This window comes from Eleutherodactylus coqui, chromosome 1 (genome assembly GCF_035609145.1).
Source record: "Eleutherodactylus coqui strain aEleCoq1 chromosome 1, aEleCoq1.hap1, whole genome shotgun sequence".
NCBI classification, from domain to species: Eukaryota; Metazoa; Chordata; class Amphibia; order Anura; family Eleutherodactylidae; genus Eleutherodactylus; species Eleutherodactylus coqui.
In genome coordinates this window covers 387,881,986-387,986,634 of record NC_089837.1, presented here as the reverse complement: position 1 = coordinate 387,986,634, position 104,649 = coordinate 387,881,986, and the positions used below count along the sequence as shown (strand labels likewise).

Below are 104,649 nucleotides of genomic sequence, written 5' to 3'. Positions count from 1 at the left end.
ATAATTGACACTGGATGCTAGGACAGCAGAGCTCATTGAACTGTATGCAAAGAGCAGAAGGGTGGGAGATGGAGAGACTCGTACACACTAACGCAGATCTCCTGTTTCATGTTCACTGCTAAATCTCCCTGTACACTCTTGGAGCCTGTGCTTGTTACACACACAACCTCAAAGAAAGCAAGATCTCTAGTTCTGTGTACAGGCTATAGAGCACTGCACTGCAGCAGGCTCTTCCCATCAATCTTGAGAGTATAGACAATCAAATGTACACTGTGCATTGGGGAAATACAGATGGCAATTTGTTCTGAAAACCCAGGTGTACTTTAAGCAATATTTTTTTTTTTCCCCAGTCGTCTCCACGACAGCACCACTTGAGACGGCCTCCTCCTGGTTGGACAGGAACACACCGAACGTTTAAAAGCTTCCCACCTTCCTCCAGTGTCTTCCTATCCTGCAAGGAGGGAGGATCCCTGAGAAGTGCTGGTGCGGACACCAGCATGAAGAACTCGCCAGGCGTATCTGAGGCAGTGGGTCAGCCTGTTCTCCCTTCCCGACTAGTGGCTCCTGGGATGCCACATGGGGTGGTTCTCCCCGGGCCAGGTTCCTCCTGTGGTGGACATTTGGGGTACAAAGCGGGGGCCTCAGCTCTCCTCCTCCGTTTGCGCAAGACCTCTTCTCTAGCTGCTGGCATAGGACAGGGCGTGGTGCTTGGAGTCCCTTTGCTGGAGGGGGGGCAGTGAGACGTGTCACGTGACCGATGTGATGATGTCATGGCGTTGCTGGCTGTGTGCAGGGGGCGGGGCTTGGTGTGGAGGTGCCAAATTTAAAGAATAAAGGAACCTGAGAGAAGATCTACAGGAACAGGTAAGCCATTGCTATAAGGCTGGCTTGTATTGCTCCAAAGTGACTGCAGCACTGTTACGTGAGTGCTCAAGCACTGGACATCGCTGAATTGCGGGGCCATAAGTAGCCTGTGGGGCAAAAAGTTCATGCAAAATGCATTGTATCGTGTTGGAATATTGCATCCTTATCCACATAAACTTTGTCTGGCGGGGTGATTAAAAAAGACGCTTCTCCCAGAACAAAACTCAAAAAATGCGCGGAACAATGCTGCCAGCCACTTGTGAGAGGCCTCTATGCAAGGCATGCGTAGCCAGGCTGGTTAAAGAGGAATCAGTGGGGTTCCTAGATGTCAGAAAGCTGGTAAGGAGGAGGTGCGGTCAGCTCTGACCTCGCAAATAGTGCCGCCAGCAGGGGCATCCAGGGCTAAGTGCCAGAAAAGGGCAGATGGCCCAGAAGGATATTCAGACTCCGAAAGAAGCTTGATTGGGACAGAGGTGGAAGAACCACCGCTCGAAGAGTCCTCAGATGAAGAGGATTACAAAAAATATCTATTTCATCAGGAGGATTTAGCAGCATTCATTAAATCAGTGAGGGCCACCCTCAAAATGGAGAAACCCAGAGAGCCACATACAATCCAGGATGAGATTTTCAGGGGATTAGGGGAAAGGTGCAGACACACCTCCCCAGTCCATAGTAACATTTCCAAGCTAATCCACAAGGTCACTACTCCAGACTCTTCCTGATAAGAAAACCATGCAGAAAGTCACGCATGATAATCAACTTAAAACCCCTGAACGCCTTTATCAGATATTGGAAGTTCAAGATGGAGTCAATCTCCTTAACAGTGAAGCTGATACCAAAGGGAGCCTATATGGAGTCTAAAGATCTAAAGGATGTGTACTTTCATGTGCCAATTCTCAGAAGTACCTGAGATTCGCACTAGATATGGGCAGAAGAACAAGTCCTTTTCAATTCAGCTGCCTTCCCTTTGGGATTTCCTCAGTGCCCCGAATTTTTACAAAGATCATGGCAGAGGTAGCAGCCTCCCTAAAGCAAAGATCACTTCTAATAATACCTTACCTGGACGGCATTCTGATCGTAGCAGGGTCCAGAGAGCTCTTGAACACCTGGCGACGGTCCTCGATCTCCAATGTGGGAGACCAACTTCTACAAGGTCCCTGGCCGTAGGAGATAAGAAATCAGTCATCAAACTACAGAGAACTCCAGGTGGTTTGGAAGGCCCTCCAACAGCTGGGGGACTCAGTAAGCAATCAACATATAAAAATCCTGTCTGACAATACCACAGCAGTTGCCCACATCCAGCGCCAAGGGGAAACCAGGTCACCAGCCCTACAGGGCATCTCGCAAAAAATCTGCTGGGCAGGGGGCCGAGTCCTCTAAATCTAGGCAGCACATCTAAAAGGATCCCTGAACCAGAGGGCAGATTTCCTCAGCAGAAGGTGTATAGACCCAGGAGAGTGTTCTCTATCTCAGGAGGCGTTCACAACTAGATCTGTTTGCAATCAAAGAGAACGCCAAGGTGAAGAACTCCCTCAGACCAGGGGACCAACCAACAGCGGTAGATGCTCTGAGTCAGAATTGGGGCAGAAAGCTTGTTTATGCCTTTCCTCCAATACCATTGATTCCAAGATTGTTGCAATACTTCAGGTCCCAGAGATGCACGCTGATTCTAGTGGCTCTCTTCTGGCCGAGGAGGAGCTTGTTCGGTCTTCTAAGAGCATTAAGCATCCAGGACCCAGTCATCTTCCCTGCCCAGGCAGATCTACTCACGCAGGAACCTCTGAGCTACCCGAATATAGGCAAACTCCATCTAACTGGATGGATCTTGAAGAATCCACACTGAGAGGAAGAGGGTTCTCTGAGAGAGTAATCCGGACCCTAATGTTGAGTAGGAAGAGCACAACCAACATTATCTACCAAAAAGTCTGGAGGAAGTTTATCGTGTGGAGGCAAGGAAGAGAATCCGGGTTCTTTTCCGGACATCCCCTTAATCCTGGAGTGCTTGCAGAAGGGCTTGAATACGGGCCTCTCCCCAAGCACCTTAAGAGTTCAGGTCGCAGTCCTTAGTGCTCTATTCGACACCAAGTTATCAGAGAGCAGGTGGATTAGCAGATTCCTGACAGCAGCAGATAGGTTACGACCCGGGCCCTTAAATATATTTCCAGACTGGAATCTAAATTGGGTCCTGAAAGCTATATCAGCAGAACCCTTTGAACCGATCGAATTGCTTTCAATAAAAATGCTCACGATCACTATCCCGTCTTGCTGAGGTAATGGCCACCAGCAAGACTGTTTTGAACTACAGGCCCTATCTATCCGGCACCCGGTCCTTAAAGGAGATGTCCCGAGGCAGCAAGTGGGGTTATACACTTCTGTATGGCCATAATAATGCACTTTGTAATATACATTGTGCATTAATTATGAGCCATACAGAAGTTATAAAAAGTTTTTTACTTACCTGCTCCGTTGCTAGCGTCCTGGTCTCCATGGTGCCGACTAATTTTTGGCCTCCGATGGCCAAATTAGCCGCGCTTGCGCAGTCCGGGTCTTCTGCTGTTCTCTATGGGGCTCCGTGTAGCTCCGTGTAGCTCCGCCCCGTCACGTGCCGATTCCAGCCAATCAGGAGGCTGGAATCGGCAGTGGACCGCACAGAAGAGCTGCGGTCCACGGAGGAAGAGGCCATCTTCAGCGGTGAGTAGAGAAGTCACCGGAGCGCCGGGATTCAGGTAAGCGCTGTGCGGGTGGTTTTTTTAACCCCTGCATCGGGGTTGTCTCGCGCCGAACGGGGGGGGGGTTTAAAAAAAAAAAAACCCGTTTCGGCGCGGGACATCTCCTTTAAAATCACAGACACAAAGTTAGTGTTCAAATCAGACCCAGGCTTAATGCCGAAGGTGGTGTCACCGTTCCATAGAGCTCAGAATGTAGTGAGCCCCTCGTTCTTTAATAAACCTAAGGACGAGGGGGAAAAAAAGCCCTAAATTGTCTGGATGACAGGAGAGCGGTCCTGAGTTATATTAACGCCACAAGTCATTGGAGACGAGACAATTCGTTCGTCCAGTTCTTTGGCCCAAATAAAGGGAACAAAGCGGCAAAAAGCTACATAGCCATCTGGATCTGCCTGGCCATTGCAGAATCCTATAGGGCCCTAGGAAAAGAAGTCCCCTCTGTTCTTAAAGCCCACTCCACAAGGGCAGTAGCGTCTTCATGGGCCGAGCATAGTTCAGCGTCTGTTGAACAAATATGCAAGGCTACAGTTTGGAAGAAGCTGCACACTTTTGTTAAACATTTATAGGGTAAAGGTGCAGCTGGAAGAGGCCATGGCCTTTTGGACGTAAGGTCCTCGTGGCAGCAATCCCACCCTAAGAAAATTAATTGGAACGTTCCAAGTGGTGCTGTCGTGGAGACAACTGGGAAAAAGGGGATTGTACCTACCCGATAATCGAGTTTTCAGGAGTCTCCACAATAGCACCTGTACACCCCCCCCCCCCAAAAAAAAGGGATATATATTTAAAGAAGTATTAGGAGAAATTTACAAAATATTAAGCTCCTACCCCCGGCAATTCTTTAGAAATCACTGAGGTAGATGGGAGAGGGGGGAGCTTTTAACCTCTTGGTGTGTTCCTGTCCAACGAGGAGGAAGCTATCTCAAGTGGTGCTGTCCTGGAGACTCCTAAAAAACCCGATTATCGGGTAGGTATAATCCCTCCTTTTTTTTTTTTTAAGTTACTTTACTAATGGGGTATTTTTTTTTATTTTTATTTTTTAAACCTATAAGGACCTGTTGGATTTATAACTAAATCCCCTGTGTGCTCTATACACATTCTTACTCGTTCTTCATTTTGAGCTGCTGCTCCTGTATCCAGCACAGAAGTCAACACTGATACTAGAAAAGTGCTGTCTTTCCTGTCGCATCTGTGTCTAGGTGACAAAGCTCCTTTCCTCTAGAAATGGCCCTATGCTCTTGAGTAGCCCCCTCTACCAGGTGCCCAGTAATGTCAGTGCATGAAGAGCTCTGAGCTTGTGTCAAGCAATGGAGCCAGCACTTTTAGGCTGGTTTCAGATGAAGTGGAATTTCCGTTCGGACCCTCCGCACGGAAAGACCACTGCGTTTGCAGTAGCAGCAAAGAAGACGAGATTTTGAAAATCTCATCCATATGTTGCGGAAATAACCCCCACCAAACCTGTGCGGAAATTTCCTTTGCGGCACAGAATTAAAATCTGTGACATGTCAATTATGTCGCTGTCTCTGCAGAGGGGGTGAATTCCGCACAGGAATTCGTGATTTAAAAGCCCGCACCAATTGGTGTGGGTTCGGAGGAAGGCATTCTGCAGCGAGATGTCTGCTGGAAATTAACCTCATGGGACACCCCCCACCCCACCCCCAGCCTTATGGTGTTAACTACTGTGATGAAGTGAACAGGGACAAGGCATCCTGAACGTAACAGGTGTATGGATCTGTTACCCACTGCTGCCATTCAATCACATCATGAAGGTTTATTACATATTAAGTAGAAAAAGGGGAAAAAAATGTTGCTCACTGTCTCGTTCCTCATAGCAATCCGTTTTGACTCCGGCAAGAATATCCTCACATGTGCAGCTACTCCGCCCAGTCTTTAGCAGCCATTCATAAACAGTATAATCCAAAAAAGAGGAGGAAGCGCATCGTAGTGAAAAAAAAGAGATATTCTTGCCTTTATTCAAATAGTGCCTTTACATATTACAGTAAAAATTTAGATGTGTTTCGGTCCTGGTAAGGACCGAAACACGTCCAAATTTTTACCTTGATGTGTAAAGGCACTATCTGAATAAAGACAATAATATATATTTTTTTTCACTATGATCAGCTTCCTCCTCTTTTTTGGATTATACTGTTTATTACATATAATGCTATGGCCATTTCGGGAAGAGAGTTTGGTTTCTCAGCCGCCTACATCCATCATGGGAGCCAGCACTTTTATAGTTAGTGGAAACTGTTCTGTACTTGGTGAACTGTGCTGCTCCAGGGTCATCTTGGCTCAATAGAGTGGCAGTGCAGAGACCAGGCTGCCAACTACTGTGCAGGAGAAGAGTGGAGGATACAGCTGGGTTTATGGTGAAGGACGCATGCATCTGTGCAAGGGTGGAAATAACTGTAGGACTATAAAGGTCAGTAACCCTACAGCATAGACCGTGTAGACAACTAAAAAGACCTGCGCTAGACAGCCAGGAATATGGAAACCATAGTAGGCCAGGAGGGAATTATCTGGGGCTGTTTGAGATCTAATCAATAATACCCCTCTAAAGGGGTTGTAGAGATTATAAAAAGTCAGATGCAAATCTATGTCCACTTTGACATGGCAGATCACCTAATGTTCTAAAAATGACACTATGAAGGAAGCACTCGGAACCAGCACGAGCTACCGTTCTCGCCTATCCCTCCCGCGTTGGAATATGAAATATCTAGGCTCTTTCACACATTCCCTATTTCTGCACTAGGCACTGTAAAACGAAACTTAACCTGCCCCTGGTGAGTTCTGCTTCAAGACCAGCATATCTACATGTAGAGCAGAATTAAGCAATTTTCATTTCCACATCAAAATTCATACAAAGAGTGAAGAACTTATTATGTCTTGCGGTGCGTAATGTAGAAATATTTCACTTGTGTGAAAGCGCCCCTAGATGACTATGGGGAGAAGGGTTGGTCAGTTTTTGCCCCAGTAACTTAACTACAAGGAGAGGCGATGTATAGACCACACTTAGGTTTCCCTCACACAGGCAGTTTTGTACAGCGTTTAGCGCTGTACAACGCTCCTATTCATTTCAATGGGGCTGCTGTGTATCATATATAATATATATATATATATATATATATATATATATATATATATATATATATATATATATAAATATGTTATAAAGGGTTGATTCATACGGGTGTATAAGAGTTGCGCCCAAGATTCTTAGGCACAACTTGCATCAGTACATTGACATGGTTGTATGTGGTGTAACCCCAGCAGGCAGTGTACAGTGCATGACCAATTCTCATCCATGATCCAGACAAAATTAGGACATGCTGTGACCTCACCCACCCCCCACATGGACCGTTTGTGTGTATAGCCTAATTGGCTATAATGAGGCATGTGTTGAAATACACAGCATACTGGCAAAAAAACAACTGTGTGGATAAGCCCTAAGAGCGAGTTCATTCCTCATGAATTGTGGCATAATTTCAGCTCTTGAATGCACACAGAAATTCTGCAACAAAGTATAGTACAGTGACAGCAACACAAATCCACAGCACAATCTCGTCATGCTACGGATTTTCAAATCCATAGCATGCTCTAGCAACTGTAGATTCTCACTGTGTATTTCATTGATTGCAATGACTGAAAACCACTGTGAAAATGCACACCAACATCTGCAATAAAAGTCATGTGCAGATTTACCTGGAGAAAAGTTCCATAATGTGTGTACATAGCTGAAGAGTACAGGCCTATTTAGATGGGACGATTGTCGGACAAACAATTCCCGACACTCATCCCAGCAATACTAGCTCCCGTGCACCTGTTTGGGAGCTAGTATCGTTAGCTCTCAGCGGGAGGCTGCAGGAGATTTCTCACCCTGATCTCCCCCACCCCTCTCCATTGACTTAACATAGCCGCTGTTCAATACTGAACGGCTGCTATTTACACTGAGCGATCAGCAGTCAGCTCATCGTCCATTGTTTATGTTGCATAAACGGACGATGAGATGATCACTCATTGTTCAGTGTACATAGCAGCTGTTCAGTATTGAACGGCCGCTATGTTATGTCAATGGAGAGTGGTGGGGGAGAGCGAGGAGAGAAATCTCCTGCAGCCACCCTGTCCCCCTGCTGGCCGCTCTGTGAGTGAGCCAGCACTGCTAGTTCCTGTACAGCAGCACAGGAGCGAGACCACTCAGGGACAAGTGTTGGGCATCGTTTGCCCAACATTCGTCCCATGTAAACCCAGTTTAAGGTTCCTGATACTGCACATTTGAGATGCAGCCAAAAGCTCCAGCTCTGTGTTGCGCTTATGAAATGATTCAAGAGCCCTCTTCGAGCTGCCTGATCATTGTTCAGATTTTTTTCCTTGATCATGGGAATCTGAACAAATATCGTTCAGTGTAAATTTGTTTGTCGTCCAGTTTCTGCAGGCATAAAAAAAAAACAAAAAACATTTGGCCTGTTTACTGTGAGGAGCGGCAGATGGGCAGAAGATCGTGCAATCACACTATCACACTTACCTCTATTCAGTGAGTGATTATTGCTGGGACAACTCCCAGAAAGGTGCTGGGAGCTCACTGAGTTTTTGACATGAAGTTACTTATCGATGGATTTCTTTCTCCTCTAGGTTGATCAGAGGCAGCAAGGACTGTTCTCCATTCCTGAGGATTGTCTCCTGGGACGCTGCAGGGGTAGTTATCTCTGACCAAATTCCTCTCCGCCTTAGTCATAGGTGGAGGCCATGCTCACGCTCAGTTTCTCTCCTCTGTCGGTGGCTGATTATTGGGTGCATGTAGGCTCCGCTGTAGGGGTGGGTGCGAACCCTCTGACACATCGTTATGCGCTGCCACCGTTAGGGTTTACTGGCCCACATGGGGCTCGGTGGCACTCAGAAGGAATCTGAGAGAAGACTGAAGAAAGTGCCAGTAACTTCCTGTTACAAGTTCCAGTACTGCACCTTAAGGCTTAAACAGATATGCTTCATTTTGTGCCATTATGTGGCTGTGATCATCACGGCTACATAATGGGATGAAACAAAACCATGGCAATGTTCAATGGTTTCGTTTTCTCTAGCGGTATTCTTACCCTTTAATGGTACAAGCAAGAAAAGATAGTACTTCCCCTAGCTTTCTCAGACATAGTTAATACTACATGCAAGAAAGATGGGGCAGGACCTATCTTCCTGTTTTTTGTTTTTTTCAAACTAGTACAGAGTTCGAAAAGTCCAAAATAACATCAAAACCTCGGTTCATGCGAAACTGCGTTCCGTAGCGTAAAGCGTAGTTGCGCTCACACCCATCTGTTTAACCCCTCAGACTATGTGACTGCGGTGCTACCAAGGTATGAGCATTCCAGTGTTGGACATCCCAGATCTTGCTGTTGGAAGTAATCTTTTGGGTGCCTCATACAAATGATCCCTGTGTGTATATGCATTCATTTTTTTCCTGTTTATTTGCTAGAAAAATGAGAATGCAGACGAGTCTACAAAAAATGTGCAGAATGTATGAAAAAAATTGTTGTGCAATATGTGTATAGCCCAAGATATCAAAAAAGATTCTAGTGCCTTTAACAACGATATTAAAATGCTGGTTAGAGATGGTATGATCGGCTTTGGCATCTTACAACACCACGTCTTTTGTTCCGATATCAGTCAAGGGAACAAGTAGGGTTGGTAACTTCTCAGATTCCAAAAAAAAGCATAACATTTTCTGAAGTTAAGGAAGTGGAAAATCCGAAACGCATCCGCGGATGATAGTGAGGACTACAAATAATTCCTCTTCAATGCAGAGGATATAGGAGAGCCAATAAAAGCAGTTAGGGCTACTCTTACCATGGAGGATCCAAAAATACCTATAACCAACCAAGATAAGGTCTTTGGCAGTCTGGGAGAGATGTAAACATACATTCCCAGTCCATGAGAATATTCAAAAGCTTATTAGGAAGGAATAGAATAGACCTGAAATATGTTCCTTTACAAGAGGTATTAAGAGACATTATCCCTTCTCAGAGGATAAGTGTGCAGAGTGGGAGGCTGTACCAAAAATAGAGGCCCCAGCTGCTAAAAGTACTTCCTTACTCTTTGAGGATACTATGCAGTTAAAGGATTCCATGGATTGAAAATCAGAAAGCCTTCTAAAGAAGACTTGGGAGACTGCTTCAGGATTGCTTAGACCAGGAGTGGCAGCTACACACATGGCTAGAACGGTGAACAGGTGGCTAAACCACTTAGAATTACATATTCAGAACAGTAGGGTATTGTTTCACCATGAACTAGACGGTGGAAGCAAAGATGAAAGTGATAGGGACAGCACATGGTCCAACCAGAATGCAGGGAAGAAATCAGTGAGGAATATATAGATCCTAGAGAAAGACTTATCTAGGGGAGTAGTAGGAGTATTCCTTCGCGTTAGCATTTAAACAGCGAAATGTAGCATTGAGTTCCTTTTTGTATATTTACGAGAAGAAGGAACGGAGACCCTGCCCTTGTTGCTCATATCAATAGAGGGGTCTGATACAATATTGATGTCCCCACCTATCACTAATTGACCTTTTCTGATTTTCTTAGTAATTCTTACGATCTCATTGAGGAACCTAATTTGGGAGGTATTGGGCACGTATGCATTGACTAATGTTAGCTTGTAAAATTAATGGAATGCTACTAATACAATATATCTTCCTCCATCATCAACTAACAACTCAATCAGGATAAAGTCCAGAGCATCTCTGATTGCCACCAAGACTCCAGGCTTTTTCTTTTAAGAGTTAGTCAGAAATATTTTGGGAAATTTGGGGTGGGAAATCTTATGGCTTCCATTATCTACCAAGTGGGTTTCCTGATTGAAAAGATTGCCTGCTTTTGATAAAATAGCTTCTTTCCTTAGGTTATGTCACTTCAAAGGCTAATTGAAGCCTCTCAAATGTAATGATAGGAAGTTTACCGCCATTTTAGTTTTCCTTGGATGCTTGGGGAGGTCATCAACGTTAATTTGGAGGTTTCCTGTACGAATTTTGACTTTGGGTTTGATCTTGCAGCTAAGGGATAGCTATAGAGGGGAGTCTATTTTCCGCTTGTAGAATACACACAATTATTATCTGTCGAGTGTTTCGGAATATTCCAGTGGAACTCTGGAAGGAAAAAACAAGAACGTTTGTAATGTGATGCTCTTGTTGGGCGGGCATCTGAGGTGAACACCACATGGGTGTACTCTATTGGGGCAGGGGATACTCAGCCATTTTAAATCTAAATTTTAGACTCGGGGACTTAAGTATTTTAAGTGTTAGATTGAGACGGATTTGAGGAGTGGAACCCATTGTTGCTAGGTGAGCTGCTTGAGCAGGGTGAGGATCTGGAGAACCACTCTTTGGGGGGGAGCAGAGCTGGCGGGACCACTCCGGCCACCTGTAGGCCCCAGTGTTGCAGACGTTCTGATTTCTGTACGATATGTTTGGAGCCCTTTCTGGTTATTATAAATTTCGCCAGGTACCCGCATTGTATACAATTTTTCTTTTCTCTTATGTTTGCAGGGACAGGGAAAATTTTTCTCCTGGTTTGCAATTTTGCTTGGGAGAGATCAGAGAAGAGATTGACTTTGTCGAATAGATGCAGCAAAGTTTGTATCTTTTTTGCGGCATACAGTAGGGCATCTTTCACATGACAAAAGTGAATTCTTACTATAAACGTTTCTCGGCAGTATGTCAGATATTCATTTTGAGCATGGGAGTCTGTGCACCGTCTAGAATTCTTTCCTCTTGGGAAATGTTTGGGAGGGGATTGGATATTAGGTTTTTCCAGGAACAACGGCAGTTCCGCCTGCAACACAGATATGCCACCACTCCTATATTAATGTTATTGCAGCAGTTTCTGTCCTTCAAATCCACAAGTTTGATTTTGGTTCTCATAAATTTTATTGAATTTTGAATAGTCGCAAGCTTGATTTTGATAGATTCTAGGTCTTCTGCTAATGCATAGTGGGCATCTACTAAATTATTGTGCGATCCCATAACTTCCTTCACTATATTTTCTAGGTGATAAACTCCCTCTGCCAGTTCTGAAATAGAGGAGTTTACTGAGGAATTTTGCTAAATCATTTTGTATTGATCCACAGAGTGCAACTATAATTTCTTTAATGCAGTGCTCACACCCTGCTTGATCTCTGCTTGTTATACTTAGAATGGGGTCTTCTTGAGACTGCAGGTGTGAATTCGAGAGCGGGGGCCACTGGGTGCAGCCGTGTCCTGCTCTGTTAGAGACAAGTAAGAGTGCTGCACCTGCCCATGGTTTGTATTATTTTCAATCCTAGGCCTCCTTTTTATTGGGCTCTCCCTGCACTATTTGCAGGGCAGCTCTTGAGTTCATTATTATGGCTGCATGGGGTTCCTCTTCACTCGAGGGGGTTTGTTAACATAGGTGCCTGGTCTTTATTGTAAGAAGCAGAGAAAGAGGGTAAGAGGGTGAGAGACAGAATCGGAAATCCTCCATCTCCCACCACAGGACTTGCATCTCCTCTGTCCGCTGCCCCCCAGCCATCTCTAAAGTAGCCTCAGAGTACTCCATACTTGCTGTCAGATATGCTTCCCCTCCTTTATGCCTATTTGACTAGTTGTTTCCTGTGGCTGCAAATTCTGAGGACAAGGGACCCACAAAAAACCGAGCAAAGGAGAAAGGTAGCGCGAAAAATAACTTTACCCACAAAGAACTGTGTAGTAAGCACATAGAGTCCTCTTAAATGGAGAAAAAGAAGTACTGTTGTGAAGAAGAAAAGGAGAGTGGTGGTTGTGGGGAATTCCCTATTGAGAGAAACAGAGGCCACTGTCTACAGACCTGACACCTCATGAGAGGTGTGCTGTCTTCCAGGTGCACAAAGCAAGATGTGTGATGTTCTGTAGGACTGAAGAGTCTTGACAGCCTAGCACCCTTTCCTACTAATACATGCAAGTACAATTGAGACTGCAAAAAAGGACCTTGCAACTATCTGCAGAGACTTTGAAGACCTCAGAAAAAGGTGAAGGAACTAGGAGCACAGGTGGTCTTCTTATCCATCCTCCCAGTGGATGGCCATGGAATAAGAAGATGGAACAGGATTCTAGATGTGAACAACTGGCTATACCGACGGTGCTGTCAGCAAAGATTTGGCTTTCTAGACCATGGAGTGAATTGCCTATATGATTGACTGCTTGCTAGAGACGAGTTACACCTTACAAAAACAGGGAAGCATATGGTTGGTGGGGGCTCTGCTTCACTCATTAGGAGAGCTTTAAACTAGAACAATATAGGAAGAGAAGTGAAAGGCTAGGTTTAAAAAAAAAATAAATTGATATATATATATATATATCCATCCAATTAATACATTTGAGAACCTCGCTATTAGAAGTGGAAAGAAAGAACAGAGGCAAAAAATTCAGAAGGAGAGGAGCAAGAAACACCGATCAAACACTAAAATGTTTGTACACAAATGCAGAGCATGGGAAACAAACAAGGAGAATTGGAGCTCCTAAACACAGGAAGAGAAATGATGCCACAGGCATCACGGAAACTTGATGGAGGGATACACATTATTGGAATACAAGGCAATTTATAAGAAACAGACAAAAAAAAAAGGAGGAGGTGTTGCATTGTATGTTAGGAAAACATTCATCTCCACAGAGATTCAAGCTTAAAGGGGTTGTCTCGAGGAAGCAGTGAAATTTTTTTTTTGCCCAGTCCCCCTTATTAAGCATACATTACTAAGCCCCCCTGTAAATGACTTTTCTAGCTGGTTTGTACTTACAGTTCCAGCAACTTATAAAAATTTTCCCAAGATGGCCGCCGGCTTTTTTCCCGTCACTTGCTGTAGCCCGACGTGCACGCTCCCGAGACGCTACCAGCTGTGTTTCCCTGACAACCAGACGCCACGCAGCCGCCGACCGGACCCCTGGATTGAACGCGGCCGACCACGGCACACAGTCACCCACCGCCAGGCAGCAGGTAACCGGCGCTAGACCCCTGACAACAGACGAAGGCCCCCCCGGCCCAGCGGCAGACCCCCCCGGCCCAGCGGCAGACCCCCCGGCCCATCACTTACCTGGGCGGCAGGACGGCGGGACAGCTGGGCGGCTTCTCGGGACAGCTGGGCGGCTCAAGTTTCTGCACCTTCCTCTAAGAGAGGATGGTACAGAATGGCCGCTCCAGCGCGCTCCCGAGAAGTGACAGCTTGTCTGCGCATGCGCAGAAGAGCTGTAGCGGCTAGCAGGCTGAAGCGGCTCGTGCTGAGAGCAGAAGACCGGACTGCGCAAGCGCGTCTAAAAAAGCAAGCTGCCAGCGAATTTAGACGGAACCATGGAGACGAGGACGCTAGCAACGGAGCAGGTAAGTGAATAACTTCTGTATGGCTCATATTTAATGCACGATGTATATTACAAAGTGCATTAATATGGCCATACAGAAGTGTATAACCCCACTTGATTTCGCGAGACAACCCCTTTCAGTGCATGGTAGTTCTGTAGAAACTGTTTAGGTAAGAGTACAAGGAGAGAACAACAGAAAGGACACGGTTGTAAGCATTTACTATAGCCCACCTGGACAAGCAGAAGATATGGATGAACTGTTTCTACATCAGATGGCCAAGCTCTCAAAAACGTACAACATAGTGATCATGGGAGATTTTAACTATCCGGACATTTGTTGGGGATCTCTCTCAGGTAAAAGTAATGGATCCAACAAATTCTTATCTGCTCTTGCTGACAACTTTATCTTCCAAAAAAGTCAAAGAGAAAACAAGGGGATCTGCTATCTTGGATCTAATTCTTACCAACAGGGAGGAAATGGTTGAGGAAGTAAGGGTGGCTGGGACCTTAGGAGGCAGTGATCATGCTATCCTTGAATTTTGGATAAAAAGAGGAGGAAGACCTGAGAAAACTCAGACCTCAAGGTTGGATTTCAGAAAGGCAGATTTTAATGAACGCAGAAAGAAGGTAGGAAGAATCCAATGGCTGGATGTTCTTAAGGACAAAAATATCCAAGAAGGTTGAGAAATATTGTGAAATGAGATTCTCAAAGCACAATCGTTAAAAATCCCTAAAAGGAAGAATGGGAAGCATTTAAAGAGACCAGGATGGATGAACACAGAACTTACACACACGTTAAAAAGGAAGAAAAATTTGGTTATCAAATGGAAAGAGGGGGGAATACCTAAAGAATAATATAATGCGGTCTGCAGAAACTGTAGGGCAAGTGTCAGAAAAGCTAAAGCTAATAATGAATTGAGGCTTGCAACACAGGCCAAAAGCAATAAAAAAGGATTTGGGGGGGGGGGGGGGGGATGTCAAAAGCAAAAGAAAAGTCAAAGATGCTATCGGATGCTTACAAGGTGAAAATGGTGAATTGGTTAAGAATGATGTTGAGAAGGCCAAACTTTTAAATTCCTATTTTGTATCAGTTTTCTCTCAAAAAGTAGAGGGATTATTAACTGATTTTCCCTGTGCTATCGGGTAATAAAAGAATGCAGGCTATCTATAAGCTGAGGGATGGTGAGGGAACACTTAGCTAACAAATGAATTCAAGTTTCAAGGTCCAGATGAATAACATCCTAGGATACTAATGGAAGCAGCAGTGGTAATTGCTGAGCCACTCGCTATAATCTTTGAAAATTCCTGGAGAACAGAAGTCCCAGAAGATAGGGACAACATTTGCCCTTTTCCAATCTTCAAAAAAGGGAAGAAGGTGGATGCGGGAAACTACCGGCCTGTGAGCCTGACTTCTATGCCGGGAAAGATCTTTGAACAAATTATTAAACAGTATGTATGCAAGTACTTAGATGAGTATGGTGTAATTAACCAGAGCCAGCATGGGTTTGTAACAAACAAGTCATGCCAGACGAATCTAATTTCCTTCTATGATAGACTCACCGACTGGGTTGATCAGGGAAATGTGGTAGATATAGTATATATTGACTTTAGTAAAGCATTTGACAAAGTATCTCATACCATACTTATTGGAAAAAAATGACCAAATATGGGATAGACAAAGAAACGGTTAGGTGAATTAACAACTGGTTGAGTGACCGTACTCAAAGAGTGGTCATAAATGGCTGCACATCCAAGTGGAAGAATGTATCAAGTGGGAAACTACAAGGCTCTAAGGCCCAGTGTTGTTCAACATTTTTCTAAATGATCGGGAGGAGGGAATTGATGGGAAACTAAGCAAACCTGCTGACAACACAAAGCTAGGAGGGATAGCCAACACTAGAGAAGAGAGAGTAGAGAACAGAGTGTTCAAAGAGATCTAGAAAAGCTTGCACAGTGGGCAGTGACGAACAGAATGGTATTTAACAAGGAGAAATGCAAAGTCCTATATCTGGGCAAGAAAAATGAAAAAAAGGACATATACACAATGGGAACAGTTGGACTAAGTTGAGTCTAGATCACGTGAGGCAATTATCTCCCTTCTACTCTTCCTTAGTCAGACCTCATCTGGAATACTGCGTCCAGTTCTGGGCACCCCATTTTAAAAAAGATAGACAAATTGGAGCAAGTTCAGAGAAGAGTTACCAAGATGGTGAGCAGTCTGCAAATCATGTCCTATGGGGAACAGTTAAAGAACCTGAAAAATGTTTAGCTTGCAAAAAAGAAGGCTGAGAAGAGACTTAATAGCTGTCTACAAATATATGAAGGGCTGTCACAGTGCAGAGGGATCAGTCCTATTCCCATTTGGACAAGGAACGACTAGGAGCAATGGGATGAAACTGAAAAGGGAGGAGACACAAGTTAGACATTAGGAAAAACTTTGACAGTGAGGGTGATAAATTAGTGGAACAGGTTACCATGGGAGGTGGAGAGTTCGAAGGAAGTGTTCAAACAAAGGCTGGACAAATATCTATCTGGGATGATTTTATTGAATCCTGCACTGAGCAGGGGGGTTGGATCAAATGACCCTGGAGGTTCCTTTCAACTCTACCATGTTATAATTCTAGAAGGCCTCCCATTTATTCCTAGGGAGATCTACATTGCTCCGGTCAGTTGCCCCCTCCAGGTCTGTCATGCTGTTGCCCAGGCTGTAGCGATGGCAGCGCAGGAGGGGACAACTTTTACAGCCTCCTACACTAGCTCTGGAGGCAACTGAGGCAGCTGCTGGGGAGGGGGTGCAGGAAGACATTTTTTTAACTGGTCTGCGCTGCAGGGACCATCCATGTTCTGCAGTCTCCTGTGTTGCTTCCTTCATGCTGCTGGGTAGGTCTGCTCCTTCTTGCGCCAGGTAGAAGTCAGTCAGCCATTTGGGTGCCGACTGCACTTCTCTTCTCCTGGTCATCTTAGAGGTAAGCGGTGGGCCATTTCTTTCTCACAGATGTCCTCTGGTTGTTCAGTTTTTCTGGTCACTTTTGTTTTTGCGGCGCTCATGGGCGAGTGCCCGCTTTCACTGCCATCCAGACCACGCCCCCAATACTCTCCTTTTGTGACAACCCAAAGAATGATCAAGAGCATACGTGTCATTGCCTAGATGTTAGAAGGGCAGTTTTCCAGTACACTGAATCCAAAAGGCATTGAAGACGGGACAAAAATTTATTTATTCAATTTTTGGGTTAAAACAATGGAAAAAAGGCAGCCAAGAGCTCTATTTCCAGATGGATTCCTTTGGCTATCATTGAGACTTATAAAAGCACTCAAACCAATCCTGGTAGGGTTTAAAGCCCATTCTACCAGGGCCATTTCCACTTTGTGGGCAGAACAGGCCTCTGCTACTGTTGATAAGATAAGTAAAGCAGTAGTATGGAAAAGATTACATACCTTCACTAAACAACATTATAGACTAGGTGCTCAGGTAAATGAAGAGCTAGCCTTCGGCCATAGAGTCCTTTCTGCAGTAGTCCCACACTAGTTTTGTTTCGCTGGTACGGTACTTCTCAGATGGTGCTGTCGTGGAGATGAGGGGGAAAAGAAAAATTAGTCTTACCGGAAATCCGGTTTTCAGGAAATCTCCACGACAGCAACGTGGATAACGATAATCACGTGACCGGGGACGGCTCTCTTTTGGTACCCGGGAGCATGGAGATTTTAAATTTCCCAGGCCCTCCCAAGCTTCTGTGCATGCTTCTGACATTTTGTTGGCAGGCGCATGTACAGAAGCCGGGGAAGGTCTGTGGAGGATGATCACATCCGGGGACAAACCTGGAAGCTTCCACTGACAAATCCAGAGGCTTCCGGGAAGAAGTTTCATCTCCCCTCACTGATCAAATTATATTGTATCACGCCCACGGATAAACTCCAATATATGGAGATGGGAGGAAGAGCTGGGAGAGGAATTGACTATCTCGGACTGGCATAAAATAGCCATTTCAACTGCAAAGCTTTCTATTAATGTAGCAATAACAGTGGGCTATAAAACTTTAATGTGATGGTATATGCTTCTGAGACAACTGGCCAGTATGTTCCCTGGGATGTCAGGCTTACGCTTCAGAGGATGTGGAGGTGAGGGTTCCTTCCTACACATTTGGTGGAATTGCCCTAGGCTTCGCAGGTTCTGGATCCAGGTATATATTTTAAGATTTTCCATTACAAAGCTATCACTACAAAAATCACCCTAGGAAGCTCTACTGGGTAAACGAATTCCTAACATCCCCAAACACACCCACAAATGGATATCCTATTGTTTCCGAGCTGCACGGATCGCAAGAGCCCACTCCTGGAGGAAAATCTCAGCTATTATTGACTTTGTGAAGACTAAATTATTTTGGATTATGGTCAATGAGAAGCTGGCAGCTATTCTTATGGATCGGCAGGATTGTATGAAAAACCGTGGTTGTCCTGGTACCATTATTTGCAGACTATGTGGCTATGGAACCCAACAGTCAGAGCTTTGACTCGTCCAGGGCAGTCTAGTTCACCTTCAAGCATTTCATCTACTCCAATAGATTTATGAGGAGCATGGTTAATATGAGCGAGCACCAAAATGCTCGGGTGCTCGTTACTCGAGACGAAATTTTTGCGATGCTCGAGGGTTCGTTTCGAGTAACGAACCCCATTGAAGTCAATGGGCGACCCGAGCATTTTTGTATTTCGCCGATGCTCGCTAAGGTTTCCTTGTGTGAAAATCTGGGTAATTCAAGAAAGTGATGGGAACGACACAGCAACGGATAGGGCAGGCGAGGGGCTACATGTTGGGCTGCATCTCAAGTTCACAGGTCCCACTATTAAGCCACAATAGCGGCAAGAGTGGGGACCCCCCTCCCAAAAACTTTTACTTCTGAAAAGCCCTCATTAGCATGGCATACCTTAGCTAAGCACCACACTACCTCCAACAAAGCACAATCACTGCCTGCATGACACTCCACTGCCACTTCTCCTGGGTTACATGCTGCCCAACCCCTCCCTCCCCCCCACAGCGCACACCAAAGTGTCCCTGCGCAGCCTTCAGCTGCCCTCATGCCACACCACCCTCATGTCTATTTAGAAGTGCGTCTGCCATGACGAGGAACCGCAGGCACACACTGCAGAGGGTTGGCACGGCTAGGCAGCGACCCTCTTTAAAAGGGGCGGGGCGATAGCCCACAATGCTGTACAGAAGCAATGAGAAATAGAATCCTGTGCCACCGCCATCAGGAGCTGCACACGTGGGCATAGCAATGGGGAACCTATGTGCCACACACTATTCATTCTGTCAAGGTGTCTGCATGCCCCAGTCAGACCGCGGTTTTTAATTCATAGACACAGGCAGGTACAACTCCCTATTGTGAAGTCCCTGTGGACCCACAGCATGGGTGGCTCCCTGGAACCCACCGGCGGTACATAAAAATATCCCATTGCATTGCCCAACACAGCTGAGGTAGTAATGTCGTGCTTAATGCAGGTGGGCTTCGGCCCACACTGCATGCCCCAGTCAGACTGGGGTTCTTTACAAGTGGAAACAGATGCATTTATAATTCCCTGTGGACCCACAGCATGGGTGGGTGCCAGGAAGCCACCGGCGGTACATAGAAATATCCCATTGCATTGCCCAACACAGCTGAGGTAGTAATGTCGTGCTTAATACAGGTGGGCTTCGGCCCACACTGCATGCCCCAGTCAGACTGGGGTTCTTTACAAGTGGAAACAGATGCATTTATAATTCCCTGTGGACCCACAGCATGGGTGGGTGCCAGGAAGCCACCGGCGGTACATAGAAATATCCCATTTCATTGCCCAACACAGCTGAGGTAGTAATGTCGTGCTTAATACAGGTGGGCTTCGGCCCACACTGCATGCCCCAGTCAGACTGGGGTTCTTTACAAGTGGAAACAGATGCATTTATAATTCCCTGTGGACCCACAGCATGGGTGGGTGCCAGGAAGCCACCGGCGGTACATAGAAATATCCCATTGCATTGCCCAACACAGCTGAGGTAGTAATGTCGTGCTTAATACAGGTGGGCTTCGGCCCACACTGCATGCCCCAGTCAGACTGGGGTTCTTTACAAGTGGAAACAGATGCATTTATAATTCCCTGTGGACCCACAGCATGGGTGGGTGCCAGGAAGCCACCGGCGGTACATAGAAATATCCCATTGCATTGCCCAACACAGCTGAGGTAGTAATGTCGTGCTTAATACAGGTGGGCTTCGGCCCACACTGCATGCCCCAGTCAGACTGGGGTTCTTTACAAGTGGACAGATGTAGGTTAAACTCCGTGTGCACCTACAGCATGGGTGGCTCCCTGGAACCCACCGGCGATACACAAAAATATCCCATTGCATTGCCCAACACAGCGGATGTAACGTCAGCTGTAATGCAGGTGGGCTAAAAATTCATTTGATTACACTGTAGGCGAGGGCCCACAAAAATTGCTGTATCAACAGTACTAATGTACATCCAAAAAATTGGCCATGCCCAACCAAGATGGCAGGTGAAACCCATTAATCGCTTTGGTTAATGTGGCTTAAGTGGTAACTAGGCCTGGAGGCAGCCCAGTTTAACGAAAAATTGGTTCAAGTTAAAGTTTCAACGCTTTTAAGAGCATTGAAACATAAAAATTGTTTAGAAAAATTATGAGTGAGCCTTGTGGCCCTAAGAAAAATTGCCCGTTCAGCGTGATTACGTGAGGTTTCAGGAGGAGGAGCAGGAGGAGGAGGAGGAATATTAGACACAGATTGATGAAGCAGAAATGTCCCCGTTTTGGATGGTGAGAGAGAACGTAGCTTCCATCCGCGGGTGCAGCCTACGTATTGCTTACGTATCGCTGCTGTCCGCTGGTGAAGAAGAGAAGTCTGGGGAAATCCAGGCTTTGTTCATCTTGATGAGTGTAAGCCTGTCGGCACTGTCGTTTGACAGGTGGGTACGCTTATCCGTGATGATTCCCCCAGCCACACTAAACACACTCTCTGACAAGACGCTAGCCGCAGGACAAGCAAGCACCCAGTCAAGGGCATACAGCGCGAGTTCAGGCCACGTGTCCAGCTTCGACACCCAGTAGTTGTAGGGGGCAGAGGCGTCACGGAGGACGGTCGTGCGATCGGCTACGTACTCCCTCACCATCCTTTTACAGTGCTCCCGCCGACTCAGCCTTGACTGGGGAGCCATAAAGCTGGCAAAGGCCTTGGAGAATGTTCCCCTGCCTGCGCTGTACATGCTGCCTGATCTCAGCGCCTACCCTGCTACCTGGCCCTCGGAACTGCGCCTTCTGCCACTAGCGCTGTCGGATGGGAAGTTTACCATCAGTTTGTCCACCAGCGCCCTGTGGTATAGCAACACTCTCGAACCCCTTTCCTCTTCGGGAATGAGAGTGGGAAGGTTCTCCTTATAGCGTGGGTCGAGCAGTGTGTACACCCAGTAATCCGTAGTGGCCAGAATGCGTGTAACGCGAGGGTCACGAGAAAGGCATCCTAACATGAAGTCAGCCATGTGTGCCAGGGTACCTGTACGCAACACATGGCTGTCTTCACTAGGAAGATCACTTTCAGGATCCTCCTCCTCCTCCTCCTCTTCCTCCTCCTCAGGCCATACACGCTGAAAGGATGACAGCCCAGCAGCATGTGTACCCTCACCAGTGGGCCAAGCTGTCTCTTCCCCCTCCTCCTCATGCTCCTCCTCCTCCTCCTCAACGCGCTGAGATATAGACAGGCGGGTGCTCTGACTATCCAGCGACATACTGTCTTCCCCCGGCTCTGTTTCCGAGCGCAAAGCGTCTGCCTTTATGCTTTGCAGGGAACTTCTCAAGATGCATAGCAGAGGAATGGTGACGCTAATGATTGCAGCATCACCGCTCACCACCTGGGTAGACTCCTCAAATTTTCCAAGGACCTGGCAGATGGCTGCCAACCAGGGCCACTCTTCTGTAAATAATTGAGGAGGCTGACTCCCACTGCGCCGCGCAAGTTGGAGTTGGTATTCCACTATAGCTCTACGCTGCTCATAGAGTCTGGCCAACATGTGGAGCGTAGAGTTCCACTGTGTGGGCACGTCGCACAGCAGTCGGTGCACTGGCAGATTAAACCTATGTTGCAGTGTCCGCAGGGTAGCAGCGTGCGTGTGGGATTTGCGGAAATGTGCGCAGAGCTGGCGCACCTTTCCGAGCAGGTATGACAAGTGGGGGTAGCTTTTCAGAAAGCGCTGAACCACCAAATTAAACACATGGGCCAGGCATGGCACGTGTGTGAGGCTGCCGAGCTGCAGAGCCGCCACCAGCTTACGGCCGTTGTCACACACGACCATGCCTGGTTGGAGGCTCAGCGGCGCAAGCCAGTGGTCGGTCTGCTCTGTCAGACCCTGCAGCAGTTCGTGGGCCGTGTGCCTCTTCTCTCCTAAGCTGAGTAGTTTCAGCACGGCCTGCTGACGCTTGCCCACCGCTGTGCTGCCACGCCGTGTGACACCGACTGCTGGCGACGTGCTACTGACATCTTGATTGCGAGACAGAGGTTGCGTTGGAGGAGGAGGAGGAGGAAGCTGCTTTAGTGGAGGAAGCATACACCGCCGCAGATACCACCACCGAGCTGTGGCCCGCAATTCTGGGGGTGGGTAGGACGTGAGCGGTCCCAGGCTCTGACTCTGTCCCAGCCTCCACTAAATTCACCCAATGTGCCGTCAGGGAGATATAGTGGCCCTGCCCGCCTGTGCTTGTCCACGTGTCCGTTGTTAAGTGGACCTTGGCAGTAACCACGTTGGTGAGGGCGCGTACAATGTTGCGGGAGACGTGGTCGTGCAGGGCTGGGACGGCACATCGGGAAAAGTAGTGGCGACTGGGAACCGAGTAGCGCGGGGCAGCCGCCGCCATCATGCTTTTGAAAGCCTCAGTTTCCACAAGCCTATACGGCAGCATCTCTAGGCTGATCAATTTTGCAATGTGCATGTTTAACGCTTGAGCGTGCGGGTGCGTGGCGTCGTAGTTGCGCTTGCGCTCAAACTGTGGCACTAGCGACGTCTGGACGCTGCGCTGAGAGACATTGCTGGATGGGGCCGAGGACAGCGGAGGTGAGGGTGTGGGTGCAGGCCAGGAGACGGTAGTGCCTGTGTCCTCAGAGGGGGGTTGGATCTCAGTGGCAGGTTGGGGCACAGGGGGAGAGGCAGTGGTGCAAACCGGAGGCGGTGAACGGGCATCGTCCCACCTTGTGGGGTGCTTGGCCATCATATGCCTACGCATGCTGTTGGTGGTGCCTCCCCAGCTGATCTTGGCGCGACAAAGGTTGCACACCACTGTTCGTCGGTCGTCAGGCGTCTCTGTGAAAAACTGCCACACCGTAGACCACCTTGACCTCTGCAGGGTGGCATGGCGCGAGGGGGCGCTTTGGGAAACAGTTGGTGGATTATTCGGTCTGGCCCTGCCTCTACCCCTGGCCACCGCACTGGCTCGGCCTGTGCCCACACCCTCACTTGGGCCTCCGCGTCCTCGGCCGCGTCCACATCCTCTAGCCCTACCCCTCAGCATGCTGTATTACCAGTGATTTGATTTCCCAGGCAGGAAAGAAATTGGCGCAAGGCTGCACTCAACCGTAGCTGGTTGCGTCTGATTTTTGTACGTTGTCCACGCAGCACACACGTACACGGAGACCTTAGGACTGACACAGGCTGGCCAAATATAATTTTTTGTCCTTTTTAGCAAAGGGAAGCACCCACTGCGTATACTCAATGAACAAGAAGTTTAATATCCGTGGTGTGGCCCTCAAAAAGTGTCACACAACTATAGTGTAGCAGAGTTATTAACTCTAGCAGAGCAGGTATTTGCCAGTCAGGAAAGACAATGGCGCAAGCCTGCAGTAAACCGTAGCTGGTTGCGTCTGATTTTTGTACGTTGTCCACGCAGCACACACGTACACGGAGACCTTAGGACTGACACAGGCTGGCCAAATATAATTTTTTTGTCCTTTTTAGCAAAGGGAAGGACCCACTGCGTATATTCAATGAACAATAACTGTGTTGTGGCCCTGCCTACACAATTCTATCCCTGTAGTATTAATGCCGGGTGCAATGCTCTGCACAGACGATTTTTAGAAGAAAAAAAAAATATGCAGCACAGCTAGCAGCAGCCAGCACAGTACTGCACACGCTTCAATTTGGCCCTAGAAAGGACCGTTGAGGTTCTTGAAGGCTACACTCACTCCTAACACTCTCCCTGCCTATACACCACTTCTGTCCCTAATACTGGGTGCAATGCTCTGCACTGCCGATTTTGAGAAAAAAAACAAACCAAAAAAACACTGCTAGCAGCAGCCTGCACACAGGTAGATGTGGCCCTGAGAAGGACCGTTGGGGTTCTTGAAGCCTACACTGACTCCTAACGCTCTCCCTACAGCAGCACCAGCACTTTCCCTCACTAACTCACAAGGCATGTGTGGCGAGCCGCGGGAGGGGCCGACTTTTATACTCGGGTGACATCAGATCTCCCCAGCCACTCACAGCAGGGGGGTGGTATAGGGCTTGAACGTCACAGGGGGAAGTTGTAATGCCTTCCCTGTCTTTCAATTGGCCAGAAAAGCGCGCTAACGTCTCAGAGAGGAAACTGAAAGTAACCAGAACATCGCGTGGTACTCGTTAAGAGTAACGAGCATCCCGAACACCCTAATATTCGCACGAATATCAAGCTCGGACGAGTACGTTCGCTCATCTCTATTAATAGAATAAATTCATTTTTATTTTTCCTTTTCAGGTTCACCCACATAATAAACCATATTACAGCCTCATCCCGTTTTTACCTTATGTGTTCCCCCACTCATTACTCTCATTTATGGTTCTCTAATGTTTATATGGATTAATGTGATTAGGAGTTGCAGTAATTGAAGAAGTAAAAATTGGCACTTTATTTTGTATGTATATTAGAAATGATATCTGGCAATGTAACTCCTGATGTATCTGTTCAATCTACTTGCCGCTGGACTTTCCACATGACTGTAATGTTGCAATTCTTGATTGATATATTTTGGAACCATAAAACCAATAAATATTTTGTTAAATAAAGTACATTGTATCACATCTAGTATCCAACCCAGAGGCGGTACAACAGGGTACTAGAGCCTCACTTCAAGGGGTCAGTTTTCGGCAGGAAATTACCCTTTTGCTCTGATATCATAATCACTTATTTACATCCACGTTACACATAGAAAGTTTGATTCCAACTAGGTGCTTTTTTGACATATTCATGGGCCACTGACTGTTCCCACCCTTACATCCCTCGTGTCCAACCCCGGGTGTGACTCCCCCATGGCGTTCAAAGTGTCTGGTGGGCCAGCTATATGTTTGTTTGCCTTGGCCCCAACCTTGAATTTCATCTTGGATGAATGAGAACTAATGTGAGAAGGAAACACACGAAGAAATTCTACAGGATAATTGAGAGAGACCTGGATATTCCAGACCAATAGGGGGAAGATCAAAAAGATATAGCCCACCTCAGTACAGAGAGATTTCTCAACTGTGTTCAGTGGGAGAGTGGTAAATTAAGGCTTTCCCCTGAGAAGCGAAACCTGAAGATGGAGGGCTCCTGTCATGTGGGAAGGAGTTAAAATGGTGAATTACTGGACTATAGAGGCTGCTCCAGGAGATGTTCTTGATGTTCCACTCATACATTGCCATTGAACCCAAAGTACTGATTATAGTCCACGACTACCTTCCTTCCTCCCCCCGCTCCCTCCTTACGCCTCCCTGTTAACCCCTTTTCATTTTGCTAATGTATATCTGTTTATTAAAAATGCTCAATAAAATATCTTTGAACCAACTAGGTGCTTTTTTCACATTATGTAGCTATTCCTCCAGTACATTCATTGAAGTTGCCCTTTAAATGTGTTGTAAAACTCGTTCACTTTACATAAAACAAAAACAAGTAGTAATAAATATTTTATTAAAAATACAGCTGATTTGACTGGTAGTGTATACTATACAGGTTTATTTTGGTTGCATCTGTAGTTCTTAAAAAAAAAAAAAAAAATTGGTCAGTTTACCAGTTACAGTACAAAAAGGAGCATTTAAAGGCTACGGACACCTCTGGGAGCAATGTATTTTTACCTGAATGTATTTTGTGCTAAAATCATTTTTTGCACTGGGGTTTAATTAAAACTATTGCACATTTTGGCTTCTGCAGCTTGTACATATCACTATATAATAGTTTCAGACTGACTTTGCCTTTAGATTAGGCATCTGATTTATGACCAAAATAAAATCTAAGAATGCTCAGGAGAGAGAAGGGCTGAAAACACGGATACTTTGTTGGGGTCAGATATAACTTCAGGAGAGGAGTGAGAAATTAAACAGTCAAGTATTTTTATTAGCCATTAAAAAGGGTATCATATCTACAAGATTACATGGTTTCTCTTACCGAGAACAATCCCAACAAACAGTCAGGCACACTAACTGATCTGAAAGGATATGCTTTCTGCAGGCTGTTATATACAGGGATATGTAGAAGCTGCAGAAACCAGAAAGGGTGCAAAATCTTTTAATAAAACGAAAAAAAGGTTTGGTGTTAGCCAGTAGCGCAAAATGTGATTTGTAAGAGAAACCAAGTAATCTTGTAGATATGATAGCTTTTAATGGCAAACAAAAATACATGGCGTTATAGCGAGCTTTCGGGTTCTCTCAGAATCCTTCAGGCATAAAAAAAAAAACAAAAAACAAAAAACACCCACGATTTAGATGGGGCATACATAAATACAAATATTGACACATGAAAGGGCACAGAAAATCGAAGACAGATTTGTATTTAAAACAATACCAGACAAGATGAGCAGAGAGGTAAATACTTAAGTCAGTTCACTACTAAGCAATGTGACAGTTTTATGATCTGTACATTGGTGCCAAGATGTGACAGGCCTCGGTGTTCTCTCACTCTCCTTCAGACCTGCAGTATATCCTGAAAATGTTGAGGAGCATTGGAATAAACTGAAGATCACCATTAATACAGTCTATAAAGGAATCATTAGGTACCAAACTAGGAAACATCAAGACTGGTTTGATGAACAAGATAACGAGATCCAACAACTAAAATCGATAAGAAAAGAAAGCCTTCCAAATATGGCAAAGAGACACCAACTGTGTTGCAAAGAAAAAGATCTACACTAGTACAAAAGCTGAGGTCCAAAAAAAAGACCAGAGAACTGAAGAAAATCTGGTAGATTAAAAAAGGCTCAAGAAATCCAACATTTTGCAGATATCCATGACGCACTCCAATATGCTGATGAGAACGTAGTCTGTGCTCATTCAGAAGATCTACAAGCTACTTTAAACATCTTTGCAGAAGCATACGAAAAGCTTGGCCTCTCACTAAACATCGAGAAAACCAAAGTACTCTATCAGTCAACAACATTCTTCTGCAATGCCAAAAATGCAGCTTAATGGTGTAACGTTGGAAAATGTTGACCATTTTCGCTACCTTGGCAGCCACCTCTCCACAAAAGCTAACCTTGATACTGAAATAAAACAACTGCGCTGGACTGGCCACATTGTGCGAATGCCCAACTACAGTCTCCCAAAGCAATTACTATACTCTCAACTCAAAAATAGAAAATGGGATGTTGGTGGACAGCAAGAGAGTTTGAAAGATGGACTTAAAGCTAACTGTAAAAACTGTGGCATAGACATTGAGAACTGGAAAGCCCTGACCCTTGAGCGCTCAATTTTCGGGGGCAGCCGTTACCAACAGCACTGTCAATTTCAAAGAGGCACAAATGGATGGTGAAAGTGAGAAAACGTATTACGAGGAAAGATCATCAAGCCAACCCTTGTTGGGACAGTCTTCCACTTGAAAACCGTTGACTCTTGATCCGCAGGTTCTTTTGCAGTAGGACATCTACGGACACACCGCTAAGCCCACTTGGAAGGCAATCATGTTCGGCCATGACTGATAGCCGATAAGGATTATGATGAACCTCTCTGCTCATCTTGTCTGGCTGGTAGGGTTTTAAGTACAATTCAGTCTCCAATTTCTGTGCCCTTTTATGTGTGAACATTTGTATTTATGTATGCCCCATCCAAATCGGTTTTATTATGCCTGAAGGATTCCAAGTGGATCCAAAAGCTTGCTATATCATGTATTTGTTAGCTATTAAAAATATATCATATTTACAGGAGTACTTGGTTTCTCTTACTGAGAATAATCACATTCAAGTCTTTTAATCAAAACACCATTGCAAAGATTTGCAGCCCAACATACCTTCATTTAAATACATATAAAACGGTCCAAAAAAAGCATCCATAACCTTTAAAGCACTAAAGGGCTGTCTTAGACAACCCTTTCAGAATGCAGCACTCTGGGCAAACAGCTGATAGCCCCAGTACCTTCTCCCTGCAAACAGCTGCTACTACTGTGGCTTTCCATGGTAGAAAGACAGGATAGTCATGTAGAAGAATGGGCATCTTGTAATACAAGGACAGCATAGAGTTCAGGGTCATAAAAGGGGGTCCCGAGCAGAGCAATGTCCTTCAAATGCCCTAAAAAAAACATATGAACAGGAGTTGTAATCTTGGCACAACTCCTTTAAAAAGGCAAGCCAGTGGCCTGTGAGAACAGTTAGCGTCCTCTGTTTAAAAGATGATTTCCATTAAAAGTTTTAAAAAAAAAATTGACCATATTTTAGCAAATGTAAAGTTAGAGCAACAGCCAAGGTTTGCACATTAGATTTACTGTAAAGATATTCACATATTTGTTTCACTGTTTAGTACAAACAAAAGACAGAACAATGGAGATTTTGTCATTGGTTTCTGGGCAGCATATGTAAAAGTGACAACTAATATGGCTGCACTTCCTGTGATCACTTTTGCAAAAGACAACAAAGTAAACTGCATACAAGAATGTCAACATGCAAGCTAGAAAATAATAACTATCTGATAAAAATAACAGAATAATTTTAAACTTAAAGGCCCATTTACACGCAAAGATGATCACTCCAAATTCGTTCAAAAGTTAGGGAGATTGACAGTTTTAGTGATCGTTTTGCATAAGCTGCTAATGGGCACTAATGCCCATTAGCAGCTTATTACCTTCATTTGCATATAAATGAGCCTCCCATAGCTGTTTGCAGAGAACAGCAGGTGGTCTGTTCTCTGCATTCAGATCCTTTGTTCTGCCAGGGGGCTGGGAGCTGAACACAATGTAATCCGTGCTCCCCGTGGAGAAGACTGTGTGCGGTCCCTGCTATCAGTTCTCCGGCCGAATGATGGATTTTATGCTCCCCTAAAAGTCATTGTACCAACGAAAAGTAAAGGAGGTTAGCATTACACGCAACGATTATCACTCAAGACATCGTTTGAGCGAATTTTGAGCGATAATCATTGCGCGTGAATGGGCCTTTAGGTGCCATTCTAGCTTTTGATTCACTAATATATGGTCATTTTTACATTTCAGTGCAATTATTATATTGAAGGAATGTGTCAGTTGTTACTGCCTGATGTCCATTATTCCTGAGTCAGTAACTGTGCGTGATGTTCTCTTAATTTAAAGATTGTATTTCTTGACAAACTTCCAGGTTCGGTGAAAATTTTCTGAAAGAGAAACAAATTTTCTTCATCACTATAGCTCTTCAATTAGAAACAAACTGAGCAAAATTCTTAGTGGTTAATCTGAACTTTTTGATTTGTTTAAGCCTTCACTATCTGGCTCCCATGCAATTATACCTAAGTGCATTACCTAAATTAGAGAGGAACCTAAATGGGATGGAGCCTGTGCACAGAACATTAAAAACCTAAGAGAGAAGCAAGTCTGTGGTAAAGAGTGCCACCTGACTCCAAGGATACACTCCATTATTCTTTCTCCACTTATCAGGCTCCTTGTCTCACCTCCCTCCTAAACTGTTCACGTACTCCTTGCTGGCAGACAAGATGGACTAACAGCTTACTGACAGGTCAAACTACATGCTGCCCATAGACATCTATGAAGAGGAGAAGGAGAGGAGAAGCTAAGAGAATCAGACGCACACACCTGCAACTAGTAGTGTTTTACTGCCTCACACCCATTTGAATCACATCTATACTGCTCAATAAGTCTCTGTAAGGGCTCACACTTACAGGCGTTTTTTATTTCTTGTGCTGCGAGAGCGAGTGAAAACACTTGCCCCGCAGCGCAAGAAAAAAGCTGCGATTTCGCTCAGTCTCTTCTATAAGGCTAGCGGCAGCAGCGCTAGCCCCATTGAAAACAGGGAGAATATTGCGGACTTCTGCCAGAGCTGTGACAGGAGTTTCCTTCATCCCCACGGGGACCACAGGGATGAAGGAATCCTCTGCCACAGCTGTGACAGCTGTGGCAGAAGCCTAGGATGCTATCCCATTGCTTTCAATGGGGTCGGCGCTGCTGCCGGCCCCATTGAAAGCAATGGTTTTGTGGCAACCCCCGCAGCATGATTTTCAAGGAAGGGTTTAAAATATAAGTCCTTCCCTGAAAATCATCCCTAGCTATTCATTGATGCATATGGGATCTCGCAGCGTACCTCTCTGCCGTCTCCCCTTCTCTGTTGAAGATGTGCCAGCCGGAGCACAAGCGCAGTAGAGATGACGCCGGCCATCGCTAGAGAGGTTCCAATGACCATTCTGCAATGATTATTGCAAAATGGCCACGAGACGGATAGCTTCCATTGACTTCAATGGAAGATGTTCATTCATAGCCCACTCAAAATCGCGGTATGCCACAATTTCTTCACCTTGAGTGGAACATCGCAATCAGTTTCTGCTCATGGACAGGAAATCGAGTCTCGTCATAGAATGCTATGGGCTGGAATTGCTGCAAAATCCGGAGGCGGGTGGACGCCCGCTCCGGATTTCACAATGCAAATCTGCCCGTGTACATGCGGCCTAAGACCTGGGGAGTGTGTGGCAGCAAAATTGGATTGGAAAGGGTCAATTCCTCAGAAAATGTACTAAAAAGGTTATTTAGAGGGGAAGGATAAAAGCTCTTTGAAAGAAGGGGATTTTGAAAATGTAACTGGTGACTAGTATTACATAACAAAAAAAAAAACCCATCAACCTTCTTCCCATACCTGCATGAAGAGATGACATTCTGTAACCAGCGGTCCTTTTGTTATGTCTTTAAACTTGTCACACACATCGGGAAAATTTTTGGCTTCCAAAATGTAAGATTGGTAGTGCTTTATAAGTGTTAAGGCCACACGAAACAAGACCTTTGATCCTTCATAGAATAAACAGTCCCAGATGCGCAATACGGTCTGTGGAGTATAAAGCCAATCATTTACAGAACATACCGGTTATACTGCGAACTGGAGAGTCTAAGAGAATTGAAGAAAGGTCACTAGTCACTTTTCAGTCTTATGACTTTGGTTTAGTGAGGTGCTCAATTTTTTTTTTCTAATTTATGCGCTTCCCCCAGAGAACATTTCAGGCATGTACTTACCATAGTGCAAGTAGCGTGACCCGTAACATAACCAGGTCATCTACTGGGTGATGTTACGTGGTCTTTTAATTTATAAATCCTGATTGGTGGCAGTGGGGTGACGAAATAGAATATCTAAACTTATTATTAATTATTATTTCTTCACCCCACTGCCACCAATAAATTTTAGACTGAAGATCCGTTAAAGGGGCAGATAGATGTTAAATGGGTTTTCCAAACTCTACACTATGTAATACCTGGGGTGGTTGAATTGGACTTTGGCGATTTTTAAGGTGATTTTAAGTTTTACCATGGATCCACTGCAAGATGACCTTCTCCCTAGCTGGGCTTCCTCCTATTGATATCATATGGATGCTTCAGTCTTCATACCTCCTGCTACTTGCTTACTCTCGTCAATCCCTTAGTTATACACAATGTGGCAAAAAACATAACTTCATTCTCTGTGTAAATAAAATTACAATAATACCACATTTTGGCCGCCTGCAGACGGGGGGGAAATTCTGCGGCGGGATTTCCCGCAGGATTTCCGCTCCTGGAAGCCTGCATAGGATTGTGTAAACAAACGCAATCCTATGCAGACGGTTGCGGTTTGTCCACGCGAAATCTCACGCGGCAAACAAACCGCGGCATGCCCATTTCTGTGCAGGGCTCACACAACAATTCTTTCGCCAACCTCTGACAGTCATAACTGTTTTCCGTTTATATATAGTTGTGTGAGGGCTCAATTTTTGTGGGATGTTTTGTAGCTTCTATTGGCACTATTTTAGAGTTCATATGACCTTTTGATACATTTTTTTCCTTGGAGACAAGAAGTGACCAAAGGGGGAAAAAAAGGCAGAATTCTGACAATGTTCACTGTGCAGGATAAATAGTGCATTACTTTGATTGATTAGAATTTTATGGACGCAGCAATAGTAAAGGTCTTTGCTTGAATTTTATTATAAATATGGGGAAAAAGTTTATTACAACATTTTGTTCTTTTTTTTAGTCCCCATAGGGGATATGCAGTTGCAATCAATGATCGCTCATACAGTATAATGGAATACTATGGTATTAAAAATAACATGTTCTGACAGGTAGTTTATTAATATGTGTCACAGGTGTTGATACCAGTTCCCTGAAAATAAGATCTTCCCCTAAAGTAAGCCCTAGCATGATTTTTCAGGATTTTTGAGTACGCAGAATGATTTTTCAGGATTTTTTTAAAAAGGCTTGAACTATAAGCCCAACTCCAAAATTGAGCCCTAGTTACAGTTAATTTAAAAAGTCCATTTAAAATAGTGTCCAGGCAGCTATACATGTAAAAAAAAAGTGAAAATGAATATAAGACCCTGTCTTATTTTCAGGGCAACAGGGTAGACAATCAGTCGTGTCAGACCTGGAGGCCTTCTGAATGGCCCAGGCTGCCATAACAACCAATCTGCACCTCAATTTTATCTGACACTCCCTGAGCATTGATAGGGGCATTTAAATGCGCCTGTCAGAATTGAAAACTGCAACGCTCAACCTTTTTAAAATGCCATCAGCATGAAAGCTGGTCGCCGCTGTTTCAGGCACCCATTATGTATGGAGCGGGATCAGCTGCCAGTTCTACAAACCCTATACACCAGGATGAACTGTACACGCTAGAACGTGAAGGGGTTAAAAACGGAAACCTAACGGAATGGAAGAGGAAAGCATTTGATTTTCAATTTTATTTTTAAAGACCAATGGTGTAAGTGGATCAGTTTAATTTAGGCCTCTTGCCCACAGCAGTGACCTCATACTTACCCATCCGGCACCTTCTCCCTCCGCTATGCGATGTGCCGGTTGGCGCACAGCTGCGCATGCGCAGAGCGGAGCCAGTGCGTCAGAGGTGACGTTTCTGTGTGAGCACAGAAATAGGACATGCTGTTATTTTAATACCGCGCAAGTTTTCACGCGGTCAAAATGTGGCTGTTGGCATAGGATTACCTAAACTAAGGCAATCCTATGACAGCATGCCACGGTGGAAATTCTGCGGGAAAACCAGCCGCGGAATTTACGTCCGTGGCCATTGGGCCCTCTCTGCGTCAAAAACAAAACAGATAAACCGCTAAAAACAGATAAACACCAGTGAGAACCCACCCTTAACTTCCACTTCAGAAAAATAAGTCAGCATAAGCCTAGCCTGAGATCTAGCGGTAGCCGTAACCGTGTGCACTTACCTCTACCGGAAGAATATCAATGAAGAGACAAATAAACCAGCGGGAAACCAGAAGTGTCCACATCAAACCATGTCTGTCTATTAACTCGGCTACTGCTGGGATCTTCATCTTTACCAAATCCCCAAGCACCTCCTGGTCAGTTTTAAGTCCCATCATTGTAGGGCTGTAATAGTCTAACAAAATAAAAGTGTACTTATTATTTCTATCTCCGCCAAACTGGGTGCCTATGCTGTGGATTTAAGTTCAGTTTTCTAGATGAAGAATTAGAGCAGCAGAAAAGTGGATGAGATGTTACCAAATGTCATCCACATGATGTAAAAGTGTGTGGCAGTCCATGCTGTAAATATTCACTACACATTTCACCCCTTTCAATTGATCCATAATAAATTCATGGTAAATCTGTATATAAATACATGTGAATTTTGCTGTGAAATCTGCCCCATGTGGCCATACCCCAATACGAGTTTATTTAGAAAGTTAAATGTAATACAAATGTTATTACATGCACCAATTACTTCAGAAGGGTGGCAATCCAGGATTATTCCAATTGCCAGATTGGTGTCAGGAAGGATTTTTTTTACTTTAAATTAAAATGAGGAAAAATTGGCTTCTACCCCTTTGTTGTTTTTTTTGGCCTTCCTCTAAATAAACATTGGGGGGGGGGGGGGGGGGGGCAATAATAGGCCGAACTGGATGGGACATATGTATTTCAGCCCAACATAATATATTATGTTACTATAGAAGGATTGCGCAGTAAAATACCAATATTTGAAGAGGATACAAAGCTATGTAAAGTAATTAACACAAGAGGATGCAAATGGATCTGGATGAGTTGGGGGCTTGGCCAGAAAAGTAGCAAATGAGATTTAACACCGATAAATGTAAGATTATACACATGGGTAGAGGAAATACATGTCACCATTACACACTAAATGGGAAACACTGACATGGAAAAGGATTTGGGGATTTCAGTTAACTAGAGCAACCAGTGTCAGACAGCTGCTGCCAAGGCAAACAGTATCATAGAGTGCATCAAAAGAGTTCTAGGGGCACATGACGAGAACATTGTTTTTCCTCTTCAGAAGTCACTGGTCAGACCACACATGGAATATTGTGTACAGTTTTGGGCATTGGTACTAAAGAAGGACATAGAGCTTGAGCGGGTACAAAAGGTGGGAAACTAAAGTGATAAATGGAATGAGTGGACTACAATACCCACAGAAGTTAGCAAAAACTGGGGTTATTTATTTTTTTATTTATCAAAACTAAAAAGGACGTTCGAGAGTTGACCCAATAACTATGTATAAATATATTAGGGGTCAGTACAGCAATCTCTCCCATCATCTATTTGTACCCAGGACTGTAACAAGGGAGCATCCTCTACGTCTAGAGGAAAGAAGGTTTCTAAACTGATACACAAGGGGGTTCTTTAATGTAAGAGGAGAAAGACTATGGAACTCTCTGCCTGAGGACGTGGGGATGGCAAATCTGATGAGTTTAAGAGGGGTCTGGACGCCTTTGAGCGTTATATATCATGTAAGACACATTGCAAGAGGCTTTAAAATACAGACCAAATTTTATCTTTGAGTAAATGCAAGACGGATTGGATGAAGTAGTTATCCTGTCACCATTGTTTTGCTGCAGTACAGTCTAGATTAAGACAAACAAACCAACCCAACCCAACCAAACACAGCATAGCCAGCAGAAAGCCAGACCTTTAACCGGGAGTAATCTGAAACAGCACTGACCCTTCTAGAAAGGGAACACAGCCTGGTATTGTTATATGCCGATGCAGTCATGTATCTGAACATATCGCATGGCATATTATACAGTACAAGAAAAGGTTTTTCTGCTAATCTTTAAGGGGATAGAATCTTATATTTTAAAGCATAAACTTCTGGTGAGTGAATTGATATAATTCTTGTTTTTAGCCTTTGAATTTAAAAATAAGGCCTCCTGTCCACGGGCGATATATCATTGCGTTATCTGCGTCGAGAATTCGCACGTGGATAACACAATGAACGCTTTTCATAGGAGAACTATGGAAAGCGCAGCCCGTTGTACACGAGCAGAAAATCACTGCGATTAATGATGTTAATGATAGGTTAATCGTGGAAACTTTAGTATTCTCCCACGGCAAAAATCCGCTGCAGGAAAATGCCATGCCTGTGAATGCCCAAGGAGGTAAATCACTATGCGTTTCTCACTGCGGAAAAACGCATGAATTGTATAGCTATTAGGCTCTACTGAACCTAATAGCTTTCTGCCTGCCAATGCTCACATGCAGATTTACGCCGCAAGAGGTCTCCATTGATATAGCATTAATGGAGACCGCGGAAATCTGCACGGAATTCGGCGATCACTCGCAGGCAATTGTTTATAATTGCCGTACTCCCGCAGCGTAAATCCGCAGGCATATCCCCCATCGCTCGTGGGCATGAGCCCACAGAGAAAATTTCAACAAGCCTGCTTGCATTTAAAAGCAGATGCAATGGAATTTGCTTTACAAGAATGGGGTAAAGAAGTCTTGCTAAAGTGACTCTACACTGAAAGTGGCTTTTACTATTATCCTTATTACACAGTTCACAATGATGAGCATGCGACCTTGTTCTTCGTTACTAGCAGCTTAACAACACAAAGCCAAAAAAAGATGTTCACTTCCATTGCTAATACTTGTAATCTACTTACTGCAAAGTTCAGGATCAGTAGTAGCCAGAAATACAATAGTAATCTTTAAACTACTTATTTCCTGGAGCTTATGCCTTACTTGCAGATAACATGCTCCTTACGGGTCAAGAGTAAAAAACACTTACTGTAGCCTCTCACTTTAGCTTTCCATTTTAAATATCAGCTCTCACCCCAAACAACAAGATATAGCTGTAAATGGGCAGCAGACATACATAAAATAACCATTAACTCATCCCAGTCCTCAGCCTTAAATGTGACGCAGGCCAACTAGAATGTAAATGTAATGAAGAGATGAACTTAAAAAAAAATAAAAAATAAAATAAAATAAAAAATAATTAAATATAATATTATATTACTCACCAGTTGCTTGGCCAAGTCAAGAATATGGAAAACATGTTATCCATTATGATAAGTGTGGGGATGCCCCTGATAATTGAATTTAGTTTAGCCACACATTGCAAACAAGCAAATAAAAAAACTACACGGCCAGGCAACCTCTATACAAAATGTTGGTTGTAGACAGGGTCATACTGCGGAGATCAGTTAGGCTTTTTACATCTAGCTCTTGGAAAATACAGAGAACCCTTTTCTATCCAGCAAAAGGAGAGAAAAAATAAAACCACACAAGGACTGATGGGGGCAGGAACCTTGTGAACTGAAGACCAAGATGGTCTTGGTTTCACATATTAAAGCCTATGGTTCAATCCCGGTTTTCATACTAATGCATTTTTTTTGGCAAGCAAGATAGAAAGTGGGGGCAAAGCCAAAAATGCAATGTGAAAGTAGAGCTTCTTTAAACATGGCACTGTCATTGGATGCCACCTTTACCACAACTCTGTTTGTGAAGTTTCTGATCCGCTAGATGTGCCCTGGTTAACTGTAAGTGCCATTATAAAGTGAAAGCATTTAGGAGTAACCGCTCAGCCACACAGCGGTACAGCTTTTGGAGGAGAAAGTATACATGAAGAACACTGAAGGATGCTGGAGGGCGGCGTATGCTTGGGGCTCGTTTGCTGCCTTAGAATCTAGATGCCTTGCAACTGTCATGATAGATGGTACCTGATGCTGGTCCCATGAAACAACGCAGAACTGTTACAAATATATGTAATGTTTAACTACATTGGAAAAGCGTAACAAGAAAGCAAAAGGTGACTTATTAGGGTAACGTTTCTCAACACGGACTACAGCTGGCTAATCCTAGGGTCAGCTACATTTTAGACAACAAAAAAAATGAAATAATGTCAGCAAACTGTAAATTATGGTATTTACAGTACTGATCCTTGAATTGCATTATTGACAGTTTGTATATTATGGGTTAACCTCGTTAAGATCAGTAGGGTATATAGGCGATCCCATCTATGAACTCTGGGATAAAGCCTCTATAGGCTCGCGCTCCTGTGTGCCTTTCTCAGTCCGTATCCGCAGGTGATACATTAATGGACTTGGGAGCACAGACTAAAAGTGACAATTCAAAATCATATATACAACTATCCAACAGACTTATGAAATTAAAACTTTTGTCTCTAGCGGTGTGGACACCCACTATTAGGTTCAAGGCCTCACAAAGTTTGTTGCTGTTCCGCTTTGTTCAGCTAGTCTATAGTTGAGTCCAGCAGAACGCAAGTCACTTGTAACAGGGCTTGTGTCGTGGTCTCTGTTGTGCAGTTCTGTAGATCATTGCTCTTCGATTACCACCAATTTGGCTGGCTTTTTAGCAAATTGGTGATTCCTTGCAGTTCCAGGCAACCTCCAACAGGGCAACAAGAGCTTGCAGCACCCCTACAACAGCTCAGGCTTCTCAGTCTGGAAGGGCTATTCAGGAGGACAGTTACTCTTTAGGAGAAGTAGCGTGAAAGCTGCTGCAGAGTCCCTGCGCTCGATTACACCTTATGGCACAGCTACAAATGCTTATATAGGGCATGGGAAGCCTCAAGAAGACTCAAAACTCCTTGGAGATGTAATTCCTGCTCTGGGCGATCCGAGTGATCATGTCATCCAGGGGGGTGGGGCCGAATCCTGGCTCTTAGAGCCCTGTGTTAATGTTCTATCAAAGCCTCTGTGTAAGTGGAGAGTGGTGCTCTGCTCATTACAGTCTGCAATCATTGAGGAAACCGTAAATTCCAAGTTGTATCAAACTTTTTATTTTTTTTTTTTTACACAGAAGAATATAAAGGCAGCAGTTCATGATCTAAAGCTGAAGATATGTTGGGTGATCGAACAAGACACCGACTCAAAACACACAAGTCAACAAATGGTTAAGGCCCATTTCACACTAGCGTTTTTGCATTACATCTAGCTGTTACGTTGTGGGAACAGCAAAAACTAAGAAAATATTCCAGTTTACTTTGCCATAGAAATGCATTGAAACTTCAACAATGTAACTTGAGGTTGTATTAATCCATAGGCTATACTGAAATAATGCTTTGTTTTCCAGTATTTAAAATGTTGTAAAAAAATAAAAAAATAAAAAAAAATTAAAAAAAAAAAAAGAAATGAATTGAAAATGAAGCAGTTTGAATTTGTTTATCAATTTTTTCATCTCCATGCCAGGTGTTTTTTTATTATTACTACACTGGAACAAGAGATCAAAGTCAACAGCAGACTTGGAAAAAGCATTTTCATCGGCTTCACTTTACACAAATGGAAACTGTACAAAACTGATGTGCCAAAGAACTGCTAGTGTGAATCCATCCTAAAAGAAATGCCTTTTGGAGTGGCCATCGACCCCACCTTAACCTTAATTGGGTTCAACAGTGCATCGATAAATTGAAACTGATAAGACCACATATTTTGTAGTAATCCATGCCATTTTATGGGTGGGAGCACCGTCCAAGCACTACAGGAAACTGACTGAGCGGAGGGGTGTAGGTTCAGGTGTAATGCAGAACAAGGATGCATTTGTAAGTCCCATATACACAGCCATTTTATTACTGCTGTTCAGCAGTTAACCCTTTCCAATCCACTGTCTGACATCTGAAGACTTTCTGATTGAAGGCTGTACAGCTCTGATGTTGGAAGATGTCCAGCAGGGTATATTACTGGCTGCTCTGTTGTCGGGGGCCTCTCCAGCATGTCCCATACCACAGTACTACCTCTAGCCAACAGATGGCGCCATTGTATAATGACAGAAAGAGAAAGCCCCCTAGGAAACCCTGAATCCAAAATTGGATTGCAAAGGGTTAATATAGATAACTTTAAAGCAAGCTCTGCCAATTAAATCTTAGAGAAAGCAACAACAGGTTACTTTTTTTCCCTATACTGTGGAGGTTTACTTAAGGTGCTTAAAAAAAAAAAAAAATTCATTCTGCTGTTTTCCCATCGAGAGGAGGAACCCCACTCCACATCCAGGTGTGCTTAACAAAAACGTAACTTCAGCAAGTCTGTAAGGTGCGTTAGTGCGAGATGCTGCAGCAATTCAAGTAACCCGGTTGTCGCTCTGAAGTAAGACAATAACTTCTATGTGCAGCTTGTCATAAACAAGCATCGCCTCATCTCTTCTGCAGGGTTTGACCCATGGACACAACCAGTTCCCCCTGCAACACACCGCCAGAACGCTCACGGGCAGAGCTTAATTCAGCACTCCTTTAGGACATTCCTTGGCAATGCCTCTGCCCACCCTTGCTGTGTGTAGCACCTCGCCTCCACTCTTGTCCTGAGGTCACAAACAGTTAAACGTTACAGGCAAAATAAATGCTACATAAAATGTGGGTTGATCCAGTCTAGAATGGTGAATCAGATCGCATCTACTTAGTGGTCAATGTAGAAATCCAGGTTATTCCAGAGGATTCACTTATTTTTTCTCTTCTTAGGCCTCCTTCCCACGAGCGTGACGGGGTCCGCCGCGTAATATTACGCAGTGAAGCCCGTCACGGCGCCCCCCAGAGCCCCTATACTTACCTGCGGGAGATAGCGTGAAATCGCTTCCCCGCCCACCGCCGCCGCGTCACCGCCCGTCACCGCCCACCGCCGACGCGTCACCGAGCGTGTCACGTGACGCGGCCGGCCGTGTCACGTGACGCGGCCGGCAGCGTCATATGACGCGCGGCGGTGGGCGGGAAAGCGTTTTTTCACGCTATCTCCCGCTGGTTACAGCGGGAGATAGCGTGAACGGACGGCTTCCATTGACTGCAATGGAAGCCGTCAGTGCGTACAGCCCGTCCTCACCCGCAGAAAATAGAGCATGCTGCGGGTGAGGACGGGAGAAATCGCGGTGCGTAATTCCGCGGTGGAATTACGCATCGTGAGCATTGTGCTATTAGGTTCAATAGAACCTAATAGCTGCGGGCAACGCAGCGGATTTTCGCCGCGAATTACGCGGCGGAAATCCGTTCGTGGGAAGGAGGCCTAAGTGTGCATGCATGACACAACTATGGCGTGAAGAGGGTTTAGCTCAACTCAGGGAAAAAAAAAATTGACATTTAAAAAAAAATAAACAAAAATTCATCCACAAGGTTTTCCACAAATTATGGGAACATATCTATCTTTTTTTTTCCTGTGAACACTCTTCTAAATGGCCTGTAAAAGAACTTGAAGGACAGGATGTGATTCGGCAGAGAACACACTGATAAGCTGACAGTTTACAAGAGTCCTCGACACAAAACAAGTCCGGCACAAGATAATTTCTACAAAAAAAAATAAATAGAAAACCCTGTGATTAATGGATTCCATGTTCCCAGCAAAGGGGCGCCTGAATAGTTACAAGTTTCACGTATTGTCCAATTCTTTACATACACGTCGCATCCATAGACCCATATATCCCTCTACTGCAAAACCATATCCTGCTTTATCGAAGCCATGAAAGGGCTCAGACTGAGGAACAAACAGATGGAGTGCATTTAGTACACAATATCGGAAAGTTATAAGAGACATCACTTGTTCTCTTTTTCCACGTAGTAATGACAGAACAGATATCTCTGTCCTCAGACCCCAAGATGCTACATATTCAGAGCCACATGTGCCGCTGCTTGGCTATACCATCATGTGTTTATGATAGACTGTAATTATTACAGCTCTCCATGGCCCATTCTCACAAAACTGTTTTGTCAATTTACATGTTTATGTTTTGTCTGTCTTGCTTTTAAGTACTGTAGCCTTGAGATAGTGTCCTGACTTCTAGCTCGGCTGCGTGTGTGGTCTCAAATATGTACAATGCAGCTGTGGACTTTATTAAATCCAATCTAAGGGCTAATTCCCACGGGCGGATTTCCGCCGCGTTGCCCCGCAGTACAATGCTCATGGTGCGGAATTCCGCACTGTGAAATCACATGTCCTCACCCACGGCATGTTCTATTTGCCGCGGGCATACGTGCAGACGGCTTCCATTGCAGTCAATGGAAGCCATCCGTCAAGCAATCTTCCGCTGTAGCACAGCGGAAGATAGCGTGAAAATGCTTCCGCACCTACCGACAGCCATGTCACATGACGCGGCCGGCGTGTCATGTGACGCTGGGGGCGTGTCATGTGACGCGGTCATCACATAACGCTGATGGCGCATTATGCGCAGTAGAGCTTATGCGAAGCGTCATGCGGAGGTAAGTATGGGGTCTCTGGGGGGGGGGGGGGGGCACCGTGACGGGCTCCACTGCAGAATTCCGCTTGCGGAGCCCCTCACGGCCGTGGGCACTAGGCCTAAAACTGAATCTTGGTAAATGTTATTTTTTGGATGCAGCATCCCACCTCATTGTATTATGAGAATGTACCTATCCCCAGGAAAGGATATCAATAGCTGATCGGTGGGGTCCGCCGCTCAGGATTCCAGTCTAGCCAGCTGTCCATACTGACGTGATCTGGTTTAGTACTGCAGGAACAGCTGCCAATAATTACTAGAGAAATTATAGGGCTTTCATTAGAAATCCCAAAAGAAATGGCATTTTCTTATATTAGTGGTTCTGCATCAAAACTTTACTACTTTTTCATAGTAAATGCAAATTGAATACTGACCATTTATACAGATGTCGCTGAGACCAACTTGTCATTTTATATTTATGCAGGGTTTGTATATTTGGATAACTTCGTGGACTTCATATATCAAGATAGTTTCAGAGGAAATGTAGTGTTACTGTAAGAACCACAGCAAGTGGATTTCCTACTATCAGCAAAAGAACAAAAAAAAAAACAAAAAAAACAAACCCAAAAAGTTCCTCTCCAAGTGAGAAAGTATAACTATCATCACACTACCCATTCCATGTACTGTAGAAGCAGTAGAACCTGACACTCACCCCACTGCCTGTATAGTATTACAGCACAATTGCAGCCACTCTCCTCTTCCCTTGCTCACAATGGTGAAACATGAGCTTTTACGAGAAGATCATTACACTGTGTATAAATATACTCAATGATTTTTGGTTAATTGTCCAAGTTGGTTTTTCACAATGTTACTGCCAAAGTGGCAAAAACTCAAATGAATACTAAAAAGAGTAGTGCTGTAGGGCTTATAGTACATATGACAATATTAACATCAGCAACATATACTGTGAAAATCATGATAATCACAATATTCTACACGGCCTACAGTGGAAGTCCCTTATTTTGACAGTCTTCAGAATTGCAACCCACCGTTGCAATTCACAAACCATTCATTTCTAAATCTCTAATGTTGCTACAGTTTGCCTTGTACAAAGTCATCTGAACATTTTACTGGGTACTAGGGTAATGGTTACCGGTTAATAGGAACAGAACGGTGTACTCGAATCCACTAAGATGACCCTAGTCAAAAATTGTGATGTATTAACAGACAAGGCTCTCATACAAGCCCCTTTCGCCAAAATGGCTCACATGCCCACAACATATGTCCTGTGCAATTTTTCATAACTGTTCCCATTATCAGGTTATCTTATGGATTGCCTGACATAAAAGAACAAGTCAAACTATTAACTTTAACATCCATAAAGTTCTTCCCAGTGCTGTACTGCCCTATGTAACCTCCATCATCTCTATCACCTTACCCATGCTTTTCGTTCTGCTAATGACCTTAGACTAAAGTTCCTCTTTAATGCAAACTACCCACTTCCATCTACAAGATTTTTCCTAAGCTGCATCAGTTCTCTGGAACGCGCTACCCCAGACTGTCAAGTGCCAATGCTCAGTTTTACATGTGCCCTAAAAACACATCTTTTTAGAGAGGTCTACCATACTCCCTTATCCAACTCCTTTCCATTTATCCCGCTTACTTGTACACTCTACCTCAGAACCTGATCCACTCCATCTCACTATATCCCCCACATGCACTTCACATATACCAGCTGGTGACTGGCTCATGCAACTTTATGTAGAATACCCCATTTATATATGACATGGTCGGACAATTGCACAGAAGCAGCACAGGTCTCTTGTCAACATTTCCTCAGTCTCGAAGCTCTGGCGAGCAGATCCCCAACTTCTATTGTTCAAAGCGGTTTACAAAAAAAGGAACAAAGACAAATAAGGCCTTACACACAGTAGTACAGTGCTGTGGAATAGGTTGACACTATGGCCGCACACGGACGGATTTGCATTGTGGAATCCAGAGCGGGCGTCCACGTCAGATTATGCAGACGGCTTCCATTGAAGTCAATGGAAGCAGTCTGATCTGCAGCCTGTCTGCAATTGACATTGCAAAAAGGTCGCGGATTCCGTGTCATCACCCAAAAGCAGGAGTTTAAAAAAAAAAAAATCTGTACTGCGCATCTGACGGTGAGCCGTGCGGACCATCTGGAGTACAGATCAAGGGAAAAACACGCAGGTACACGCGGACGCCACTGCTGCGGTGGACGGATTCCGCATGCGGAATCAGACCCACTCATGTGTAGGTGGGCTATATCAGTTTATTTTAACAGTATTGCACAGAATCTCATAGAATAGGATTTTGTAGGATCTCCAAACAACTGATCACACAGTTATCTAGGTTAAAGGCCAATTTACATACAATGATTATCGCTCAAAATTTGTTCAAACGATAGCTTTTGAGTGAGAATTGTGTGTAAATGCTTCAATCCTTCAACGATTTTTATGAGAGCATAAAATCCATACTTAAGACGGAAAGAGATAGCAGGGACTGCATGCTGTGTTCTCCACGGGAGAAGCTGATTACATTGTATTCATCTGACAGCCCAAGGCCACCCATGGAAGATAGTGCAGCTGAGTGCAAAGTCCAGACCACATGCTAGCATTTGCACGCAAATAAAGCTGATAAACTGGCAATCTGCAAAACGATCACTAAAACTGGCAATCTGCAAAACGATCACTAAAACTGTCAATCTGCAAAACGATCACTAAAACTGGCAATCTGCAAAACGATCACTAAAACTGGCAATCTTTGAATCATTTGAAAAGATGGTCTTGTAAAGGAGCCTTAAGCCAGTCAAGTTTAAAATAAATTCTTAAAATGAAACTCCAGTTATTTTATTGCGTGGAGCTATCCTGACAGGTGCTCTATAGTAAGATAGAATTACAGTAAAATGGAAGCTGTTAAAGTGAAACTTCCGTTTAACTTTAAGATTCTTATTTTAAACAAGCACATTCCGTCTCGGGCTGCCAGAGCTCCGGTACTGCAACAATTTTAGTTACAACCAAGAAGGAGAAGACCGAGCAAGGAAGGATCAGATGCTTTACGCTTTCTTTTCTTCTTTTACAAAGCATGGGTGACTGAAACTCCATAGCTGCTTAAAATAGTTGCAGTAATAAACGATTTGTGTTCTCAATGTGGAGAGGGGAGCAAGTCACTGGAGAGCAGATTATATCCTTTGAGTACAAAGAATTTGGACTACTGAAAAACCAACATCTGTGGTCAAGGAAAGTCCTAACACCCCGAAGGCACTTTAGATGGTTGGCCAGTCGTGCCAAAGTTGGTGGGTTCAACCAATGTCAGTCTAATGGCTTTTGTCAGCCTTGACATAAGGACAGTGATTGGGACTAGAGATGAGCGAGTATACTCACTCGAGTAATGTGCCTTAGCAGAGTATCTCCCCGCTCGTCTCTCAAGATTCGGGGGCCGGCACGGGTGAGTTGCGGCGGGGCGCGGGAGAGAGAGATCTCCCCTCCGTTCCTCCCTTCCTCCGCAAGCCGCCGGATCTTTAGAGACTAGCGGGGAGATACTCGGCTAAGGCACTTCTCGCTCGAGTAATGTGCCTTAGCGAGTATACTCGCTCATCTCTAATTGGGACCTAAACAGATCTCAACGTTCATCCAAATCAGACAATCCAATCACAACAAATGTTCACACAAACTCCTATCAGTATTCGAGCAAAGTATATAGGCATGGATGCGAATACTGATGTGGAGCTCAGTAATGTCCCTTCCACAAGGCTAGAGAACAAGTAGTGGTATAACGAAGACTGCATAATAAGCTGCAATCATCAGCCTATAACGAGAATATTCTTGACATGTTTACCAACAACTTTTCCACTTACCAATACACTTGTATACATCAGTCTAATTGAACCATACATACATTCGTGTCTTGCAAGTCAAAACCATATTAGAAACTCATAGCAACTAGTAATATGGATATACCTGTAAGGCCGCATTCACATACTGCAGATTTGGCCCGAATCTTGCACCAATATTTTTGAAGCAAAAAAAAAAAAAAACCCAAAAAACCCAGGAGTGGACTCAAGAAGCTTAAAACTTCCATTGCATTACATCTGCATTAGAATGCAGTCCTGGTTTCAAAATACTGAGCAAATCTGCAACGTGTGAGCAAAGCCAAGACCAAGCACTATACTTTAGGGCGATGAGCACAGCAGCAATTAAGAGGATTTCCTTCTTTGCAGTTATGTTCACACACATCAGATCAGACAAGGCAATCCTTAGTAAGGGTGTTTTTAGTCACTGATTTTTTTTAAACAATAATTGCTTCAAAGAGCAAAGTGCAGCCGCCTACCTGTCACTGTTTACACGCATCATATCTGCTTTAAACTTAACCATTTCCAAGCCACTGACTGACGTCTGAAGACACTGATTGAAGGCTGTACAGCTCCGATGTCGGAAGACATCCGACAGGGTATTCTTACAGTAGATTACTCGCCGCTCTGTTGTCGGGGGCCTCTCCAGCATGTCACATAACACAGTACTGGTTCTAGCCAGCAGATGGCACCATTGTATAATGGCAGAAAGAGAGCCCCCTAGGAAACCCCGAATCCAAGATTGGATTGCAAAGGGTTAACAGACTTGCCTACAACTTCCAGCATGCATAGAGCTGGTTTACTGATCAACATTGTAGCTCCGCCTCCAGCTCACAGGTCCTACAACTTACCAGCACCAACCTCCCTCTCACCTAGTGCAGAGAAAGCTGCTGAAGCAGGCAGACAGGACCTTCCAGCACTCTGAACTGGCACATGAGCAATACAGTGCAGGGCTTCTGCCCCTGCCCTGCCATCTTGCACTGCTCTCAGGATGTTGGAAGTAGCAAATGCAGACAAGTTGTCTGAGAAAATGGACATATTTTTCAGGTGGAAGGTCACGTGATGGGTTCACTGATCTGATCTAGCTACTTTCTTCATTTTCTATCTATTAGGACCCCTGTCCACGGGTGTTGTGGTATCACGCAGAGGAGCTCCGTCACGTGAGCCGCCGCCCGGGAGCAGGAGCCACACACGAATCTCCATCGGTCAACCTAATCTGAGATAGGCTGACTGCGGAGAATCGGGGCAATTCGCAGCATGCTTCTCCGCAATGATTCTCCGCTCGTGGACATGGGTTCGGCGCCTGCAATAGCAATGCTATGGAAAGTTTCAGGCGGCGAAATCATGTCCATGGACAGGGGGCCTTAGAAAACGACTGATTGTGATGATATACATTAGGTTTTAGAAATGTTAGTCTGTGCCTGGAGTACCCCTTAAATTTATCAAGTCATATAAATGCCCGGAGTGCAGACATTGCATATACAGAACAGCAAAGATGGGGGGGGGGTATACGAATTACCTTTTATGTAGATATTAATAGTGGAATGGTTCAAAAGGGAAAGTTTTCTTGCAAGGTAAAACAAACAAAAAAACACCACAAACCACATAAAGTAACATACCAGGCAAAATGTGTCCAACAAGTGCATCTAGAAGCCAGAAAGCCTTCTCCTCCTCTTTAGCAACAAGAATGAGTATTCCCGTGATAAAATTCATACCCTGCAATGAGAGGAGAACTTGTGAATTCTGGTCATACGCATGGTAGAAACTAATGTACACCTGTAGTGACCCAGTACATCAACCTGGTCCCCTCCATAAAAGGTCATACATGTTTTTCTTAGGTTGATGCACTGCAAACCTGTCTTGTCATTTCCAGCCTGTGTGTTGCATAGCTGCAGCACTTGAGCGGTTAATGTCTCTAAAATACAAAGCCTGCATGTAAATGTATCAAGTCTGTCATGTCATGTGGTATGAGAGAAGGTATAAATAGTAGTGAGAGTGGGATAGGAGTTCCATCTTCTGGAGTAGCTGGGTCTTCCATCTTGTCTACTACCTGAAGCAAGCGCAAATGGAAGTCTGCCGGGTACATGTGAGCTGCCAGGGCCATGTCACAGGGGGATGCAGGAGCTCAGGGGGTGGGTGTTAGCAGGGCGTTACCTGTCACACTGTAGGTCTCCACCCATATTTCTGGTGGAGACCAGATGCACCAGTACCCTTACATACTAGTAGCAGATACACCTTGTTAAAATGGTAAGTGTATAGCAGAACACTTCCTGGAAGAGAACATCTCCTGTAATGTCTCCACCCCAAAATTAATCAGTTGTACGTCAAAAAAGTTTTACACGCAGAAAGTGATTCTGTATATTGTTCCAAAAAAAGTTTTGTTACCTCTGAAGAAGTTCTATTAAATGTTCCACTACTTAATACACATTCCATTAACCTGATTTTTAAATTTACTGGCAGTGCAGACTCCAGAAAATACTGCGTTATGGGTTACCTATTGGGAACCACAGTTAAATAGAATACTGTATGCGATAGAAGAAATTCTAAAAAACATTTTATTTTTCAAAAAGGTTTTGTATACACCACAAAGTAGATCCAGCAGATCACTTTTTCGTTGCGGCTTTCTCTCCCCATAGAGAGGAGTGAGGCCGCAACAGGAGGAAAAACAAAACAAAAAAAACATGCTGCAGCTGTCAGTTCCGCACCACATCACTGGTTCCAGCCCGCTTTGACGTGACAGATTGGCCGCCCCATGTGGACAAGATTTTTGCAAAATCTCGTCCACATGGCTGGCTAATCCCAGGATTAAGAGCCCCGAGTGGATTTGCCGCACAGCAGTTCCACGGCAAGTCCGGCCCATGTGAAGCCAGCCATACTGTTACTTACACAATGGGAACAGTTGAGCTATGTGTTTTTCTCTTTGTTAAATACCATTCTGTAGTCGCTGCCCACTGGTCAAGGTGGTCTAGATCTTTTTGAATCCTCTCTGTTCTCTAGTGTTAGTTATCCAACTTAACTGCGTTGTTGGCAAATTTGATCAATTTCCCCTCAATTCCCTCATCTATATAAAAAAAACCAAAACACAACATTAACACACACACAGACTTTTCCGTCTTTCTGTACGTTGTGCGCAATGCCCACCACTCACGATTCTCACCCGTGTAAATATGGCCAAATGGAATGTGTATTATGTATGGAGAAATCTAATAAAAAATGTTTCAGACATGATGGATTGCTTTCCACATTTAAAACTTGTTGGCATAGTAGATTAATTGGCCATCTTGGGGTGGAGACATGTTCTCTATAAATAAGCCTTCTGGATACAGACAAGTCACCCAGCAAGCATGAGTTTAGAAGTGTTCTGCTATACACTTACCATTTTACAAGGTGTATCATCTATTAGCATGCAAGTAGATAGGATTGTATGTTTAAACATGTTTGTCACAGACTAGTGTGTAGTTTATTAGTGTACAATAAGGTAATGCTTTATTTGTCTGCAGGGGGTTTTAATGGAACTGATATTTTTGCCGACCATGCTGCAATCAAACAGCTTTACAGCTTTGAATTGCTTATGCTGTGGGGGCATGAAGTTATGTACAGATACATGGATAAAAGATTCTTTTAGAGGCTGGTCCAGTATTTTTTATATCTGGATTATTTGCTGCTGGACACGCAGTAGGACCTTGCTTTGGAAGGACTCTGGCTGACAACTCGTTAACTAATGGAGGAGCGGTGAGCACTCAATTTCACATTTTCCTGTGAATAAGCTTTTCCGTCCTACAAAAGAAAAAGGTTCACAAATGTAGTGACTACATTTGACCCTTTTATAGCTTTTAGGTACATGCTATACTTTTTTGTATAGAAGTGTATTTCCTATGGATGCCCCACCTACAATGGAAAAGCATGAAATTGTCACTTTTTTCCCTTTTTAATAACTCCCAAGGAGGTCTTGCATAAAGTCATGGAGGACATAGATTTTTATATTACACACACACACGCACACTTTAGGTTGATGTTTGTAGTGGGCAAATCTTGAAAAAAAGATACGGATTACTTACCGGTAGTTCCATTTCCAGGAGTCATCACGACGGCCCCATTACGTATGGAGGTTGCCCTCTGACCCAGGTAGGGACAGGAAGAGTTTAAAGGCACCTCCCCTTTCCACCATGCTTTAGTGACTTACAAATTATTACGGTGGACAATGTTTACTAAACCAAATTTTACCTTTATTCGGTCATATTTACATTTGAAAAAACATGAATTAAACTAAAAGGGAGGGAACTATGGGCCGTCGTGATGACTCCTGGAAATGGGACTACGGGTAAGTAATCCGTGTCTTTCCAGAGCGTCATCCCGACGACCCCATTACGTATGGAGTATACCAAATTATACGTGGCCCTAGGGCGGGACTACTGCCTGGAGGACTTTTCGTCCATAGCCCAGGTCTTTGTCCGACTGGACGTTAACCCTGTAGTGTCGGGTAAATGTATGTATGCTAGACCAGGTGGCTGCTTTGCAGATCTGCTCGGCAGACGCCTGGCCTTTTTCTGCCCAAGAGGAGGAGAGGGAGCGTGTGGAGTGGGCTCTAATTTTCCCCGGAGAATCGAGACCCCTGGCTTTATATGCCTCTTGGATGGCAGTCTTGATCCACCTCGCGATGGTGCTCTTAGATGCCGTCTTTCCTTTTGCCGGCCCCTGAAATTGGATAAAGAGGTTATTATTTTTACGGAAAGAGTGGGTAGCATCCAGATACGCTAGAACGGCTCTCTCAACGTCTAGGCTATGAAATTCTCGTTCTTTTTCATTGCGGGGATTTTGACAGAAGGAGGGCAGAGTGATCGTCTGCTCCCTATGAAAATTTGACACTACCTTCGGTAGGAAGGCTGGGTCCAATTTGAAGGTAATCCTGTCATCTTGTATTACCATGTATGGTTCCATACAGTATAACGCTTGTAATTCCCCTATTCTCCGAGCCGAAGTTATGGCAACTAAAAGGGTAACTTTTAGCGTGAGTAGTCTCAGGGAGAGTTGGGAGAGTGGTTCAAAGGGGGGTTGGCAAAAACTATTTAGGACTATATTTAGGTCCCAGGTAGGGAAAGTTTCTCTGACAAAAGGGTCGAAGTCGTTCTGCCCCTTTGAGAAACCTACGCACCCAGCGGTGTTCTGCCAAAGGGAAGTCTAGGTAGGACACTAGTGCTGCTGTATGAACTTTAAGGGTTCTAGGGCTAAGGCCTTTCTCTAGGCCTGCCTGTAAAAATTCCAGGATTACAGGTATGTCAATCCCTGGGATTTTCCCTGGCTCTATTTTACAGAAATCTGTGAATTTCCTCCATATCCTATCGTAGATGGCTGTCGTGATAGGCTTACGGCTTTTTGTCAGGGTAGTAATTACATTATGGGAGAGTCCCTTCCCACGCAGTATCATGCTTTCAGCATCCATGCTGCTAGCCTCAATTTCTCGACCCCCGGGTATGTTAGCGGGCCCTGGAGCAGGAGATCTTCCACGGCTGGTAGTAGGAGTGGACCCCGAATAGTCAAGGCTTTTAGCAGGGCCTTTTGTCCCACATAGGGGCAACTAGTATGACTGCCACCCGGCTGGTTTGGATTTTCCTGAGGGTGCGGGGGATCAGTGGGAAAGGGGGAAAGGCGTAGGCTAGGTCCATGTCCCAGCTTTGGGACAGGGCATCTACCCCGCACGGATTGTCTCTGGGATTCAGCGAGTAAAAGTCCCGGCACTTTGAATTTTTCCTCGTGGCGAACAGGTCTATCTGCGGTTCTCCCTACTGGCAGATTAGTTGGTCGAAGACTCGCTGGTTCAGTCCCCATTCTCCTGGAAGAATGCTCTGTCTGCTCAGGAAGTCGGCAGCGACGTTTGTGGACCCTTTTAGATGGATCGCTGAGAGAAACAGCACGTTGGATTCCGCCCAGCGGAGTATCTTTGTCGCCAGTTGTTGCAGGTGTGGGTGTCGCATTCCCCCCTGGTGACGAACAAATGACAGAGCTGTCATATTATCTGTTAGAATTTTGATATGCCTTCCCCTTATAAGGGGTTCTGCTGCCTGGAGGGCCTCCCAGATTGCCCTTAATTCTCTGAAATTGGATGAGCGCTTAGCTACTTGCGGGTCCCAGATTCCCTGTAGATTTAGGTCGGCTACTTGCGCTCCCCATCCTGTTTTGCTGGCATCTGTTGTGATGGGTACAGTAGGTTCTTGTACCTCCTGGTCACCTTTGCTTAGGTTCCTCTGTGAGGTCCACCAGCGTAGGGACTCTGACTCGGACGGACAGGCTCACCTTCTTATCCAGGGATGTCTGCCGTTTGTCCCAGTTGGCAAGGATAAATCCTTGTAGTTGCCGGGTATGGGCTTGTGCCCATGGGACTATCTGAATGCTGGCTGTCAGAATGCCCAGCACCTTCATTGTTTTTCTAATAGAAACCGTCGTAGCCTGACAGAGGGAGTTTACTCTTTGGATGAGGTCTTCCTTCCTAGATGATGGAAGCTGGGATTCCTGGATGTGGGAGTGTAGCAATACACCCAGGTATACCTTCTGTGTATCTGGATTCAGGTCAGACTTTTGTTTATTGACTATCCACCCTAAACTGTTTAGGGTAGATAAGACCATGGATAGGTCTATACGTATAGACTTCTCTGTCCTTGATACTAACAAGAAGTCATCCAGGTATGGAAATATACGGATTTGGTTCCGTCTGAAATAGGCTACCATCTCTATTATGATTTTTGTGAAGACCCGAGGGGCGGTGGAGATTCCGAATGGAAGGGCCGTGAATTGATAATGTTGGATCTTGTCCCCCTCCCGCAGAGCGAATCTCAGGCATTTGTGATGGGCTGCAGTTATTGGGACGTGATAATATGCATCTTTGAGATCTATAGTGCACATTACACTATCCCGGTCTATTAGTGAGACAATAGATCTTACTGTTTCCATCTTGAATTTTTTGTACGAAATAAATTTATTTAGGGCTTTAAGGTTAAAGATAGTCCTAATGGAACCATTTGGTTTTTTGATTAGAAATAGGGGGGAATAGAATCCCTCACCCTTTTCGTGATCAGGGACTTGTGTAATGACCCCTAAGTCCTTGAGTTCCTGCACACCTTTTATGAGGTTCCCTTGTTCCTGTAGGGACCCAGGGGAGGTTATGAGGAATCTCCTAGGGGGTAGAGAGTGGAACTCAATTCGGTACCCAGCTTCGATTATTCGGAGTACCCAGGGGTTAGATGTTATTCCCTGCCACTGGCTTAGATAGCCCGCTAATCTACCCCGTTTGTTCAGGAGAGGGTTGAGCTTCCTTACCCCGACCTCCCTTGGGGTACGACCATCTTACAGTCTTCCCTTTTCCTTTAACTTCGGGAGGTGGCTGGCGTGTCCTCCTCGGAAAGGATGGTTTCCTGAAAGGTTGTCTGTCAGGCAGGGTCTTGCTCTTGTCGCCGACTTTCTCTAGGATTTTGTCCAGGACGGGCCCAAACATGTATTCCCCTTGGAAGGGGATGGCGCAGAGCTTGTTTTTAGATGTTATATCTGCGGCCCATGTCTTCAGCCATAATGCCCTTCTTGCAGAGTTGCTGAGGACTCCGGTTTTTGCACCGTATCTCACCGCCTCCGCTGATGCATCAGCCAGGAAGGCGGTAGCCATTTTTAGGAGGGGGAGACAGCTGGCTAACTCCTCTCTGGGGGCCCGATCCTTGATAGAGGCTTCCAGCCTGTTTAGCCATAGCACCATGGATCTGGCCACAGAAGTTGAGGCTATGTTGGCTTCAATGGTAAGGGATGTTGCCTCCCAGGCTTTCTTCATTAATTCGTCGATTTTTTTTATCCATCGGATCGGACAGCTGGGAAGTGTCCTCAAAGGGCAAGAGGGTTTTCTTGGCCACTTTTGCAATTTGGATGTCCACCTTAGGGGTCTCCCTGTACAGGCGGACGTCCTCAGTAGCGAACGTGAGCCGGTTTCGGATTTCTCTTGAAACCGCTATTCTTTTTTCCGGCTCCTGCCATTTGTCTGTAATTACTTGTTGCAGGGTTTGATTGACCGGGAACATGGTCTTTCTCCTGGACCGGAGGCCGCCAAACATCTCATCTTGGATTGTCCTAGGCGGGTTATCCTCTTCAATTTGCATTGTTTCCCTCACCGCCTTGATGAGGTGCGCAATGTCGCTAGATGAGAAATAATATTTTCTCTCATCTTCTATAGGAACTGGTGGGTCCTCTAACTCTCCTTTAGACGGGAGCTCCAGTGATTCACCGGAGAGTGAGCTCACCGATTCGGTCTGCCTTGGCCTTTTAGGGACCCGTGACGGACCTGGCTGGGCCTGGGGAAGGGACGCCATGGAGGCTTGCAGTTCTTCCCTGATCATGCAGCGGATGTCAGATTTAAACGCTGCTTTTTCTTCTGCAAGTATTTTTCCTGTGCATTCCTCGCATAGGGTTTTTTTTATAGCTCTCCTCGAGCCTTTTGCTGCAAAGGACGCATTTTTTCGATTTTTTTCTCGGGTCCGTTTTCTTTGGACCTTCCTTATCCATCTACAGATGCAAAGTGGGGGAGAGGGGAGAGAAAAAGGGAACATATGCATCCGACTTGTACAAGTGACCATTTTGTGCATTTTGGCATATAGCCTACTTACAGTTGGTAGGGTATCAGTCTCTCCCTCACGTGCTGAGCTGTCACGGGTAGACATACTCACATACACTGTCTGGCAGTCAGCAGGATCCTCCATGGAGCTTAGCCTGCTTATATGGGGAGGATTTTTGAATTTGGCGCCCATTTCCGGGTTCTTGCCGGTAGCCACGCCCCCTACGTTGAGCGAGTGACGTCACCACGCCGGATAACGTCACCGCTATGCGCGCCGAGGACCAGGGAGGCCGTTCCCCTGCCAGGAGGAACTATCCCACCGCGGCAGCGGCGGCCCGAACATGCTAACCGCACGAGGGAGACCAGCGCTGCTGAGGCGACTTACGGCTCCGCCGGCGGCGCAGGTCGGGGATACAGGGACTCGTGAGTGCGCAGCCCCGACCTCTACCCCTCCAGGGGGAAATCGCACAGCGTGCGGTAAGTTTCTCTTCTTCTCTTCTTTTCCACAGCTTGCTTGGAGCTGCTCCTCTGTCCCACCGTAGGGACAGGAAGACACTAAAGCATGGTGGAAAGGGGAGGTGCCTTTAAACTCTTCCTGTCCCTACCTGGGTCAGAGGGCAACCTCCATACGTAATGGGGCCGTCGGGATGACGCTCTGGAAAAATACAGATAAATCAATTTCATTTTCGTACTCCGCTATGTATTTATGTTCATCTATTCCTTGCACATTCATTCCCTCCCTTCAGAGAACATTCTCACATGTTACAAACGTTGTCATATATTAAGGGCATTTAAAAAAAAAAAAAAAAATGTAAACTTTCACATTTTTTTTGTGAAAAACCTGCCATGATACGAAATTTTGAAGGTCATTTTCAGAATCTGCAGAAAAAAAAAAATCCATTCCGATACACCTTTTTATTTAAAAACAGACAAAAGTTGCAAAATTGCAGATTATAATATATGAAAAGGAACATGGCAAGCTGGAAAATACAATTTAACAGCAATATTTTACCATATAATGTTATACGACATCAACTTACATTGGGCCATGTTCAAGAATTGCGGTTTACCTCAGATCAGTTATTAAACTATGCCAATGATCAAAACAGTGCCGTATAAAAGTTCAGAAAAATTCATATGAAAATTTCTTACTGTTTTTAGTGTTAGATTTTCCATGAATATTTGGAACAAACTGGATTATAAAAAGAGTAGAAGCCATGAACAACGTGTTAATATTCAGTCACTCAGTATGCCTGGCAGCTAATCGACCGGCAAGCACTTTCGCTATTGCATTCCTATCTTATGCCAAGAACAGGCAACGCTGTACTGGAGAGTATGCATAATTTCCAGGGTCCCTGCTCCTTCTAAGAACATGGTAATAAACGTTTAACACCCACTATACCTACAAAAACGGAATTATTTTTGTCTTTTTTTGGGTGGGCATGAACAGATTGTAAAAAGGTTTTCTGCAGTTATAGTGCAGTTTGGTATATTTTAAGTGCCTTCACATGGGATGCAAATACTGCAGAAGTCCTACAGTGGAATTTGCTGCAAAAAGTCTGTAGCATTTACAGTACAGGCCATGAGGACAAGGAAAAAAAGAAATGTAAATCTAGTCCACATAAAGCAATAAAATTCCAAGCGGAATCAGCAGTATCCAGAGCAGATCAATGTTTTAACCTTTGAAAGTTGAAACACACATCAAGATCCTCACCATATAAGTGCAGATTTGCTGCATAAATCGCTGCCAAATTTCCACTGTGAGAAGTCGGGAAGTCCTGTAAAGGCCCTTTCACACAGGCAGAATATTTTTGGCATTCTGCAGCTAAAAACACTATAAATTCCACACTAAAATGTATACATATTGGTAATAGGTGTGGAAATCCACAGCAGAATTAGCTGCGGAATGCAAAGAAAGCTATTCCACCCGTGTGAGAGGGCCCTTAAGGCCAACATTAGCTTTGAGAATGTGTGAAATACTGTAAGGACAAAAAAAAAACAACAAGACGTAAAACTGTCATTTCATCACAGACATGCAGGATACGCCACCAATGTCTGGTCAGTGAAGATACAACCACTGTGATCTATGCTGATTACTAGAACAAAGTGGCAATTGTGCTACTTTTATGTTCGGTCTGCTCAGGTCAGCGTTTTCTGCACGGTCAACTATTGACCAGAATATTCAAGTCACTTACCGTAGTAATTTATGGTAAGAAATTATTTTTATAATGTAATCATTAGTACGGATGAAGTAAACCATAGAAAACTCCTTGTTAGAAAGCATACATAGCTGTTGTATGGCATCTACATTTAGTAATGGGGATTACGTTTTCAGTGGTTCATGCACTTTTCAAAAGACTTCATTAAGATACTTTGCACGGTCTGTTTCCCACTGCATGGAAGAATTCAAGCAAGCAATGCTTGCCAACTGTATCTATAGCAACAGGATGCCGCTCAACTCCTGGGCAGAAGAGAACAGGATCTTTAGCAAGAAAAACTTTAACACCCATCTTGCATGCATACCATAATGTTTCTGCACAGGTGGTAAGGGCAAATAGCGTTTGCTAGACAGGCTGGCCGTTTTTCTTGGCATAGGGTTGAAATGCTGTTCTAACTAGTTAAGCAAAATATTTCTCTTTCTAGAATGCTACACGGGGCCTGCCATAAACAAATCCACTGGACATAAGTTATAACAAGTAACATTAAAGAAGGCAAAAACTGGTATTCAATAGTGCAAGCGAGTAACAAAACAACTTACAAATCCAGCCCCTAGAAGGAAGAAGTTGTCGAAATTGAGTGAAATTTTCTCTGTGTGATTGTAATGTTAATATAAGTGATTACAATATAAGGAGGATCATTTATTGCAGAAAACTATACAGGTCTGTATGGTATCCTGTGGCATATCAGTCCACATTTGCTGTAACGGAGATTCTAGTTTGTGCAAAAGGGATGGCTATGGAAGTGTGGCAACATTGTGGAGACATTCCTGCACCACTCTTAGGCCATTGCAGGACACCCTCATGTCCATAGGCTCGCACAGTTTCCCCATGCAGAATCCTGCAGTGGATTCCACCCGGCCCACAGACACGAGGCCAGAAAATACATTATACTCACCTGTCGCTGTGGACCACTTCTCCGTGCAGGCTGGATCTTCTTTCTTCTGCAAGGCAAATGCGCTCAGGAGGCATGCACTGTGCGGTCTCCTCCCCCCCACGGCACGTCTCTGCCGCGGTTCCGGACGGCTTCCATGGAAGCCAAGGGAGCTGCCCATGCAGGAAACCACATAAAAATGCAGCATGCTGCAGTTGTTTTCCCGCGCATGCGATCTGCATGCTGGGGGAAAAATGACATCCGCGGGTATTTAATTACCTGCGAGTGCCCAATGATACCCAATAAGGGCGGATCGCACGCGCAGGAGACCTGCGCAGATTTTGTAAATCCATTTATGCCGTAGACATGAGGCCTTACTGTGTGCGTCACAGGAATGCCTCCACTTCCTGTTGGAAAATGCCTTTTGGAAGGCCTGCCATGAGAAGCAATACATGTTGCTCCAAGTCCACAGGCTCCACCTCACGCAATGGTCCAGGTAGGTGGTTGCAGGCACATAGTTCCTCTGCGCATTCCATCCATCCTTGATACTCTGTTGGTCATTAAGTTCCTTCCCATTTTTGTCTTTGATTGTGCCATTGCATGCCATGAAAGGTTTTGAGACCTTCTTGATCTGTGAGAATAGGCCTTGGAAATGGCCTTTCAGGGATTCTGCTTTGAGTAGTTTGCAATGCTCATTCCAGTCCATTTGTCTTTCCTTGCTGCTCACTAAATAAAAAAAATATATAAAATATCGGCATTTAGTTGCCGGCCGCCTTTGCTGCTCTTCTTTTATCAGCTATTCTGAGGGTTTGCTCAGACAACCAAAATGGTCTTTTCCTGCTTCTTATATGGAAACAGCCAGTAGGCATTTCACCTAACTGTGGACTGTATGTCGTTCCATAATTCCTCTGGATGCTTTTCTGAGGTGTCAAGCAGTTTGAAGCTGTTTGCTACCTCAATAAAATATGATAGGGGGATATTAGGGGTGACATTTTCTCAATGGAGCACCTTTCTTAGGGTGAATGCACACTGGCAGAAATTCCACAGCGAGATTTCCCACAGAATTTCCACCCGTAACGCTGTCATAGCATTGTATTGGTTTATGCAATCCTATGCAGACAGCTGCGATTTGACCGCGTCAAAACTTACGCGGTAAACAAATTGTGGCATGTCCCACTCCTGCGCGAGCCTCGCAGAAGCCCGTACAGGAGAGTCACCGCTGATGTGTCAGCTCTGCGCATATGCGGCTATGCGCCAGCCAGCACATCACAGATCAGAGAGAAGATGCGGGAGGAGGTGAGCCGCGAGTCACGGGTCGCATCCCGATGTGAGAATTCTCGCAGCGGTATCCAACCCGGCCGTCTACATTCAATCTACATTTCAGAATTTAATCTTAGCTGCAAGTAGTTCATTATCATAGCCTCAGTCGGTGCCAAGAAAGGCTTTTATTGCAACGACTGAACGTTACCAACGATGATGAGACAGGATATAAGCAACCTGATTTCGATGGAGGCCATTGAGAGTTGTCCACGTGTGCAGATGGCGTGTTGGTTGCATAAATCATATGTTTGTTATCCTGAGCAGATTTTCTTGGCGGAACTGTACGAGGCGATCACTGGCTTCATTTCTTTCACCAAGCTTGAATCTTCCTGTAATGATTGTTTGTGGCTGGCTGCAGGTTTTGGAATTGAAAAGTCACCCATAAAGTAAATGATGGCACTTGGTTTAGAATTTTCTGGACTTCAGCATAAAAAAAAAAAAAAAAAAAAAAAAATTACATTGTTTCCTCATCAGAATCAGTCATTGGGTTGACTATCATGGGTGACCAGCTGTCATATGTGATTCTCCTCCCAAGACCCACATGTATGCAAGTACTTGGATGAGAATGGAGTAATTAACCACAGCCAGCATGGGTTTGTAACAAACAAATCATGCCAGATGAATCCAATTTCCTTCTATGACAGAATCAGTGAAATGCAGTGGATATGTGGATATAATATATCTTGACCTTAGTAAAGCATTTGACAAAGTATCTCATACCATACTTATTGAAAAAAATTACCAAATATGGGATTGACGAGGCAATGGTTAGGTGGATTCCCAACTGGCTGAGTGATCGTACTCAAAGAGTGGTCATAAATGGCTGCACATCCAAGTGGAAGAATCTATCAAGTGGGGTACCACAAGGCTCTGTCCTAGGCCCAGTGTTGTTCAACAGTTTTATAAATGATCTGGAGGAGTGAATTGATGGGAAACTGAGCAAATGTGCCGACAACACAAAGTTAGGAGGGATAGCCAACACTAGGAAAGCCAACACTAGGAAAAAGAGAGGGAGAGTATTCGAAAAAGATCTAGAAGAAATTGCAGTGGGCAGCGACTAACAAAATGGTATTTAACAAGGAGAAATACAAAGTCTTACATCTGGGCAAGGAAAAACCCCCCCAAAAAACACACATACAGAATGGGAGGAATTGGGCTAAGCAGCAGCACATGTGAAAAAGACTTCAGTATACTAATAGGTCATAGACTGGACATGTGTCAAAATTGTGATGCAGCAGCCAAAAAGGCAAACAATTCTGGGATGTATTAAGAGAAGCATCGAGTTTAGATCATGTGAGATAATTATCCCCCTCTACTCTTCCTTGGTCAGACCTCATCTGGAATACTGTGTCCAGTTCTGGGCACCCCACTTTGAACTTGCTCCTCTTGGTCTCTATCTTTTTTATGGGAAGAGTTACCAAGATGGTGAGCGGTCTGCAATTCCTACGAGGAATGGTTAAAGGATCTGGGAATGTTTAGCTTGCAAAGAAGAAGGCTTAGAGGAAACTTAATAGCTGTCTACAAATATCTGAAGTGCTGTCACAGTGCAGAGGGATCAGCCCTATTCTCATTTGCTCAAGGAAAGACTAGAAGCAATGAGATGAAACTGAAAGTGAGGAGACACATTAGATATTAGGAAAAACTATGACAGTGAGGGTGATCAATGAGTGGAACAGGTTATCATGGGAGGTGGCGAGTTCTCCTTCAATGGAAGTGTTCAAACAAAGTCTGGACAAATATCTGTCTGGGATGATTTAGTGAATCCTGAGCAGGGGGTTGGACCCGATGACCCTGGAGGTCTCTTCCAACCCTACCATTCTATGATTCTATGACCATCCCACCAGCTGTGTGGACAATGTGCTGCTTCACAGCAAAGCCAGGATTGAGGCACTTAACCCTAGGGCTGCAGACACAAACAAGGCTGTCAGTGCCCAAACTAAATCTGTAAATGTTGCTGACGACAACCCGGTTCCACTCCGTTGCAGACTAGTTTCCTCGTTCACAACACTGCCAACTGAGACGATGGAGGTTGGGTGTTGAAAGCAGTACATGTAGTGAGCCCAGCAAGACCAAATGTCCTTCAGCCAAGCACCTGGAAATTCTTACAGACACAGGGGACTGTAATAATGGTGCCACCTGTCTCTGGATGTCGGACAACGAATTTATACTTTTTAAATCAACTAGTACTATTGTCTTTTACAGCAGCTAACCTTCAGCTCCAAAGGGAAGTCAACATTGGGTAAAATTGAACAGAATAGTTTTTGACAAAAGCAAACACTGTTGCCCAAGGACGAGCTCACACAGCGCAGAATTTATGCAGCAGATTTCAGCCTGAAATTCAGCAGCAATGTACAGTACAAAGTCAATGAAAGGCATTGAAATTGTGCACTTCGATTCATCAGCGAAATCCACCACCATTCTCTGCGAACAATCATTCATGTAAAATAGTCAATACTGCCATTTTGCCCGACTCCTCTATATATGAAGCTTTAAATGTCCTCATGCAGTCTCGTAGTGATAGTTATGGTTCCACTGTTTAATATAAAAGGATAGCAAAGGTTTAGGCCGGCTTCACACGAGCATGACGGGCTCCGCTGCGGAATATTCCGCAGTGAAGCCCGTCACGGCGCCCCCCAGAGACCCCATACTTACCAGCGGAAGATAGCGTGAAGACGCTTCCCCGCCCACCGCCGTCGCGTCATGTGACACGCCCACCGCGTCACATGACGCGGCCGGCCGCGTCACGTGACGCGGCGGCGGTAGGCGGGGAAGCGTTTTCACGCTATCTTCCGCTGTGTTACAGCGGGAGATAGCGTGAACGGACGGCTTCCATTGACTGCAATGGAAGCCGTCAGCGCGTACACCCGCGGCAAATAGAGCATGCCGCGGGTGAGGACGGGAGATTTCACGGTGCGAAATTCCGCGGTGGAATTCCGCATCGTGAGCATTGTGCTATTAGGTTCAATAGAACCTAATAGCAGGGGGCAACGCAGCGGATTTTTGCCGCGAATTTACACGGCATAAATCCGTTCGTGGGAATAATGTTTACAAGGACAGTTGATACTTTAACTCAATTTAATTCTCGTGTTTCCACAACCCAATTGAGCAGGAGTGATTCAATGTAGTTGTAGTCTGGTTTTGTGACATGTAGCGAGATACACTGCACACTTCAAAAGTCAATTAAGTCTGCCTAATATATATACTCATTTTATGTCATACAAGGTATTACCAGGAAGAAAGCATCCAACCTGGCATAGAGAATCCAGACCTACCTGGCAGTAGCCCACGCTTTTATTATGCTGACCATACGCCACTAAAACATTCTGTAAAGTTTGCTGTAAACACGGACTTGCATTTTTATGGAACTTCACATTATCAGGAAAAGTTCTGTTTAGGTCTGCAGGAAAAAAAAAAAAAAAAAAAAAAAAAAGTTTAGGTGCAGAATTTCAAAGGCATTTAAAAAGGCATCGCTAAGTTATGGCATACTGCGGCACTAATAATTAAATGGTCACTGGCTGCACACATTTTCGTGCAGAATCCCACAGCGGGTCCCTCCTGCTCCGCAGACATGAGACCAAGAAAACAGATTATAGTTACCCGTCCGGACGCTGCGGGTCTCCCCTCTGTTGCGGCCAGATCTTCTTCGGCCTGGCAGATGTGCTTGGCATGTCAGCAGCGTGCCGCAAGCATGCGCCGTGTAGACTTTGTTTTTTGAACTCCTGCTTTCCCGCAGTTCCATGGCAGAGCTGCGGGTGTGCACAGTTTCCATAGGCTTCAATAGAAGCTGTGGGAGCAGTAGTGCAACACAAAAAAAAAAAGCACGAAATGGAGCATGCTAACAGCGGTTTTCCTCATGTGCAATCCACGTGCCAAGGAAAAATGACATCCACAGGTATTTTATTACCTGTGGGTGTCCAATGATTCCCTATGGGCACAGATCACACTTACAAGAGACCACACGGTTTTATTAATTCTATTTTGCCCATAGACCTTAGGCCTAAAAGGTGCTGGCCACTAGAGCTCTCCCTTCCTTTTAATTTCTATCTCTAGTAACGGAGATAACAATTCTATGAACAGGAAGTGAAGGAATGACAACTAATGCTGCCCACAGAAGTCTATGGAGATGAGAGCGAGAGAAACACTGACATAATTTACAGCTATTGGAATTCTATGCATATTGGTTTAGTACTTCTTTAGAGTCCTGTATGATTGTATTATTTATCGGTGTGTGCTCCAGGTATTTAGGAAGCAATTGTTTTCTTCACGTGCAGTGTACAGAAGACATCACAGCAAGACTCCCACCAGCTTAAAATACTAAATATTAGATATACAGCCTGCAGAGAGGAGTACAAAAATGAAGAAAAAACAAACAAACCACAGGATCCAAGTCATATAATGTTCAGGTATAGTGTTATTCCTAATGTACACAACAGCTTAGGGCTAATGCCCATGACCGGAATTTTACCGTGGTTCTCGCGGCGGAATTCCGCAGTAATTAGGTTCTATTGAACCTGGCCTGCCAATGCTGATTTTAACCACGGATTTACGCCGCGGGAAACAAAAATCGCAGCATGTTCTATTTCCTGAGTATTTACGCGGCAGGAGGTCTCCATTAACATAGTATTTATGGAGACCACAGAAAAACGCATGGATTGCCAGTGGCCGCGTTTTGTTTACAACCGCGGTACTCCCGCGGCGGTATTCCGCGACGGCCGTGGTCATGAGCCCTTATTCAGAAATGTTAATCTGAAGATACACTTAAAGTTAGTTGCATGCTTACATTGCTTGTCTTGTTAAGCAAAAATGGATCATGTCTAGAGATGAGCGAACGTACTCGTCCGAGCTTGATATTCGTGCGAATATTAGGGTGTTCGGGATGCTCGTTACTCGTAACGAGTACCACGCGGTGTTGCGGTTACTTTCAGTTTCCTCTCTGAGACGTTAGCGCGCTTTTCTGGCCAATTGAAAGACAGGGAAGGCATTACAACTTCCCCCTGTGACGTTCAAGCCCTATACCACCCCCCTGCTGTGAGTGGCTGGGGCGATCAGATGTCACCCGAGTATAAAAGTCGGCCCCTCCCGCGGCTCGGCTCAGATGCCTTGTGAGTTAGCTGAGGGACAGTGGTATCGTGCTGGAGCTGCTGTAGGGAGAGCGTTAGGAGTTAGTGTAGGCTTCAAGAACCCCAACGGTCCTTCTTAGGGCCACATCTACGTGTGTGCAGGCTGCTGTTAGCAGTGGAGAAATTTTTTTTTTTTCTCAAAATCGGCAGTGCAGAGCATTGCACCCGGTATTAGGGACAGAAGTGGTGCTTAGGCAGGGAGAGTGTTAGGAGTGAGTGTAGCCTTCAAGAACCTCAACGGTCCTTTCTAGGGCCACATTTAACTGTGTGGAGTACTGTGCAGGCTGCTGTTAGCTGTGTTGCTTTTTTTTTTTCTCAAAATCTGCGGTGCAGAGCATTGCACCCTGCATTGATACTACAGGCACAGAATTGTGTAGGCAGGGCCACAACACAGTTATTAGTCATTGAATAGACGCAGTGGGCCTTTTCTTTTTTAACAAAAGGGAAAAAAGTATATTTGCCCTGCCTCTGTCAGTCCTAAGGGCTCTGGGTACGTGTGTGCTGCGTGGAGAACGTAAAAAAATCAGACGCAACCAGCTACGGTTGAGTGCAGCCTTGCGCCAATTTCTTTCCTGCCTGTGAAATCAAATCACTGGTAATACAGCATGCTGAGGGGTAGGGGTAGGCCTAGAGGACGTGGACGCGGCCGAGGACGCGGAGGGCCAAGTGAGGGTGTGGGCACAGGCCGAGCCAGTGCGGTGTCCAGGGGTAGAGGCAGGGCCAGACCGAATAATCCACCAACTGTTTCCCAAAGCGCCCCCTCGCGCCATGCCACCCTGCACAGGTCAAGGTGCTCTACGGTGTGGCAGTTTTTCACAGAGACACCTGACGACCGACGAACAGTGGTGTGCAACCTTTGTCGCGCCAAGATCAGCTGGGGAGGCACCAACAGCATGCGCAGGCATATGATGGCCAAGCACCCCACAAGGTGGGACGATGCCCGTTCACCGCCTCCGGTTTGCACCACTGCCTCTCCCCCTGTGCCCCAACCTGCCACTGAGATCCAACCCCCCTCTGAGGACACAGGCACTACCGTCTCCTGGCCTGCACCCACACCCTCACCTCCGCTGTCCTCGGCCCCATCCAGCAATGTCTCTCAGCGTAGCGTCCAGACGTCGCTAGTGCCACAGTTTGAGCGCAAGCGCAAGTACGACGCCACGCACCCGCACGCTCAAGCGTTAAACGTGCACATTGCAAAATTGATCAGCCTAGAGATGCTGCCGTATAGGCTTGTGGAAACGGAGGCTTTCAAAAGCATGATGGCGGCGGCTGCCCCGCGCTACTCGGTTCCCAGTCACCACTACTTTTCCCGATGTGCCGTCCCAGCCCTGCACGACCACGTCTCCCGCAACATTGTACGCGCCCTCACCAACGCGGTTACTGCCAAGGTCCACTTAACAACGGACACGTGGACAAGCACAGGCGGGCAGGGCCACTATATCTCCCTGACGGCACATTGGGTGAATTTAGTGGAGGCTGGGACAGAGTCAGAGCCTGGGACCGCTCACGTCCTACCCACCCCCAGAATTGCAGGCCACAGCTCGGTGGTGGTATCTGCGGCGGTGTATGCTTCCTCCACTAAAGCACCTTCCTCCTCCTCCTCCTCCAACGCAACCCGTCTCGCAATCAAGATGTGTCAGCAGCACGTCGCCAGCAGTCGGTGTCACGCGGCGTGGCAGCACAGCGGTGGGCAAGCGTCAGCAGGCCGTGCTGAAACTACTCAGCTTAGGAGAGAAGAGGCACACGGCCCACGAACTGCTGCAGGGTCTGACAGAGCAGACCGACCGCTGGCTTGCGCCGCTGAGCCTCCAACCGAGCATGGTCGTGTGTGACAACGGCCGTAAGCTGGTGGCGGCTCTGCAGCTCGGCAGCCTCACGCACGTGCCAAGCCTGGCCCATGTCTTTAATTTGGTGGTTCAGCGCTTTCTGAAAAGCTACCCCCACTTGTCATACCTGCTCGGAAAGGTGCGCCAGCTCTGCGCACATTTCCGCAAATCCCACACGCACGCTGCCACCCTGCGGACACTGCAACATAGGTTTAATCTGCCAGTGCACCGACTGCTGTGCGACGTGCCCACACAGTGGAACTCTACGCTCCACATGTTGGCCAGACTTTATGAGCAGCGTAGAGCTATAGTGGAATACCAACTCCAACTTGCGCGGCGCAGTGGGAGTCAGCCTCCTGAATTATTTACAGAAGAGTGGCCCTGGTTGGCAGCCATCTGCCAGGTCCTTGGAAAATTTGAGGAGTCTACCCAGGTGGTGAGCGGCGATGCTGCAATCATTAGCGTCACCATTCCTCTGCTATGCATCTTGAGAAGTTCCCTGCAAAGCATAAAGGCAGACGCTTTGCGCTCGGAAACAGAGCCGGGGGAAGACAGTATGTCGCTGGATAGTCAGAGCACCCTCCTGTCTATATCTCAGCGCGTTCAGGAGGAGGAGGAGGAGCATGAGGAGGAGGGGGAAGAGACAGCTTGGCCCACTGCTGACGGTACCCATGCTGCTTGCCTGTCATCCTTTCAGCGTGTATGGCCTGAGGAGGAGGAAGAGGAGGAGGAGGAGGATCCTGAAAGTGATCTTCCTAGTGAAGACAGCCATGTGTTGCGTACAGGTACCCTGGCACACATGGCTGACTTCATGTTAGGATGCCTTTCTCGTGACCCTCGCGTTACACGCATTCTGGCCACTACGGATTACTGGGTGTACACCCTGCTCGACCCACGCTATAAGGAGAGCCTTTGCACTCTCATTCCCGAAGAGGAAAGGGGTTCGAGAATGATGCTATACCACAGGGCGCTGGTGGACAAACTGATGGTAAACTTCCCATCCGACAGCGCTAGTGGCAGAAGGCGCAGTTCCGAGGGCCAGGTAGCAGGGGAGGTGCAGAGATCAGGCAGCATGTACAGCGCAGGCAGGGGAACATTCTCCAAGGCCTTTGCCAGCTTTATGGCTCCCCAGCAAGACTGTCACCGCTCCCCAGTCAAGGCTGAGTTGGCGGGAGCACTGTAAAAGGATGGTGAGGGAGTACGTAGCCGATCGCACGACCGTCCTCCGTGACGCCTCTGCCCCCTACAACTACTGGGTGTCGAAGCTGGACACGTGGCCTGAACTCGCGCTGTATGCCCTGGAGGTGCTTGCTTGTCCTGCGGCTAGCGTCTTGTCAGAGAGTGTGTTTAGTGTGGCTGGGGGAATCTTCACGGATAAGCGTACCCACCTGTCAACCGACAGTGCCGACAGGCTTACACTCATCAAGATGAACAAAGCCTGGATTTCCCCAGACTTCTCTTCTCCACCAGCAGACAGCAGCGATACCTAAACAATACGTAGGCTGCACCCGCGGATGGAAGCATCGTTCTCTCTCACCATCCAAAACGGGGACATTTCTGCTTCAGCAATCTGTGTATAATATTCCTCCTCCTCCTCCTCCTCCTCCTCCTCCTGCTCCTCCTCCTGAAACCTCACATAATCACGCTGAACGGGCAATTTTTCTTAGGGCCACAAGGCTCACTCATCTAATTTTTCTAAACAATTTTTATATGTTTCAATGCTCTTAAAAGCGTTGAAACTTTAACTTGAACCAATTTTTTGTTAAACTGGGCTGCCTCCAGGCCTAGTTACCACTTAAGCCACATTAACCAAAGCGATTAATGGGTTTCACCTGCCATCTTGGTTGGGCATGGCCAATTTTTACTGAGGTACATTAGTACTGTTGGTACACCAATGTTTTGGGGCCCTCACCTACAGTGTAATCATAGCAATTTCTATGTTCTTCGCCTGCACTCATGGTACAGAAGTGTGTGTGGGGTTGGCCTACACTTTAGCTACATAAATGTAACTTGGGCCTTGGCTATACTGCAGCTACTGAAATGGAACTAAGACTGCGCTCCCACTATACTGCTGCTTCGGAATTGTTACTGGGGCCTGTGTAGGCTGCTACTATTACTGAAATGGAACTAAGACTGTGCTCCCCCTATAATGCTGCTAGTGATATGTTAGTGGGGCCTGTCGCTAATGCTACGGCTGAAATGTTACTAATTCTGGGCTCTGCCTATACCGCTGCTAATGGTATGTCTCTGGGGTGTGGAAACAGAGGCTTCCCAAAGACATGATGGCGGCAAGGCCATTTCCCACCAACGCTGTTACTGTTAAGGTGCATATAACCACGGACACGTGGAGAGGACACGTAGTGTTTTCAAAACATCCCCCGCCACGGCCCACTTAATCCTGGCCACATTCCGAAAAGCAACAAAATAAAACCGCGCTACTAGGTCCGCAGTCACCACCACATTACCACCAACGCGGTTACTGTTAAGGTGCATATTACCAGTCTGACTGGGGCATGCAGTGTTGGCCGGAGCCCACCTGCATTAAGCACGACATTACTACCTCAGCTGTGTTGGGCAATGCAATGGGATATTTCTATGTACCGCCGGTGGCTTCCTGGCACCCACCCATGCTGTGGGTCCACAGGGAATTATAAATGCATCTGTTTCCACTTGTAAAGAACCCCAGTCTGACTGGGGCATGCTGTGTGGGCCGAAGCCCACCTGCATTAAGCACGACATTACTACCTCAGCTGTGTTGGGCAATGCAATGGGATATTTTTGTGTATCGCCGGTGGGTTCCAGGGAGCCACCCATGCTGTAGGTGCACACGGAGTTTAACCTACATGTGTCCACTTGTAAAGAACCCCAGTCTGACTGGGGCATGCAGTGTGGGCCGAAGCCCACCTGCATTAAGCACGACATTACTACCTCAGCTGTGTTGGGCAATGCAATGGGATATTTCTATGTACCGCCGGTGGCTTCCTGGCAACCACCCATGCTGTGGGTCCACAGGGAATTATAAATGCATCTGTTTCCACTTCTAAAGAACCCCAGTCTGACTGGGGCATGCAGTGTGGGCCGAAGCCCACCTGCATTAAGCACGACATTACTACCTCAGCTGTGTTGGGCAATGCAATGGGATATTTTTATGTACCGCCGGTGGGTTCCAGGGAGCCACCCATGCTGTCGGTCGACAGGGACTTCACAATAGGGAGTTGTACCTGCCTGTGTCTATGAATTAAAAAGCCTGGTCTGACTGGGGCATGCAGAGACACCTTGACAGAATGAATAGTGTGTGGCACATAGGTTCCCCATTGCTATGCCCACGTGTGCAGCTCCTGATGGCGGTGGCACAGAATTATATTTCTCATTGCTTCTGTACAGCATTGTAGGCTATCGCCCCGCCCCTTTTAAAGAGGGTCGCTGCCTAGCCATGCCAACCTCTGCAGTGTGTGCCTGCGGTTCCTCCTCATGGCAGACGCACTTCTAAATAGACATGAGGGTGGTGTGGCATGAGGGCAGCTGAAGGCTGCGCAGGGACACTTTGGTGTGCGCTGTGGGGGGGGAGGGGGGGCGGTTGGGCAGCATGTAAGCCAGGAGAAGTGGCAGTGGAGTGTCATGCAGGCAGTGATTGTGCTTTGTTGGAGGTAGTGTGGTGCTTAGCTAAGGTATGCCATGCTAATGAGGGCTTTTCAGAAGTAAAAGTTTTTGGGAGGGGGGGGGGGGGCCCACTCTTGCCGCTATTGTGGCTTAATAGTGGGACCTGGGAAATTGAGATGCAGCCCAACATGTAGCCCCTCGCCTGCCCTATCCGTTGCTGTGTCGTTCCCATCACTTTCTTGAATTGCCAAGATTTTCACACAAGGAAACCTTAGCGAGCATCGACGAAATACAAAAATGCTCGGGTCGCCCATTGACTTCAATGGGGTTCGTTACTCAAAACGAACCCTCGAGCATCGCGAAAAGTTCGTCCCGAGTAACGAGCACCCGAGCATTTTGGTGCTCGCTCATCTCTAATCATGTCGTCACTGGATCCCAATTTTTATTGGGCTGAAATCAGTCTATATAAGTTCCTTGATGACCAAATACAATAGGACATTGGGCTTGTACATCTGCAACTAACTGGTTCTTTAATTATTAAAGGCTTCTAGGGTAACCTTGTTTCTACAACATTAACGCATTAATGGCCAAACACTGTAAATCTACGGCGCGGGATATAAGGCCCATTTACACAGAGCAATGATCGCTCAAAAGACAGTTTGAGTGTCAGTTTTGAACGATCATTTTGCATAAACTATTAAGTCAACTTATCTCCCATCTCTGATTTCCTTAGTTGTACTACTGCACTATTTTACAATACTCATGCAAAGCCATACTGCCAGGCCTGCGTGCCGTCTTACATGATGCATCGTTGTTACTTATATATTATATAATCGTATATGTATATAAATTTTCATATATAGCCAGAAATCCACCACAAGGGTAAAAATCACTAAAGCACTCTGGTCTTTAAGGGTTTAATCAGCTTAGAGTATGGCCACACAAGGTGGGTCCCACTGCAAATTTTCCACAGTGTATCTGCCAAATGTCCACAGCTATAAGAACTGTTTGTTACAAATTTTGTTGCAGAAATGCTGTGCAAGAAAATAAAAAATGATGAATAAAATTGACAAGCTGTGGATTTAAAATGGAAATTTCCATAAGGGTATATGGATGCTATGCAGATTTTTTTTTTCCTGCAGCACGTGGATGATTTTTAAGTGTTATTCACTTCCTCGCTACTGTAAATCCTATTGAGTATTAGCCATGGAAAAGTCATTGGGAAACCACATCCTGTGGCTGTATTCCTTACAATTTAACTTAAGGCCGACATCTTGTTGAGGCCAAATCACGGTGTGCCATTTACCAGCATATGTAATGCAGAGTGCCTGACATGATAGGACCCTGTACTTTAAGTAGGCTTGACCAATTATGGCCAGTGGAAAAAAAGTGGAACTGAAATAATCACTATATCTTTGGTCCTCTGTTAAATACTGCCTCTGCATTGGCATAAGAAAATTTGCTCATCTTCAGGCAAATATAAAAGATTAAAAAGTTGGTGTTACCATGAAAATGTCCATTTTTTATTAGTACAAGTCAGCGCAAATAATCCATTTGCAGGTCCTGAAATATAAAAAGTTACCTGTGACAACCGCATCCACAAGTTTAGCATTCTTCTGTCCTTCCTGTAATACACTGTGATAATATCCTGGATTCTGCTCCATCTGGGCCTGTGCTCCGCTCACCATCATCCACACATAGCAGCGATGTTCATTAGGAATTCCCTTTCTGATGTATCTCTTCACTAAAACAATAAGAGGCTTCAAAAGTATTATCCATTCTCTTCATCTGCACTGATCACATACAAGTGTAGGGGCAGCCAACAGGCTACTAGCCAAAGCAGCTCCAAATATGAACATGTGCATTGGTAATTAGAAGTACTGTGGTTGCCAAACCCCACGTCCATACCACTTTATAAAATCTGCATGCTTTAGGTGCCGGGGTTCTCCTTCAGCAGTTCATCTGATAGGCACACTTAGAAATAAAGTTGTCACAAAAGTAAATTTTGCCACTATAAGGATTTTGATAGGAATGAGATTCAGCATGTGAATGCTATAAATGAAAAATCTAGGAGGTATGTCATGTCTAGCAGTGTAAATTACATTGTAACAACTTGCACAGGAGTCAGTGTCAAAAAATGAACACTGTATTCTTTAGAGCAGGACATATCAGGCTTTTCTAAGTGAAGCTGCAGCATCAGCAGTTCCCCAATACACTGATGAAGACGCTGCTCCAGTGTGTAATAGAGATTTGCTTCATTCTGCATCACCATCCCGTGTTTTATTCTATACGCCAAGATTATGCCAGCAGTTATTCCTTACTGTTCAGCACAGAGGGAACTAGCAGCTGACAACCATCCTTATACTCAAGAGTCCACCAACAGAATTGTATCTGGTGTTACACAACATATTAAAGTGAGCATGCGGTGTATGTAGCTTTTATTATAGGGAATGAGAGCTATGGAAACAGTGTAGCACAGCACTACATTGTGTCCCCAACTCCGACGTACGGAAACAGTGTAGCACAGCACTACATTGTGTCCCCAACTCCGACGTACGGAAACAGTGTAGCACAGCACTACATTGTGTCCCCAACTCCGACGTACGGAAACAGTGTAGCACAGCACTACATTGTGTCCCCAACTCCGACGTACGGAAACAGTGTAGCACAGCACTACATTGTGTCCCCAACTCCGACGTACGGAAACAGTGTAGCACAGCACTACATTGTGTCCCCAACTCCGACGTACGGAAACAGTGTAGCACAGCACTACATTGTGTCCCCAACTCCGACGTACGGAAACAGTGTAGCACAGCATTACATTGTGTCCACAGCTCTCCAATGTACGGAAACAGTGTAGCACAGCACTATGTTGTGTCCACAACTTCCAAACTTACAGAAACTGTAGCACATTGTGCCATTTCCATAGCTCCCATTCACTTCAATGGGAGTTGCGCAAACAGCACTGTGCTAAAGCGCTCTGCTGTTTTTGTAGTTACTGACTGGGTGGCCAGTAACTATGAAAAGCAGAGATGGAATATCCCTTTAAATATAGTGGATAGATTATTGGGGCCTACTAAATACGGTGTTAGGTAACATTTTGCTCATATATGCTCTGCACATGGGGACACAAACCTATGACTGTTCCCGATTCAGGTGACAATGATGCCATCTGCCAGAACAAGGCGATTCCTGGGTGCTACCAGAGGTAGAAATCCTTCACCCTTTAATGAGCCTTTTAAAAAATGTTATTTGTTTATTTGCCGTTCAAGTGCCATAATTTAATTTTCTAGCAAATTAGCTGAAGGGTGGCTTCATTCATGCCTGCCTGTTTTAAGAAACTTAGTGAAATGGAACAAACAAACAGACAAAACACAAGACAGCCTTATTTTAAAAGGGCTGCGGTTTTCTTTTGCACATTCACTGTGCAGTAAGATTGACATGTCACTTTCTTCAGTGGGTCAGTACAATTGCAGAAGCAACGAGTGGCTAGAGGGCAGGGGAATGCATCCATTAAAATCCTCATTCGCAGCACATGCAGCAATAAACTGCAAGTTGACTACAATACATACATTGCAGGAAAACCTAAGACACAGAAGTAATCTGCTTGCTTGGCACTTCTGCATGCTACCCTCAGAGGTTCCCTTCGAATTCCTGCAGGCATAGTCAGCAGAATCCAGTCACAATTCTCTGCAGCCTGTATTCTGTATGGGGCCTTTCACAAGCGAGGAATTAGCCTGCAAGATGCACTGCAAGCCACAATAAATTCTGCAGGTTACCTACAGATTTTGGTGTAAAACTCCATAGCTCTGCGTCTTGCGGTGCATCCTGGTAGAAATATTCCGCCCATGTACAAGGACCCTATATGGAATTCTAACAAAAATCCCGATCACAGTAACCTGCCTGGGTACTTCTGGTGTCACCTCCAGACAGGCTGTGGGAAAATTGACCCTTAACCCCGGCACGGTTTTTAATAACCGTACATTGAGGAATGGGCATAATGCATTTGATGTTTACAATGAAGCCCTGACCTGACGCCTCTTGACTACTAGCGTTTATTGCAACCATTGCATATATTGAAGTTCTACAATTTGCTATGGTTTGTAAAGTCAAAAGTTTACCTTTCATGCTCTTCTCTACTGCTGAGGACTTTTGCATCATTTTGGACCATTTCATAGCTCTTCTCGTAAGAATTGTCAAGTATTGAGAGTAAAATTCCTCATAAGCAGCATAATCAAATCCATCCGGCCTTTCAAAGCCATAAGCATCGACCCTAGTGTTGAACAAACAGCATATCTTAACATAAGCTATAGAATTCGTAGTATTCACGGTTAAGCCATTAAATGGTTCTATGGGATCCCAAACTTAGACTCCATTCAGAAGGTGGCTACATTTAGTGCCTGTATTATGGGTGCAAGTTTCAGTCAAAACTAATATCCCAGACTTAGGCCCTTATTAGCGTTTGTGTGATTAAAGAGTTCATGCCCACGGCTATTCAATATGAATGCAAACGGGTACTCCGAGCAGAAGAATACTGTTACAACTCCGACTCGATACCATTTATTACTTGAATGCCACAGGCATCAGTACCAGACACATTATAAGACCTAAATACAGTCATTGTCAGAAAAAAATTAAAAATCAGGCAGAGTTGTAATCGAAGAAAACTTTCTATCTGTTATTGTAGCATTGATATAAGTGATTACAATACCAGAGGGAAAGGATCATTTATTGCGGAAAACTGAACACTTGAAGGGAGGCTCTAGAACCCTGTTGTACTGCCTCTAGCTTGGATACAAGATGTGATACGGGCAGGCATGTAGGATCTGGTACCCTGTTGTACTGCCTCTAGCTTGGATACAAGATGTGATACAGGCGGGCATGGAGGCTCTAGTACCCTGTTGTACCACCTCTAGCTTGGATACAAGATGTGATACGGGCAGGCATGTAGGATCTGGTACCCTGTTGTACTGCCTCTAGCTTGGATACAAGATGTGATACAGGCGGGCATGGAGGCTCTAGTACCCTGTTGTACCACCTCTAGCTTGGATACAAGATGTGATACGGGTGGGCATAGAGGCTCTAGTACCCTATTGTACCGCCTCTAGCTTGGATACAAGATGTGATATGGGCAGGCATGGTGGCTCTAGTACGCTGTTGTACTGCCTCTAGCTTGGATACAAGATGTGATACAGGCAGGCATGGAAGCTCTAGTACCCTGTTGTACCACCTCAAGCTTGGATACAAGATGTGATATGGGCAGGCATAGAGGCTCTAGTACCCTGTTGTACCGCCTCTAGCTTGGATGCAAGATGTGATAGGGGTGGGCATGGAGGGTCTAGTACCCTGTTGTACCGCCTCTAGCTTGGCTACAAGATGTGATACAGGTGGGCATGGAAGCTCTAGTACCCTGTTGTACCGCCTCTAGCTTGGCTACAAGCTGTGTTACAGGCGGGCATGGAGGCTCTAGTACCCTGTGGGGGCACTTCTATATTGGATGCAAGATGACGAGCATGGAGGCTTTACTACTATGTAGCTTAGATGCAAATTGTGATACAGGTGAGCATGGAGCCATGTGGGTTCTGTATGATACCTGCGGCATATCGGTTCACATTTGCTGAAACTGATCGCGCAAACTTGTAGGCTAACTTTTTGGTGCGATTTTGACCACACCCCTTTTTTTGCACAAGTTGCAAACACTGTCCGAAAGGGTTTAAACACCGTCACTGTGACGTAAAGCAGTTTTCTAGCATAATTTGTGCTTAAAAAAAAAAAAAAAAAAGTTGTATTTTGAATAGCAAAGAAGACTTAGGCCTCCCCCTCACAGGCGTTTGCAGAAATGCAGCCTTTTTCAACGCTGTGTTTACCGCAGATTCCGCCCGGTTTCAGCAGTGCTGGCATGCGTTATGCCAGCGTTTTGGCTGCGTTTTCAGCACAGCCAAGACTGCTGATAAAAGAAAAAAAAAAAAAAAATCAATACTCGCCTAGCTGGTGAAGCAGCTGTCCCCGGCGCCGCTTTCGGGACCTTATGAAGCTGGCCGATTGGCTAAGCGCCACTGAGTGACAGCTGGCTGAGTCAATCAGAGCCAGCACTGGATGCAAAGAATGAACGGCAGTGATTGGATGCATCCAGTGCTGCCTGTGATTGGCTGAGTGGGCTGTCACTCAGCGGCGCTCAGCCAATCACAGCAATTTCTCGTTGGAGGCAGGGATTTCAAATCGCAGTCACCAGAGAAAAAGTTCCCCTGCTGGCTGAAAGGTCCCAAGAGCGCCGCCAGGGACAGCGACATCACCTGCGGGGTGTTTTTTTTTTTTTTTTTTTTTTTTTTACAGGTAGTGTAGCTAGAGCGTTTAGCGCTGCCAAAAGCACGGTACCAAGTTGTACTGACACCGCTGCCTATTCATTTGAATGGGCAACACAGGGCTGAAAGCGGTCAAAGATAGAACATGCAGCGCTGTTAAAGACGCTGCGTTTTGACGCTTGTGTGAGCCGCCTTATTGAAATTAATGGGAGCGTTGTACAGGTGTTTAGTGCGTTGCTGAAAAAGCAGCACTAAACGCTGTACAAAAAAGCCTGTGTGAGGAAGGCCTTAGTGTTAAGCTCCACTTTGCGGCTCCCCGCCCCCTGTCTAGACATACATTCAACCTGTCCTAGGACGGGTTTTTTCGCAAGCTGCATGGGCGATGACCATTTTGTTAACTTCCTGGACAACTGTTTTAACGAGGTTGTCTAAGGTAACAAACATCCATTTTCTTCTAGGCACAGCATCACCCTTGTCCATAAGGTTGTGAGTGGTATTGCAGCTCAGTTCCATTCAAGTGAATGGGAAGGGAACTGCAATACCAGGCAACCCACGAACAAGGGTGGCGCTGTGTTGGAAGAAAGCAGCCATGTTTTTCTAACTTTAGACAACCCTTTTAAGATTGCACACATCAATAGCGATATTCATTTTATGTCTGATGAAGAGACCTAAGCAGTCTTGAAAGCCTGCAGCTTACGGGCTCCTGCAGATAAGTGTAGGCATAGATATGCTTGCGAAAGTGTTACGTAGCAGCGCTGTGAAGGGAGCGCTATCATGCGTTTATCTGTGCATTCTACTGTACTTTTCTGCGTTACTGTGCGTGTGACACACCCGCCCTGTGATTAAACAGACAGTGCAGCCTAATTAGTCAGCTGTGTTATCAATTAACTCCGCGGGGGAAAAGGAAAAAAAAAAAAGAATTACACAGTTCAGTGCGCGATAATGTGCGGATAGGGTTTTTCGTACAAAGACCATCAATGACCTATCCTCAGGATCCTTGATGATGATCTGTCAGTGCAGCGGGCAGGACCTGCATTATAGGGGTTGGGAGCGGAAGTGCCCTAGCTGGCTTCACTCCCAAATAAAACCATGGACGATAACTTCTTATAGAACACAAGAAGACTTTAACGCCTATTGCAGTAGATTCAGATTTGGGATTTTTCTTTGCTGTTTCTCCATTCTAAATTGGGATTCAGGACAGGCCAAAAAAAAGCAAGCTGTGTTAGTAGGATTTTATACAAAGTCACACCCTGTAACGACACTTCTGCCACTTATCATACAGGTTCCCGACAGGCACGGAGCATTACATCAGCACTACACTTGTTCTGACATTGACAGGAACAAATGCAATAAAGAGGCAATGACTCAAGGAATCCTATCTGACAATAACAGGTGTGAAGTCATTAATGGGTGGGACAAGGCTTCTCCTCTTACACTGGTATGAACCAGGAAACCCTGCCCTGTCCCAGCCTACCTAGAAGTGACATGTCCTAGCACTAAGCTACTGAAGTTGGCTGAAGGAAAGTAATGGAATTACCTGGGTATACGGTCCTTCGCAGTTTCATCACACTTGTCCATTGATAAAAAGTATCCAAGCAACCAAACCAGATCACTAAAAGATACAAGAGCATCAGCTTAGTACTAGATACAGTCCCAATGTCTACCTCGATACATTTATTGCACATAGTGGGGCATCTGTAGCAACAGGTCATCAGCCGTACAGTTGGGCTAAACATGGGGGTCATCATGGAAATCAGAGTTAGGAATAACTCATTTTTGGAAACATTGAATTAGGTGGGATAGTTTTTCTTTGGCTTTACAAATGGGATGACTAGTAAGTCAGATGTAGCACACCATTCCTTAATGCTGAGAAAACAATGTTTCATCATCGGGCTAACCGTGTCATAGTCACACGACTGTTCACACCAGGCGCTATTTTCAGGGATCCTGAGCACTGCTTGAAAATTAGGGCTCAAACACACAGCTACATAAGGGTGCCTTTACAATTGTGATCATGATATGGTTTTTTTGGGGGGGGTTTTTTACGCGAGTGTCAATAGGACTTTCTAATGTTAAAAACGCATCACACAAAAACTGCAAAGCACAAACTTGTGCTTTTTTTAACATTAGAAAGTCCTATTGACATTTGCTTTAAAAAAAAAAATGCAGCGATATTGCGATCACAAGTGTGAAGGCACCCTTAGGTCCCCTGTCCACGGCCATTGCAGAAAACCGCCAGCGATATTCCGCCGCGGGGGAGAGCTGTCAGTTCCCTGCTGTGAGCCTCTCTGACAGATCGGCTGACTATGTAGAATCGCGGGATGCCGCGATTTAGACCCCGCGAGTGGAGAGTCGCTATAATTCTCCGCTCGTGGACGGCGTGGCAGCACTTTCCATAGCAACAGATGATCGCCGCGGGTAATGCAATAACCAATCGCCCGTGGACAGGCAGTCAAAGAAACCTTTCCTAATTGTTCCACAAGATGCAGTGGAACTTACCGCCCTGTGGAAGATTCTCCACCAAAATCCATAGTTTAAATATTGATGCTGACCAAATTAAAGGCCTATTTAGACACAACGATTATAATCGCGCAAAATTCACTCAAAAGCCATCTTTTAAGCAATAACCGTTGCGTCTAAACGTGCCGCCATCGTGCACTATTCATTCATTGGTGACTTCCAGCAAACTAGAAATTACTGATTACTCTTATCAGCGACGCACGCTGATTTTCTTAGCGTGCGTCGCTGATAGTATTTCTTTAGCTGGTATCCCGCTGGCAGTTCACCAGCTGAAAGCTCCGAGAACAATGCAGCTGTTTGCATGCACAAAACAGCTGCTTTGTTCTCAGAGCTATTGTGGCAGTATCCCACTCCGCCTGCATTAACTCTTAAGTAGCTAATTAACTACTTAGAGCTATGCAAAGATGATCACTCAAAATGGTCGTTTGATAGATTTTTGTGCAATTATCTTTCAATGTAAATGGGCCTTAAGACATTCTCAACTACGCAACTCTGCACTGGAATTATTAGCTTTATGTATGCAGACTTGGTACTACGGAGGAATTCCATTAGGTTGGAGCACAGATTATCTACGGGCAAGGGTGGATGTACTATGCGACCCCAGCTGTGATTGCACTATCCCTTGTCTATTGGGTAGTAAGGCCATATGCAGGACCTTCCTCGAAAGAGGAACTACAGGAGCCAATGAGGTGGAGAATTTTTTCCAAGGGTCATTTTAAAGATCATATAGCAAGAAACAAATATTGGTCTCCCCTGTCCTGGGTGGCCAAACTGGATGCCAGAATGATGGGTGGCCCACTTATGTTTTCGCTATGGGGCCCCTTCACTTCTATGTATCAATTGACAGCGTTGCTACACATGCCCTGCTATGAAAGGAAGAAATGAACGATTGTGTCCTATTCAATATGTACATCAATCACAAATACGGTAGTTCCCCTTCATTATACAGTCTGTCTTGGGTTACAATAATTAAGAAAAAAGTTTTACAAAAAAAATAAAAAGTTTCAAACTTTCTGACATGAGAAAAACAAAATAATATAAGAGCAGCAGTCCGAATAAACTAAAAATAACAGGAAATAGTAATAATACACATCAAAGATAGCATGGATTTAACACTTTCTGTGCTGGAGTGAGTATAGATCCCGGTTACCAGCCACTTATTACCAGCTCATTATTTCATTTTACAGAACCTTAAAATATAAAAGCAGGCGAGGAGTGAAGGAGAGGAGGGTAAGAGGGTGCCAGCGGCTCTGCAGCCCTGGCAGGAGCTCTCCCCTCCGCAACACTGCTGCCCGGCAGGAGCTCACCCCTCCGCGGCTGCACCTGTCCACACAGTGCCAGCAGCGCGGCCGGCTGGCGTGCTGACTGCCCATATATTCCCCTTTACCTGCGGTAAGCCGCCGCGCTACCGTCCACACAGTGCGGAGACCTCCGCCATGACCCCGCCGAGCCGCACTTCTATCAGCCTGTCCTCTCCACAACAGGTGTCAGTCATCCCGCGGGAGGCGGCGCCCGTGCCCGGCCGGGAGGCGGGAGCAGCTATAATAAGCGGCCGGGAGAAGTAATGGCGTCACGTGGTGAAGCGGCCGGGGGTCCGGAGGGGAACCCGCTGCAGAGAGCGGCACTGTAGCAGAGCACTCACAGGCGGGTTTACGGTCAATCCCTGCCATTGATTTCAATGGGGCTTCTCAGACAAGCATTAGAATGCAGCGTTTTTAGTCTGTTTTATCTTCATGCGTTTCTGCGTTTTAAGGGCTAATGCCCACGGACGCATTTCTGCTGCATTTCCCGCAGCGGAATTCCGCAGCTATTAGGTTCCATTGAGCCTAACGGCTTTCCTGCTGCCAATGCTCAGATGCGGAATTCTGCTGCGGAAAACAAAGCGGCATGTTCTATTTCACTGCGGCTTTGTGCAGCGAGAGGTCTCCATTAATTATGTTATTAATGGAAATCCGCGGCAGAATTCCGCGATCACTTGCATTTTTAGACGCAGTACTCCCGCAGTGAAAATCCGCAACGCTCGTGGGCATGAGCCCTTAAACTGGAGGCTTCGCCCATTGAAATGAATGGGATGCGGTTTCAGCGCTGCGGTAGAATGTGGTTAGCGCGTTCTCAGCAGCATTTTGCCCGCATTATTACATCTGGCTGGGCTGGGCTTAGAACTGCTGTCAAAAACACATGTCAACGCAACTCGAAATGCAGTAAACGCTGAGTTAAAAAACGCAGTTTTTTTTCAAGCGCCTCTGAGAGTGGCCTAACCGTTAATAGTGAACGATCTACAGTACAGGTTAATTACTGAGAGCCATTATTCTCTGTTATCAGCCGGTGCTGAGTGCCTCAGACTGTTGTATTGTAAGTGATGAGTACACTGACAGGGGGCTTCGGGGAATCCAGCAGATTTACTCTTACACCCAGAGTCCAATCCTTTCCTTTCGGACTCTGTCCCCGTTGTGTCGGTGGTTTCCTCTACTAACCCCCTTTCTCGGTGGAGGGACGCGGGGCGCGTCCTCAGTGGGTCACGTGCTGCTAGTATCATGTTGGACTTTGTGCTGTGTGTCTTGTAACGTAGTTGCCTCCCAGAAGCCACATAAGCGCACTGCCGCTGCTCATCCGCTTCCCTTTTTTATTGAAAACCCATTGAAATAAATGGGGGAAAAAAAAGTTTAATTCCCTTTTAATTATTTTTTTCTGGTCAGAAAGCGCTGAAGAACCCTCACACCGACGGAGGAGAGAGCGTAACCGCCACCACAAGGAGGAAGGCCTCTCTCATACGAGCGGGGTTTTTACCACCTATTACGCACGCTGGTTTTGCTCGTATGAGATGCGGTAACAAGCTTTACATTACTTACAAAGGGGCCTCACACGGACAGTGCGCACAAAAAAATGCAGCATGCATTATCTTGGCATGTACCTCGCACGCATACACGCCAAGGTAGTGTATAGGGATCTGTCAACATGTGGTAAGCCCTGGGAAACGCTTGCGTAAGAGAGCCCATAGGTCGGCTATACACGGGTGGGTTGGATTCTGTGCCCAACTGGCATCTGCGCACATCTACTGTACTGCGGATGGTCTGCACGGCGAGCTGTCAGACATGCGCAGTACAGATTTTTGTTTTTAAATCTCTGCTTTTCCCGCGTCATCGTCTAGCAATGACACAGAATCCACATGCTGCGATTTTTTTTTTTTCCTCTGAGCGGAAAATCGCAATTGATTTCCACTCACGTAAAGGAAAAAAAACGTTTTTTATTAGGATGTTATGGGTGGTATTTGCTAGAGAATCCTGAGGCGGACGCCTGCTCCAGACAGCGCAATGCAAATCCGCCCGTGTCCAGGCGGCCATACTGTTCATGTATGTTACCTCTGTGATGCAGCAGAGAAACTGTCAAGCTTTGAAATAAGTAAACCTTCGACCGCTCTCATACAGCGCGCTTCTTGCAGGGTTCAGCACGGCATGCCACACTAAATACTGTAAAACGCCTCCATTGATTTCAATAGGGCTTCTCAGACTAGGGTTCAAATGCGGTATTTTTAAAACCGCATTTTTCGAGTGCTGTCTGTTCGATTTTCGGGCGTTTAAGCTTTTTTAAGTGCGAGGCACCACCTATTGAAAAAAAATGGGGAGCATATTCAATGCTGTCAAATGTGATAGAATGCGGTGTACAGCGTTTTACCACATTTTTGAACACCGCGTTCTATGCCACGGGGAGGGAAGGGTGGAAGTGGTGACATCATCGGCTTCCTTTTTTTCTGCATTGCTGCTGCGCTAAAAGCGCAGTAACAACTCAGGCAAACGCTCACACTGAACGGTCTACAAAGCAGCTCTGCCCTAGTAAAGACGCTACGTTTACAAATGCAGCGTTTTACCATCACCTGTGTGAGAGTGGCCTTAGTTAATCCCTTATGGTGCATTCAGGTGGGTGTAATTTTTTTTTTACGCGCCCGAAATACATTGCAAAAATATGCAAATATGAATGAACCCATTAAAATCAATAGGTTCTATTCACGGGTCTTACGTGCGCAAAAAAGCAAGTGACTAATCCCTTAGTGACCATCAATACGCGTTTTTTAAAATGGTCACTAAGGGCCTTATTGCTATGCATGCTCCTTTTGACGGCAGGGAAAGCAGGGGCTCCAGCACTAAAACCTGGGCGGAGAAAAACCTCTGATCTCAGCCATTTAAACTCTTTACAGGCTGTGGTAGATGAGACTGTAGCATGTAAAAGGCTGATAGAGGGAAAGGGCTCCCTCTGTCACCCATTGGACTCATGCAATGTAATCACAAAATGTCCATGAATTACTATGGCTTGCCAATGGCCTCCAGGTTTGCCATTTATGATGGCATATGAGGTCCAGCCAGAGGCAAGGTCTCGTAGGTCAATGTCATACACTGCAGTACTGAAGTGTTGCAGTATATTGTAGGAACAGTTGTTCCCAATGAAACTCAAGTCCCCAAGTGGGAGAAAAATTGAAATTAAAAAATAAACTGTAAAACATACAAAAAAAAGTTAAAATCCCATATTTCTGCCTCAACAATATAAAAAAATTTAAATACACTATTGCTGCTTTTGGATGACGCATGTAAAAAAGTTAGCACATTATTTATTCAACACCCATGGTGAATGCCATGAAAAGAATATATAAAAAACGTAGCAAAAATAGCAAATGTTGCATATCTAGCCTCACAAAAAATGAAATAGAAAGCAATCAAAAAGTCATATAAAGCAACAAATGATACCACTAAAGTACATCACTAACACTAGTTACTCTACAAACCCCACTGATCACAATGTTATGTATGTAGACATTTCACTATAAACTTTTAGCTTTGTCTCAGGGGGAAAAGTTTTTATATTTTTTTCTTTTAAATGCTACAATCAGCAATGACTGCAGCATCTGCAAGGTGAAACAATGTAGAGGAGTGATTAGATGAGGACGTCCTCATCATTACACTAGTTTTCAGGGGGAAAAAAAAACCTTTGTATATGACAATAAGGGAGCAAATTTATTCTCTGATTGATGGCGAGGCGATAACGAAGAAAATTCATGTTCCCCTCCCTTGGGCCAGGGAGATATACAGGAGAATCGCAGATCTTCTCTGCTGCCTGCTCATCCCCCTTATGTGTCTGTGCAAATTCATCCTGGAATGTACATCATACCATGTACACCACACTGGAGGACGTACATGAGAAAGAGTCAGTAACGTTATAGTCCCATTGTGTGTTGGCCATGGGGCATTGTTAGTTGGTAGAATGGCTACAGGTCCTACATATTTTGCTGTTGCAAGGAAAAGTGCTAGTTTCAGATGATGATGATAAGACGGCACCTCTGATGAGATTTTTTAAATTCGGTGGCTGTTTATATGAGAAGAGAGGCAGATTTGGGAAGATTTCTTTCAGTCTATAATTTTTGTAATAGGTCCATTTTGTTTTACTGACATCTAGTGGCCATTCTAAAAATTTGCAAATGAATATAGTTCTCAGCCTCACTGAAGCCATGCCTATGACCACATGTTGCTTCAGTAGTTGCAACAGCAGAAGCTACTTTATTTCCTATACAGTATCTAATAGATCATCCTAATAAAAAGAGCTGTTCTCAGGGGTGCCCGTATGTGCATGACTAATTGGTCGTGTGCGGCATTTGAGTGACAATTTAAACTGAGTATGCCCAGAAAGACATTCTGTGATTTGGCATTTTTGCAGCTGCTAAAAGGGAACTGTTTGCTACAACACAAGTAGAAGTTGCTGAGATTACAGTATATGCTCAGGTGTTCTGTGGCTGAGCAGAAGGCTGAGCGGGACAGTCTGCAGAAGTCACAGGGTCCAGTGCGTGGAGAAGCAGGAGCTGCTCAGTATCAGGTGAGGACTGGGAAACGGCTTGAAGCTACAGTAGCACCACTCGTCTCTGGAGGAGTCACCGGTCCGGGTTCAAGGAATTGCAGTAGTTAGAGAGAATATCCCATAGACCACCAAACAACATAACCCACTGAAAATGTATTACTGAGGCAAATAGATGAAGCAGCAAATCACAGTAAGGGAATTAATATGGGAGACTTTAACTAACCAAATATAAACTGAGAAGATGATATTTGTGGATCAAGTTTTGTCAATAACCAAAGATAATTATCTTATTCAACCTGTTCAGGACCCAACTAGAGGGATGGCCATTTTGGACTTATTATTAACTAACAGACCTGACAGAATAACAGGGGTGCAGTGTGGGGCACCTGGGAAATAGTGATTATAATATAATACATTTCCATTTACCTTTTAACAGGAAGTTTTATTGGAGAGCTCTAAAAGTACTAAACTTTAGGAAGGGAAAGTTCGATCAGTTCAGAGATGTCCTTAATCTTATTGCCTGGGACAATGTCCTCAACAATAAGAGTACAGACAATAAATAGGAAATGTGTCCAAAACATCTGAAATACTCACTGTGAGAGGTTCATACCTTACAGGAATAAAAAGATTAGGAATAGGAGAAAACTAATATGGCTCAATAATGATGTAAAGGCGGCAATAAACAACAAAAAGAAATCATTTAAACTACTAAAACAAGAAGGCAGTGAAGAAGCACTGAAAACCTATAAGGAAAAAAATGAATTATGTAAAAAGCAGATAAAAGAAGAAAAGATGAAGACAGAGAGATCCTTTCCAAAGAAAGTAAAACTGACCCTAAACTGTAAGTAAATAAAAAGATTAATACTGAAAGTGTTGGCCCTTTAATAAATAATGTAGGAAAAATTGTAGAGGCTGATGAGGATATTGTTTATCATGACTTTTCAGAAGTAATACTGTGCTGCATAAAAGGTTGATATATAAAATGAGAATGCTTGGTCTGGGTGAGAATGTGTGTAAGTGGGTAAGTAACTGGCTCACTGATAGAAAGCAGAGTGTGGTTATTAATGGTACCTACTCTGATTGGGTCACTGTTATTAGTGGAGTACTACAGGGGTCAGTATTGCATTCTATTTTTTTTTCTCTTCCCATTAAAAATGCTTTTTGTCTCAAAATAGTTTTATTGGTTTTATACATGTTTATACAAGCTATGCAGCTAGAAAGTTCCTCTCACAGGGGGTTTAACAGTATATGATAAATAGTAAACATAACTCAATCCACACAGATTGGTGAAAATCGGTTTAGGGCTGTTGATTTCACGGCTGGCAACCATATACTGTTTTGATTGTTCTGAAACCCGAGTGTACAATACGATACATCGCATTGTTTTCTAGTCATGTAATGCAAGTTCATGATTGCCTATGTATGTGACACTAAATAATGAAAATTCAATGAACATATTTTGAAAGAAAATAGGTTTAGGAGAAATAATTTTGTTAGGTGTAATATTGGGAAGGAAGAAAAAAAATGAAAACAACCCTCCTCAGGAATAAGCAGGGAGAGCCTGGCGACTTTCTCTTTCAGCAAGTGTCCCCCGTAATCTCTTTTCAAGTAGTGAGTAGTCGAGAAAGGCTGGGTATATCAAGGTATATAGACCATGGAAGCAAACTCTTAAGAAAAAGATCCATGTTTTCTTCTCTCATGGCTTACAATTGTTCATATAACATCATTCTTGAAACTCTGGCATGAATTGGTTAATTTGAAAAGTAGGTGATAGCCATTAAGAGGCAATGTAAATCCTAGCTGCCATACATATATATAGAAAGACTTTATGTTGTTGGTTATTAAACCCTAAGGGTGCCAACCCACTAGCGATATTTTTCCTTGTGATGCGAGAGCGATGATTATGAAACCAATGATTTTCAATGGTTCCATACTCATTTGCATGTTTTTTTCTTAAATCTCACAGCGCACAGAAACAATCTGCGATATCGCTCAGTGTTTTCAATGGGGCCGGCGGCGGTGGCAGCACTAGCCTCATTGAAAACACAGGGAATACATAGCAAACTTCTGCCACAGCTGTCTCAGTCATGTCAGAGGATTCCTTCATCCCCACTGGGATGAAGGAATCCTCTGTCACAGCTGTGTCATGATGCTATCCCATTTCTTTCAATGGGGCCGGCACTGCTGCGACCCCATTGAAAGCAGTGGGTTGCAGGCAACCCCCACAGGGATGATTTTAAATATTAAAATATAAGCCCTTCCCTGAAAATCATGGCTAGCTGCTCTTCTCTCCTGCCCCAGCAGTTGTCTTCTGTGTTCTGGAGGCAGAGGATTGAAAAACCCCGCCTCCAGAAAGCGCTGGTCTCATTGGCTGAGCACTCAGCTAATCACAGGCAGCCCTCAGCCATTGAATGACAGCTGAGAGCTGCCTGTGATTGGTCACAGGACTCAGCTAATCACAGGCAGCCCTCAGCCATTCATCAATGAATGGCTGAGCGCTGCCTGTGATTGACTGAGCACTCAGCCAATGACACCAGCGCTTTCTGGGAGTCAGAACACAGAAGACAACTGCCAGGGCTGGAGAGAAGAGCCGGATGTCTCTTCTAGGTGAGTATTTTTTTTTTACAGCTAGCCATGATTTTCAGGGAAGGGCCTATATTTCAAGCCTTTCTCCAAAAATCATTGCTGCGGGGGTTGCCTGCAATCCACTGCTTTCAATGGGGCCACAGCAGTGCCGGCCCCATTGAAAGAAATGGGATAGCATCACGGACTTGAGCCACAGCTGTGACAGAGGATTCCTTCATTCCCGCGGGCAGAAGTGGCAGAAGTCCGCAATGTACTCCCTATGTTTTCAATGGGGATGTCTCTGCCGCCGGCACAATTGAGGAGAATGAGCAATATCGCAGCATTTTCTCTGCACTGTGAGGCATTAAATGTCGAATCGCTAGAGAAAAAAAGCGCTAGTGGGTAGGCACCCTACGGGTTTGTCAACCAAAATGTTTTGCCGAAAACTCTAGATATATGGTTAGCTACCAAAGAGATTTCATAAATGGGCATGTCCTCCAGATATGTGATATTGTTTCCAGCAGATTACAGCCTCTAAAGTAATTTTGGGAAAATGTATGGATTATTGATAGGCAAAGTAGTCTCTATGTAATATAAATGTTTCAGCCAAAGTTAGCTGATGGCTACCTTTTGATATGAAAGTAAAGCAATTTTGCTACAGAGAGATATATACAGTATTTAGGTCCGACTCCCAATGTTTTATGAATGGGAGCTTAACTTCTTGTGGAGGTTGATTGAAGGTAGCGTAGAGGAGGGAGATCACACCAGGTTGAAGGAGTGACTATATACATAATCTCTCAAAAGCACTGCAGGTAATGGGAGATGAAGTAAGGGATATTAGGGATCAAATGAAGCTATAAATCTGGGATATCTCCAAAGGTGTATTGGAATGGAGTGTTTTTCCATAAATTGTTGTGGGGTAAGGAGTTTATATTGTGGAATGAAATGGTATAATAGAGTAAAGGCCCATTTACACAGCACAATTTGTTCAGAGTTGTTCAAGTCCCCGCACTCTCGTCAGAATTTGAACGATAGTTATCCCATGTAAATGCATGCAGAGACTGAACGACTGAGCAAGAGTTGTTCAGTCATTCAGTTTTTGCATACAGAAACCTGAATGACTAGCCATTCAGTGTAAACAGCAGTTGTTCAGTTCTAAACGACTGTCTGCTTACAGTGAATGGATGCGGGTGAGGGGAGAACGCTCTCCAGCCGCCCCGCCTCTATGCTGGCAATGCTTACAGCAATGCTCACTCCTGTGGGCTAAGAGTGAAGCTTCTAATTCCATCCATAGTAGGGCTTTAAGTCCTGCAAATATAGGGGGAATTTGTGACATTTGCAAACCTTGAAAATATTTTTGCAAATTAGGAACTGAGAGACCTCCCAAATGCCTGCGGTGGGTTCTATTCTTCTTAATATATAGATTAATGACCTGGTAGAAGAGTTGAACAGTAAAATAGCAATATTTGCAGATGATACTAAATTCTAGCAATTAACACAAGAGAGGGCAGATGCGGTTGCAAATGGATCTGGATAAGTTGGGGGCTTGGACAGAAAAGTGCCAAATGAGGTTTAACACTGATAAATGTAAGGTTATGCACATGAACAGGGGAAATACATGTTACCATTTCACCTGAATAGGAAACCACTGGTCAAAGATGACATAGAAAAGGACTTTGGAGATTTTAATTAAAGGGGTTGTCCCGCGAAAGCAAGTCGGGTTATACACTTCTGTATGGCCATATTAATGCACTTTGTAATGTACATCGTGCATTAAATATGAGCCAAACAGAAGTTATTCACTTACCTGTTCCGTTGCTAGCGTCCTCGTCTCCATGGTGCCGTCTAATTTTCAGCGTCTAATCGCCGGATTAGACGCGCTTGCGCAGTCCGGTCTTCTTCTTTTCTGAATGGGGCCGCTCGTGCCGGAGAGCGGCTCCTCGTAGCTCCGCCCTGTCACGTGCCGATTCCAGCCAATCAGGAGGCTGGAATCGGCAATGGACCGCATAGAAGACCTGCGGTCCACCGAGGGTGAAGATCCCGGCGGCCATCTTCACCAGGTAAGTAAGAAGTCACCGGAGCGCGGGGATTCAGGTAAGCACTACCCGGTTTTCTTTTTTAACCCCTGCATCGGGTTTGTCTCGCGCCGAACGGGGGGGCTATTGAAAAAAAAACAACCTGTTTCGGCGCGGGACAACCCCTTTAACTATAAACTTAACTGGAGCAACCAGTGTCAGGCAGCTGCTGCCAAGGTAAATAGGATCATGGGGTACATCTGAAGAAGTGTAGAGACACATAACGAGAACATTGTTCTTCCTCTTTACAAATCACTGGTCAGACCACACATGGAATATTGTGTACAGTTTTGAGCAATGGTACTCAAGAGTTTGAGCGGGTACAAAGGCGGACAACTAAATTAATAAATGGAATGGACGGACTTCAATACCTTAAGAGGTTATCAAATTTGGGGTTATTCTCTTTTTAAAAAAATACGGCTGAGGGAAGACCTAAATATATAAATATAACGGGTCAATACAGGGATCTCTCCCATCATCTATTTATAGCCAGGACTGTGACTGTAACAATGTGGCATCCTCTGTGTCTAGAGGAAAGAGGTTTTTTACACCAACATAGAAGCGGACCCTCGAACTCTTTGCCTGAGGATGTGGTGATGACAAATTTGATAAAAGAGTTTAAGAGGGGCCTGAACGTTACAATATTACATGCTATAGTCACTAATTTCTTCAGAAGGGTTGTTGATCCGGGGATTATTCTGATTGCCAAATTGCAGTCAGGAAGGTAAAAAACCTCATTGGGGTTTTTTGCCTTCCTATGGATCAGCATTTAGGGGTAATAGGCTGAACTATATGTTACTATGCTATTTACTATGAGCAACAACCTGCAGAAGGATATCAGGATCTTCATCTGGATTTCCAGGATTATTTATTACAGAACATTTTATAAGTGAGGTTGGCCTGGGTAAATACTGGTGTACACACTAGTGAAGATGAGTTGGCTAACAAACAAGTCTACTCTATACTTGAGAGGATGCGAGTATTGGATTCATGTATAAGAGGAATTTACTCAGCTCTACTGGATAGAACTGAACTGTTATTGGGACTGAGACCAAGGCCAAAACTGGACACATAAGTACATGTAAGATTTAATTACCTTTGGATCCTATGAAACACGGAGAAATGTTTGAGTGATAAAAAGTGTGTGTGGAAATCCACGGTTTGATTTTCCATAGACTGGTTTTTGAATTCAAGTTGTTTCGTTCATATTCTGAGCTACCAGTTGACATGTAAATATTGTGCATTTCTACACTATGAATTATACCATTTGGAATGTGAAGTATTGTTATCCTCAAGGTGTATATAAAAAACAGTTATGTGTGTAACATCTGTTATGTGTGCAGGTATGTATGGTGCATGTTTGGGCATCAATCCATATGTTATGTCTGTCCGCGAGTATCGTTTGCAGTTCTCCAGTTCACGGATAAAGGAGATGCGACATCCACTAGCCCATCTAGCCACTGCTAATTTAGTAGCATTAGAACAGCATTTGGTGGCTCGACTAGCAAAATACAATTTTACTATTATGTACTGGCCAAAGACAGAGAATACAAATGCAGATGCGTTGTCATGAGAGATGCTAGAGATTCCTTTAGGAGAGGTGGATGACTGTCTGGAAGACGAAGAGACACCTAATTTTCAGAAATTTCCTTCTACGATAGTCAGGTGGGGACACCTGACTACTGATGGAAATATTAGGAAAAATGAATGCTGAGTGAAGTAAAGTTCAGACTGAGGACCCAGAACTGTCTAAGGTGATAAGTTGGATTGCTCAGTAAGAGAAACCCTGAAAGGTAGAAAGGGCTCATCTGAGACAAGAGATTCTCTCCATATTGCAACAGTAGGATTGACTGCAAGTAATAAACAATGCCTAGTGTTGCTGCGTGCACCTTCCTATGGATATTGAGGCATGGTGGCAGGTGGTGATACCAGGAAAATTAGTAAAGGATGCCAGTCAAGAAGCCCATGAGAGAGGAGCTCAATTTGGAGCTAGCAAGGCATTTCAGTGGATATAGTGGTTCGTTTATTGCCCCCAGTGGGAAAAGACTGTTGAAGAAGTCTGCTGAACCTGTCAGATGTGTGAGTTGACCAGAGGTCCAGAGAAGCACATCCCTTTGCAAACCATCCAGACTATAGAACCCCTTGCAGTCTTATTGATCAATTACATACTCATCGGACAGTTAGTAAATGGTCATTGGTACAGCCTGGACATGACAGACCATTTCTTGAAGTTTGAAATGGTAATTGCCACTTGAGACCAGACAGTTGAATCCATTTGTCAAGACTTCATCTGAGTATATAGGTTCCTGAAACAAGGGGCTTGTTTTCAGGGGAAAGTTATGGAAGAACTGAACCAGCTGTATGGCACTGAAAAATTACGGACTACCACTTACAATTCAGAGGGTAATGGAGTATGCGAGTGCTTCAATAGAACTTTGTTGCAGATGCTTCAAATGCCTTTTAGCACCCACAATGCCTCTTATTGGGCCTACAACAATGGAGTCCACAGTATTATGAGTTATACCCCTTACATGCTGCTGTTGTCGCGTCTTACTGATGCTGGACTGGAGCCGCAGGTGTAGTAGCCGAGTTGCTCACCGGAGAGTAGTCAGAATAGCCGGTTGTCGTTATCAGGAAGTGAAGGTATGCAGTACAAATGGATGAGATGGAAGCGTAGTCAATGGAAGCCAAAGGTCAGCAGCAGAAGGTATCGGTATGCAGTACAAATGGGATGAGACAGAAGTGTAGTCAATGGAAGCCAAAGGTCAGCAGCAGAAGGTATCTGTATGCAGTACAAATGGATGAGATGGAAGTGTAGTCAATGGAAGCCAAAGGTCAGAGGCAGTAGGTATCATTATGCTTGTAGAGGAGCCGGAGGAAGAGGAGCTTGATCAAGGTTTTGAAACACAATAATCACACACTGAAGGAGCGGCAGGGCTAGGCTTATATAGGAAGTGCAATCAGGAACAGGGGTGGGGTCAGGACCAGAAGGCAGAAACTAGGTAACTGAGAAATACAAAACAAGGCTAGGTTTCAGCAAGGGAACTCTCCAAGTCCTGGATAGCCTAGCAGAGAGAGCTGCCGACTGGAACACAATATATTGTGGGTTTGAGCCCTGACAGCTATTTTTGGGTGAGCTGGAAGAGAAATTGTTGAGCTGAACCTCAAACAACCTGAGGACATAACAGAGCTGTCTACTATATCTTAGATGCATGAACACCAGCATTGGATGCAAACCATACGGCGGCTCATAGGTCAGCAACTCCAGGAGAAGGCTCATGCCACAAGACCTCGTATACAAGAGATCCTGCTACAACCCAAAGATCGACTATTGGTCCGAGAAAAATGTACAAGAAGAAAGCTGAGTGAAAGATGGGAAGTGGAGCCTTCCATGGTATTTTTTTCTCATGGACTTGTGTATGAGGTATAGTCAGATAACCCAGATGCACACGCTTGAATCCTGCATTGAAGCCCTGCTGGTTGCAAGATGACATTCGTTCTCTGGAAACACTCCAGCCATGACCTGCAATTGACCTGGACTACGATCTGCCTGAGTAATCGTGGTCCCCACTAGTAACTTCCAAGAATCCCACAGCTACAAATGTGGAAGCTCCCGCTACTACACATTCTCCTGTGGCTATAGAAAAATTTGAGCTCGGGTGTACACCTGCCCATCTGGCCTAATTTACCAGGCCTAATGCAGAGGTTCTGCCATAATGCTTTTCCAATGATGTGTTTAATGTATCAAAAGGTGTGCTTCATTTCATACAGTAGCTTCATTGTGTGCCGGCAGGGATTATATTAAGACTGGTGTGGTGTTTTTTAATTTATGTTATTTTCTGTGCTGTTAGATACCTTTTATTATATTCAAGAAATTATTACTAAAAACTAAGTTTCAGAGTTAGCACTTTAAGTGATAATGAACTAAAATAAGTCAGAACTGCAGACAGGTCATCTCTAAGTATAAAAAAGACTAATTGTAAAGTTTTCATTGCAGATTGCCCTTTTTATCAACATTCCAAGGCACTGTTCTGAAAACAAGGGATGCATTTTATAGGATGGCAGGAGCATCACCATACTCACTCCCTAAAAAAGACAGGCAGTTGTTTAGGATTATTAATAACATTTGACTTTATGTATTGGATTCAGCCAATAGATAACAGCTTATATTACTTACCACTTCTGGTTCTTGTCCACAACGCCAATTCTTCTTTGTCTGGTTTCTGAATTTTATTGCCTGAATTACGGCGCCTAATATTGGGATCTGAATTTTGGGGTTTGAGTTTTGGAGTCTGTTTTAAAGTCTGATATCTACCCTGGATTAAAGGGAATATCTTGGCATTTTAAAAACAGAAATGCATTTGAGATCACAGTTGGGGTCAATCTTCTCCCTCAAGACTATCTTCACTGTTAGGTCCTGAAAATGATAGTCTACAGAGAATGTAAAAGAAAATGTGTGTTCTGACAAACCCTGCCTCATGATAAACTCCATCTAATATGCCCCTGTTAGAAATTTTCAAAGGTTTGCAGCTATGCAGTTGACACCTCACCTCACTGCTCTGACCATTCTAGCACAAGACACCATTATATAGATCAAGGTGATCTTACAGACAATCATAAGTACATCCATCCACCTTCATCCAGTATTGCCATGCTGAACCGGATCTTGGCCCTTAATAGCTGCTGCGGGGTCAACAGGAATGCACTCTGTTGTGCTAAAATGAAAAGTACTTAATGTCTGGTTTAACCCCTTGAGTGGCACGCCCGGAAATTTTCCGGGACGAGCTCCACTGCTCATAGCGACATAGCCTGGAAGATTTCCGGGCTATGTATCACTATGGGAGCTGCAGAGCACACTGCCACAAGCTGTGGCAGTGTGCTCTGCCTGCACAGACCCACAGAGAACAAAGCAAGGGCTTTGAAAAACCAGCAGAAGATATTGCCGATCTGCCGGCAATCTCCTGCTTTGTTTACAGGTTGCCATAGAGACCATCGGCTTCTCAGAAGCAAGCGGATGGTCTCTGTGGCAGGGAGAGCTGGTGCTTGGCTGTGAGAGGACAGCTAGGTACCTGCTCTTACAGCAGAGATCAGAGAAAACCTCCGATCTCTGCTGTGTTAACCCTTTACATGCGGCAGTCTATGTGACTGCAGCATGTAAAGGGCTGTTACTGCAGCATGTAAAGGGCTGTCACCATCGGACCCCCGGAATGTGATCAGGGGGTCCTGATGGGTCCCTGTGGAAGTCCCCTAAAGGGACAAAAAATAAAAAAATAAAAAATAAGAATAAAAATTTTTTTAAAAAAAGGTAAAAAATTATAAAAAAAATTATAAAAACACTTGTCTACCTTTACTTTGTAAAAAATCAAAAATACAATCACACATGTGTAATGACCCAGAGAAGGAAGTTAATACATTATTTAACCCCTTAATGACATGGCCCCTTTTTTTCTTTTTTCCCCATTTCTTTTTTTCCTCCCCCCTGTTTAAAAAAATCACAACTTGTCCCGCAAAAAACAAGCCCTCATATGGCCGTGTCAATGGAAAAATGAAAAAGTTATGGCTCTTGAGACGCAACTGCAAAATTAGTTGAAATTCAATGATTAGACCATTTAAAAAAACCTGCCCTGGTGGGCACGACAGGGTGGTAGGAAACCCGCCACTCAAGGGGTTAAATATAAGATTGTACCCCCTGCATTTGCCAGAATTGTCTTAAAAAATAATAATCTTTATTTATATAGCACCAACGTCTTTCGCAGGAGACACTCCGGGCAAATTTTGAATGGTTTGCAAGTATGTAACTGATCAAATGGGGTTGTGCGTTGAAACAGTCTGGGATTTGAAGGAAGGCCTATGGATGAGGAGGGAAGTATGCTGTTAGCTGCCAAGAGAACATGCGGGGCAAACTGTAAGAAATTGGTTGAGAGAGTATTTTCTTCCAATGTGTTAATTATTGCCACCTTAGAGTATCTTTGAGTAATACTCAAATGGCAACAATTAACTCACTACAAGAAATTACTCTTTCGACAAATGTTTTAACATTGTATAGACAATGTAATGATTTTTCAGTTTAATATTCTTCTTTCAGTGACATGTTCCTTAAATTGTTCTCCTTAGGCCCAAATGGTCATCCTTGGTGGTAACCATTCCTTCATTTCAGGATGTATTTGTTGATATCTGATGCGTATATTCAAAGACTGGAGTTTTGGCAGTCCTCAACACAAAAAAACATTTGGGGAATATTTTACTACATTCTCCCCATGGCATCTGATCCCATTTTTTTACACAGTGTCATAATCTGCCAATGTAAGTAAATCCTAAAGCAGGCTAAATCGGCTTTCATTTTTTACATCGCATCTCTGTAAATATTTTATTATTAGCTAAAATTGCTGGGAAACATTTGGGATGGAAATGTAGTTTTTTAAGCTGGGGTTTACAACTAATTAAAGGGTCTGAGGTCTTCGTTAGTTAAGGAGGCTGAGGTCTTAATTAGTTTTATTTTCTTTAGAAGCTTTGAATAGTTTTACGTGGAAGATGTCTTAACAACAATGTCTGCAGTAGTCTGGAAAAGTCAACAAAACACTTTAAACTGAATGGAGAAGAAAAAGAAGAGAACATCTGCAAGCAGAGAACACATGTCTTGTGAGACACTGGATTTATAGAAGAGCTATCATGACTCCTGACATGCCTGTTATAGTAAAGATTTGTATTTCCTAATAGACTGTAAGGTTCATATAGTGAGGACAATGTATTTTGACTGCTATGGGAGTGCACACACACACAGCAGTCTGAAAAGAGTCAGATTTTTGGACTGTGCACGGACTTCACAATTGAACAGCGCAGGATCGAAGGAGCTGATGAGTATAAAAAAAATGCACTCCCGGTTTCCCATTAACTCCAAGAACAGCTCCATCACTTAGTTTATGTTGCTATTTGGAGTTGACAGGTTCCCTTTAAATGTAATAAATGTGAAGAACATTACTCGTAGAATAAATCCATCCAACAGAAGAAACCATGTGCAGGGAAATCACTTTAAATAACCCCTATCATATCCTAGAGTTCTATTTTTAGTTTTTATATATCATTTTTATTCAGATTTTATTTAATATAGTAGTTTCTAATGTACTTTTGTGTATCAATTTTACGTGGTTTGCACAGTCTCTACTTTCAGTCATTCAACAGGACCCTTCATTGTTGACTTCCAGAGAATGAAAATCTGTACTAGGTATATTATGGACACACAAGTGCCCAACTGTTCACCCGTGTGATCATCAGCCAATCAGGACAGCTGTCTAAGTGTTACTTTACACGGTGAAGTGCCTGACAGTCATGCCAAGAACTATCGCTCCAATGCTTTCACACTGGAGCGATAGTTGCTCATTGAATGGAGGCCACCTATCACCATTTACTGTGAACAGGCAGTTGTTCAAATGTGAACGACTGCCTGTTTACACTGAGCGGGAAATTGCTCACTAGTCACTTCATTTTAGTGTGCTGAAATGAATGTACTAACTACTGAGATATTTGTCACTCAGTTCCCTGTAGGGTCCCTTGTTTACATAAGACGAATATTGCTCGAATTGCTCGATTGAGCGATTTTTCATCTGACAGTTGTTTCGTGTAAAGCCACCCTTATACTTCAAAACCAAAGATCTTGAACATTTTGAGGAACTGATAAAACAAAATGTCTTAGGAAATGTTATAACTGTTCTTCAGTCAATAAGTAAGCTTTACTGCCTAAAACCAAAATACTTCATTAACCATTTTCTACCAAATATTAGCTTACTTTACAGTTTTCTCAGAATTTTGATATGTTTCAAACCGGAGGATCTTAATTAAATGAAAGCTTCAGAGCTTAAAGGGAATCTGTCACCTCCAATAAGCAATAGAAAGAGCAAATCCAGGTCATGCACACCAGACTCTATCCTGGAATCTAAGTAACATGGTACTAGGAATGAAGCCGTTTCAGCCACGGATGGATCCAATTCCAAAACACAAGATTTCTTCCAGCACTCATATATGTAAAGTTAAAAATGAAACTTTTATTATAGCATGCTTAAAAACATCTTCATAAAAGCAGATAGAAAAAAGGGGAACGTTTTTTTCATGTTTCAAGCCTCACAAACTGAGCTCTTCCTCATAATGTCATTCCCAACTTCTGGTTAGAAACAAAACCACTTCTACACATAGTGAAAAATAAATCCATCACATTAATGATGCACATGACCTCAAATCAACAGTGGGGTATACTAGAACATGCTAGCATGCTAACAAAAAACATCAATAAATATAAAGTAAATCAGAACGGTAATTTAAACCTCCGGGATGGCGACTGTCCAGAACCATTATTCAAAAGGCTTCTCTATTTCCCAATTTGGCCTCTCAGTCACCACCATTATGAGGCTTGTTAACCCTCTCAAGACCCAGAAGCTGAAATGATACAAGATTGCCCGAATATACAGATGAAAAGTGTTGCGATGTTGCAGAAGTTCTATGGTTACCAACATAAAGAGGAATCCTATATGTACTTTACAATATGTTTTTTTAAAGGTCTTATAGTTGATCCCACATATTTTAATTTACATAAGAAACAACTGATGACATCCACTACATATGTAGTGGAACAGTTAATAAAGAATGAGATTTTAAAATCCTTTTTGTTGACATTAGAAGAGCACGTCTTACTAGGCAACGTGTACTTGCAACACCCACAAGTGGACATGCTATATCTATATGAACCCTTGGTAGTTAGCCACGTTCTCACATTAGACTTCGTTTCTATAACTGAAGGAGAAAGGACATTGCCTATAGTCATACTTCTCTTCTCAGTAAAGTTACCACCTGCTTATAATATCCTCTTGAGCTTATCAGCCATGTGTAGGATAGGTAAATATTTCTTAATTCTACAGACTACTCTGCTGTAGAATATTGTGTTGTAAACATGATGCTACCTCGCCCATGTAACCTATTCTTCTTCCCTCTACATGACTGTAGTTGACCCTTTACTGAAATTTCCAATGCGACATGCTGTCCACGTTGGATCAAAAGATTCGAATATCCTCTCTTCTGCAATAGTGTAGCAATGTAATGATTTTCCTGTATATAATCCCTGTCATCACTACACAAAAGTAGTGAAAACTCCCCCATACAATATGAGTTCGATGACTACTTTTCGCATATAACAAAGAATTAAAGGGGTTGTCTCGTGAAATCAAGTGGGGTTATACACTTCTGTATGGCCATATTAATGCACTTTGTAATGTACATCGTGCATTAATTATGAGCCATACAGAAGTTATTCACTTACCTGCTCCGTTGCTAGCGTCCCCGTCGCCATGGATCCGTCTAAATTCACTGTCTCCTGGCGTTTTTAGATGCGCTTGCGCAGTCCGGTCTTCTCCCTGGTGAATGGGGCCGCTCGTGCCGGAGAGCTGGTCCTCGTAGCTCCGCCCAGTCACGTGTGCCGATTCCAGCCAATCAGGAGGCTGGAATCGGCAATGGACCGCACAGAGCCCACGGTGCACCATGGGAGAAGACCCGCGGTGCATCGTGGGTGAAGATCCCAGCGGCCATCTTGGTAAAGGAAGAAAGAAGTCGCCGCAGCGCGGGGATTCGGGTAAGTAATAAACTTTTTTTTTTTTTAACCCATCCCTTGGGTTTGTCTCGCGCCGAACGGGGGGCCTATTGAATTTAAAAAAAAACCGTTTCGGCGTGAGACAACCCCTTGGTAACCAGTTTTCTGTATAACATGGTTAAAATTGCTAGATGATTGTGGAAAAGAGGATATTCTGATCTTTTGTTCCAACGTGGACAGCATGTCGCATTGAAAAATTACAGTAAAGGTCAATTACAGTCATCTAGAGGAAAGAAGACTAGGTTACATGGTTGTGTCATCCCCACGTTTACAACACCATATTCTACAGATTACAACAGAGTAGTCTCTATAATTGAAAAATATTTACCTATCCTACACATGGCTGATAATAAGTTTAGGAGGATATTATAAGCGGATTGTAATGTTTCTGGGAAGAGAAGTATGACTATAGGAAATGTCTTTTCACCTTCAGTTATAGAAACAGTCTAATGTGAACACGTGATTAACTACCATGGGTTCATATAGATGTGGCAAAAAGGATTTTAAAATGTTGTTCTTTATTAACTGCTCCACTAGATATGTAGTGGATGTCATCAGTTGTCTCTCATGTAAATTACAATATGTAGGATCAACCATAAGACCGCTAAAAAATGTCACTTTGGAGCATATACATGATTCCTCTCATGCTGGAAACCACAGAATTTCTGCACACTTTTTATCTGTACATTTGGGCAATCGTATCATTTCAGGTTCTGGGTCTTGAGAGGGTTAACAAGCCTCATAAAGGTGGTGAGTAGGAGGCCAAATTGAGAAATAAAGAAGCCTTTTTGGATAATGGTTCTGGACAATCGGCATTCTGAAGGTTTGAATTACCGTTCTGATTTACTTTATATTTATTAATTCCTTGCGTTAGTATGTTCTAGTATACCACACTGTTGATTTGAGGTATGTGCATCCTTAGTATGATTGATAATTCACCATATGTGTAGAAGTGGTTTGTTTTTAACCAGAGGCACGAGGTTGGGAATGACATTATGAGAAATAGTCCGGTTTGTGGAGCTTGAAACAAGTAAAAAAATGTTCTCCTTTTTTCCGTCTGCTTCTATAAGGATGTTTTTAAGCATGCTATAATAAAAGTTTCATTTTTAACTTTACATACAGTATATGAGTCCTGGAAGAAATCGTGTGTTTTGGAATTACCTCCTATAAGCACCATAAACTAAGTTATTGTTCATATTGGAAGGTCCTGCTGAGTTTGACGGTATAATTTGAATACTTTCCGGGTTCCCACGCTGTCACCCCAGGAAGCTGGTGCTCGGTCTATCAGTATGACTCTTCATTCAGTCTGTGTGCACATGCTCCACTGTTCTTTATGGAAGTGAGCGTGCACAGACTGAATGAAAATAGTCATACTGACAGACCAAGCACCAGCTTCCCAGGGTGATAGCATGGGAACAGGGAGCCTGGTAAGTATAAAAACTATACCCTTAGATTCAGTTAGACCTATGCTATAAGCACCTTAACTTAGTTTATGGTGCTTATAAGAAGTGACAGGTTCTCTTTAATAGACAGCATTGTAACATCACAATTTCAATACAAGGAGCCTAGAGGAATCATTGGGAAAAAAATCTGCATTGAACAAAAAAGTGAAAGTATTTATTTGATTGCTAGATTTAATAACTTCCATACCATGTATTTACAACCCCATTTCTAAAAAAGATGAGATGCGTGAAAAGTAAATAATAGAAAAAAAATGCAGTAATTTTAAAATCTTATATAATAAATATTTTATTCAGAACATAGAGTACATCAGAACTTGAAAGTGAGACATTTTTCTATTTCATTTTAAGAAAATTAACTCATTTAGAAATTGATGGCAGCAACACATCTCAAAAAAGTTAGGCCAGGGCCATGTCTACTGTTGTGTAGCATCCCCTCTTCTTTTTACAACAGTCGGCAAATGTCTGGCAAGTGGTGAGACCAATTGCTGTAATTTTGGGAGAAGAATGTTATCCCATCCTTGCCTAATGTAGGATTCTAGCTGCTCAACAGTCCTGGGTCTTCTTTTCTGGAGGTTTTGTCTCATAATATGCTAAACTGCAGGAAGGCCAGTTCAGCACCCCAACTCTTCTTCTCCAAAACCATGCTGTTGTGAGGCATGCAGTACCTGGTTTAGCATTGTCTTGTTAAAATATGAAAGGCCTTCTGTGATGTTGTCTGGAGGGGAGCATATGTTGTTCTAAAACCTCCATATATTGCTCAGCATCGATAGTGCCTTTCAAGATGTGTAAACGGCCCTTGCCATAGGCACTAATGTAACCCCATACCATCGGAGATGCAGGCTTTTGAACTGTGCGCTGATAAGAAGCTGGATTATCCCTCTCCTCTTGAGTCCACAGGACATGGCGTCCGTGGTTTCCAAAAAGCATTTTTAAATTTTGATACATCTAACTGAGCAGTTTTTCATTTTGCTTCAATCCATTTTAAACTAGCTTTAGCCTAAAGAAAATGCCAGTGTTTTTGGGTTGTGTCGATATATGGCTTCTTGTTTGCATGATAGAGCTTTAACTCATGTTTGTGGTTTGCACAGTGAACTGTGTTCACAGACAGTGGTTTCTGGAATTATTTCTAAGCCCATGAAGTGAATTGCATTACCGAATCATGCCCTGTTATAATGCAGTGCCACCTGAGGGGCCTGTAGGTCTCAAGCATCCAATATTGACTGTCGGTCTTTTCCCTTCTGCACATGAATTCTCCAGATTCTCTGAATCTTTTGGTTCAAATAAATTTTTTATTGTGCATATCACTTGGTTGACAACAGAATGATTTTTCAACACGGTCATGTGAACCCGCGATATGAACAATATATATTTAACAATTTTAGGTGCATAAAAGAAAAAGGGGAGACAAAACTTAACCTGTTTGGTAACACGAGGGAGGATGGGTGGGGGGGAGGAAATCGCCATTATCTAGGGGTCCTGAATCTTTGGCGGGCTCTTGGAGGATTGTCATCTGCTGGCTCCTCCCTGTCTCTTGAGTATTGTTCTATATCTCTCAGAATTGGCCTTGTTCAACCCAGCTCTTGAGGTTGTCAGAGACCCTGAACGCTACCCACGGCTGCCACGTCCTGTGAGTGGCTTCCCAGGTCTTGGGGTCCTCCGCTCCCAATTCGTCGTATCTCATGAGGGTGTGGAGCTCCTCTACCCACATACCCCTGGTGGGAGCACATGGGGAGCGCCAGAACCTCGGAATGAGTCTCCTCATTGCTATTATAAAGAATCTTAACAGGCCTGATTTGGCCTCGCTCACCGATCCTGGGAAGAGCGAAAGCAGAGCCAGTTTTGGCGACATGGTCACCCTCGTATGGTGAATTCGATTGAATAGGAATGATATGTCCTTCCATAGTGAGGCTACTGGTCGGCATTCCCACCATATATGTACCATTGTGCCTCTGCTCTCACTGCATCTCCAGCACAAGGGCGAGGTGTCACGGAAAATCTTCTGGAGCTGGTCAGGGGTTCTATACCATCGTGATAGTATTTTGTAGTTGAGGTCTTGGACTTTACCCGCTGAAGAAAGTTTATGGGTTAATGTCCAAATCTTAGACCACTCTTCCTCTGAGAAACCACCTCCCAGTTCTTGTTCCCAGGCCTCTCTGTATCTCGGGATTTCGTTCTCCGCCTCCCGAGCCAACAACATCTTATACAACCTGGAGATCATGTGCCTGTGGTTCGTGTGTGATAGGTATAATTGTTCGAACGCCGTGAGTGGGGCTGTTAGGTTTTCCTTCGGGGTCAATGAGCTTACAAAACCCCTTAATTGGAGGTATTGGAGCCAAGATCCTGGTTGTGGTGGATTCTGTCCTAGGATTTCTGTCATGGGTTTTAGGCCCGTCTGTGACACTACGTCTCTTAGTCTGGGAATCGGCGAAAGCGGGAGCGATAGGATTTTCTGGTGTTGTAGCGTGGTTTCAAATAAGGGGTTTGCTATGAGCGGAGTTAGTGGGCCTGGTATATTAACGAGGCCGTAATTGGGCGCGAAGCTTGCCCATGTTTTGATTAATTGGAGGCAGAAGGGGGAAATGTTGGGGATGGATCTGATTCCCTTTGGTGGGATCCAGAAGGCTCCCTCTAGGCCGTCTATGTCGCCTGAGTGCTCTATTTGCACCCAGAGTCTAGAGCTCCCACTTTTAAGTATGTCTAGGGCGCAAGTTGCGATATTAGCTTTATAATATAGGGAGAAGTCTGGGAGACCCATTCCCCCCCTCTCTTTTTCCCTTGTCAGCAAAGAGAAACGCAGGCGAGGCTTGCGCCCCCTCCAAACAAAATCCGTGATTAGGGACCTAATTTTTTTAAGGTAGAGGCCTGGAAGTCTAATCGGGATTGTTTGACATATATAGAGGAAACGGGGTAGTACGTCCATTTTTATGGCGTTTACTCGCCCGTTCCAGGATAGATATAGAGGATTCCATCTGTCTAAGTCTCTTTCCAGTTTTTCGACAAAGGGTGTGTAATTTAGTTTGAAAGCCTGTGTGGGGTCTGTTGGAATCCGGGCTCCTAAGTATTTGATATGAGAGTTGACCCAGCGAAATGGGAGTACCGACTCTAGATGGGAGACCTCGGCCTGCGGGAGGGAGACATTTAGGGCCTCCGACTTCTGGGCATTGATTTTATAATTGTTGACCCTTCCAAACTTTTAGAATTCTCTCAATAGGACGGGCATGCCCACCCGGGGGTTCGATAGGTAAAGTAGCAAGTCATCTGCAAAAAGTGACATTTTATGCTCCTCTGAGCCTACCTTTAGACCTTTAATTGAGTCATTTTTCCTGATTGCATTTGCCATGGTTTCCATTGTCAGTATAAACAGGAAGGGCGAAAGCGGGCACCCCTGTCTCGTTCCGTTTCTCACTTTAAAGGGTTCTGACAGGGTCCCGTTCACCCTAATTCTTGCTGTAGGATCGTGGTATAGCGCCATGACCCTCTGGAGCATCCGTGGGCCCATTCCGATTTTTCCCAGCGTGGCAGAGAGGAAGGACCAACTCACCCTATCAAAAGCCTTCTCTGCATCAATTGACAGGAGGCATAAAGGGGTCTTGGATTGTTTGGCCCTAGCTATTAGGGACATCGTTTTGATAGTGTTGTCCCTTGCCTCTCTGCCTGGGACGAAGCCGACCTGCTCCAGATGGATCAGTCGCGGGATCACGCTCTGCAGTCTGTTGGCGATCAATTTGGCGAACATTTTAATGTCAATATTTATTAGTGAAATTGGTCTGTAGCTCCCGCAAGCCGAGGGATCCTTGTCTGGTTTGAGTATGACCGATATGTGGGCCTGAAGGGCCTGTTGTGGGAAGGGGCAGTTTTTGTTTATCATGTTGAATGCCTCTAATACCATAGGAGATAGCTCCTCGGCGAAGAGTTTGTAGAATCTGGCTGTATACCCGTCCGGGCCCGGGCTCTTATTTATTTTCAAATTTTTTATTATGTCTGCCAGTTCCTGGGGGGCGAAGTCTAGTTCTAGGTCTTCGATCTCCTCGGAGGTCAGGCGTCTGGGGGCGTGATCTGTCAGGTAGGCATCTATCTCGTCTTTGTGGCTTGGTGGGGGTGTTAGAGAGTCAGTTTTGATATTGTATAGTTTGTTATAGAAGGTTTTAAATTCCTTTAGGATGTCCGTGGTACTGTGTACTATTTGACCTCTGTTGGTTTGAATTTTGGGGATGTATGTGAGCTTTGTCCTGGGGTGTAGTGTCCTAGCTAGGTGGCTGCCGCATTTGTCACCATATTCGAAGGAACCCTTTTTGAGTTTATCTCTGAGTGCTAGTGAGCGTTGGTCCAGTATCTCGAGGATCCGCTGACGGGTGGCGGATATTTCCGCGCGCAAGACGTCGTTTTGTTGGCGTTTGTTGGCTGTTTCTTTGAGTCTCAGGGTGGCCATGAGATTCAAGAGGGTCGCCGCTCTCTCCCTCTTGATTCTAGCTCCCTGCGAGATCAGTATGCCCCTCAGTACACATTTAAGTGTTTCCCATTTTACTGGGGCCGGGGTCTGATCTGTAGCGTGGATCGCCTTGAAGTCTTCTATTGTTTTTCTAATTTCTGCTATGCATATGGGGTCCCTAAGAAGATTGTCGTTAAACCTCCACGAGTGGCCGCCTGCGGCCGCTCCACAATTCTCCAGTCCTCCAAAAACTGGAGCGTGATCTGACCACAGGAAGTCACCGTGGGAGCACGTGGGGGTCCCGTCTAGTAGGCCGTGGGAAATCAGGAGGTGGTCGATCCTACTGTAGGAGTTATGTGTTGCTGAGTGGAATGTATAGTCTCTTGTCTCTGGATGTAGGGTTCTCCAGAGGTCTATTAAGTGTAGTGTGCCTAATTTTTTCCTGAGTGCTCGCGTTGCCGCTCGGGAGACGGAGGACTTACCCGATGAGGAGTCCAGGCTGGGATCCATGGTCAGGTTGAGGTCTCCTCCCATGATGATTTTCGATCCTTCTGCGAAGGTGGCCAGGGTGTTCAACATTCTTATTGCATAGGGGACTTGGTTCTGGTTGGGGAGATACACATTAGCAAAAGTAATCACAACGCCCAGTACTTCAAGTTTGAGAAAAACGTATCTACCATCCGA

At 44.7% G+C, this 104,649-nt stretch overlaps 1 protein-coding gene across 1 annotated transcript; it reads right to left on the bottom strand.

The window, feature by feature from the left end:
- Positions 1-25,838: 25,838 nt before the first annotated feature.
- Positions 25,839-79,476, bottom strand: GRTP1 (growth hormone regulated TBC protein 1). The gene is made up of 9 exons (XM_066579676.1): positions 79,352-79,476; positions 76,982-77,056; positions 73,264-73,415; positions 70,725-70,886; positions 61,869-61,993; positions 47,222-47,318; positions 33,535-33,707; positions 30,978-31,163; positions 25,839-29,490 (listed from the first exon to the last, which is right to left on the bottom strand). The coding sequence occupies exons 2-9, from the start codon at positions 77,020-77,022 to the stop codon at positions 29,404-29,406; spliced, it is 1,023 nt and encodes a 340-aa protein (XP_066435773.1). The 5' UTR covers positions 77,023-77,056; positions 79,352-79,476; the 3' UTR covers positions 25,839-29,403.
- Between the last annotated feature and the right edge of the window lie 25,173 nt (positions 79,477-104,649).

Bases quoted from the DNA above. Each gene is read 5' to 3' on its own strand.
- GRTP1 (XM_066579676.1), bottom strand. From the start codon at position 77,022: ATGGACAAGTGTGATGAAACTGCGAAGGACCGTATACCCAG. The intron at 61,994-70,724 runs GTAACTTTTTAT...TTTTTCCTGCAG, and splicing joins TGTGGATGCGGTTGTCACAG to ACCTAAACAGAACTTTTCCT. The intron at 47,319-61,868 runs GTAGGTCTGGAT...CTCTCATTGCAG, and splicing joins AAAGCGTGGGCTACTGCCAG to GGTATGAATTTTATCACGGG.